General features: G+C 38.8%; 5 protein-coding genes across 9 annotated transcripts; 2 read left to right on the forward strand and 3 right to left on the reverse strand.

The window, feature by feature from the left end:
• Positions 1-4,932: 4,932 nt before the first annotated feature.
• Positions 4,933-19,717, reverse strand: LOC115435331 (carcinoembryonic antigen-related cell adhesion molecule 18). The gene is made up of 7 exons (XM_030157660.1): positions 19,565-19,717; positions 18,793-18,914; positions 17,431-17,641; positions 15,344-15,489; positions 13,172-13,316; positions 11,421-11,568; positions 4,933-5,711 (listed from the first exon to the last, which is right to left on the reverse strand). The coding sequence occupies exons 1-7, from the start codon at positions 19,614-19,616 to the stop codon at positions 5,624-5,626; spliced, it is 912 nt and encodes a 303-aa protein (XP_030013520.1). The 5' UTR covers positions 19,617-19,717; the 3' UTR covers positions 4,933-5,623.
• Positions 19,718-23,844: 4,127 nt separating this feature from the next.
• Positions 23,845-27,207, forward strand: taf12 (TAF12 RNA polymerase II, TATA box binding protein (TBP)-associated factor). Of its 2 annotated transcripts, none has more exons than XM_030158730.1 (6): positions 23,845-24,002; positions 24,356-24,561; positions 24,717-24,794; positions 25,439-25,553; positions 26,596-26,684; positions 26,852-27,207. In XM_030158730.1, the coding sequence occupies exons 2-6, from the start codon at positions 24,481-24,483 to the stop codon at positions 26,885-26,887; spliced, it is 399 nt and encodes a 132-aa protein (XP_030014590.1). In that variant the 5' UTR covers positions 23,845-24,002; positions 24,356-24,480; the 3' UTR covers positions 26,888-27,207. The 2 variants fall into 2 exon arrangements, with proteins under 2 accessions (XP_030014590.1, XP_030014591.1); XM_030158731.1 differs by having other exon boundaries at positions 23,854-24,022.
• Positions 27,208-28,772: 1,565 nt separating this feature from the next.
• Positions 28,773-34,048, reverse strand: rab42b (RAB42, member RAS oncogene family). 2 transcript variants are annotated; one of them, XM_030158728.1, is made up of 3 exons: positions 33,225-34,048; positions 32,827-33,081; positions 28,773-30,559 (listed from the first exon to the last, which is right to left on the reverse strand). In XM_030158728.1, the coding sequence occupies exons 2-3, from the start codon at positions 33,042-33,044 to the stop codon at positions 30,112-30,114; spliced, it is 666 nt and encodes a 221-aa protein (XP_030014588.1). In that variant the 5' UTR covers positions 33,045-33,081; positions 33,225-34,048; the 3' UTR covers positions 28,773-30,111. The 2 variants fall into 2 exon arrangements, with proteins under 2 accessions (XP_030014588.1, XP_030014587.1); XM_030158727.1 differs by having other exon boundaries at positions 33,237-34,047.
• A 7,560-nt stretch (positions 34,049-41,608) lies between these two features.
• On the reverse strand, positions 41,609-57,204 carry ctps1b (CTP synthase 1b). Of its 3 annotated transcripts, none has more exons than XM_030158083.1 (18): positions 57,033-57,203; positions 54,335-54,505; positions 53,804-53,974; positions 53,605-53,705; positions 52,911-53,027; positions 50,691-50,774; positions 50,343-50,423; positions 49,638-49,789; positions 49,268-49,400; positions 48,304-48,392; positions 47,783-47,877; positions 46,995-47,057; positions 46,818-46,861; positions 46,600-46,696; positions 46,467-46,522; positions 46,218-46,314; positions 45,879-46,023; positions 41,609-41,947 (listed from the first exon to the last, which is right to left on the reverse strand). In XM_030158083.1, exons 2-18 carry the CDS (start codon positions 54,498-54,500, stop codon positions 41,869-41,871), a joined length of 1,770 nt encoding a protein of 589 aa, XP_030013943.1. In that variant the 5' UTR covers positions 54,501-54,505; positions 57,033-57,203; the 3' UTR covers positions 41,609-41,868. The 3 variants fall into 3 exon arrangements, 2 of the variants coding, with proteins under 2 accessions (XP_030013943.1, XP_030013942.1); XM_030158082.1 differs by having other exon boundaries at positions 54,335-54,515; positions 57,032-57,203; XR_003937708.1 differs by lacking the exon at positions 41,609-41,947 and having other exon boundaries at positions 45,981-46,023; positions 46,467-46,696; positions 54,335-54,516; positions 57,033-57,204.
• A 75,182-nt stretch (positions 57,205-132,386) lies between these two features.
• On the forward strand, positions 132,387-135,186 carry cited4b (Cbp/p300-interacting transactivator, with Glu/Asp-rich carboxy-terminal domain, 4b). Its single transcript, XM_030158103.1, has 2 exons — positions 132,387-132,596; positions 133,526-135,186. Exon 2 carries the CDS (start codon positions 133,535-133,537, stop codon positions 134,288-134,290), a length of 756 nt encoding a protein of 251 aa, XP_030013963.1. The 5' UTR covers positions 132,387-132,596; positions 133,526-133,534; the 3' UTR covers positions 134,291-135,186.
• The last annotated feature ends 8,993 nt before the right edge of the window (positions 135,187-144,179 follow it).

Consider the following 144,179-nt stretch of genomic DNA (forward strand, 5'->3'; position numbering starts at 1 on the left):
AATTGAAAAGTACCCTCTGTCACTGGTAAGAAAAAGAAATGAATTGGCCTTTAATGAATAAATGAACCTTTCATCAAGAAAAAATTATTAATTAATCACTCAAATAAACTCATCTTGATTAATATAAAAGAGAAATGTTCTTGGGGGGGGGCTCTGAGTTTTTAAAACTATTGAAATTAAATAAGGTCAGGAGTGCCAATTTAATTATATGAATGTATTTATTATGTTTTATATTTCAGCATTAATTCTCATTATCTATTTTGTATTCAGTACAAGATGACTTATTTAATATATTTTTCCAAAAAATTTCTAATACCCCTCTGGGCTTCATCCAAGTAGCCCTGGGGTATGTCTACCACCATTTGAGAAAGACTGTTTTACATATGTAAGGCTCAGAAGTTCAAATAATTTATGTTGAAGGAATGTGAAGTTTAACAATGGAATAGATTACAGGGAATAAGTTAATTCATATATTTGTTAAAAATATATATTGACAGTGTTTACACAAATAACTATTTACATTTATGTTTGCAGAATTATTATTTGCACATATACACATTTCATTATTTTCATTTGTTGTATATAAGCAGCTAAACTAACCTGTTGAATGTGCCTTTTCTGAACCACTTACATTTACTGATCTGGGTACTGTTAGTTCCTGATTGGCTGGTTCAGTCATGTGAGATGATGTTTTCAGGAAGTGTTGTGGTAGCAGTTACGATACGTGTAAAGTAAAGCACTGTTGTAAGAAGAAATCTGTCTCCATCCTTCAGTCTCATTTTATAAAGAACTAGAAGCACTCGGAGAGCACAGACCTCCGCCAAGGCTGATCAGTGGCCCCACCCCCCGTGGGCCCCCCCACCCCCGATCACCACCAAAATTTAATCATTTCTTCCTTATCCCATTTCCAACAAACCCTGAAAATTTCATCCAAATCTGTCCATAACTTTTTGAGTTATGTTGCACACTAACGGACAGACAAACAGACAAACAAACAAACCCTGGCAAAAACATAACCTCCTTGGCGGAGGTAATGAACAATTAACTACTAATGAACCCTCACATTACACATAAATCGGTTATAAAATACGATGTGATCTGGATCTATGTCACAAGCACAGACAAAAAGACTATTTTCAACCTAATACTACACAAACAATTTTAATATCTCATATCTTTTTTGATAATAGATATGAAATATTTATAGTGCTGCTGGAAAGAGTAAGTGGACTCGTGGATTTAATAACTGGTTGAACCTCTTTTGACAGCAATAACTTCAAATATGTGTGTCCAGTAGCTGCTGATCAGACCTGCATGACATTCAAAGGGATTGTTTGACCATTCATCTTCTCAGAACTACGTCAGCTCAGTCATTTTCTTAGGATTTCTGGTGTGAATGGCTCTCTAGAGGTCATTCCACAGCTTCTCTGTTGGATTCAGGTCTGGACTCTGACACCAAAAGGAAGATGTTTTTGTATTAGTTGGCATTTCTCTAGTGGTCATTGTCCTGCTACGTCACCCATCCTCTACTAAGCTTCAGCTGGTGGACAGCCACCCTGACATTACTGTATCTTGAAAGATACATTGATAAACTTGGGAATCCATTTACTTCTCGATTACGGCAAGTGGTCGAGGCAATGAGGCAGTGCAACAGCCTCAAATCATGATCCTGCTTCCATCATACTTCACTGTGGAGATAATGTTCTCATGTTGGTGTATGATGGTCTTTTTACACCATGTAGAATGTTTCATGTTTTTCCTGAACAATTCAACCATAAGCCACTTTCACACAGAGATCCCAGAAAAAAGGTGAGATGGTGATCACACCTTTTTGGCTCCACTGTCCGATATTCACAGCCAAGCCAAAGGAGAAACAGAGGTGAGACAGGATGGACTTTTACACAGCAGACATTCCAGGATCAAAAGGGCAGTGACGCAGTGCAGCATATAGTGTGATGTATAAGTACCCTTTAGCATAGCAGTGTTGCTAACCTCTCCAGAGTCGGTCCAGCTTTAACTGTTCCACAAATGTTAGCACGGATAGAGTCCTCTGCCCGACGTTACAACAGCTCCAGTTCGACCTCTTTCTGGTCACGTTGATATGTTTGTTTACTGTACACGGCCCGCACTCATTTTTAAATCCCCCCAGCATGTGGGTCACACAAACTACACTTCATCAAAACGTCACACCTTGGTTGTGGAACGTTCCTGTTACATAGCGTTCCAGACTCATGATTCCACCTTTAACACAGCTCTGTTTCTATCCTCCAGAGGTGTTACAGAGCCATGACAGAGGTGGGACCAGATGATCCCACTGTTTTGTTCATACAGACATCATTCTGGAATGAAGGTGAAATATTCCCAGAACAAAAGTGCTGTGTAAAAGGGGCTTTCATTTCATCAGTTCACAAAACATCTTACCAGTAGCATTGTGGTTTGGTCTTTGGCAAACGTCATGCATACGGTGAAACAGAGATTTTTTTCTTCTTTTTTTGGAAAGCAGTATCTTTCTCTGAAGCATTCCGCTATGGAAACAATGGTCCAATCCCAATTCCCCCCTTGACCCTCACCCTTACCCCTACCCCTTGGGCCTTGCACTTGGCACTACCCCTTGAATCGGAGTTGGAAGGGGTAGGGGTTGAAACATTCCCCTATGAAATAGGACAACCCTTTGAGACCTGTTATGTCATCAGCAGTCATCAATGCTGCTATAAACAGATGCGCCAGCTTTGTTTGTGAAAGAATTCTCCATGCCGTCAGCAGCTGTAACCATCTCTGTTGCATGGGCCTTTGGGGATCTTTGTGGCTATGAACCGCAAACCACAGAAATGTGCTCTATAACACATAGAAATGGTATTAAACAGAAGATCACTGATTAAGTAATTTACAAAGACAATATGTACATTTGCGTGTTTCTTTCATTACACTGCTGCACTTTTTGCTTTGTTTACACAGATAGACACAGATGTTAACTTGTTCCAAAAACTGATTCAAGCCCTTACCTGTTACTCTAGGTTTTTGGTTTGTTTGTTTGTTTGTTTGTTTGTTTGTTTTACCTTACTGAGTAGTCTGCATTGTGCTCTGGCAGTTAACTTGGCTGGGAGTCCACTTCTAGGCTGAGCAACTACACCATTACATCATTTCCACCCGTGGACTGGTGAACCCCTTAGGGTGAAGACACACCAACCCGACTGCCGATCATCGCAAGAAAAGGTAGCCCGACTGACCCGTCAGCTCCCATCTGCCAGACGCGGTCAAAAAAGTGTGAAGAACACACCAAATCAACTGAGCGTGAGTTCTGCGCTTGCGCAAGACATAAAACTGGGAAATGACGAAGCATCTCTCTAGACCAAAACACAGAGCTTGCTTGTTGTCAGTCACTATTGTCAGCAGAGAGTGTTGAGTAGTCAAGAAGCATTGTTGTCGTACTTGTTGAACAGATGGCTAGTAATAAGAAGATACTGGTGTTGTCAGCTCCCGGGCTTCTTCATGTGGAAGAAGAAAGATGTCGCAGGTGAAAACTAAGGAAAATCGCACTGTGCTGACAATGCTGAGTGTTCACTGCATGGAATGAATGAAGTCCATGGGCAACACTGTCTGGCACTCATTCAGATAAGATATGAGCAGTGAATGGCCTATCATAGAAGACAATAATAATGTGAAGTACCTTGGCATAGCTGTATTCACATGGAAACTTCTCCTTCACTGATTCACTAGTCAAGTGCTTTTCCTCCACCAATCAGATTGGTCCGACAGAATGATGAGTGTTGGCTGATTACACATGTTGAATTGGTCAAAAATACTGGCGACAGCATTAATGATGGCCAGTCGCTCAGAACACACCAAACAGACCCATGTCACTGACCTCGTCAGACTGCCCGACGACGTGCGACCGCTGAAACTCGGGTCGGTGTGTCTTCGCCTTTAAATCTTTGAGATTACTTTGTAACTCACTTCAGCCTCTTTCAGACCCTCCAGATCAAGAATGAACTATTTTTGATTGAAGGTTTTTAGAGAGCTCATTTTCGCGAGGCATAGTTCGTGTGAGCAGATAGTTCTTGTGAACAGAAAACTCAGTTTGACTGTTTGACTGTTATTTACAAGTCGGAGTAGCTCCAAAATCTCACCTTGTTGATTGGACTTCAGGTTTTCTGACTCCTGACTCTAATTAGCTGTTTGTGGAGCCATTAGCCTGAGGCACAATTAATATTTAATAGCTGTGTTCAGTACAGACATATTAGATCTGTTTGTGTTGTATTAGGTTAATAACATTGTGTTTGTCTGTACTCGTGACAGATACAGATTTATACATTTTATGAATATTTTATGCCGAAACTAGGAAATTTCAAAGGGTTCACATACTTTTTCTTGTATCTGAAGCTATATCTAAAATGTGTTGTATTCTCAACGTGTGGCTTTTGCCTGGTTCATCTTTTTTATGGGGAATGTGTTACTTTTACTTTTAAGGGCATGTATTTTGTAAAATGTGGTGAAATACATTTTTAAAATAACCCTCCCCACACTTCTGGTTTTATAATGGCTGAAGTTTCAAGGTTACCTAACCACTATTATGCTCTCAGAATGTGCGAATGAGTTTTTATGTGTCTGCAAAGCAATTTTATTTGTGTGTGTATAGTAGCTGAACTCTGAGCTGATGTTGTGGTTCGAGACAGGGAAAAAACACATACACAACCAATGCAGAGACACAGTACTATGAGTAAAGGTCATTGCTTTAAAGCATGGTCTTAACAGGCTGAAGGGAAAGGTTGGTAAACAAACTGGTGCAAGTCAGAGACGACACCAGATCGAGGGGATGTGCAGCCAAGCGACCATGCATGTCTGGCTTTCACCATGTTGTCAATACTCTCCAACCCCTTTTGTATCTGTAGAATGGGACTAAATCAATGGTCCACACAAAAAAGCAGCCAGTAATGTCTTCTCAATGCCATTTAATATCAGTAAAATCCAAAATACGGTACATTAAATAGTAGAGTGCAAAGTGCTGTCAGAGTGAATAGATTATAATAACGTTCTCGCAGATGCTTTGAGCAGGTTCTGCTTCAGAAAGTGTTGAAAGGGAAGAAAATCAACAAACTAAAACCCTTGTACTATCACCCAAATGGCTCATTCATAATACACAGTCAAGCAATTATCTTTGCAAGAGAAAGGCGAGAATTGCTAGTGGAGTCTTTACCTCTTACAGTACACAACACTCATCAACCCATCATTTTGCTAAGAATGTAGCTCACCATTTACCATGCTGCACAATAAATGAAGAGAAAATTGCCCACCTTTTTGTTGACAATGTGTAACTGCAGCCTACACCCACTCACAAAGCAGCTTCCGCGTCTAAAGCAATCATTTGCCCTTCAGTTTTTTCTTTAAAAAAATACCAGCGTGTTACTGATTTCCATTTTGCTCTCACCTACAGTCTTTCCTTATCCGTCTTTTCCTCCCTTTTTCCTCCCCCCAGTGCAACCATCCATAACCTTATCCAATCTGTCCCCCTTCTTTAAGTATCCCCTCCATGCCATCCTTCATTTTCTGGCCACCCACTCCATCTTCCTCATCTCTCCTTCCATCTTCCTCACCCCCATCTTCATCCCTCCATCTGCCTGGGTAGTCACACAAGAGGTTGTTCATCTCCAGTGGTGGAGGGTAGGGACTCCACACTGGCTTTGTAGATGGGCTTTTTCTGAGACCGATCATCACTGGAGCGAGAGGGAGAGAAGGAAAGACAAAGGAGCGTGATTATCAGTATATCGACCTCCAAGGCGGCACTAGAAAGATATAAGTGAGGAAATTATGGACTCAAACTGAGAAATAGAGCCACACTCGGCCCTTGATATCAAAGTCCATTTTCTTTTTTTCTTTTTTTTTTCTTTTTTTTTACACACATGGTCACATGAACAGTCATAGTTGTAAAAATATGAAATTTTCAATCTGCCACCATAAACACAAAGAAATAATGGATTGCAAGCTCTCATTGATTTTTTTTTTTTTTCAGCCCATACAGGAAAGAATCTACTCACCGCAGAGTCAAAGGTCATGATGCACATTAACATGTTACCAGAATAATACAGAATGCAACAGGAATGTTTTCATAATTGCTAAACTCTTTTTATATATATATATATATATCATCTACAATTATCCTCTTATAGCTGACACTATTAGATCTGGCTTTTTATTAGCCAAAAGTGTTTGAAAAACACATGGGAGAGGAATGGGAGGGAAAGAGAGCAAGGATGGGGTCAAGGAGGTCACACCTGCTGAGATAAGCATTAATATTCAGTGTGGATAACATGTTTTGAAATCCATAAAAAGAGACACGCAGTTCTCTGCACGTGCTGGAAAGATTTTGTGTAAAAACACTTGAAATCATAACACCCAAACAGATCGAGTAGTTTGCACCAAGGTGTATTCTAGCACACACTCAAAATCCCACAAAGGCACTTTAACTGAAATGGCCTTGGTTCTATCGTATGAGACAGAATGAAATATTGCAGCAATATTTGTAATATAAAGTCAAACTGCAGAAGGAGAGAATGTGGCTGACTTAAGGAAAATAGAAAGGCGAGTGTGGATAACCCTCTGTTAGGAAATCATACAAACACACAGTCTCGACACATAATCCATTTGTATTTTAAAGCTAGAACATGATACAAAACCACTAGTCCTATTTTGTTGACAAGTGTATGTACAATTTATCACGTTTCTAACAATGTTCAAATTCAGAGTAATGGATAATACATGCAATGTCACTGTTTTATTTAGTGCAGTGGTTCCCAACCTTTTTTGGCTCGTGACCCCATTTTAACATCACAAATTTCTGGCAACCCCAGGCATTCAAAATGGAAAAATTTTTTTGTTTTGTTTTGATAAAATTAATTTGTTTTTGATCATGTAATAGTTAGCTATACTATGTTGCAAATAAATGTTAATTTTAGACAACATTTAGTCTATATAATGTTTATTATTATGGACGGAGGCAGAAAAGCCAGGTGCAGATTACTGCACAAAGTGAGAATTATATTTTCCTTGGTCAGGATATGTATAGGCTGTCCAGCTTGTATTTACAAAGCTGACAATTAATACTGAACAAACAAGAACTCAAACTATGAATTATGAAAGAGCTACAGCATCTGAAACCGACCACAATGAACATTTGAAAGATAAACAGTACCACAGTGCTTCAGTTTCAGCTTCACAGTTTGTCATGTCTTTTATGGATTGGGATTGTCTCTCTCAATTTACCATATATTTTTTTATTAGTAAGTTTTTTTTATTTTTATCTTCATCAATTACTAGAAATTTCAGGTGACCCCATTTGAATTCCAGGTGATCCCACATGGGGTCCCCACCCCAAGGTTGAAAAACACTGATTTAGTGGCTTGTCAGTAGCATCATGTCCATATTTGTATGGTAATGTTTATGTTGCTTGTGGCAGTTTCACTCTAATCTTCAGTAATTTAATGGTAATAGACACAATTGAGTCAGTAATACTATAATACCTCATCTGTAAACATGGTTTATATCTGAGTCACATCAGATCAGATCATTATACACAGCTCCCATGATCCTACTCCATGATTTGTTCTACTGCTCTGTCATTAGGGGGTCCTTCCACCTAATAGCAGAAATTACACATGTTCACATGTTGAACATAATTTAAAGGTGTATTGTGAAGGATTTAGTGGAATCCAACAGAGAGTTTACAGATTGTTGCTACTGAACAGCTGTCCCTTTGAAAACCTATAGTGGCCCTGACTAGAGCCACTGTTTTGATTGTCCATTTTGTGCTATTGTAGAAACATGGCAGTATGACATGGCAAACTCCATGACACCCTATGTAGATAATAATAATAATAATAATAATAATAATAATAATAATAATAATAATAATAATAATAATAATAATGATAATAATAATAATAATAATAATAATAATAATAATAATAATGGATTAAATTTATTTAGCGCTTTTCTATGAACACATACTCCCTAAACGCGTACAGTGGATCCATTATTCATTCACTCACACATTCACACTCTGGTGGTGGTCAACCACATATGTATCCACAGCTGCCCTGGGGCAGGCTGACGAAAGCATGGCTGCCAATTACAGCCCCTCTGACCACCACCCAACATTCATACTTATTAATACACTAGTGTGAGTAGCAGCACTGGAGACAAGGAGGGTGAAGTGTCTTGCCCAAGAACACAACAGTACATGACTAGGACAGAGCGGGATTTGAACCGCCAACCCTTCGGTTACTGGACGAACATTGTCGGTAGGATGTAAAAGGTTTGTTCTAAGATAATGAAGATACATTCATTTTTAAGGCGATTTTTAAAACAAATATCAAACATAATTCAGTTTAAAAAAAGATATAAAGAATTGATTCTTGAGAGGTACAGTATTTAATAATGACAATGAGGCTTGTTTGTTTATGGCCTCATTGATGAGGTTTATGGACTCATATGATGTTGTACTGATAAATCTGCTGTAATTATTGAAGAGAATGTTTGATTTGTTGAGTCTGTTTGTATGACTGTACTGACATGAACATACTGTTGTGGATAATTCAGTTACTGCATTATGGATTGTTGTGGTTCGATGCTAAAATTAGGGAAATAGTATAGGCTGATTGTTGTATAAAGTTAATGATAAAGGTGTAAAGGCACTGAGGGGTAGGATTAAATAAGTTTATACTTCTTCGTACTTCTTTTCAACCATGCAAAATTCAGACTTGTATGTGCTTGAAGATAGATTCTGTCAATTTAAATGTTATTTTTTTATTCTTCATTTGCTTTGTTTTGTCTTATTTTCTTTGCATGTTCGAACTAAAATTAAAAAAAAAAAAAAAAGATTTACACTAATAAAGACAGTAGAGTCCACTTGCGCCCAATGGAAGGGGCAAAAAAAATTTGTATTGCAGTCAATGACAGGAGATTATTCATTTTTATCCCACTTGAATCATGCTGTCATTTACACATACAATATTTATCAGTTTAAAAGAGAGTTTTATAGGTTAAGAAAGTCACAGTTTGTTGTATAACTCCTCAAGAATCAGAATGTGCAAATATGTAGACTGAAAGGCTGCACACTCAAAGGTTGTGGCAGTAATGTAATTAAAGTATTTTTCTCCATGAACTCATCAGTTGCTGAAGATGTAGCTTGAATATGACAAGATTTTTCACCTTTTTTCATACTTTTTACACCTAAATCTTATGAATGTGGTGAAATATGCAAAGGTCACAGCTGTCTAGGGCTGGTGACATGTATCACGTTAGACAAGAAATGCAGTCCACTGAGCCAGTTCACACAGGATTAGATAATGCTTTGCTATTTTCACTACAAACAGCAACTTTCTTGATGACCGCTGTTCATATATTTTTTTTCCAAAGTTAGGTCACATGTGCCAGTGGTGGGACTTCAGCTCCTATTTGATGGCTCTTTGACAACTCAACTCTGATCAATGGCACCTTTCTGTGTTCTTTATATATAACAGATTGTTACCAAAGATACTTTAGATGAAAATTTCCAATCTGGTTTAACTGTAGATGACAACATAACTGCTAACCCATGGCTAACTGGCTGAAGCTTTGATCACATGTGTCACTGGGAGCCAATTGTATTAGTCCTTGATGTCAGCAAACACTTTCCTAATGTTTACAACACTTGGTTTTGTGGTTTAGCAGTTTGGATTTCTTAACTGTGATGATAAAGATTAGAGACATGTTTAGTGTGTTTGGTTATTTTTACTGGGTTTTGATAATAAAGAAGAAAAGAGATGTAAAAATGCATGTGTTTGGTCCATGGTTTGGCTTCATGACAGACTCTAGAGCTGCTGTAAATGGGCCTCGCCTGTCACTGGCCTCACAAAATGGTCATTTAGTTAAAGTTAGATCAGGTGGTATTATAATTTAGTCTGTGAATAAGATGTTGAAAATTGGTGTCTGCTTTCTTCATTTAAAAAAAAGTTTATTCACAAAGAGTAACTTCTAAGTGACATATAAGAACTGAGATTTAGACGATAGATCTTGAAAATCTTATTTCAAGAAATCTTACCAAGATAATTTTCACTTGTTCCATTGGATTTTTTTTTTTTTTTTTTTTTTTTTTGCTTAATTCAAGATTTTTTTTTGCTTAATGCAAGCAAAAAATAAAATAAAATCTGCCAAAGGAACAAGTGAAAATTCATTCATTCATTCATTTTCTGAACCCGCTTTATCCTCACTAGGGTCACGGGGGTCGCTTGGAGCCTATCCCAGCTACATAGGGGCGAAGGCGGGGTACACCCTGGACAAGTCGCCAGTTCATCGTAGGGCTGACATATAGAGACAAACAATCACTCTCACATTCACACCTATGGGCAATTTAGATTAACCAATTAACCTATTAGTGCATGTTTTTGGATTGTGGGAGGAAGCCGGAGTACCCGGAGAGAACCCACGCAGACACGGGGAGAACATGCAAACTCCACACAGAAAGGTCCCACCCCCCGTCGACTGGTGTTGGAATCGAACCCAGGACCTTCTTGCTGTGAGGCACGAGTGCTAACCACTGCACCACCGTGTCGCCCAAGTGAAAATTATCTTGGTAAAATTTCTTGAAATAAGATTTTCAAGATCTATTGTCTAAAACTAAGTTCTTCTCACTGAAAAGTTACTCTTTAGGTGATTATGTCTTATTTTAAGTGTGATGAGATATTTTGACAAGAAATGAGAAAAATACACTTGGTAAGATTTTGATTTTTGCAGTGAGGCTCTAGTCTCCTCAAAAGAATCTAAAATGGTAAAATGGACTGAACTTATCTAGCACATTTTCTACACTTTAATGGTGCCCACAGCGCTTTCCAATTCCTCACATTCACCCATTCACACACACATTCATACACCAGTGGGTGGCTGCTGCCATGCAAGGCACTGCCTTGCCCTACTACTAGAATCTAGATATGTCTGCATAATTTTGTTTTAAAATTCATAACTTTTGCTCTGTTTTTAAAGACCGTCCACTCAGTGGTGTTTTCACCTAAAAAAAACAGCTTTTTAAAATGCTACTCAACTTTTTTTAGTTTGGAAACACTGAGACTGTGTTTGTAATGCACTATGTGATGTGTAATAAAACAATGGGACAGACAACCCGCGTTGCTTTAAATTGAAAACATGCTGGTCATTATTGCAAAATAAACCTTGACAGGGTGATGCAAGACCCCAACACCACACAGACGGTCACATTACTCGAGATCACCTTGAATAACCGGCTCATTACACATTATCCTTTAATATGCTTTTTGTACAAATAGAGCCCCCTTAAATTTTACACACTGCACTTTTAAAAGTAGAATAATAAGTAAACAGCAAAGTTACATGACTTAAGTTGCTAAAAGACAAACACATAAACAAAACCTTACATGGGTCCCTTGCTGGTCTTGGTCTGCTTGGCCCTGCGGTGTTGTAAAATGCTCACAAAGAGGATGAACACCAACAACGCTGCAGCAGCTGCTCCCGAGGTCATCAAGACGAGACGGCCATTACTAGTCTTATACCACGGGGCATCCTCTGTGGGACACATCAGTCAGACATGAAGGAAAACATGCATCACACAGAATATGAAATTAGCCAAACTATGAGATTCCCACCTTGAGGCAATGCATCTCAGGGCAACCTCCTGTTTGTTTGTTGAAGAAAAGTGTCTGTGCAGAGTTCAGATGGTTATTCTAGTACACAGCACTGGTCTTCAAAAAGCCTTTTACTGTTTTAAAAACTACATGACTGTAGTAATTATGTGCATCAGATGGATTTAATTTGTCTTCTGAAACCTTACTTTAAAGCAGCAGACACATGATTATTGAAAAATGTAAGTTCTAAGGATCTCGAATAACACACAAAACAATAATTCCTTATGCTAAGATCTTGACATCACAAAGGTTGCTAGAAGAATGGTAGCTTTGCAGCTCTTGTGGCCTAACTTCAGAGTAACAGCAGTGACATGCAACATTTGCTCACCGTATGGACAAGGATGAGCAAACATTATTCCAGTGTCGGGAAATTATTACCTTTTTTAATTAGTACATGGGCTTTTGATAAGATAGTGGAGACACTGTGGAGTACATTGACCAATGAGTCAATTGCAGCAGTAATAAGATATCTCCACCATAATAAATAACATGTATTCGCTTAATTGCATTTTTAGAGGTTGCATAATTTAAACAATTGAAATCAGGCAAAAGGCGAGAATCCTACTGGGTAAGAGGATGGCGTTTAAGAACTGCAATGCATTAACACAGTGCAGTCATCTCACAGGTCATTGATAAAGATGATGAAGACAGATGAAGTGCTGCAAATTGGATTAGCTATAATGCTGTAATGAAATTAGTTATCCGCTTGAAAACAATCCTCACATTTCAAGAGAAATAAGACAGTTTGTCAGTCAAATACAGTAGAATTAAGTAAAGAGAAACTGCAGTTTCACAGATATGGCAAAAATCCCTGAATGTCTAATTAAAGGATGCTGCCAGAATTATTTGTTAATTTTTTTAAATATATATTTTGTAATTACTTGTTAGGAATTATTATTTGTTATGTCCTTGACTACATTTCTGCATAAGTTGGATCTTTTCATTGTGGAGATTTGACGTCAGTTTGACTGAGTTTTTCTTTGTATGGTAGAAAAATACACCAAAAGAACAGGTAAAAGAATTACATGTTTTCCGATGTAATATTTTTTTCTGTATTTGTCCATTTAACATTAACAGAGTTTATTCCATTTATTACTTTACATGCAGGTATATAATGTGGCTTTGATTTGACATTTCCCTAGTAATTCACGGGTATTTTTCTCACCTTTTGTGTGTATAGTAACTCTGTGTTCCCTTTATTTTGGGGCACATTTCTGCATTCTGAAAATGAGAACCTATGTCTCTACGCATCATTAACTGGTTTTTCATTGGAAGGTCAGATCATTTCAGGTTTCATTATCACAGACGGGAACTTCCACATACTTTGTACTCTTTGTTTTTGGTATGAGGACGTTCCCAGCTGAACAGTTTGACATTTGTACTGGTTTCCACTGCCAATGGCTCTAAGCATTGTACAAAATGGTACAAGTTTTTAGAAAGAGGAAGAAATAACTACAGACGGCAAAGGTCACGTAGTCTCTTACTTGGTAAGACAGTAATGCTGATGGTCCGTTTCTTGCTGAGTGAGGCCACGGAGGGATGCTGGGCCATGCAAGTGTACTGTCCTTCATTCATCGCACTCACCTTCCTCAGAGTCAGCTGAGAGGAAGGCAGGATCCAGTCGTCACCCTTGGAAAAAGAGAGGGAGATAGACGGAGTTATACAAGTAAGAATAGAAACCGAGCCAAAAATGGAAAAATAAAGTTTTTATTCACTGGATTCTTTTCAGCCCTAAGAGAATTGAAAACTCATACAAATTAAAACAGGATGGAGTGTCAAGGTAGACATTGCTAGGTGGAAAGAGAGACGGAGAAAGAAACACAGAGGATGTCAGACATGCAGCATAGAAGCGAAAAAGAAAAAAAGCAGTAGTACAGGGAAGTGTTTTTCAGAGTCAGAAAAACTAGCAACGATGGGGAGACGGAGAAAGACGGCAGTATGTTGTGATATCTGGGCCTTGGAGAACAGTCCCCCAAATCCCAAATGAAGTGTATTTACCTGAGCCATAATCCCAATGAATGAACAGACATCGACACAAGTCAATAACCCAGATAACACCGTCATCAGCAAAGAATGATGCGGCAACAACACACTGTTAACACAACACATAATGAGATGGCAGGGGAGCACGATGAATTGTTGACACAAAAATAGCAGCACTATTATGAGATAGAGCCCGACATGGGAGGAAACAAATAATAGGCCAAACACAAGGATTGGAAAACAAACGAACGTAGAGGAGGGGGTAAAAAAAAAAAAGACATTACACCATGCAAATGATTTGGCTCCTGGGAGCTGCAGCTCCTGCCAAGAAAGTCCATTTCAATTTGAATGGATCTGAATTAAGAGGATTTCCCATAAAGGCCAGGTCTGGCCAAAGCAGCATTTTGTATGCAAATCCACTGGCGCCCAAAAGCAATGGCCTGTTTCTGCCTCTGTCCTGCTGTCATTACCGGGGGCCAATGTGCCTGCGGCAGCTGTCTGTCAAAGTGGGCCATTCTGATGCCACTTTCTGCTCCATATCCATTCCTGTCGTCTGTACTTTGGACCTCCCACACATATATGCAAGGAAAACCATACACAAATACAACCTCACACCAAACATTTGGTCTAATCATCTCATTTCCTTGAATGTTTCATTCCTCCTCTCCGCAGGTCATGTGACTTTATGTAAATAAAAGACTCAATAGGTGAGTCATGACTGCTGGTGCGCAAACAGAAATGAACCTGCCAGCCGTCCCTGCAAAGTAAATATTCATGACTGCACCATATATTCAATAAATCATCTAAATAAGTTCTTCTGATCATGTGGCGGATAAACTGTATTAGCAGTATAAACTGTCCACTGAATTGGATTTGTACTTGTAAGCTCATTTAAAAGTGGATTAACAGTGACCTTCTAACAAACACATTAACCCAGCGCTGATTTATCATGAAGGATAACAAAAGGCTATACTTGGTAATTATGTCTTCCGATGCTAAAAATAGCTCTATAATTTCACGGCTTCATCACACCTGTAGTGACATTTCCACATGTGATAGCATTTTGTCACCACTAGGCCACGTCGTCTCTCCTGACTCATCAGCTTCTCTTGTTCTACATGTCTGCTGTCACTTTGGCATTTTACTCTGAGACATCTTAATTTCCCTGGGGCGTGGGTATCTTAGCTTAGAGAAGAGCCCAGTTGAATAATTCAATGGTGGTTAACCAAACACTAAAAAAATCATTAGGAATCTATCCACATAATTGTTTTCAGGTTGACTGGCTCTTGTCTAGACCTCATTAAACTATTAATCCTCTGCAAGTGGGCAAGCTGCAATCCCCAGTGAGCAGTGGGCCTAAGCCAACCGGTCACTTAAATACAGAGTACTTCTTATGTGGAGGGGGTGGAAAAGAAAAAAAAATACAGACGGGAAAGGGGAAACAAGTGGCTTGAGAAATAAATAAAGAAAAAAAAAAGAAAATTGAAAGAATGGTTAAGCAAAGGCAAGACAGCGGGGAAAAAGAGACTGGATGAAGACAGAAAAATAAAGAGGTCACATCGGAAGAGGAGGAGGAGGAGGAGGAGGAGAGAGAGCGCGAGGGGAGAGAATGACAAGTTTCCAAAAGCATAATGAGGACACTGCCACTGTGCACATTCCTGAGGCTTTCTTACCTCTTTTTGCCAATAGTAGCTGGGCTCCTCTGATGAGCTGGCAGAGCAATTCACCACCACGTCATCTCCAGCTCGCACCCTCAGCTCCTCTGGGACACTCAGGTAGCTGGTGTAGCCTTCCCTGGACAGTGACAGCTCTCCCATATCTGGTGCACACAGGGGAACGCACAGGCATGGGTGGGCATTAATGAAGCATGAAATTTAATGTACGCCGGCGCCACCTCTTCAAGGGTTTGGGCGTGACTGAACATGTGTTTTCAGCTGGTAAACACTCAGATATTTTTAACTATATTTGAGTGTATGAGCTCAAGTACGAATGCCTTCCAGTGGTACAGACTGCACTAGGCAATCAATAATAATGATAATAGGCTTCATCTTATCGAAGTCTTTAGAGAGGCAGTGTTGTGAATAATGGCTCATTTTGTCTTCCATCTCAGTAGATGGCCCATGTCCATCCAGCTCCTGGCTTCTCTCCCCCTCCGTCTCCTCCAGTCCTTTAGTCCATTCTAATCTTTGCTTCTTATTGATTCCCCCCATGAGGCTGAGGAGCCTATCAAACAGCATTACGGTCGATTTGATCGCCACTGAGAAAATAGAGGACACTGATAATCTGACTAGCCATGCCGAGGATGCCGTTTAAGTCATCCTGCACTGATAGTTTCAAAGACCCCCACTGAGGGACTGTGTCGTTGTTTACTTGGAGTGAGAAGAAAAAAAAATGAATCTAAACTGACTGTAGACATCCTATCATAAGCAACACGGTGCTTGCTCTGGATCATTACTTTTTTGCAGTTTTGATGTGTACCCTCTACAGCTGCATAGATATGTCTCATGTTATTAAGTATTGATGTGTTTTTTTTCTATTCCTGACTGTGAAGAAAGCTGTGTCCACAGTTTGTGAAAGATTGTCTTTACTTCCAGCTGTAGAAATATGAGGGGAAAATGTAATGTTTCACAGTGTCACTGTGCTGTCTTCTACTGTTTCCTGATGTTCTTTCAGGCAGCTTTATGCTTCCTTCTTTATTAGGCGTGACTGTATTGTCAGTCTTATCGCTTTCATTTTTGGACTGTGAAGCCTAGTACCAGTGTCAGAGTGTCTTACATTTATCAAACCAAATCAGGATCCAGAAAAATCTGAAATCGTGGCACAGAAGACAGTGCCTACACTTTGGTTTTGTCATGGTTTTGTGATGCTGTTTTCTGTTGGACCTTTCTTATTACAGTATATAGATCAGTCTTTCTCAAATGGGGGTACACGGGGGCAACAAATACATCATCATATGCAGAATACAAAATAAATAATGAAATTAATGCTGAAATATAAAACACAATAAATACATCCATATAATAAAATTGACACTCCTGACCTTATTTCATTTCAATATTTTTAAAAACTGGGAGCCCCCCCAAGCTTTGGTAACATTTTAAGAACATTTCTATATTATATTATTCACGATGAGCTTATTTGAGTAATTAATCAATTATTTTTTGTTGACGAAAGGTTCATTTATTCATTACTGACCAATTCATTTATTTTTCTTATCAATGACTTTTCAGTTTATATTTTGCAAACTAAATTTACTTATATAGATTTGTTAGTTTTAATATATTAAAGTTAAATAAATGTTGTTTGTTCACAAAGAATTGAAAATAAAAACAGACATCTTTGGCTCAGGAACAAATTTTGCCTAATTTTTTTTCGATCAAAAACGCTGAAGTGAGAGTTGGGTTACTTAGCTAAAAACATTTCTATTTTGGGGGTACTCCACTGTAAAAAGTTTGAGAATCATTGATTTAGACCATACCTCAAAGAAACAAAAAAAGACCTTCTAAATGATAAAGTCAGCACACAATTCCTTTTTCACAAATAATAGACAACCCCCACTTTTAAAACACTTATTTCTGGAAATAAAAACAGTGTCTATCCAGGCTATTGTGGCATCCCTTGTCTCCAGTGTGGTACAGAAATCTCAGCCCAGTTTTTCTGTTTCTCCAGCTTATGTGTTTTTGCAAAAATACTTAGAGACTAAGTCTAAGAATGGTGGGGGAAAACTCTGTACACAACCCATTCCAATCCAAAGACTCACAATGCACTTTGAAGCGCAGCGTCTCAGATGAGTTGTCTGGTGAAGTCACATTATCAGCATCCGACACACAGCGGTAGGGCCCCTCGAAGTATCTCCCGGCACTGCGGATGGACAGGAGTAGACTGTCAGCTGTGCGCAGGATTCGCATCCTGTAGTAGCACCAAGAGCGCTCCCAAGGTTCTTCATAAGCCTTGTACCAGCGACGCATGTACTGATGAGAAACAGAGGAGAGAGGGAAGATTTTTATTCAGATGTACAGTGTGGTACTGAAGTACCTGACTTAACACAAGAAAAACAGCTGACACTGGAGAGAGGAATGTAATCAATCCTGTTCTACCAGTTCATAACAGACAGCCCATAAAGACCCAAACAGCCACTGATAAGCAAAAGCATCTCCTGATCTAAAATGTTTAATACCTGCTGATCCATTAATCCTATCAATACATGAAAATAATTGGTGTAAAATACAGTTTGTAATATTTTCATGGTGTTATGGAAAAATAAAACTCTACTAATTTGTCTTCAATAAAGAAGGGTCAATTCAAGCGTTCAGTGTCAAAAGAAATCACTTTATTTGGAGCTCCAAGAAAAAGATACCCCTCAGACAAAGGCTGAGGCTGTCTGAACCCAAAAATACAAGTCACAATGTAGTCTTCTGTCTCCCATGAGAAAATTATGGTGTGTCGAAAGTGTTTTGGTTAGTGCCAGGAACTTAGAGATAAGACCGCTGTGAGAAATCATCTCTATTCTATCCAGGTGTTGGCCTGGCCTTCTACTCTGGACACAACACAGAAGAGGTCAAAATATCTGAACTAGAGTTAGAAGCCTATATGATATATGAAATACATGCAAATACATATGGATATATATGGATATAAGTAATTTAGCCGATACAATGGTCTTCAGATATGACCCATTTCAGAGGTTCCATAGTAAACGTGGAAACACCGTCATCTTCTACAACATTGATTCACCAGTAAAACCCATGGAGTTGGATCAATGACAGTGGATGGAGACACTGGGTTTATGTTCAGTTATTGATATATTTTGCTGAAAAAGTTACTTTTTACTCAGTTTTCTCTGTTTTTGACATAATAATCCTCAACTTTAATTTGAGCTTTTCATGAACATATACGTCATCAGTGAATTAAATACAGTAAAATACCTGATTTTCACTGAAAAAAGCTATATACAGAGGAGAATATTAGAATAAATGGTGATAAATTGTTTAAGAAAGGTTAAAATAGAGAGACAAATACATTTGGGAACTGACACAAAAATAGAACTGGGTCTTTGTGTGTTAAGTAATATATTAGAATAAGCATATGACTTCCTAACAACATTGTGATTGGAATATCTCACCTTAGAGTAGAACTCAAAATGGACCTGGCTGATGTTGAGGTCAGAGTCTGAAATCAGACACTCCAGTACGACTGGATCCCCCTCCAGGACGGGCTCAGTCGGCCCTTTAATGAGCAAAGTGGCTGCATGTGGACAGAGATTACAGATACAGGTTATTGATCAGTACGTGAATTGACCACGAGGGTTCAGCAGTGAGGAGAGGAGGGCCCGTCCTGCTGCTTTCAAAACAACCTCTCCCTCTTCCTGGCATTTGTTTTAGGCTCCTGCTGGAAAACTGCCAATACTCTTAAAGCCAAGCAGTCATCCACATGACCAACAACAGGTTTTTTTTGTTTTGTTTTTTTCTCTTTTTTTCCACTTTTCAGACCCTGGTGATGCACACTGTCGTTCACAAACACAAAGATGAACTTTTTCATACACAGTTATGATGTGAATGTGTCCGCATATACAAAATGTTCTTCACTGACGTCCCTGGACAATTCTTCTAACGTTTCTGTTTCATTTAAATCATGTAAACACCAGGGGATTCCCATCAGAGTGACAGGAAAGAAAATAACATTTCCTCTAGAGGACAGATGTACGCACAAGCGAGTAGGCAAACAGGTAGATAAACACAAACACAGACCATAGAATTAAGGAGCAGAGCAGTTGGATGGATTTGTATCTATGACAAAAAAAATAATAACACTGCTAGATTTGGAAAGTAAACCAACAGAGGAAAGATAAGATGAGGAGTAGAAGGAGAAGTACTTGTAAAATTAGATATATTTACCATAACTGCCATGAATCAGGAGGACCACTGCAACAGCTACAAGTATTTTCATGACTGTAATAAAACACTTATCAGTATCACAAAAATGAGTGCAGTCTCACGCAGCTTCTGATCTGAAATGAAAGTTGGTTCTCTATTTATCTAGAACAATGTGTAGGAGTGGCTTTCAGTCTTGTGTGTTCAGGAAATGGGCTCGAACTAGTGGCAACACAGAAATAAATTCAGTCAAATAACTGCTTCATACTCCAAGACATTAAGAAACAGTTTAGTTAATAGCTGCAGTTTTCTAAAAAGATTTTGAAGTTGAGTAGTTGTGACAAAAAATACATTATATAAGACAACACCTGTGCTCCAATAATCAAGTGCTCACTCGCTGTGTCATTTGTTGCCGGGCAGGAGTGGCCATGTCACTTTACTTAAACTCACTGATGTTGTTATTGTTGAGGTCAGTACTTTTCTGACTAAGTTCAGCAAAATTCTAAACCTGTCTTGACATGCTGACACCCAGCACTGCAATTTCCCAGACATGATATGTTGTAAGGTCGTACAAGCGAACATTTTCCGCTTCATATGCTTCGACCTTTGATTGATTAGCTGTTAACCTGAGCTGAACAGGAGACAGAAATGAAAGAGGTTTACTGTGCCAGGAGCTTCACAGATACTGTGCTTTATGCCATATTTAGTTTCGCAGAGTGAGTCATTTTGCAGTTTATTTACGAGGGTTTATTTTCTCTTTTAAGGACAAGTCACATCTGGTGTGTCAAATACATTTTAGTTCAGGGGCCACATACAGCTCAATAGGATCTCAAGTGAGCAGGACCAGTAAAATAATAACATAATAACCTAGAAATAATGGCAGCGCCAAATTTTTCTCTTTGTTTTAGAGTTAAAAAAGTCAAATTACATTATGAAAATGTTTACATGTACAAACTCTTCTTTACAAAATGTGAATAACATGAATGACCAGAAAGTTCTTAAGAAAAATAAGAGTAATTTTAACAACATATTGTCTCAGCTTATTGTTTACAGGTGTGAATTACAAAACATAAACATTTATTAACAGGCAGAATAATGGGAAAAATATGCTTATTTTTCTTAGCCATTTCAGGTTGTACATGATTGATCATGTTATTTCCTTTATTTTGGCAAAAGAACAGCATGTGAATGTAAAAATGTTCATGTAATTTTACTTTTTTTATACAAGCAAAAATTTGGGGTGGTCCGATCAACTTAAAATCAAACTGGGATATATGTGGCTCCTGAACTAAAGGGATTTTGACACCCTTGATTGTTCATATTTTCCGTATAATTTTTGCATTTCATATATTCATCCCATGGGCAGGATTGGACCCTGGTGCATTTATGGGAATGCTTAGTTATATACAGTAGTCTTACAACTAGTAAGTAAGTAAGTAAGTAACTAAGGAAGTAAGTAAATAAATAGTTCAAAAAAGTAATAATAATTGTATTTTCTTTTTTTTAACAAAATGAGATTAATCATATCAATAACATTTCCTTTTTTTTGTTTAGTTTTTGTGGGTTTTTGGGGTGGGGGGTCCCATGTGGAGAGAGGTTCAACTCACTGTGGACTGAGGTGGAGAGATACTGTACATGCCTAGGCAAATTTATTTGTATAGCACCATTTATACACAAGGCAATTCAAAGTGCTTTACAAAGGCATAGAAACACGTAAAATTACATTAAAATCATAGACTAATACTAGGACAATAGCAGAGTAAAATATTAAACAAAAGGAAAGTGCAAAAAAGATAAAAAAGAAAGAAAGAAATTCAAACAAGAATAAGAGTCAGTTAAAACAAAAGCTAAGTGTTAGAACTGAAAATAAAATACTCTAATCAAAGGCAGCTGTAAACAAATGAGTCTTCAACCTAGATTTAAAAGAATTGAAAGTTTCAGCAGACCTGCAATGTCTTTGTAGTTTGTTCCAGATGTGTGGAGCATAAAAACTAAAAGTTGCTTCTCCCTGTTTGGTTCTGACTCTGGGGACAGACAGCAAACCTTTCTGAGCGGTCTGGATGGTTTATAGGCTAAAAGGAGATCACTGATGTATTTGGGCCCTGAACCATTCAGAGCTTTATAAATTAACATAAGTATTTTAAAGTCTATACGTTGAAAGACAGTGTAAAGACCTCAGAACTGGTGTGATGTGGCGGACTTTTTTGGTTCTAGTGAGGAATCGAGCAGCAGCCTTTTGGATCAGCTGACAGTTATTTGATGGACTTTTTAGTCAGACCTGTAAAGACACTGTTACATTCATCTAATCGACTGAAGATAAATGTATGAACCAGTTTTTCTAGGTCCGAGTCCATGACTACACCCAGATTTTTGGCCTGACTGCTGGTTTTTAGTTGTAATAATTGAAGCTCTGTGCTGACTTTTGATCACTCTTCTTTTGGTCCAAAAACAGCCACCTCTGTTTTGTCCATGTTTAGCTGAAGGAAATTGTGGCATATCCTTTCATTTATGTGCTCTATACATTTACCCAGGACCTGTATGGGACCGTGGTCACCTGATGACACTGAGATATAAATCTGTATGTCATCAACAAACATATGATAGCGTATTTTATTGTGTCTTATGATCTGAGCCAGTGGAAGCATGTAGATATTAAATAAAAGAGGTCCCAGGATGGATCCTTGGGGAACTCCACGCATTATTTTTCTCTGTTCAGATTTAAAATTACCTATTGACACAGTATGACCCCTATCTTTTCAGATAGGAAGCAAACTAGTACTGTGCCAGAGAGTCCCACCCAGTTTTCCAGTGGGTCCAGTAACATATTATGGTCAACAGTGTCGAACGCAGCTCTGAGATCCAACAATATTAGGACAGAGGTTCTGCCACAGTCTAGGTTTAAGCAGATATAATTAAACACTTTGACCAAAGCGGTCTCAGCACTGTGGTGAGCTCTGAAACCCGACTGGAAATTATCCAAGCAGTTGTTTAGGGTTAAAAAGTTTTTCAATTTTTCAAAGACAACTTTTTCATTACTTTGCTTAAAAATGATAGATTTTATATAGGGCAGTAATTTTACATTAAGGTTTTGTCCAAATTGTTCTTTTTCAGCAGAGGTTTGATGACTGCTGTTTTTAATACCTGACAAAACATGCCTGATACAAGAGACAAGTTTACGATTTGGGTCAAATCAGATGCCATAACCTCTGAAACTGTTTTGAAAATAGTTGTTAGCAAAATATCTAGACAGCAGGAGGAAGAATTCAGTTGTTGTATGATATCCTCCAGGTTTTTGTGTTTTTTTGGGTGAAACTGCGTCATGCTGTCTGAATTAGTTTCATGCACAGTGGTCACTTCAGTGGACAGTTACTCTACAGCTTTACTCTTGTATATTCATGGGTTTTGTTGTTTTAGTTCCATATCAACCAACACAGTGGACACTTATGCATCATCTCATAAACTGCAATTCATACCATTATTGTAACTTTGCTGTTCTTGATTGATTCTTGAGTGGAAATCATTTGTTAATATTTATTTTTTGCACATTATCTCCATGAAGTGAGTAATAACTAGTATTAGAATATGTTAAAATGTGAGAAAACATCAGATTAGCTGCATTAAACATGGTTTCATCTCACTGTTTTCATATCACTTTATGATATTGGGTTTTAAATACATGTTTCTTTGCTTCAAGAATAAAATTCATGGTGAAGCTGAGTGGACATTTTTGTAACTCCATGAAAAACAGGTTGATTTAAAAAAACAATTCAATCACATTGGGTTTTTTTTTTTTTTTTTTTTTTTTCATGCCTAAAGAGAGATAAAAACACTCAGGAAAAAAAAAAATCTTGATTAAGGTTCTCATAATTCATGCATGAAAGGGTTAAATAGACAAAATGCACAAAACCTGGATTCAAAGTTTATGTACTGACTGATTGTCTTATTATCTGGATTTTCTCTGTAAAGAAGGTGGCAAATTCATTGCAGGTTCTGGTGGACTGAAGCTGATCCGGATCATCCTATTCATCCCAGTCTGACAAACCACAGAAGTGCTAGTGGACTCACCTTGTTAAGATGCAGGACTAAACATTTCGGAGCATTCCTCCTCACTGACATTAGCCTTTATTACACCTAAGTCTAAGCACTGCTGATGGGTTGTTTAATTGTATTTCTATTTGTTTTTCTTTATTTTCTCGATGGAAAAACACGGTTTCCCCTTGTGAGCAATAAAATGTGTTTGTATCAGTATTTGTAGCCGTTCTGTAAATTAACCAGCAGGGGGCAAACGAGAGGCGACATATTGCCACCGGAAGTGGATATTCACAAAGCGGAAGTGGTGGAAAAAAACAGCCTCGTTCCTTTTTTCTTGTTTTTCAGTGTCAGTTTGCAGCTTTTCTGTATCCGCTTCACACAGTCATCGCAGCGACAACAAAACATGGATAGATAGTGTTTGTATTATTGGGTAAGGTGACAGTCTATTGTGTAACTTTAAAGTACATCTGGCGTAAAACAGCTGCTTCAGATTTTAAGCTAACGTTAGCTTGCCCGGCTAACGTCAAAGCTTGATGGATGCTATTGTTTTTAGCACAGATGTTAGCGTCGTTCTCTGTATTTGTACATTTACTCGTGTTACTGAAGTTGCGCGCTGATTTTATTGTTGCTCAGTTTACATTGCACTTGTATGTGTGATGTCATTTTGCTAACTCGTCATTGTTTTGACGTCTCACCGTTTATTAGTTTGGAAAGTGTCTGCATCTGTGCATTGCTAACATGGCTAACGTAACGCTAACCTATAATTCCTGACTCTTTTTCCAGATTTACGGACTTTACATCTGTAAAAAATAATTCGTCACATAATTGCCCGACCTGGACTGTCACTCACAGACGGGACATACCGGATTTGACTCTTGTAAACCCCCTCCACTTCTCTGAGCCACATCATGGCTAATAGCACCACCACAACAGTGAAAGTTCTGGGAGCCCCTGGCCCTGCTGGCAGAAGTAGTCCAGAAGGATCTCAGGTGAGTATATTTCATGTGATTTGTAAAGGCGCTGCTGCTGCATTGTCATTTTGATCTCATAGTCAAGTAGTCATGTTTGCATTTTGTCTAAGAAAGTAGGTGTAGGTTTATGTGTGTGTCTAAATCCTTTGTAATCAAAATTCCTTCTTTTTCAGGTTCTCAGTAAGAAGAAGCTACAGGACCTGGTGAGAGAGATTGACCCAAATGAACAGTTGGATGAGGACGTGGAGGAGGTGCGTTTAAATGCAATTTTACATTGATCCTGCATGTACTTCAGGGTTTTTGCATGTCATTAAAAAGCATGAAAAGTATTAAATAGATTTTGTGAAAATTAAGGCCTTAAATGGCATTAAAGTCGATGTCCAGAGGCATTAAAAAATTAAATACACTTGACGGGGAAAAATGCATTGTTATTCACAATTTAGTTTGATAATATAAATATTTAATAAGGTTGATCGGAAGTATAGTGTGATGATTGACAGGTGGAACCCTTTAATTGGCTATTGTTTATGACGGTTGCACAAAGTCACAACACCAGATGCTTGGAATGCAACGTGCTGTGGTGAAAGAGCAGAAGAACTAGTGGAAAATGGAGGAACTATTCAGAACCTGGTTGAAGCCTGTTGACAGTAAACCTTTATGTATATATAAAGCTATATATAAACCTGTATCTGCACATAGACATGGGCATTAAATTTGTTTAAAGTGGCATTAAACAGGGCATTAAAAAAGCATTAAATTAGGTTTGCTGATACCTGCAGAAACCATGTATTTGCAAACTAGACTACACTTGCTGTGAAATGTATGTTGTGTAGACATTGTAGTGTTCTCTACTCAGTGTGAACTATAAACTGACAACTTTTCAAAATATTTTCAGATGCTGCTACAGATTGCAGATGACTTTATAGAGAGTGTAGTGACAGCTGCTTGTCAACTGGCACGGCATCGTAAGTCCAACACCTTGGAGGTAAAGGACGTTCAGTTACATCTTGGTAAGTACCAGTTCTGCTGAATTGCAACCACAAATGTGATGTTGAAAGTGGTCCTATGTCACATCACACAAATTTAAGTCGGAAACCAATCTGACATTTAGTGCTGCCACTAACGACTAATTTTCTAACAGCTAATCTATTGACTAATTTTTTGATTAGTTGACTAAATGACTAATTAAAAAAAAAAAAAAAAGTCAAGTGTTTGGTACGTATGGCCATATGGCTGCAGGTGCCAGTGCCGACATGGATTGCCCAGGTGCCGTGGCATACTCGTGGCAGTGGCATACCCATAACATGAAGTTACGGTCATACCCGTGGCTTGTCTCTGGCAGCGGTCACAGGGAGATCCCGTTCCTACTGCGTTTGAGACAGAAGGGAGACCAAAAAATAAATAGGCAATCAACAGTAAAACGACATGACGACTAAAAAACTCGCCGTCGACTAATCGTGGCAGCACTACTGACATTGATTTGCTTATTGTTACAATTAGTCATACATTCAGTTATAACATGATTTTTGTATGAAAATATGACCTTTGTGATTCAAAATGGTCTTTATCAAATTGTGTGTTTAAATTAAAAAAAAATATTACATTGCATTACATTTATCAGATGCTTTTAACCAAAGTGACTTACAAAAGAGAGGATCAAATTAGCATCAGTGGTAAAGTACAGTAAGATAATTAATTATTTCTCTTTTAAGCTTTATAAGAATATGTAACAGTCAACATCTTGAAGTTTTTACATACTGTAGAGAAAATACAAGGTTACTTCAACAGTGCATCTCTTCTGACCTTGAATTGAAGTTATTTTTATTCATTTCTTCAAGAGCCTGTAATAAAGGCTGTTTTGCCTTTTCAGCATTTTTTGGATATGTAATGCAGTTTAGGCTTTGAGAGTCTGCTACTTTCCTAAGGTATTTACTAGAAAATGAAAGGACAGCCATGGTTGTAGATACATATTTCATGGGTTTCATTTCACAGAGTATGTGAAGTGCTTAGTACTTGATGAGGTCTGAGTAACATTGCATTTTGCTTTTCTAGAGCGCCAGTGGAACATGTGGATTCCTGGTTATGGATCAGATGAGATTCGACCATTTAAGAAGGCTTGCACCACAGAGGCTCACAAACAGGTGAGAATTTTCAAGCTTTGCTTCTACTGTACATATCCGGCCTCTTTTAATAAATGTATTGAAATTACTGTTGATTGACTGTCATTTGTCTTTTCCTATAATACTACTGATATGATTTGTGATGTGTTGTATAGTAACCATAACCTGGATGTTTGTTTTTATTTCAGAGAATGGCGCTGATCCGCAAGACAACCAAAAAGTAGCAAGACTGTACACTAATGTGTTGTAATTGCTCTGTGTATTTTCATGTCTTTGGGTTTTTACTTTTTTTTTTTTTTCTTTGCATCTGGGATTTTTTTTTTCTTTTTGATTAATGAAGAAGACTGAGATGGTTGGGGTAGGGGTGTATTTTTTTGTCATTAGATAGTATTTCACTGTCATAACTCCCCAATTTGTGCGTGTTTTGTCAGCATCATTACATAAAATGTCATTCATGTCTGTGATACCTTTTTGTTGACATTTAGCTAAGCCTGGCAAAACTTTATTGATTGCATTTTTGACAATAAACATTTACAGGAAGACATCTTTTGGGTTCTGACTGGTCTTTTATCCAGTGTGGCTTTTTGAAATGTTGGTGCATTGAGTGTTCATATTCACTTAACTTTTTTTATTATCTTGGCAATAAAAGATACTATTTATTTTAGATTTTTTTAATGATTTGTGCTGTAGCAAGCGGCCATGTTATGTTTTTGGATTGTCTATCTAAAGTGATATTACCGTGACATCATAGATATTATGTTTTGTAAAAATACTTATCTGGACATTTAACATTTAATTTTAAGTGTGTGAATAATCCATGTTTTAAATGAACACAGCTTCAAGGTAGTAATTATTCTGGGATATAATGGTTTTATGCTGCTGCTGGACATCTTTAATGTGAACGTGATAATTAGAACAGATTTGGTTGGATTTCTTATCCCTTGATAACCATCATGGGGGACCTCTAGTAGAAGAACCCTATTGATTTCAGCTTCTCTATGAGTATTAGAAGTCATTCAAACAGGGGGGCTTTAGTTGAAAATCAGTTTTTTGGACAAGCAACAATAGCCCGATTGAGATATTTGGTTCATGTCAATTGTCTTACAAATGTCCATTTTCTCACTACCATCCAGAGTTCATATGGTGTCATGTTCATTCACTAGGTGGAGTTTTGTGGGAAGGAATTAGTTTTCTGACCATTATTCTGCCACTATCAGGTTGATGGAGCTCAAATTGAGTTCATATTAATTGTCTACCAATTATTGTGAATAGATTTATGTGTCCTCCTGAGACCCAGGAAAGTGAAAATTTTAGTTTTTTTTTTTTTTTTTTTTTTTTTTTTTACATTAAACAATTTTCTTGATTAGATACTGCATAATGCAACAGTTTTTTCAGATTCATTTTTAAAATTATTTTTATTTATTTTTTAATGGAATGTCCTTTGTTATGGACAGCATTTTTAAGTAAAACTGTCAAACTTTTGTCCCCTACAGAGGACAAAAATGCATTGCAAGGTCTCAGGAGGATAAAACTGAGGATTGAGAGGATTATAGGGATATACTCTTGCTGTCAGCCCCCACCAGCATAAGGCTTGTTCTAGTTTGGAATGCAGACAGTGGCCACACAAGTGGTTAATGATTCACCTTTACTGTTAGATGTGCAGTTGCACGTTGTTACTTATTGTAGTAGGTCTTTTTACATTAACACACATAACCTCACCCATCTCTTTCATATATTTATTTTTTATTTTTCTCTATTCTTGTCTCTTTCATCAAAATAACAATAGAAGCAACCCTTACTGTTGACTTGGGGAAAAAAAAAAAAAAAAGAAAAGAAAAGATTGACATAAACAAGGAGAATTTTCAAGTATGACTTCTGCTGCCACATTGAAAAGATCACTATGTATTCTAATCAGTTTTGCACAAAGCCACACAATATACAATAAACAGATTCACACATTGTACGCAGACAATAAACCAACTTAACTGTCAGTGGATCTGTCTCTAAGGGTTAGAATAATAACATCTAATCTCAATGAAGAGACACAAAACCACCTCAGTCGTCTGCCTGTTACGAACAAGAATCACCACATTTAAACAGAACTTTTTCTTTTTTTAATTGAAGCACGTCCTTTTAATGTACAGGCTTTGAGTCTAAAATCAATTATAGGAAGATGAGATAATATTCATTGCTGGAAATTAAAATGTGGGTAGTGACACAAACTCAATTTCAGTGCCTGTTCGACTGAATGAGGAGGGAATGCAGTCATCACAACCCCTGGTCTTTCCTGAACTGAGGGAAGAAATGAGCTCATCAGATCCTGTTCCTCTGGTCATCTGATCGCTGAGGATTTCTATTCAGAGAATGTGAACTTTATAAAGCCTTAGGATTACAAAAGCTATAGATTTTGCAATCAAAAGTGTACATGCTCTACAAAAAAGTTACAAAATATTTGATGGTGTAGCCAGTGGAAAGCGGTTGATTATCTTATCACAGAACAGATGACATTTTTACTTGATCTTATCTCACGTTCAGACAAAAAGTAATCTGGATTTTATTTAAAAACCAGTCAAGACCAAGACTGCAGTGACATCACTAAATTGCCTGTGCATTGACTTATTCATTACTGTGTCTTCAGTCTTTTCTTAAAGGTGCCAAACCATATTAATCATATTCTTGTGTTTCCTCTCTTACTTTGATAAAAAATAAATTTAAAAAAATCTAAAGAAAACATAACAGAATAGAATAGCTATAACACTCGTAATTAAGTAAATGTGGACCAATGGGGGTGGGGGCTGGGGAGGAGTACTACTTTTCTCTTTTTTTCTCTTTTTTTAGTTTAACTTTTTGTTTGTTAGTTGTTTTTTGTAAAACTGGAAAATTGGACATGCTTACACCTGTGCTGAGAGGATATGTATGCTGAAAATGTATCCTAAAAAAAGGTTATTTTAAAAAATCATATTCTTGTGTAACTATATGAGGAACTTGGTTGTAATGGTTATTGTTGTTCTAGTCTATGTCTGAACATGGTCTCTTTTTAGGTGGGCTGAACCACAACACATTGTTTTTCAGACATTGCATTGTCTGATTGGGTCACTGGTTCAAATCCTTCAACTGACAGAGAAATTACTGGCTGAGGTACCCTTAAGCAAAGCACTTTAACCCCCATATGCTCCCTGGTCACCTGACATGACAGCCCACCCCTCCTTGTCTGCAGTGTGTGGCGTGTTCCTGCATGTCCCACTAGTGATGTCTGCATGTTCAGTTCAAACTGTCAAATAACAATGGAGGAAGAAATAATAAAGATTTGTAAAAGACAGAATCTTAAGAGTGCAAAAAAATGCATATCAGAGGTGTTTCACCATCATCGTATCACAGTGCAGGTTCACCCATGCAGGGTCTTGTTTTGGCTCTGAGTGCATGTTTGTCACCACTTCCAGGCCACAGTTTAGCCACAGCACTTCTTGTCCTTGGGGGTTGTGCTGGACTGAGACTGGCTGGCTCTGTGCTGCTGCAGCGCCTGTGGGGCAGTGCACTTGACGCCGTCCCATCCCTCCTGCAGCTCTACCTCTCCACTCAAGAGTCCTTGGTAGACTCTGCGGGCGAGGAGCTCGAAGGCCTCCCTCACGTTCTGGCCGGTCTTGGCCGAGGCCTCCACGTAGGGCATCCCTAAGTGTCCGGCCAGTTTCTCTGCCTCCTCTCGACTCACCACTCTATCCCCGTGAGCGTCCCGGTCACTCTTTTGACTCACCAGGACAAACAGAACCTTGTGTGGCTGCACTCGCTCACACACCTCAGCGTGCCACTCCTTAATGTGGTCAAAGGATGCTCGGTTGGTCATGTCAAACACCAAGAGGCCTCCAACCGAGTTGCGGTAGTAAGAACGAGTGACCGACCTGAGGAGAAAGGAAAAAAGTGGCAAAGTTCAGCAGAGTTTAGACTTTATTACCTCTGCCAAGGAGGTTATGTTTTTGTCGGCATTGGTTTGTCTGTTTGTGTGCAAGATAACTCAAAAAGTTATGGACAGATTTGGATGAAAATTTCAGGAAATGTTGATTGTGGCACAAGGAACAAATGATAAATTTTTGGTGGTAATCGGGGGGGGGGGGGGGGGGGGGATCTGCCTTGGCGGAGGTCTGCGCTCTACGAGTGCTTTTCTAGAAAAGACAGTGCAGACCTCCGCCAAGGCAGATCGGGTGACCCCCATGGAACCCCCACCCCCAATCACCACCAAAATTTAATCATTTGTTCCTTGTGCCAGAATCAACATTTCCTGAAATTTTCATCCAAATCCGGGTCACTGATCTGCCTTGGCGGAGGTCTGCGCTCTCCGAGTGTTTCTAGTTATCAACTTTTTTTCTTGTCACAAGGGGTAAATACTCAGTTGACCCTCCTCACTGTTCAAGTTGACCTTGTTGGAGATAAGCAGATTGCTGAAGACTTCATCACTTTGCGTGAAATTTAATCACTGTGTGTTTCTCTTCCTTTATCATGAGGCTTGTAGTTCCCCTGTGACTCACTGTACAAACCAAAGGAGAGGCCTCCTTCCTTCAGGCAGTTGGTGCAAAACTTACTTCTTCGTTATGATACTTGTTTATGAAAGACACAAACCTGAACTACAGTCCAGGCGGATCTGTCTGAGCTTTTAGCTGACTCATATGGGATTAGCCGGCTACAGATACCATGCAGAAATGAGGTAAACACAAACAGGCACAGTTTGCAATTTGCTACAGCTCATTCAACTGGAGAAATGAAATAATGAATTTTAGGGACAGAATGAAACATGTTACTCTTAGCTCTCTCATTAAATATGTCGTGCATGAATAATAATACCTTTACAAAGATTTGCCTCTTCCTCTTTAAAATGGCACACATATTCCATCTCTGTACACAATAATAACTGAGAGTAAACACAGACCAACAGCTCTGGCGTGGATGGAATAACCAGCAGTAGTTGATTTGTATGCACACCAGGTCATACGAGTGAAGGTCTTTCTTTGTATTTATTTCACAAAGAAGCACAGAACAATGAGCCTAACTCTGGTGCATTATTCTGATCCAACTAAATGGGAATCCATGAATTGTAAAAGTTCATTTGTTTTAGCACTGTATGTATTTAACAACAAATTTGAGGTATTTGTACTTCAGCTGAATATTCCCATGTTATGCTACTCTGCTACATCAGTGGGTGCAAATATTGTATCTTCTTTAATAGTTTTTCCTCTACATCCATTTGTATGATAGCTGTGACTTCTAGTTATTTTCCAGCTTTCATTGATCATCTGTTGCAGTCCAGTGAGAACCATGTATCTTATTAATTTTTAATGTTTCTGTTTAACTGAAGGATGAAGTGTTCCTCTACGGATTGAGTTAGAAATTCTCCTCTTTCTTAAGCCAAATAAACCCCAGAGATCATGAAAAACAGCAGCGACTGAGACACTGCAAATATATAATTATCTTAAAACAGATGATGCATCGCTGTGGATTCAACTACTAACAGTTTACAAAGTAAAGTGAGTTCAACATTAAAAATCTACAGTAGGAAAACACAACACACATTAATTCAGCAGTAAAATGGACTCAACTACATCATACAGTCACAGAAAAAAAAAAAATCAGACCCTTGTTTTCTTCAATTTCTTGTTCATTTTAATGCCTGGTACAAGTAAAGATACATTTGTTTGGACAAATATAATGATAACCAAAATAGCTCATAAGAGTTTAATTTCAGAGCTGATATCTGGTCATTTTCCATGTTTTCTTGATAATAACCAGAATCACTTCAGTTCTTACATCAATATCTATGGCACTGTACTGCCAAAAACAGTGCTTTTAGGCATTCCATGTTTTCTTTTCTGTCTGTTTTAGTCACATGATTCACACAGGAGTTGGTACTTGATTGCATAACCATTGTTTTTGATGACTTTTGCTAGTCCAATAATTTTTTCTGTGACTGTATATAGTAGAAAAAAACACAGACAGGGGCCATTTTACTGCAGAATGAATACTTTTATTTCTGTTATTTTACTTACGTAGAATCGGAATATACTTTTTCCCATAAGTATTTTCAGTGTGGCACCCATGTAAAGGTTCTGTACACTTTCTACCTCTGCACTGAACAGACACCTCATCTGCATTTATCACCATCCACATCTGTCCTCACCTGAACCTCTCCTGCCCAGCTGTGTCCCAGAACTGCAGTTTGACACGGACCCCAGGCTCCACTTCCAGGAAGTGGACATAAAAGTCCACGCCTACCGTCTGGTTGATAGACTCCAGGAACAGGTCCTCGGTGTAGCGCTTCAGAAGGGATGACTTTCCCACTGTGGAATCCCCCAACATGATGATCCTGAACTGGTACTGCCACAGAGTCAGGTCCATTGTGGATGCTTGTGGGTATATATATGTACAAAAAGCACTGGGGGAAAAAAGAAAGGTTTTTGGAGAATTTATTGGAAAACAGAAGATGAGAATCACATTTACAGTATTGCGAAAGTTCAAAAAGAGTATGATGTCCAGATATGTTGGTGATCAAATGGTTTGGAGTAAAACAGAGCTTACCAACAAACTTACCAGCTTCCAAACTGATGATGAGCCAAGTATTGGGAAACAACCATGCAGCCACTCCTTTATTAATCTTAAAATCAGTAGAACAGTCTGTGTCCATAGTCACCCCAGACACCAGTGCAGTACCTGTAGCACAAGTCTCTCCTTCTCATTGTGTCTTCTTATACCATCTACAAAACCAAGCAGGAAGAAAACTCTGGTCCACTGAGTATATTCCAGTGTCAGTGTAGAGCTGCTGGTCTGAACTGCTGCTCTAAGCATGTGCATGACGGTGCTGTGCAGGGGTGTGGACTTCTAAAGTTTGCATGCTGATACTTGACAAAAGGAGGGGCCGGATCACACGGACACAGAGGGCTGTCACACGCATGTGGGAAGGCACGGGAGCTGCATTTTAAGGAAGTACTGACTGGATGTAATGATATATCAAGGCAAATTTTGCAGCTTCCTGTTGAGGGAGTGTAGGCTGTTGTGTGTCCATATATTTTGTGGCGCTGTGGATCATTTTATGGTCTTATTTATACAGTGGGTACTGGTCTCTAAAACAGGAAGTTGATAACAATACAGCTTTAAATACCCTGGGAAACAAATGTTCAGGATGTGTAATTTGATAAATTTACATTGTATTGGCAGTGAGGTTAGCAGATGTGTTTTTACTGGAAAGGGTTTTGTTATATAATTTTAAAGCTGACAGAAACCTAAAGAATCTGAAATCCCATGATCCACCTGCTCAGTATGTTTAGTCCCTGTTTCATTCATTTTACATGACTGACATATTTCAACAGTCTTCCTCAGAAGCGTCACCACCGAAACATGGCAAGGTAAAACAAACACGTTAAAGCTTACTTTTGTCCAAAGAAAGGATCAGTTAAATTGTATCAAAAAAGAGGATAAAATAAATGGTAAATAGACTGAACTTATATAACACATTTTATACACAAAGCGCTTTACAAGACCTCACATTTACCCATTCACTCACACACCCATACTCCAGTGGGTGGTTGCCGCCATGCAGGGTGCTACCAGACCCTACTGGGAGCAATTTAGGGTTCAGTGTCTTGCCCAAGGACACTTCGACATGTGGATCATCAGAGCCAGGATTTGAACCACCAACCCTTTGGTCACTGGATGACCCGCTCTACCAACTGAGTCACAGCCACCCCAAACTGAGCTACTGTAGTCCCTGCTATTTCATGTTGTGGGATGTAACATACAATACTACCTTGAGAGCCTCCACATGTTAGACTTCTACATTAATAAACAACAGAACTGCAGCCAAACTCATATGTGACTCTTTTTTTTATGTTAGTGTGAACAGCACAAATCACTTGGAATCTGATCCTTCACATTGTGATTTGGGTCATTTTTATGGTATGTGGTCTTGAATCAAATAAGGTCAGATGTTAACAATGCAACTTCAGTCCTCAGTAACAACTGTTCAATGGAGAGAGTCACTGATTCGATAAAATGGTTCAAATGAGCTCAGACTTCAGCATCTTGAACTGTTGAATGTACATCAATGCAGTAGGAATGGGAATCCCAACACATCATAGATATTAATAAAGTAAGACACTAACAGTGACCATTTTACTGCACAGAGACTACTTAAAGGGGTCATTATTTTGCTAAACCCACTTTTATTAGTCTTTGGTACCTTTACTTGTGTATTTGGATCCTAATAGTTCATAAAGTTTGAATTTGAACCCTCCAGGTGCTGCAAAGCTATCTTTATATTCATTTTGGCAAAACTGGAGGAGATTTCTACAACCTGCTTTAATTCCTGCTTAATTTGTTACGTCTATAACTAGTTACATCACGACATTTGCACATATAAGGTCAAGACTTCTGACGAACATTTCTCTGAGTACGACATAATTGTTTATCAGCAGCAGCAGTTGTAGTAAAAACTGAAAATATGTCCAAACTTCGAGCCTATTACCTAAAATGTACAGTTATTGGTTGAATAGGACAGAGCAGCACAGTCAACAACCTGGAGAGGGCGGGGCCTGAAGTGGCTCATGTGTATTTAAAGGGCCAGCGCTCAAAATGACCTTTCTGGTGTCATTACTCAGAAATAGGATTGAAGATGGACCTGTGGAGTAGAATTAATGAAGAATTCAGACCCAAGCATAGCATTTACAGTTTATGTAGACCACAGGGAAATGTGTTAAAATGCATAATTCCATTTTAAAAAAAGCTAAATATCACTCTTTTAATGATTATTTATTTATTTATTTATTTAAAACTTGGCGCCTTAATTTAACAAAGCAAATATTTAAGACCCTTCCATTACTGTAATGATTATTGTTTTAGTTACTACAAGTTCTTTAACCCTTTAACTGATGCAGGGAGAAGCTTCTCATTTCTGAAACAACCATCAGTTTGATAGAGAGCAATGGAAATGGAAAAAGGTCATGTGGTCATCAGTCCACCTGTTGACCCTGTTCCAGAGTGGTCTGCACATCAAAGGTGGATAAAGGGATTACCCATCATGCCTAGTACCTACAGTACAAATTCAATTTTGGCCAAATTGTGATATCTGTGTAACTTTTCTCTCCTAACACTGCTGCTTCATTTTGCATCATTGGCAATGACCTGAAAAAACTAGGACTTAGGCAATTATGCTATAAGGCTAACGAATTGTGAAAGAATGGTTCAGGGAGCATGAGACATTATTTTCACCCATGGACTGGCCACCAGAGTCTAGACCTGGACCCCATTAAGAATCTTTGCGATGTGTTCAGCTGACTTCACACAGCGGTCCGACTCTACATCATCAATACAAGATCTTGGAAAAAAAAATAGTACAACTCTGAATGGAAAATAATGTTTATGACCTTTATTGGGACAAATGAAGGTGAATGTGTCCCATAATCAGAGCGAAAGACGGTCTAACAAACTACTGTGTAATTTCTGTCTTTTTTGACCATCCACTATTGAGTCAGGCCATGGTTCAGATGGTCAGTGCCGTGTGTTTGTGATAATGTTGGTACCATACCTCGATAACCAGTGATCTCAGCTGTTGTGTTGACCATGACACACCCTGGTCAGCCAAAAGTGAAAGTTCTAAGGATAAAAAAATTGTTTCCATCCCTCCAACATATGAATGATTGAGACTTACATGCTCATTTAAATATGTCTATGGATATAAATATTTATTGTGTGATATTTTACAGAATAGAAATAAAAATATTCTATCAAAAGAGAGAACAGAGAATTGGGTTTGATAGACAAGGGTCAGCACCTCTTGTTGTAGTCTACTTTTACTTAAAGTACAAGACTACTTTTACTGGTAGTGGAGTATTTTATTGTGTGGGGATAATGATCTTCACACTGGAGACCAACACTGAATAATACATAAAAATGTTAGCCAAACAAAACAAATTCATTTTGAGTAATAAATCTCAATGTAATATTCAGGCTGGAGATTAAACACAGCCTCAGTTTCATATTTTGATGTGCAATGTAGAGTACATCCTCTAGTCTAGGGACTTGTTAGTTCAGTCCAGAGTCTTGCACCACACAGGTAACCTGCAAAAACATGTGGGGACAGGTAAAAAAAAAAAAAAAAAAAAAAAAAAAAATTCTGCAGGTATGGGCAGAGGTAAAATTAAATGAAATGTGGGCGGGTAGCGGGCAAAGATGTGAAAAAATAGAAGAGTCATGGATGAAAATAATTTGCAGGACATTTAATGATGATGATCATCTAATTTCACCGTGATTGATCCACAGCCAGTTTGTTTAATTGTGACGTGAGCTCCACCTCTGTTTACATCCAGCCACAGACATCACTGAGCAGCACATATTAGAGATTTATTGATGGCATGTGGTTTAGCCAAAAATAAAGCCCTGAAAAGTGAGTTACTGTGTAGACAATGTGTTTAATCACAGGTCGAGTCGGGTTGCAGGTCTAATGTACACAGGTACGGGTGGGTGTGGATTGGACAGGAAAAAAAAAATTTCGGGTAGCAGGTCAGGTTGTGGTACTCAGCTTTGAGGGTACTGATTTAGAAAAGTGGACCCGTGCAGGACTTTGGTTCAGTCAGTCATTTACTTTCTAAATGTTAGTCTTAACACTTTATTACCTACAACTGTTCATGACACTTCAAAATTAATTTTCCACTATTATTAACCTTCCCTGAGTAATTTATCACCATTTATTACAATATTATCCTCTGAATTTAGCATTTTTCAGTGGAACACAGGTATTTTGCTTTATTTAATTTACAGGCCATGTACATGTAAGTTCATGAAAAAGTAAAAGGTTACTACATAAAAACAGAGAAAACTGAAGTAGAGTTTTCTGCCAAATATATCATCAACAGAGTATGTATTGTTAATATTAACAAAGTGTCTCCAACCACTGTCATTTGTCAAACTACATGTTTTTACTGGTAAAGGATTTAGCAGATGACTGTTTCACTGTGGATCCTCTGAACGTCCAAATGGGTCAGATCTGATGACCACAAAAAGATGACAAACTGTATTTGACCTGAATTATTTCCACGTATTGATAGGATTAGTGGTTCAAAAGTTCTTAGACATTTTAGATCAGTACATGGTTTTGGACAATGGTGGCTGTTCAGGCCTTTGAAGGTTAAATAAATAGACAGTATGTACAGAAATACTGGTTATAGTGTTTACATTTTTAGTCAGAGGTGAGACTATCCAATGGCTTAGTTACTTACCTGCTGACCTCTAAACAGTAAAACTTACAGCACCAACAGAATGAGACCAGCCAGTATTTACAAACATAAAACACTTTAATAATATATTCTACATGCATTTGAAATTCATGAAAATATATTTTATACATATAATCATTCAGCTAATAAATTAAATCATTGGCATCTCTTATTGTATAGGTCCATTTGCGTAACTTGAGAGCTTTGGGAGTTTCACAGTAAACCTGTTTTAAAGTAAGACTATACTTGTGTACACATGGATGCGACTGATTGTTTAACATCAGATGTACATCACGGTTTCATTTTTCAAACTAAATGCACTCTTCCCTTTGATAAGGCTGACTTAAGGTCACTTAAGGCTGGAACTGTCAAATGTTCATGCATTTCAACTCTTTTTTTTTTTTTTTTTTTTTTTTTTACAGAGGTCTGGGTCAGATACTCCTATTTGTTTGGATTATTCCTCCATTTCACACAATTGTGTTGATGTCAGCAGGATAAAAGGTTTCAAACATAAAAGTCGTGCAACCTGAACTGGTCAGATCAGATAGAAGGCATAAAACCACCCGAGTTTTCCCAATGTGTGTGTAAAGGGCAAACAAAGACAGACCATACACAAAACACCCCAAGGAGGTAAATAGTTCAATATGTGTAAACCTTGAGTACAACTGAATCTCAAATTTTGTGACAGTTTCTAAAAAACCCATCCTCTGCATTCACCCCCCCTCCCCCCATACAGCATACTATACCACTGTTATTGGTATTCCACAATGCCTCGATAACAATTTGTTTTTGCTTATTGCAGCAACTCTAAAGCAGCAAGAGGCAACTGCGAGACATCCCTCAACCTTTAACTGAAAAGGGAAGGGATAACACATAAAAGTACAAATTAAATCAATATATTCTACACATTTAGGTGTAAAAGCAGTTTAAAACAAGCAAAGGTTTTATAGTGTAAGTTACGAGCAGACAAGTTATTGTCTGGGCCCTGAAAAATACAGGGTGTCCACAAAGTCTCTTTCTAATAATAATAAAAAAAAATGTACACTGCTCAAAAAAATTAGAGGAACACTTTTTAATCAGAGTATAGCAACCTATCAGTCAAACTTCTGGGATATTGATCTGGTCAGTTAAGTAGCAGAGGGGGTTGTTAATCAGTTTCAGCTGCTTTGTTGTTAATGAAATCAACAACAGGCACATCAGAGGGGCAACAATGAGACAGCCCCCAAAACAGGAATGGTTTTCCAGGTTGAGGCCACTGATACTTTTTTTCCCTCCTCATCTCTTTTGGCTGATTTTTTACTGACTGACTTTCTACTGCTGTAGTTTTTCATTTGGCTTGGATCAACATCTCTGTTGATAGCATGGTGTGGTTCCTGGACGCTACAGAGGTTGCACAAGTAGTCCAACTCCTCCAGGATGGCACATCAATACGTGCCGTTGCAAGGTTTGCTGTGTCTCCCAGCACAGTCTCAAGAGCGTGGAGGAGATTCCAGGAGACAGGTAGTTACTCCAGGAGAGCTGGACAGGGCCGTAGAAGGTCCTTAAACCCTGAGCAGGATCGCTATCTGCTCCTTTGTGCAAGGAGGAACAGGATGAGCACTGCCAGAGCCCTACAAAATGACCTCCAGCAGGCCACTGGTGTGAATGTTTCTGAGCAAACAATCAGAAACAGGCTCCATGAGGGTGGCCTGAGGGCCTGACGTCCTGTAGTGGGCCCTGTGCTCACTGCTCAGCACCATAGAGCTCGACTGGCATTTGCCATAGACCACCAGAATTGGCAACTACGCCACTGGCGCCCTGTGCTCTTCACCGATGAGAGCAGGTTCAACCTGAGCACATGCAACAGACGTGAAAGGGTCTGGGGATGCCGTGGAGAACGTTATGCTGCCTGCAACATCATTCAGCATGACCGGTTTGGTGGTGGGTCAGTGATGGTCTGGGGAGGCATATCCCTGGAAGGACGCATAGACCTCTACAGGTTAGATAATGGCACCCTGACTGCTAGTAGGTATCGGGATGAAATCCTTGGACCCTTTGTCAGAACCTACGCTGGTGCAGTGGGACCTGGGTTCCTCCTGGTCCACGACAATGCCCGACCTCATGTGGCTAGAGTATGCAGGCAGTTCCTGGAGGATGAAGGAATTGATACCATTGACTGGCCCCCACGTTCACCTGACCTAAACCCAATGGAACACCTCTGGGACATTATGTTTAGGTCCATCCGGCGCTGCCAGGTTGCTCCTCAGACTGTCCAGGAGCTCAGTGATGCCCTGGTCCAGATCTGGGAGGAGATCCCCCAGGACACCATCCGTCGTCTCATTAGGAGCATGCCCCGACGTTGTCAGGCATGCGTACAAGCACGTGGGGGCCACACAAACTACTGAGAATCATTTGAGTTGCTACAATGACATTTTGGCAGAATGGACCAGTCTGCTGCATCATTTTTTCACTTTCATTTTTGAGGTGTCCTTGATTTCCCCCCTCTATAGGGTGATCATTTTCATTTCTGTCAAATTATGTGGCATCATTTTGTTACTAATACATCACCTACTTATTATCAGGAAAGATATTCAAGATCATTTTTCCCCCTGTTTAGATCTGATGTGTTTTCAAAGTGTTCCTCTAATTTTTTTGAGCAGTGTATATTACAAAAGCAACTGATGAGATATGTTAATCAGATTTGTTCTCTGTACTCAGTGGTTATCAAAGTTTTTAATCACATTCTGGGATCATGTGCAATCAAATCACTGGTCCATTTTTCGTCAATGAGAGGTTAATTACTGCAAATGTTTACTTTGACCGTTTGACTGAATATGTGTCACCACAACTGGATGACCTTCAACCATCATTTTCCCGGTAGATGGTGCATGTTGGTGGGTTCCTAAATTAAATGTTTCCAGATGTGGATTGGAAGGGAAGACCAAATTCCCTGGACACCTCGTTCACCAAATATCACTGCCCTGGATTTGTTTCCAGAGGGTCATACTAAAGATATCATGTATCAAACAAAGATAAACGACATCAACAACCTGAAGCAAAAGATCACTGATGTCACTGGCACCACTGATGAGTCAATAGCCCCTTTTTCACAGCACTTCTGTTCCGGGAATATTTCGCCTTTATTCTGGAATGACGTCTGTGTAAACGAAATGGTGGGATCATTTGGTCCCACCTCTGTCACAGCTCTGTAAAGCCTCTGGAGGTAGTAACAAAGCTGTGATAAAGGTAGAATCATGTTTCCGGAACGCTATGTAAAAGGGACACCTCTCGTTTCACAACCAAGGTGGCGTTTTGATGACGTACTGCATGTGCGACCCCTGTGCCGGGGGGATTTAAAAATGAGTGCGGGTTGTGTACAGTAAACAAACATCAACGCAACCAAAAAGATGTCGAACTGGGGAGACACCGAGATCCGTGAGCTGTTGTCACTTTGGGCGGAGGACTCCATCCATGCTAACATTTGTGGAACGGTGAAAGACGGGTGACTCTGGAGAGGTTAGCAACACCACTATGCTCGGGGCATTTCCGACGTGCAAGTTATACGTCACACTATACACTGCATCATCGCCCGTTTGATTCTGGAATGCAGGTCCGCTGTATAAGTCCAGCCTGTCTCACCTCTGTTACTACTTTGGCTTGGCTGTGGAAATCGGTCAGTGGTGGAAAAAAGGGGGGATCACCATCTCACCTTTTTTCCAGGATCTCTGCGTAAAAGTGGCTTGTGCTACAGCTAACATGGCAACAAATCCAGTACCGTCTGGATGTGCTTCATGCAACTAATGGTGTCCATATAGAGGTGAACTAAATGGGGCAAAAGAAACTTAAATATCTACTTTTCATTTTGTAACTATTTCCACAGATTTGTCTATTCATTTGCTTTTGTAATAAATGTGTTAAATTGTAGAGACTTTATGGACACCCTGTAATAACAAACACAACATAACGTACAGTAAACCTCAGGACAGAGGAGGATTCTTGAGCTCTGAGATGTCTTCATCTGAGGAATTGCTGCTGCTGTGATCACTGTAAGTGTCTCTGAAATACAGGAGAAATACATAAAATCAGTTTTATAGTGGTTACACTTGACAGAAAACATTTTTGTGATTACAGGTGGAGCCACATTTTAAGTGCCATTGTAAACTAACTGCAGTTCTTTTTTAATATACTGGAACGACGTGATATAAAAAATATGCGCTAAAACTGCCAACGAGTAAAGCTCAGCTGTCTCAGTGAAGAATAAAACTACAGAATTAAAATGACTGTCTTGCAGTTGTATGCCTCGACCAAAAAGTTAAGTTGCAGTTTGCATGTGTGTCTTTCTCGTGCAGACCCCGTTAGATTTTTCTGCTATGGTAGCTTGTACGTTCATTGAAAGAAAAAAAAAAAGGGTCAAATTTATTGCATGTGTTCTAGTGTTTGGACAGCAAATCTGATTTTCTTATGTTTATGTTTATGTTTACGCATTTGGCAGACGCTTTTTTCCAAAGCGACTTACAGGGGAAAACCAATTAAATCACTCAATCAATCAAATTTTATTTATATAGCGCCAGATCACAAAAAAGTTATCTCTTGACATTTTATATATAGAGTTGGTCAAAACCAGACTCTAAGTCAATTTACAGAAACCCAACAGAATCCTCCAGGAGCAAACACTTGTGACTGGTGACAGTGGCGAGGAAAAACTTCCCTTTAACAGGCAGAAACCTCAAGCAGACCCAGACTCCTGGAGGATGGCCGTCTGCCTTGACCAGTTGGGGTTAAAGAGAGAGAGTAGAGAAGGGGAAAAAGAGAGAGCGATAGAGATAGAGACTGGGGGAGAGGGGGAGAAGGGAGGAGTAGGGGGAGACACATGGAGGCGGTTGAGGATAAGTGAGTGGTGATGATGAGGGCAGGGAAGAGGCCGGACCACCGCAGCAGGTCCAGAGATAATCGTGAAAGAATCTGTGGTTATCCTGGGAAAAACCTTATTAGAATATTTAAAATGGAATGTTTGAAAGTGCTAGGATAGGAGGTGCTCTCGGAAGAGCTGGGTCTTCAGGAGCTTCTTGAAGATAGGCAGGGATGACTCTGTTCTTGTAGCACTTGGTAGAGCGTTCCACCAACGTGGAACGACCCATGAAAAGAGCCTGGATTGTCTTGTACAAGGTCTGGGGACCACCAGACTACGTTCCCCAGACGAGCGTAGTGGTCGTGGGGCGACATAAGCTTTTCATAAGATTTTCTTAGAACAAGGTGTAGCCATGACACTAGGACGATACTTCAAATAAGGACGCTCCTACAAATGCTTCAAATATCATCATGACAAAACAGATGATCTACAGTTTGAAGGTGGGCAGCACGCACCCTCGACGTCACCAATTGTGCTTTTAACCAAATGTGACTTGTAGTCTCCTTCTGTTGCTGCATTACAATGCTGAAAAATCTTCAGTGTTTTTGTAGAATGTTATGAAGGTAGACTGAAGGTGATTTGGGATCTACAATGTAATCCTAGTGCTCATTAGTGTGAATTTCAAGTGACGCTTCAGACAATGGACAGATATGCTGATCGTTGATAAACTAATACTTCATAACAAATGCTACAACACTAAAACCAAATTATGACAGTAAAAAGTAATATATAATTACTTAAAACACTGCAGTAAAAACCAGTGTCCATTTTACTCTAGTGTTGGTACAGACACTTTTCATTATAACAGGCTGTGTCATATTAAAAAGTGTCCTACGTCAGTAATCTGTGTCCACAGTAGGGCTGTGCAATTAATCGAAATTCAATTACGATTTCGATTATTACACGCAACGATTAGAAAAATTATGTAATCGAGAAAAAACGATTATTAATTTTGAGTTGTTTAATTCACGCGTACACAAGCTACCATGAGCTGCTCTGCCCCGCCCCCCTCTAAGCTACAGCTGCCAGCTAGCCGGCAGGTCCACCCCAAGAGGAAAGTTGTACCTAGCGGTCTGGAAAAATAGCAGGAGAATCGCAGCAGAAGTGCTTAGTAAACAAAAAAGGCAAGTCAAATTCAATTGTATGGAATCACTTTGGGTTTGATGAAGAGCAAAAACCCATTACGTGCAAAAAGTGTTTCTGATTGTGTCCGCACCGACCGGTAACACAGCAAACCTTTTTAAACATCTAAAGTGTAACCACTGCGACCTTTATCATAATCTTATGAAAAACTAAAACACATTAAAAAAAAACCTCCGTCTACAACTTCGTCCGCAATGCAATCTTCAGTCTCCGAATCTCTTTACGCTGCAACTCCAGTATTAACCTAACTGAAACCTCACGGCACGCCACTGAATTTACTATGTTTCGTACTACATTGAACATACTTGAATTTATAATTTGCACTTTACGTGAGGTTTTTTTTTTATTGCTCCAGTTCTATGGCAAGTCTAGAGCAGTTTAATTCCAGTACACTATTTGTTTACAAAAGGAAACATACTTGAATTTACAGTATACTTATTTGCATTCAAAGATTTTTTTCTTTCGTACAAAAGTGAACATACTTTGTTTTAATGGTTAAAAGCTTTATTTATATTTAAAGAGTATATCTTACATTGTTTGCAAAAAAAAAATAAACAACTTTAAGGTTAACAAGTAATCATTTTTAATAATCGTGATTTCAATTACTGCTAAAATAATCGTGATTATTATTTTTTTTTCTATAATCGAGCAGCCCTAGTCCACAGTATCATAGTTCGCGTAATGCGTTTCACATTAGTAATAAGCAAAATGACATGATGAACATAATATTTTGTCCATTATAAATAGACAAACAGCACTGAGGGTGTTGAGGCTAAAATTGTAAAGGTCACAGTAGATGGAGAGGAAGATGAGTACAGTTCATGTTGCATCTGTTAACTTGAAAACCAATGTGTTAGTTTTGGTAACAACAAGAAGAATGGCAGATGTCCCAGAGAAAATTAAATCTGCACCGACAACACTACAACATGTTGAAATTACAGTTGATGAGAGTAGTAAAAAAAGAGTTCTGAAAAATGAGGCACAGTGGCAAAACTAATCACAGTGCTGTGCTACCTTTGCATAGTAGCCACACTGAATAGAGCTGTGCCAGCATTGGAGAAAGTGCAGCTTCACCTATACTTCTTCTCTTCAGTAGTGATGGTTGGTGGTTGTCAAACCAGCTTAAAGGTGCATTACCATCAGCAAGAGAACTGGAGTCGATACACACTCATTCATAGGTTCTGACAGTGTCATTACTGCAATTTCCCTTTCTTGTAACACAGGCTCAAACCTATATCTGTGTGTGTGTGTGTGTGTGTGTGTGTGTGTGTGTGTGTGTCTGTGTGCGCGTGTGAATGGGTGAGTGTGACACATTGTAAAGCACTCCGAGTGCCATTAAGGTAGAAGCTTTCTAACTATGTGAACACAGTCCATTTGCCATTTAGAACTTCAACCAAACAGCATTTACATCACAATGAATGAACTTAACTGCTGTCAAATGTGATTTAATCCAACTCACAAAAAACATTTTAAGAGCGTACTCTGAATACTATTAGTGCAGAGACAAAAATGTAAATAAAATAATGTATTTAACTCCATTAAAGCTAACCCTTCAAACTACTAAAAGGGTTTCACTTGAGCATCAGCTAGATCAGGTTTAGTGATCCCTAACACTTTGTCAAGCAGGGGGAGTGGGTCTGATCGAGCTTATATACATTGCATAAGTACTGCTCCCCTCACCACCGAAGACCGGGGGGGAGGGGGTACCTTATTGCGGAGGGGCACAGTGATTCGCCATTGATATAACATGCAGCTTGCTATTGATACTTAAACTGACTAACCCTCCCATTTCGGTCTCAGCGCCCCCTTCTTAGCTTTCTCGTTCCAAACACCCCCCAACAGTGTCCCAATGCCCCCTGGGAGGCAGTACCACCCCCGTTGAGAAACACGGAGCTAGATAATTTATCTATGACCTCGTTCTGTGCCAGAGCTTACCTTGGAGAAAGGCGACATCCCTTGTTCAGGTAGCTTTGGAGTTTTCCTGCAGCTGCCAGAAGGAGCCCCAAGTACGGAGGAGAGGGTTTGATGGGCCTAGAGGTGAACTCTGGATGGTACTGTACTCCAACAAAGTAACAATGATCTAAGAACAAAGAAGAGGGGATTACTACAGACGTTTTGACTACATGAGATCTCATTATGAACTCAGTACATGTAGATTAGATTAACTACAAAGATTTACTATGTATAGTTCAACATAAACAATTAAGTAGACTACTAATAACATTATATTCTTTAGCTGCAGCAGAGAGATGCTCGTTTTCACTGTGAACTTACCATCCAATTCAATGACCTCCATTCTCTCTCCTTTCACATCCTGGCCGACAAACTGAAAGCCCTTTTTTTCAAAGTGGTGCTTCAGCTCTCGGTTCACCTGAAAAGAGCAGAGATTCAACTGTTTGAACAGATTTTTTGGAGAGTCAAGAGGCAGATGAAAATCCTGATTGAAAAAAAAAAAACAAAACAAAAAACACACCCACGCTCCTACCATGCAATCTGTTAACATATCCTGTTTGTGTTTTTCACCTCAAATCTGTGTCTGTGCCTTTCATCCACATATTCCACACCGCCGTACAGCTTTCCTGCAACAACAACACATCAGACATCAGAACTTCAGAATACAAGTACACCAGAAATTTAGGTTTAAGCGCACACTTACTCAGAACACTGGAGGTGGAATTGAAAATGGTCCGCCTCTGCCCCAGCCTCATAGTCCCTCCCAACTGCCCAGAGTTGTGCTCTGGCATGTCAATCACCTGTCAAGATCAAACAGGGTGTTAAATCCATTCTGCTCAAGACCGCTTGCTGGTGAGATGTGATATGAGCAGGATGGAAAAAAAGAAAAAAAAAAAAAAAAAAAAGAAAAAGATAACCTACCACTGGGTGTTGGGGTTCTGGATTAAATTCTGTAGAGTTGGCATCTGAAAAAAAGATCAGCAAAACCGATCTGAGCTCAAATCAATCATGGCTACAGTGCTTTCATCATTAAATTAGAAACCATGGGAATCAAATCTTTCTTAGTAGTGCTCCCGTACGAGCTGTGCAATTACTCACCTTCCCATCCGAGAACGTTGCGGGCAAACTCACATACTGCCAGCTGCATGCCCAAACATACCCCTGCACAAAACAAGACCAGCAGGATTCTTGCATAATGAGAGCTATTGTAAGGACTCATAAATAAAGAAAGACCGAACAAGATCCCTGCTGCGTGAACCACTTTCATGACTAACACTACTGTATTTGCATATGATTATATTGCGCCTATAACAGCTCACCTCTCTTTTTTCAGGTTTCATTATTTTACAGCCCTGAATGTTGTAAGACAGCCTAATTGTGCTTTTTACCAGATGAAAGTGAATCTGAATCTTTAAACGTCAATGTCAAAGCCAGTTTCTACAAATGGGATGTTTAATAGGTGAAAACATAAAACACTTAATTGCACATGTATTCACATCCTTCCTATCAGTTTTAATTTCTCAAACTATGATAAATTATGCTTGCAAGTCAGACCTGCAAACAGAAAATGAAAAGCACTAATAACACTATTCAAACAGTTTACCCTCAACCATTAGTAATACACGTATAAAGCTTCAATCTGAAAAGCTTCATATCTTTTCTTTTGATGCACATGGTCTGAGTAATATTATTTCTTACTATATATTTTCTTTGTATTCTTTGCATGAAATCTTATAAATGGAACGGATGCGGTTTAGAGTGAAATGTTTTCTGGGTTGTAAATAGAATATAATGAAGCATATAAACCCAGAGTCTGACAGAAGAAAAAAATAAACATGAAATGCATGAAACAAAGTACTGCATCCAATCTTCTATCGCTCTCTTACCCAGAAAAGGCTTATTCTGTTTCCGTGCCCAGTTAATAGCCAGTATCTTCCCTTCTGTTCCTCTCACACCAAAACCACCAGGTACCAACACACCTCTATGAGAAAACAGAACAGCAGCTGAATATAAGACATTTATTCTAGTTGGAGAATTTTTCCTTTGTACCAACAATGTTCTGCTAATCTATAAATCATACACTATTCTATTTTGAAGTCAGATAAGGTAGATCAATAACGCAGTATATGCTTATAATAGAGCTTGCCATCCATGAATGTGCCCAATTATATATGCTAAATTATGTTAAAAAAAACTCAATTGTAAAATCGCTGCATAAGATGTAATAAGACGGTAAACATTACTACAGGGCACAGCAGTCCTCGCACAGTTTATACCCAATAGACACGACGGCTTTCTACTGCCACCATGTGGCATAAATTAAATCAGTCCTCTTATTTAATAAAAATAACACCATCAACCAATTTGCCAACACCTGTGTTCTCCAGGGTTTATTTACTTTACTTACTGAGCACTGCAGAGCTTCTGCCATGCCTCGTGATATTTCACCGGTTCAACTTGCTGAGTGGAAGGCTCCAGGTCTTCAGAGTCTATGTACTGCAGTGACAACATAAATATTGGAAGGTTTAGGGAATTTTGTAGGGTTTGGTTAAAAGAAAAAAAAAAAACCTCTTTCAAATTTTCATCTCATTTGGATTAAATGACAATTTATTAAATGAAGATTTTTTTCATATACCTTTTTTTACACAGGATGAGATACAATAGAGCTTTAAACCCATTAGTCAAAGCTGTACTAAAAACACTTATTGGCTGTTGCTGGTCACGTTAAATGAAACATACATGAATGTGCAGGGTCAGAGGGTTCCTTTTACAAGTTACAGTATCATTTCAAAGGCTGCCCCAGATTATGATGTGAAGATCATCATCACTGTTGGGTTCCCTCAGTTGTCCTTTTTATTTTTGGTCAATTTATCAAAGTCTTCCAATTCTACCTCCTGATGAGAACTAGAGGCGTTCGAGGAGCACATGAAAGGCAGCATAAATATCCCTATAAATGGGGTCTTGCCCATTCTGAAGTTTCCAAATCTGCTTCCATCTTTCTGTTGCATTAATGTGCTTGAAATGATCACTGTGGCAATGGATTTTCTAATTGCCAGATAACAAAAACATGGAACAAAATGTCAAATCTTGCCAAATTAGTTTCAACTGATACAGGTCATTCAGTCAGTTCATTAGAGCCCAAATTATTTCTCTGAATATTTTTTCATATCCAAGTAAAATAAGTAGTATAACTAAAATATCCAGACCCAACTGAAATGGAATCGACTGTAAAAGAATTGAATTTATTTTGAAAATCTGAATTGAGAAAGCCCTAGTATTGTGGTAACTCTCTCAAGATGCAAAACTATAAAACAGACACAGTCAACCTAAATATTGTCACACAAAATATCCAAGATGACATGTTCCCATACCTTGACTTCGAGTTTGTGGTTAATCGCGAGGGCAGAGTGCTCCAAGGCCTTGATAACAGATGTGTAGGCGTCAGACAACTTTGTATACTTCCCCACTAGCGCTATAGAAACGCGCTCTAAGAGGCGGTCAGATCTGAAAAATGACAAACCCAGAGAATTTTTTCATCATCAATGTCACAGCAGGTCGATATCAAAACAAATCAGTGTTTGGCCTTGCAGTCTCTGGAACAGAGCAGGAATTTTTTTTATCTTACATAATACAACATTTTGGATCACTAATTCACTGGTTTAATCGAGTAGGTACAGTAAAGGTTAAAGAAGTATCCATTTTATAACAAGACACTACATATGAAGCGGTTGAGAAATTCACCTGTCAGCCATCTCCTTCCACTTTGAAAGCATTTTCCTGGGCTTCACATCCACAGGTAGATTCAGCCTCTGACAGAAAAAATTCATAACACCCTGTTCCTCCAGCAGCAGAGGCACTCTGTAGACTGAGGAGACGTCACGGACACAGATTACCTGGATGGAGGTGGAAACACATTCTTTTAGCTGCTTTTCATAGTGAAATCGATCACTTTATAAAGGTTTCCCAAAGTAAAATTTTACTTGCCCTGTATAAATAGTTGAATTTGTTAGCAGTTATCAAATGACAAAAAAGACTAATATTCATTTTCATGTCTGATCTCTGTGCAACTCTCAACAGAGATGAAGAAGTGAATGGCACACTATTCAGATACCTATATAATTAGCTCTGGAAAAAAAAAGTAGGTATAATTATCTTCTACCACGTACGCAATTTGGCCTCGGGCAATCAAGCAAGGCTTACTCTTAAGACCTGAACAACGTTTCACCGTTTTGGTTGCAAACATATTAATACTGCAAGAACCAACTCAACAGTAAGCAGCGAGTTGTTCTTATTAGCTTGTGCCCGTTTTATACATTTGTGTTAATAAAGAATACACCACAGCTGCAGGCGTAGGTGGTCACAGCATGAACTACATGAGGCCATAACCCATTTTAGTTGCCTCTCCCTGACCCCACTTTAAGAAATATTTATTGTAAAGTACTTCACCTGTGAGGGCTCCACATGACAGAACATGGAAATCTTCTCCTTCACAGCTGTCTCCAGGGGCGTTGAACATCTGCACATAATCTGGGAGCAGGTACAAAAAAAAAAACATACACAAAAAACAAAACAAAGAAAAAACACAACATACACTAGGATTAAAAATTAACACTGCAGACACAGACCCAGAGTTAAAGCACGTTTGATAAACTAGATTTTACTGTATATACCATGAGATGAATACTATAGGATTATTGATTTATTCACACAAGGTCAAAGACAGGGCACATCATGTTTATGTAAGAGATGCAGGAGAGAATATCAAGCTTGAGAACAAACTGTAACCTAACTTACTAAATCAGGAGACAAACCCAGTCCTCTAAGTTCTCGGACACTGTTTTGAGTTGGTTTGGTTTTCTGCTCTCCTGTGGTATTGGGCTGAGAACAGATGGGAAAAAAAAAAAAAAAAAAAAAAAAAATCACATTTACCTTCACCTTTATCACCAAACACAGTTCAAGAGACAACAATGCAGCTGATCACATTCCTTTTTCTTTCATTCTTTCTCACCAATTGGTGTATGTGCACACAGATACACACTGTAGCATCATGTAGCTATTATGTTGACTAATTCATTTCACCATCTGAAACATCACCTGGTGCAGTTGGTTGAGTTAGTGAATTAAACGTTAACTAGAACAGATGCTTCTCATATCTACTATTAATGATTTCTCAGTTGGTCACATATTATTCTCTGGTCTCTGTGAGTCATTTATACATATAGTAACATGGATGGCAGAGGTTTCTATCTATCTATCTATCTATCTATCTGTCTTTCTGTCTATCAATTTTGATTGATTATCAATACTACATGGCAGGACAATAATGGCAGATCTCATAACTGTCACATACACTATATTGCCAAAAGTATTTGCTCACCTGCCTTGACTCGCATATGAATTTAAGTGACATCCCATTCCTCGTCTATGGGGTTCAATATGACGTCGGTCCACCCTTTGCAGCTATAACAGCTTCAACTCTTCTGGGAAGGCTGTCCACAAGGTTTAGGAGTGTGTTCATGGGAATTTTTGACCATTCTTCCAGAAGTGCATTTGTGAGGTCACACACTGATGCTGGACGAGAAGGCCTGGCTCTCAGTCTCTGCTCTAATTCATCCCAAAGGTGTTCTATGGGGTTGAGGTCAGGACTCTGTGCAGGCCAGTCCAGTTCATCCACACCAGACTCTGTCATCCATGTCTTTATGGACCTTGCTTTGTGCACTGACGCACAGTCATGTTGGAAGAGGAAGGGGCCAGCTCCAAACTGTTCCCACAAAGTTGGGAGCATGGAATTGTCCAAAATGTCTTGGTCTGCTGAAGCATTCACAGTTCCTTTCACTGGAACTAAGGGGCCAAGCCCAGCTCCTGCGAAACAACCCCACACCATAATCCCCCCCCCCCCCCCCCCCCCCCCTCCACCAAACTTTACACTTGGCACAATGTGGTCTGACAAGTATCGTTCTCCCGGCAACCGCCAAACCCAGACCCGTCCATCAGATTGCCAGATGGAGAAGCGGGATTCATCATTCCAGAGAACGTGCCTCCACTGCTCTAGAGTCCAGTGGCGGCGTGCTTTACACCACTGCATCTGGCGCTTTGCATTGCACTTGGTGATGTACGGCTTGGATGCAGTTGCTTGGCCATGGAAACCCATTCCATGAAGCTCTCTGCGCACTGTTCTGGAGCTAATCTGAAGGCCACATGAAGTTTGAAGGTCTGTAGCGATTGACTCTGCAGAAAGTTGGCGACCTCTTGCACTATGTGCCTCAGCATCCGCTGACCCTGCTCCGTCAGTTTACGTGGCCTACCACTTCGTGGCTGAGTTGCTGTCGTTCCCAAACACTTCCACTTTCTTATAACAGTGACAGTGAGCTGACAGTTGACTGTGGAATATTTAGGAGCGAGAAAATTTCACGACTGGATTTGTTGCACAGGTGGCATTCTATCACAGTTCCACGCTGGACTTCACTGAGCTCCTGAGAGCGACCCATTCTTTCATAAATATTTGTAAAAGCAGTCTGCATGCCTAGGTGCTTGATTTTATACACCTGTGGCCATGGAAGTGATTGGAACATCGAATTCTGATTATTTGGATGGGTGAGCGAATACTTTTGGCAATATAGTGTATGAACAATAGCAAGAGATAAAGTTATTCAGAGTACACAGCTGTAATATTACTGCTAAAATGCAATACATAATTATTTATTGAATTATTCTCTATAAAGTTGTACAATATAACTACACAATATAATTACTAACATTAATCAATATGATGATGTCTGCTGTGTATTTTGTGTTACATATTTTATGTTGACACAAGCAGGTGCTGGTTTGGTCTTGTGAATATTATTTTTTTCATTGCACACATATGCATTGTGTCAAATGTTATATCTTCATTTCTCTTGATAATTTTTAGAGATGAGTTTTGTTTAGCCATATAGTCCAGCTCTATCCTGAAGTATTATGGTTTATCTAATAAATAATTACAAGTCATGCATGTTCACTCAAGGTCTGTACCTGTGGTATCAGGCTGACGTGGATATTACAGAAGTTCTCCCTCTTCACCTTGAACTGAAACTGTCGAAAGGCTTCAATGAACGGCATGCTCTCAATGTCTCCTACCGTGCCCCCCAGCTGTTAACACAAAACATTGGATTATGCAACAGCTATGCATGAGCTTAAAGGTCTGTTCAGAGCACCTAAACACAAACCAGACACTAACCTTATAAAGTACAAAATATAATCTCCCCATACAACTATTAAAGGTGGCTTTGATGAATGTACCTGAGGAAAAAAAGCTGGAAGAAAAGTAATCATTTTTAATATCTTTTTATGGTGTGAATTCCCTCAAGATGAAATACCCTTTACTGTATATTGTCCAGCACTTGATATATATCACCAAAATTATTTTTAGCTTTTTAAGCAACCCCCAGCAGCACTCTGTAACAGTGTCCAACTTACAGAACCGAGTAATTTTACATTTCAAATACCATAAATTTCACTGACAATTCAGTCATTTAAATTCTGCTATTTCTTCTACTGCCCACAGTAAAAGATTGTCATTATTTTGAAATACATTGCCTTTTTGATTGGGAACCACCTGCGTTAATAATTTTAAAAACACACAAACAAAGCTGTCACTGTTCTCACCACATCTAAATCTGGCTTTTGAGTAAAAGAAGCTGATGAGAACAAGTACAGTCCAACATACCTCTATGACACAAACTTGAGGCTCAGCACTGTCACCATCAACTGAGACCCTAGCCTGCTTCCTGACCCACTCCTGGATGGCATCTGTGATATGGGGCACCACTGAGGAAATGGACAGAAACATCAAAAGTTAAATGTTCACTAGACATAGTGCCCTTACTAAGTCTACTTCTGCCAAGCTAAACACAGCAATCTCTCACCTTGTACAGTCTTGCCCAGGTAGTCTCCCTTTCTCTCCTTGTTGATAACTGACTGGTAGATCTTTCCAGTTGTTAGATTGTTGTCTCTAGTGAGACGGATGTCCAGGAAACGCTCATAGTTCCCCAAGTCCAAATCCACTTCACCGCCATCATCAAGAACAAAGACTTCACCTATAGGCAAGGCAAGGCAGGTTTATTTATATAGCACAATTCATGTACAAGACAATTCAAAGTGATTTTAATAAAAAATTAAAAGCATTACAGCAGGGTGCAAGGGAAGCAATAAAAAGTTTAGGCATAAAAAACCAAACAAACAACCCCCCACCCCCCCAAAAAAAAAGATAAACAGAATGAAGATAATATGTCTAAACCAATAACAATACTACACTACACGGAACTATACCTGCACTACACGGAACAATACAAAACTATTTTTATTTTAAGCTCAACAGACAATACAGTCCTGTCTTACAATGCAATGATTGGCTCACAGGTACAAACAAAAGCTGCTGAAGGAATGCAATGACTCACCATGCTCATAGGGTGAAAAGGTGCCAGCGTCAATGTTGATATAAGGGTCGATTTTGATAGCTGTGACATGAAGGCCACAGGACTTGAGGATTGTTCCCAAGCTGCTGGCAATGATGCCCTTACCAATACCAGATATTACACCACCAGTAACCAGGATGTACTTCATAGTGGCTGCATAAAATCCAGACACATAATCACACACAAAGGCACATATCCAGTTAGTGAAACATGCTGACTCATGTTCAAACAGGTGTAAAATATGCACATATAAATAAGGAAGTACAACTAGTATTAAATTGGTGTATCTTGATAATACAGTCTTTTCAGATTTACAATGAGTTTTTGCGTAAATACAAGCTTAAAACTTGAGGTCATCTAAAACACAACAGACCATTATTCTGGTGTGAAACATAAATATTTTGAGGTTAGCATGTGGGACTACTTCATTATGTACATCTAAATTGCTGCTGGTGCATTCACTTTGCTTGGTAGTGTAGTTACAGTGTGAGTATATGGATGTTTGCTAGGCCTGTAACGGTACACGTACCGAACCGAACCGTTTCGGTTCATACCAGTTCGGTTCAGTACACAGCTGTACTGAAACGGCACAGTATGATGAGAAAAAGAAAAAGGAATGAAAGACGGTGTTTGATGTGGAACTTTAAATCCGCGCAAGTTTCACACGGACATATGGAAGGACGCACACATTGACCCGAAATATGAAACAGCAGCTGATATAAGGTTAAAAAAAAAAACAACAACAAATATGATGTGAACCTGGAAGGAAGAGACTGAAGACCCTCCACCATCATTACAGTCCAGTTTGGATCAGTTCAGGTTCAGGTGAAAGACAACAACGAGGAAAGAAACGTTAATAAGACGGACGTTGTTTGGCCCCTAGGAACGGTGGTAGTTCTAAAACATTTGCACAAGCTCTGTCTGTCTGTTTGTCTGTCTGTCTGTCTGTCTATCACACACGCTGTATAATAGAGGAATAAATAGAACGTTGAAAGTATGTAAAGTTTCACTTTCGTTTCACGACAGCGTTCGTTCTGTTAGTTATGGACCGCACCCCCAGGTATATAACTGCGCGCCCCCCCATCCCCCGGCTCCGACAAAAAAAAAAAAAAAATCCCCCATACACACAACACAGTTTGTTCTCTGTCCTAAAATAAATAATTTGGTTCATTGTGTTGTCGATGTTGCTCTTCAGTTTGTTTAAACAGAATACCAATTTACCCTCTTGTTAATGTTGCACTTCATGTGGATTTTTTTTATTTTTATGCAGAATGTGAACTGACAGAACTGTGATTAGATTTTTCTTGTTTGTTCAAAACTACCTTTCTGGGAAAAGTGCAATACTAATGTTTAAAATACATTTAGTAGTATTAATAATTTATTTTATTTTCTATTTGATTTGTAGCAGCAGAATTACATTATTCCTGTTTTTCTATATTCTATTGTCTCCAAAAATTGGGGGAAGAATGTTAAAAAATTCATAAATGCATTAATAGACATTTTGAGGGGTTTTCTTTCTTCCCGTACCGAACCGAAAAAAAAAAAACAACAACCGTGGCTTTGAAAACCGAAAACGTACCGAACCAAAAATTTTGTGTACCGTTACAGGCCTAATGTTTACATATTGCAATAATTCACAGATGTCAAACAAGCGGCCCAGGGGCCAAATCTGGCCCGCCAAAGGGTCCAGTCCACCCCTTAGGATGAATTTGTGAAATGCAAAAATTACAGTAAGATATTAACAATCCTTTTAGTTCAGGTTCCACATTCAGACCAACTCAATCTCCAGTGGGCAGGACCAGTAAAATACTATCATAATACATAACAATAATGACAACTCCACATTTTTCTCTTTGTAAATGTAAATATTTTCATGTATTTACACTAAAACAAAGTATAATTTTGCAAAAAAAATGTGAAAAACCTGAACAAATATGAACAACCTGAAATGTCTTAAGAGAAGTCAGTACAATTTTAACAATATTCTGCCTGTTATTAAATGTTTTGTGTAGATCCACTGTCATCTGTAAGTTATAATGTACATGTGTAAATGATAAACTGAGGCAGAATATTGTTAAAATTAAACTTATTTTTTCAGTTTGTTCATGTTATTCACATCTTTTGAAAGGACAGTTTGTAGATGTTAACCTTTTCATAATGTAAATTTACTTTTTTTGCTCTAAAACATAAAGAAAAGTTTGGAATTGATTTATATTACATATCTACATTATTATGTTATTATTTTACTGGTTCAACCCACTTCCGATCAAATGTAGCTGAATTTCAGCTGACTAGCTGAGTTTGACACTCCTGCAATAATTTATCTTCAGGTACTAGATATAAAATAAAAGGCGGGAAAACCCTGCGCAGTAATTAGCGAATAAACAGAAACAAATCTGACTCTGGACTTGACATATATTTCCAACCATATAAATTATAGTGATAATATATTATTATATTGTTGTGGTTGTATAAAGGGACGACTGGCATGTTTGGGTTGCTTCGTCAAACTGCTTAACAGTGACAAAATCCTAGCTCAAAAGCACCTGCTATATACACTTTATGCTAACTGTCAACAAGCTAATCCGAACCAGAACCAGGACCAATGACATTTCAAGATAATTTATACTGACGTTCGCGTAACATCTGACACTGCACTTCAAAACCAATATAGACTCACCCAGTCACCGAAAACAAACTGGCGTCCAATTCTAGCTGGTGTTTAATCACAGAGCTATGTCTTAATTTAGGCTAAGTTTAACCTCTATTTCTATTTCCGAACCATCTCAGGTTCTGGCTACAGCAGAGCCACGTGCAGCCTTAGCTCGCTGATCCACTTCTCTCTGGTACACTGTGCGTCCTTACGTTTATGTTTTTCAGTGTTAAGTTTCACCCTCTGCTTTACCTTACAGGCAACATTCCTGCAAAAGCCACCAATCAGTCGCATGTACATGACGAAAGTATTCCTGACAGATTAAAATCCGGGCAAATATTAACACCTACAAGTATTCGTGTGAATTAATTATTTCAAGGTCAATATGTATCATATTGTAGTCATTCTTACTCTGAAAATACTTTACACTTATTCTTTTTATGTGAACATTCTTTTAATTTCTGGTCCAAAGTTGAAAAATATATCATATCTAAAAGTAATAATAAGATAACTGTGACATCCCAAAATGTAATTACATATTTTAAACATGACATTCACAATTTAGAATTTGTTGTAAATTTGTTCATCTTATTTAGAAAATTTCACATACATAAAAATAAATACACTAAAACACACCCAAATTTTAAAATCTTCCTATTGGAATTTGAAAATTATATTAAATCTTTAGAATTTATCCATTAAAAAAAAAAAAAAAAAAAAAGCTCTAACACCCTGGCTATTTATAAACAATTAGTTAATATTGACTGAACTCTCTGTTGTATTTATTTATATTTGTTAGATCTGTTATTTTTACTTATTTATTTACTTTTCTATACTATTATTTGTATATTATGCTTTCTATCTTTCTGTATCTTTCATTATTTTGTTAAACTCTTATGTTCAAATGCCTTTTCCCTTTTGACATCTTGATGTTTGTTCAAATTTTTGTACTGTATACTTAAATGTTTTCAATAAAGTTGAAAACAAAGTGTCATATTGTAATATTTGCAAAAGCTTTATCACTACTCTTTTCACGACAAGTTGATTTCTATTCCATGGTTCTTGATAGTGCTAGATTCATTTTTCTAACTCAGTATTTCTTAACGATACAAAAAAGTAGTGCATTTTATCCTCTGTTTTGTCCACCTAGTCTTTTATTCCTGATACAGTTTTTTGTTTTATTTTTTTATTTTTATTCTTTTATTTTTATTGGACTGTCTTTTCTCTGTAGCACTTTGAGATTCTGCTGAATGAAAACTGCTTTATAAATGCAATTTATTATTATTATTATTATTATTATTATTATTATTATTATTATTATTATTAATTTTTTAATTATCTAGTCGTCCACGTTTTGAGTATGTTTCATGTTATTTGATCATACAATTATCACGTACACATCATTTCACAATCTCAACACTAGGTGTCGTAAGAGTTCCATGTTGCACCATCCAGGTTAAATTGAACGATTAGTATGTATTAGATCACATGTAATAAACCCAGTGACTCTCTGTAGCAAAATAAGGTATCGGTTAAAGCATCATGGAAATGAATGCTGATGTAAGCATGGGTGGCCTAATAGATTCTGATCCAGTCAAATAAGGAATAACATGATAAAACAATTCCTAAAAATACTCACTCTGATATATTTCATTCAAGTATATTTGCTGTTGTGTTGCTCGCGGTCTGCTGTGCATGAAAGTGGTGATTGTGCTGGATTTCTTTCCATGATCTTGATTTGATTAAAGATCTCCTCCATGGCATCTCATTTTCATAAGCTGTTCCCTTCAATTACATGTAACAAGTGAGCACAGATGCATATTAACCTCTTGCATGGAAAGGTAATGTGCATTCCTCATCTTTCTGCAGTCAGAAAATAACAGAGGGAAAAGGCAGGAACATTTCATGGAATTCAGTTTTGTTTTTCTGCGTCTTATGTCTGTGCACAGCCAAAAATCAAATGTCCCAGTTTTCACCTTCCATCACAACAAAAAGGTATCAGGACAAAACTTTGCCCAAATCAAAATGGAGTGCCTAGAAAAATAGTTTACTTTGCTAAAATGAACACAACACCATATATACTTTATCAATATCAGCAAACACAGGTAAAAGACTGCAGAGTGGCAGTTATGTTTTGAAGGAGGTTCAAGATTTGCACAGGTATAGAGCAGCATAGGAAATGCTGTGTTCATTTCAGAGTCACTGCATTAAAACAGCATTAAACAGTGACAAAAACTGCACACTGTATATGTATATATATACAGTCACGGAAAAAAATGATTAGACCACCCTTGATTTCTTCAGTTTCTTGTTCATTGTATTACCTGGTGCAACAAAAGGTACATTTGTTCAGACAAATACAATGATAACAACAAAAATAGTTCATAAGAGTTTAATTTCAGAGCTGATATCTAACCATTTTCCATGTTTCCTTGATAATAACCAAAATCACTTAAGTTCTTACATCAATATCTATGGCATTGTACTGACAAAAACAGTGCTTTTAGGCATTCCATGTTTTCTTTTCTGTCTGTTTTAGTCACATGATACACACAGGAGTTAGCACGTGATTGCATAACCATTGTTTGTGATGACTTTTGATGGTCTAATAATTTTTCCCCGTCTGTATAATGTCGATTGTGTAAGATGTACACAGATTTAGGTGAATCTAGTTAGAGAAATGGAATATGATATTTTCATCACACTGCAATGAGAGTCATGTTTTTGTCTCTTAGAATGAGTTGCCTAGATCTGTAGTGGGAGCAGGTCAACCTCCTTCTACAGTCTGAAAGGACCTCCTATTCTTCTTTTCTTAATTTTTCTTTTGCAATACGGTCGCCTTCTATGTTTCAGAAATGGACGAGTATCACATATCAACTTATTCACCGCTTACTTGATAAAAGTAGAAACGAAAAAATTATATACAAAAACATACTGAATATTGACTGCGGCTCTAACAAGGAACTATCATGTTTTTAGCAGCCAACATAGGTCTGGGTGAGGAGAAATGCAAAGTAGTAGAATTTACAATTTCACCACTAGATGTCACAGAATATTACTCACTGTACCTAAACGTCAATAAAATAAAAAGGGTGTAAAATTATTGCACAATAACAAAAGGGTTTCTTTTACATTTCAGTTTAATACTTTTGACCATTTCATGACTCATCTTACTCCATTTTCTTCAGATTAATTTTTGATTGATTTATTTCAAGACATCTTGTGGGTTTTTGGGAGGTTGAAGGTTGTGGAGAACAGACAGGTTTGAGAGAGAAAGGACTGACATGTCAAAAATCACACCAATTACACTTTGGCTCAGGTTTGGTTCCCTTCATCCCCACCCCCTCCCCCACCTCTTTACTATATATTGGTTTCTGTAGCTGTGGTCAAATATAATTGTTCGAGTTCGCACAAAACTGCAAAGACTGCAATGAAAAAAATTCACAAGGGAAAGGGTAAAAACATTTGACTGTACTCTCAGTTGCTATTTTCTTCACCTCCATCTGTGAAGTTAGCACTGGGATCAGAAGTTGTTTTACTCCCCCAGATCTCCAGTGGGTTGCAAAGGTCCATCACCCATCTCAAACACACATACAAAGAAACAGTAGCTCACATCCCCCACACCCCATGCACATTATTTATGAATGGGAGTGGTGCTTTTCCGTGTCCTCTTCCAGTTTTGGAATGTGAAAGATGGATCAGTTTAAGATGGGAACACAGATGGCTCTAAAGGCACAATGCTGTACGGAACCGCTCAAAGGAAATCGAGCTCTTGGGCAATTAGTGTCATCATGGCTGCTCATATGCTTGGTGGGCTAGATAAACAGTGGCCATGGCAGCAAAGGGTTATGCATGTGGGTAGCATTGATAATGATGATCAGAGCAGTGCAGCAGCGACAAAAAAAACACACACATTTAACAATTATAGCAGGTGGTGAACAGAATACAAAGCATTTTTCTTGATCATTAAAATCAGCTGTCAGTTCAGCTATTATCAACAACAGCTGTTCAGTAGGTCTGTAACAAATAATTTTTGTCACTGCTAATAATAAAAATCTTCCAAATTTGGTCAGTCTGGTGGACAATAAGGAACAAATTCATCTTGACTAAAAGTCAGACTTAGATATGTTTTATAATAGCTGTGCGGTGTAGGATTTACTGATATCTAGTGGTACTGTTGCAGATTGTAACCAAATGATTATTCCTTGCCTCACATTTGTTTTCTAAGCAGGTAGGAGAAGCTGTGAAGGCTGGTAAAAAAACACAAACAAATGAAAGGCCCCTGTTAAAGCCAGTGTTTGGTTTGTTCATCTTTGACTTTTGTAGAGCCTGTCCACATGACAGCGAAATTATGGCAATCTGCAAAAGTTCAGTATGGGGGTAGCCATGGCTTAGATGGTAGAGCGGGTCATCCAACAACCGAAGGGTTGGCAGTTCGAATCCCGCTCTGTCCATGTGCTGTTGTGTACTTGGGCAAGACACTTCACCCCCCTTGCCTCCAGTACTGCTACTCACACTGGTGTATGAATGTGTGTGAATGTTCGGTGGTGGTCGGAGGGGTTGTAGGCGCAGATTGGCAGCCACGCTTCTGTCAGTCTGCCCCAGGACAGCTGTGGATACAGATTTAGTTTACCACCACCAGAGGGAGAATGTGAGAGTGAATGAATAATGGATCCTCTGTACATGTTTTGAGTATGCGTTCATAGAAAAGCGCTACATAAATCTAATCCATTAATATTATTATTAATATCATTTTGGCCTTTCATCCATGACGGTGCCCTGAAACGCTATTTTTTGAGAACTGGAAAAACCTCACATTGCCACCCTCGTGTTGCCCTGTGGATAGGCAAAACACCACTTTTTAAAAACAATGAGGCCATACCACGTGACCAGAAGAAAAAGCCCCAGATGAATGGATCACAGAGTTGTGTTTGTGCTGCAGATACTGCAAAGTTTATTAGTAATACTACAACAAAGCCTGGTAATGCAATATCAACTCGATGACCAGTGGAGACGCATAAACAGATACACACGTCAGATACTTTTAAATCCACCATAGTGTCCTTCTAGAAAAGTGACCCAGACCCTACATTCTTCTGTGATTTGAGTGTATCCTGTGGCTCTGTGTGTGTTTGTGTACAGCGCCACATATAGGTGTGTACGGTGGCCCAGAGGTGCAACAGGCCAAAAAATTATCCACTAGACGAAAAAAATTATCTACTACAAGAAAAAAAAAAGAGAACAGCCTAAAAAAAATTATCCACTAGATGAAAAAATTATCCACTACAAGAAAAAAAAAGAGAACAGCCCAAAAAAATTATCCAGTATAAGAAAAAAAAAGAGAACAGCCTAAAAAAATTATCCACAAGATGAAAAAAATTATCTACTACAAGAAAAAAAAGAGAACAGCCCAAAAAAATTATCCACTATAAGAAAAAAAAGAGAACAGCCTAAAAAAATTATCCACTAGATGAAAAAAATTATCTACTACAAGAAAAAAAAGAGAACAGCCTAAAAAAATGATCCACTAGATGAAAAAAATTATCTACTTCAAGAAAAAAAAGAGAACAGCCTAAAAAAATTATCCACTATAAGAAAAAAAAGAGAACAGCCTAAAAAAAATTATCCACTACATGAAAAAAATTATCTACTACAAGAAAAAAAAAAGAGAACAGCCTAAAAAAATTATCCACTAGATGAAAAAAATTATCTACTACAAGAAAAAAAAAAGAGAACAGCCCAAAAAAAGTTATCCACTGTATGAAAAAAAAAAGAGAACAGCCTAAAATAAATTATCCACTAGATGAAAAAAAAAAAAATCCCCTATAAGAAAAAAAAGAGACCAGCCAAAAAAATTATCCACTAAAAGAAAAAAAAAGAGAACAGGCAAAAAAAATGTATCTACTAGCCCAAAAAATTATTCACTATAAGAAAAAAAAAAGAACAGGTGAAAAAATTTATCTACTATGAGAAAAAAAAGAGAGCAGCCCAAAAAATATCCACTATAAGAAAAAAAAAAACATCATCCACCTTTTCAATTACGGGGGCGCTGTTTACCCGAAAGGTGTCTTGCTTTAAAATTAAGGCCACCACAAAAAATAAAAGGATAGGCTGAAAAATTTTAAGGCTTTCGGCTAATGTGGCTAATGCTAAGGAAGTACCCCACCGGAAGTGGAGGTCGTGCGCTAAAAAATAAAGTTATTTTAAAATATAGATATTTCCATTAATATAGTTTGCAAAGCAGTTAAATGATTAAATACGGTTCCAGTGTCTGCTCAAGGTTAGGCATGGGCGTTAAATGGTTAAGGTTAGGGTTAGGGTATGGTTGGGGTTAGTTTTCAGTGGTAAATGGCCCTTGTGTGCACTGTGTGAAGGTTCGTTGCTAAGCTAATGCTAACGCGAAAAGTTGACGGCAACTTTGTGTTATTTTATTTTGAGAGGAGGAGAAGAGGAGCTTCCTGTGGAGCTCCACTATCATGGCATTGCCCATTTGTTTGCAGGTAGACCTCTCCTCCTCAACTCAAACGGAGTGTCTTCACTAACACTAGATCAAGAAGGACATTTTGTGGAGATAAAGATGTGTGCCGTGGTACCGCAGTGCCTCGGCACCTGGCAACGAGCTGAGCTGTGGTACCGAGTCATGGTACGCGGTGCCGTGCTGGGTTCGTCGCGGCACCAGCCGAGGTGCCACGGCACCTCGCGGCATCAACCGTGGTGCCGCACCAGCCGAGGTGCCACGGTACCTCGCGGCACCAGCCAAGGTGCCACAGCACCAGGTGTCGGTGCCGCAATATGCACTCGCTGTCTCTCAACAAATGGGCGATGCCATGATAGTGGAGCTCCACAGGAAGCTCCTCTTCTCCTCCTCTCAAAATAAAATAATTTTAGAACTTCTTGCAGCAAATATTCATCAAAAATGATATTGAATGTCAGGCAGTTGAACAATTCAACACCGTAATCACACAATTGTTTATTCGCACTGGTAGTTCACAAAGTTGCCGTCAACTTTTCGTGTTAGCATTAGCTTAGCAACAAACCTTCACACAGTGCACACAAGGGCCATTTACCACTGAAAACTAACCCCAACCATACCCTAACCCTAACCTTAACCATTTAACGCCCATGCCTAACCTTGAGCAGACACTGGAACCGTATTTTATCATTTAACTGCTTTGCAAACTATATTAATGGAAATATCTATATTTTAAAATAACTTTATTTTTTAGCGCACGACCTCCACTTCCGGTGGGGTACTTCCTTAGCATTAGCCACATTAGCCGAAAGCCTTAAAATTTTTCAGCCTATCCTTTTATTTTTTGTGGTGGTCTTAATTTTAAAGCAAGACACCTTTCGGGAAAACAGCGCCCCCGTAATTGAAAAGGTGGATGATGTTTTTTTTTTCTTATAGTGGATATTTTTTTGGGCTGCTCTCTTTTTTTCTCATAGTAGATAATTTTTTTCACCTGTTCTTTTTTTTTTTTTTTTTTTTTCTTATAGTGAATAATTTTTTGGGCTAGTAGATAATTTTTTTTTTGCCTGTTCTCTTTTTTTTTCTTTTAGTGGATAATTTTTTTGGCTGGTCTCTTTTCTTTCTTATAGGGGATTTTTTTTTTCATCTAGTGGATAATTTTTTTTGGGCTGTTCTCTTTTTTTTCTTATAGTGGATAATTTTTTTTAGGCTGTTCTCTTTTTTTCTTGCAGTAGATAATTTTTTTGTCTAGTGGATAATTTTTTTAGGCTGTTCTCTTTTTTTTCCTTATAGTGGATAATTTTTTTTGGGCTGTTTTTCTCTTTTTTTTTTTTTTTTCTTGTAGTAGATAATTTTTTTCATCTCGTGGATAATTTTTTTAGGCTGTTCTCTTTTTTTTCTTGTAGTAGATAATTTTTTTCATCTTGTGGATCATTTTTTTTAGGCTGTTCTCTTTTTTTTCTTGTAGTAGATAATTTTTTTCATCTAGTGGATAATTTTTTTAGGCTGTTCTCTTTTTTTTCTTGTAGTAGATAATTTTTTTCATCTCATGGATCATTTTTTTTAGGCTGTTCTCTTTTTTTTCTTGTAGTAGATAATTTTTTTCATCTAGTGGATAATTTTTTTAGGCTGTTCTCTTTTTTTTTCTTGTAGTAGATAATTTTTTTCGTCTAGTGGATAATTTTTTGGCCTGTTGCACCTCTGGGCCACCGTAGGTGTGGCATACGTATTACACCATTTTAACCCAGTTTTCCAGTTTCCATCCAGACACTGATATTTCTTGAAATGATACATGTATGGATGCAAAACTTTTAGAATCTGTAAAAGAAAAATACCACGAGTGTTGTCGTCTGGATGTAGCCGTAGACAGGGTGCAGTTTGTTGGGGGGGATGGGTGGGCTCAACCCCCCCTCTTGTTTTACATCCCTACTTTTGCTCAATGAATTTCATCAACCAATGTAAATAACAGGCAGGTTGTGACTGAGTTTTCTTACACCTATATCCTACATTACTGGCACTAACGTTCACCTGAACTGAACTGTCAGCAGTCTCAGAATTCGCAATCGTCCCCATGCACTCTGGCGCTGTAAAGAGGAGGGGTGGGGGGAGGGGGTGGTGAAACGTGGCAAATTCATGGGCCCCTGCATTTGTGTGTCCAGTGGATACAGGTTAGAGGTTGTGAAAATCTCGTCAAAGATCCGCTGTATGATAGAAGAATAGAACCTGGGAGTTGGACATTGCAAGTAAAGTTTGACTTTCATTTCATGCCAGTATCAGTTACATTAGTTATGCCCCCTCCAACAAAAACAAACAAACAAACAAACAAACAAACACCACCCCACCCCCATTTTTTTTTTTTTTTTTTTTTTTGACAAATTGCACCCTGACAGTAGAAACATGGCAGGCTGTATGGAAAACTCCCTTCTTGCTATGTCAGTCTAAAGTGCTCATTTTAAGCTAAAGGCAACACAACATTTCTTATTTTTAGTGATTATAAATGAGTATTATTGTATGTTCCAGATTGTTCAATCCTTGACACTGCGCCTTTAAATGTTGCATAATATAAAGCAGCAAACCTGTCTGACGAGTCAAAGTGATTATCATCATTTACGGAGATCATGAATAGACACACACATACACACATATATAGAAACATCAATTCCTTGACAGCTATGGTGACACATGTGCCAACAAGGTCAGACATGGTTGTAAACAGGAGCCTACGGCAAACAATAGTCTCCATGAGAAATCCAGCTTATACCTCCAGGGAAACCCATACTCTAAGTTTGTTGTCATTGACTTAAACCTAGTTAATACTCTGTTTACGCCACATGCATATATATGTGTACGTGCACTTTGGTCCCATGTGGGAGTGTGACATCTACCATTCTCCCGTCATTGCCTAAGCCACAAGTTATTGAGAAAACAAATGTCAGTTGAAGGGCGTTGTCTGTTTGGTGTCTGCACTGAGAGTTAGTCTTTTCCTCTCGCTACTTGGAGCAAAGCTAATTTGATTATGAGCACCAGTGGAAAAAAAGCATCGAGGCAAGGAGTTTTATTGGATAACACAGGACCAACAATAACAATAGAGCGATTGGAAGGAGTGAAAAGGGAGAGAAATAGAAAACATGAGAGAGAAAGAGTGGCTGAGAGACACTCGGATTGACTGGAGGAGAAACTCTTCCCATGGGGTTTTGGGACTCTGGATCAGTGCCCGGTATACCACTGCACTGTCATCTGTGAGCTGCCTTTTACACGTATGGAGGCCAGCATATCCCATGATCCTCTGCTATTATCCCTACCCAACTCTTAGCATGTGGCTTCCTGCTCTCTTCTGATTATTTCTTCTCTCCTAACTCCCTCCTCCTACACCTTTCCCTTTCCCCTGTTCTATCCTTCTGCCACGCTCACAGCCATTTACTGGTCTCATCCCCCGTTCATTCTGCCCTTTTCTATCTCTCTCCTGGCCAAGGCACAGCTAGCGGTTGGGCCTCTGCCACCTCCATGAAAACAGATGACAGTGTTTTGTTGTTTTTCCTCCCCACTGCCACAGACCCCCCTCCAGGAGAGGTCTGTCTGCCTAGGAGGAGAGGGGGAAATGAGAAGGATTGATTAATTTAAAACGCATGCTCTCCTCTTCTTTTTTTTCTCTGTGTTGAGCCCCCCCTTCAGGAGGACATGCCTGCTCAATAGAAAGAGTAAGAGGAAGATCATGGGAGCTCATTCATCAAGCCATGTATTCCATTATAAATAATGTGTGTAATGTGCAAACAAGCCCTAGTACTTAGGGTTGTGGCCTTTGACCAGGAACTGCTGTTCTGCAAAGAGTTTTTTAATGGCGGAGCAGTAGTGAGATCAATATATCAAAGAGGAGCCAAACAGAAAGGGATCTATTTGTTGTGATAATGGGTGATACTCAGGAGAAAGCTCCACATTTACATTTTTGTTAAACAACATATTGAAAGTGACATATAAAGACAGGCAGAGTGTAGGGATGATGAATTATCAAGGAATATTTGCCTTTTAATCACACAGTATGTGCAGTAATTTCTGTCTCAATTAAAACAGTAACAACAGACGTATTAGTAGATGATGCTGTGAGATCATGGGAGTTGTTGTTTTCACCGCCCAGGCCGATAATTATCTATCTGAATCTGACATGATTCAGGCAGAAGTGTTTACAGAACAGATCATCTAATTTTCACATTATGTCATTTCATTCCATGTAATATTAACCCATAAAGACCCAGTGCTATTTACTACTCTGGCCGTTCCCAAATTAATTTTTGTCTCTATTTAACTTTTCCTAAGTGATTTATCACCATTTATTATAATTTTACCCTCTGTATTTTGCATTTTTCACTATAATTCATGTATTTCTCTATATTTACTTTAAATGTTCATGAAAACTCACAGCAAATTCAAAGGTTTTTATATCAAAACAGACAAAATGATGACCATGAAAAGATGACAAACTGCATTTCACACCAATTATTCACATGTATTGATAGGATCAGTGGATAAAGAGGTATATTTTAGATCAGTACAGGATTTTGGTTGCCGGTGGATGTTTGGGTCTTTATGGGTTAAAGGTAAACCTCAGGGGGATATGATGCCACTGATATGAAACCAAATGAAACAAGCCTTTTAACAATGTCAATGACATATTTGATGTTATGATATTTGATATTATGTGAGTAAACAAGTCGTCTTTTAATATTTTAGTGGGGAAAAGTGTTGTTATGCTCTTTGGTTAAATATTCAAGTTGTAATATTTAGTGTTGCTGTGAATTGTTTACTTAAGAAATAAATAAATGCAGTTCATAATATTTAATTTGAAGAAGTCAAGGAATGTGATATTAATTAAATACTAAGTTTACATAATTAACAGTTATTTACATTCATTTACATGTATTTGTAGTGCAGAAGTTGCTAGATGATGGTGACAGGATACACTTTTATCTCGAAAAACAGCAAGTGACCATTTCATTGGGTCTTTTCACTAGTTTAGCTATGATATGTCAAGTTGTGAAGTTAAGTTCATCCGACTGTGGTGGTGAAGTGGTGAAGATGCAGATTTTAACCAACTAAATCCTTGCCTCACCCCAGTAAAAGCCCTTGTTATACTCAGTACTTAGTTTTTCCATCCTGATCTCTGGGGTTAACTTTAGTCCACACTGTATTGTAAAGCAATAATACATCTTAATACCACCTGCCATACAACACAAACAAGAAGACGAAAAACATTGCTCTGGGCTTATGATGTACAAACATGGCAGATGCATTCAGCCATCAGTGCATATCAACAGCTGATTCTACGGTAACTTAACACAATTATTCTTATTTTCAGTTTATTGCATGCTAACAAAAACATAATTGTGCACATTACACTCTATTTCTGCAATTAGATGCCACTAAGTCTCACACACTGAGCTTGTAATATAAGAAGATTATTCCATTGCATATTTGATCTATTTTTCAGAACACACTCAGGGATAATTTCCTTCGCAACTTAAATTAGTATCAGTATCAGTGTTGTTCCCCAAATAACTGAGGTGGCATTCATAACACCCTGCACCCTGAGTAGTCAAACTAATAAAAGATCATACTGAAGATAGGAAAAGGATGAACCCTGATGCCTTGTGACCATGTGCAGTAGCAAGCTTCAAGACCACATGCCATTTTCAAGTCAGATGCTAGACTGGACTGGACAAAGGGTCCTTTTATGTCTAACTCAGTTATTCAATTTTTTCAACCTCTTCATGCATCGTAGAGGATCCGTCTCTGTCAGTATCTAAGACCCATGGTTCTTCTGTGAGAAGTCCTCATGAAGGAGAGCAAGGACAATGGATGACTTGATTGGAGTACATATCACTTTGGATCACATGTATAGAAGAATGCAGGAACATGACCGGCAGAACCAATGTGGTTTGGCCCTGGCGGATTGAGAACTGTTTGGTAACAAGCCTGGATGTAACGCTGACTTGCTTCAGAGACCAAAGTTCACCAAGGTCCACCATGGGACTCAAAGTGTTGATTGTAGCCCGTAGTGCGTAAAGCATTGGGGACAAAAATCTATTGACCAACATGTTTTCCTGAGCTTCTGTTCTGTTCTGTTTCTCTGTGACCAACCCTGTTATGTGTATGTGGGACTAATTTGTTCTTCCAAATATGTTCTCATGGATAACTTCATAACCGTGAAGATAATGCAATACAGCAACAGTATTGTAACTAAATAAGTCCAACATTTGCATAGTTTAGTTTATGGATTTTTTATTTTATTTTTGCCAATGACTGTTTTTTTTTTCAGTTTCAGCTAATGTATATAAAATAAAGTTTACATGCCTCGTGCCTCAAGGCACTGTTGAGACTTTCAGCATTAATCATGACAATGATCTATACCTAACCACAACTTTAACACAGAAAGTAATGCATCGCCTTATAGTGCATCCATCCATCCATCCATCCATCCATCCATCCATTCATTCATTCATTCATTTGTTTCAAGTAGAAGAAAAAAAAAACATTTTAGGTGTACAAGGAACCAATAGCAGAGCAAATACATTTTTAAATAGAGGTGATCAAGACAATATAGCAATTGCCATTCACTAGTAATAACAAAATAAATTCAATATGTATTGTCAAAAAGGAGTGGGAAGAAGAAAACTTATTCAATCCCACCCCCATCTCACGTTTATACAACATAACACATAACTTTTGCTTCCTTAATGATACTGTAACATCTGTTTAGAGTCCTGATAATGTAAATAACAGATAGTAAACAGAATAAGAAAACTGGTGTAGATTACACATAGTAGCTATCTAAATGATAGTCTCCATAACTTACATTACAATATATTTCAACAATAATTACATACCAGCAATGGTAATGGAAATGACACATACTATCATGGTAAACAACAAGCACATACCAACAAAGGTAAGAAAGGCCCAGCAATTAACAATAAGCCCCGCCCTCCCTGCAGTGGCGATTTCTCATAGACTGCAAGGGAAGCCTGGCTTCCCCTAAAATTATGAAAATTAAATGGTTAAATATGTACGGTTGTGTTGACATTTCATTAACTACAAATGTGTTAGAACACATTCATCTCACAGGCGAGTTTGTTCAGAATCAGCTTTATCACAAATCAACAGACTCGATGTTGTTCACTTCTCATACATTCCCGTTGCTCTGTTTTCTCATTCGATCTCTGCTCAGTGCATTTGCCCGTAGACGCTCAGCGTCCATTCACTTCTATGGGACTGAGTGGAACAGTTTTTTTCATTGCCTCAAAACTGGACGGTAATTAGATAAATGCCACGATGTTGTCCCACCCCCGGACGCCTGGCGTCTCTGGGGGTGAATGGAGCTGTGGGCGGAGCTTGGCTGGGCTGGACACCAGGCTTCCACATGCTGATTGGAGGATCAGTCGAAAGGCTGAATCCCATTTGACTGACAGCTATTTTGAGATCTACTCCTTCACTTGACAGAGTTCAGTTTAATACTGTTGCGCATTCTGCCTGTGAAATGGAGAGAGAAACCACTACGAAATTACTTGTTAATTTCTTGCACTGTAAATAAAACACACTCATTGTACTTCCTTGTTTTAATTTAACATAATTTCAACGTTTTCTTGTTTCCTTGGTACGATAAGGTCACTGCCCATTTTCTTAAAAAGGAACGGAGGGCCGAATTTATGTTTAAATAACTTGACTTTTTTTTTTTTATGTAAGCCGACAATGAGCTTCCCCTCTCTGAAAGACAAGCCGCCACCACAGCTGTACTGTGACCAGACCATGCATTTGTAAAGTCATTTAAAACTGTAGATATTGACTTATTACTTTGCATTGAGTTATTACTTTCTTTTCTTACTCTTTATTTAACCCCTGCAGACCTAAATTCCTGCCCGGTGACCAAAATCATCTACTGATCTAAAAAGTTTAATAACTTTTGAACAACTGATCCTATCAGTATATTTAGATAATTCAGGTAAAATACAGTTTCACAGCTTTTCATCGACACCAGATATGACTCATTTGGACGTTCAGAGACAACACTCAACGTGGAAATGTCACCACTTTCTGCAGCGCTAATTTGCCCATAAAACCCATGTAGTTTGACAAATTGCAGTGTTTGTTTTTAATGTTCACTTTATGATATATTCTGTTGAAAAAGGTATATGTGTGACTTTGTGTGTGATGTAATAACCTTTGAATTTACTTTGAGCTTTTATTAAAAAAAAAAAAAAAAAAGGATTAAATTAAAAATACAAAAACATCTGCTTTTTTATTGGAAAATACAGATGATAAAACAATAAATAGTTATAAATCACTTAAAAAAGATTAGATGTAGGGGGAAATTTGTGTAGAAATCACTACACTGAGCAACAGTCACACAAATGCATTTACCAGTAGAATTGCACTGTAAAACCTTTCCAAGTATTACTGAAAATAGACTCTAATGAAGCTTAAAAGCCCAAACTGTGCACTAGAACTGTAGTGCATAGTCCCAAAAATCAGTCTTCCCCAGTTCAGCGTTTGTGTGAGGAACCTTTAAAGCAGGTCTCTTCTGTGATCTGGTGTGGGCTGTGAGCACAACTGAAGATCTCAACTTGGTAATTTGGTCTTGTTAATGAATGTGCATGTATGTAGATGAATTCTAGTTTGCTGTGATGTCCTGCCAACCTTTTTATGCTGTGAAGGTCCCAGTGGTGAGGGCGATAACTGTCTGCTGTAATGAACTGCAGGATGCTGTGATGGATGGGGTTTAAGGGTGGTGGCAGCAGTGTAAGTATACAGTGTATCCACATAATCTAATGTGGAGACTATGGTGGATTATATAATGGTTTTTCTGCTTTCACATCTGACGTGAGTGTTGCCGGATAAAGTGCTGCCTATCCAAATTCCTAGGTATTTATAGTACTGAGCTGTTCCCATTAAATCAACATTTAAAAGTTTAGATAATGTTTGGAGTGTCAAAGGATCTTATTCTCATGAAATGAATATATTTGGTCATTTTGGAATGTAGAACAAGTTTAATATTAAAGACAGACAGTTATTGGAAGCAGCCTGTAACATGGAGAAGCCCTAATACAGTACATTAGTTTATGTCAGGCTACAGTATATGCCAGATACATGAGTTGATTTAAAAAGTTATATGGGAAATGCATCTTCCAGACATGATTTGCTCTTACAAATGAGTATATAAACAAATTAGGAGACTGGGCTGCTCAAGCAGATCCTCTTCCACTCTGCAACATGTGTACCTGTGTGTATACTGTTCTTGTTAGTGATGTTTCACTTTTTTCCATCTTGTGACTGCACAGGGTAAACAAGATAAATAATGTCATATGCATGCAGTACCATCTTATCAGCTGGTCAGTGTGTATCAAAGAATCCTCCATACTCATGCTGAAGCTGAGGTTAAATCTGTGAGGAAATAATCCACTTTGGGAGCTAAGCAGCTGCTTTCGAGTCTGAATCTGACTCGTGACTTTTCGATCCTACCTTCCTCTCCCTTATATTTACTCCATCTTCACCATCATGTGAAGCATAGCTGCCATAAAACTAACTATTAAGGAAAGATTATCTCCATCTCACCTCTCTCAAAATCTCCTTCCATCTCTCATTGAGTTTGGAATGCACCAGTGCAATCTCCCCCGCTGAGAGTAACGCTCATGTTGGGTAATTTTGTCTTACATAAGGGAGAGTATTGCACACAACAAGACATGTAAAAACAACATCAGGCAAGGCCAGAGGGAGAGAATGCAATCCTCAGCTATTTGTAATGGAGAACAGGGGAGGGGCAGAGGGGTGGAAGATGGATGTGATTTCACATTAATTGTGTGGGTTCACAGGAGTGTGTGTATGTGTGTATATGTGCATCCACATGGGGTGGGAGGTGTTAGTGGAATTTCTGAAAGCTATGCTGATTTTACAGGCACAGCAGGGATTGTCTGTGTGTGTGCACACGTAAGTCAGCATGGATGCATGTGTGATTATGTGCCTACATGTATATCAGTGAGCGTGCTGTTTGTATGTGTGTGTATGTGTGTGTGTGTGTGTGTGTGTGTGTGTGTGTGTGTGTAGTGGACTTTAACACTTGGCTGGGGGTAGCAAGTGGAATCTTCAGAGTGTGATGTGAAATTTGCAGTGTCTCTAAGCCAGAAATGTGCTGCAAAGTCATACACAAAGCAGTTGTGAATTGCTGTACAACAAAGGTAGACCAGCTATTTTATACTTCCTTTACGAAAGCTTTGTTGGATATTTTTTAAAAATATTTTAAATCAATTAGATGATCAGGGCGACACGGTGGTGCAGTGGTTAGCACTTGTGCCTCACAGCAAGCAGGTCCTGGGTTCAATTCCAACGCCAGTCGACGGGGGGTGGGATCTTTCTGTGTGGAGTTTGCATGTTCTCCCCGTGTCTGCGTGGGTTCTCTCCGGGTACTCCGGCTTCCTCCCACCATCCAAAGACATGCACTAATAGGTTAATTGGTTAATCTAAATTGCCCATAGGTGTGAATGTGAGAGTGGTTGTATGTCTCTATATGTCAGCCCTGCGATGAACTGGCGACTTGTCCAGGGTGTACCCCGCCTTCGCCCCTATGTAGCTGGGATAGGCTCCAAGCGACCCCCGTGACCCTAATGAGGATAAAGCGGGTTCAGATAATGAATGAATGAATGAATTAGATGATCATTAACTATAGCCACTTTTATTTAGAGATCCCAGAAAAAAGATGAGATGGTGATCCCAACTTTTTTCCACCGATGACTGATTTCCACAGCCAAGCCAAAGGAATAACAGAGGTGAGACAGGCTGGACTTTTACACAGCGGACCTGCATTCCGGAATCAAAGGGGTAGTGACGCAGCGCAGCGTATAGTGTGACATAACTTGCCTGTTGGAAATACCCAGAGCATAGCGGTGTTGCTAACCTCTCCAGAGTTGGCCTGTCTTTCACTGTTCTACAAATGTTAGCATGGATAGAGTCCTCCACCCAAAGTGACAACAGCTCACGGACCTGTCTCCCCAGTTCGACATCCTTCTGGTCGTGTTGATATGTTTGTTTACTGCACATGGCCTGCGCTCATTTTTAAATCACACACGCAATATGTCATCAAAACAACACATTGGTTGTGGAATGAGAGGTGTTCCTTTTACATAGCGTTCCAGAATCATGATTCCACCTTTATCATGGCTCTGTTACTACCTCCAGAGGTGTTACACAGCTGCGATAAAGGGTGGACCAAATGATCCCACCATTTCGTTCACACAGACATCGTTCCGGAATAAAGGCGAAATATTTCCGGAACAGAAGTGCTGTGTAAAAGGGGCTAATGTAACAGGGATCAACAACAGCTCTTTTAGCCCATGGCCTGTGGGTTTAATGGCAGGCTTTTGTCTCACAAGTATGGTTTTCAGCAAATAGGCTTTAAAAAACTGACAGGAGGCAACCAGCCCAGCAGCTGCCTGACAATAAGACTGGCTGATAATAACAGTTTTGCAGATAGACACAGACAGTACTCTCACAAGTTAAAGCTCAAAGCACAGCCTAAAAGAGCTGAAAAGCTGAAATTCCACTTGGGTTTTCCTCATATAAAATACACAGCTGTTTCATTACACATCTCGCATGACCTTTATCATGAGCAATGTTGGCATGTTACGACCAGGGTTTCTGTTAGCAAGTAATTACTTGTTTTTGCTTGGTATCATTTACAAAAAAGAAACGCTAAAAATGAAACACTTACTGGTCCTAATCATTATATTTGGACATAGGATATTTTTCACCATGTGTCACCTTCAGTTAATGCTTTGTCTAATGATATGTCACGAGCCCTTTTTTTCCCCCCAACTTTTAGTCTTTTCATTACGTTATATCGGATGTCACAGCTGCTGCCCAGTGTCAGTCAGGATTGTATGACAGATAAGGTTAAGGATGCTGAAGCTCCTTTTTTCATTGTGATGGATTATTTAAATCTCAACAGAGGCAAAATCCCTTCACAGCTTCTGGTAGGATAAAAACAGCAGATAACCACCAACAGTCCAAAGAGATGTTGTAATGTTTACAGTCAGTTGGTTCCCCCTAGTCCCTTTATGTAGCTATTGGTAATATTTTTGGAGAAATATGTGAACTGTAAGCTATCGTTCTTCACCAGATATCCACCAAACTGAACACCTATGGCATGTGTTTGAAAGGGCTCTTTACCACTATTGCTGAAACGCCAAATGCTGGAATATCTTTTATTAAGTGTTCATCCCCCCCAAAAGAGTTCAGAAATGTGTAGAATTACCACCAAGGTGCATTGAAACTGTCCTGGAGGCAAGTGGCGACTCAATGGTTTACTATAACAGTGTTTTTCCCTGAAATTGTCATGTGTTTCTTTATATTGTGCAGCTGCCAAGAGTCAGTGACCTTTAACATACTAGCTGTGACTCTGACATGTTATGACAAAGCAAACAATTTTATTATTTGCACTCATGCTTAGTGCTACATACAATAGTCACGTTGCAGGCCATCACAAAAGGTGACACCTGTGACACTTCTATTTCTGCTCAGTTAAGTCAATTTACTGTTGTCCTGTGGAGTGATTGCTTATTTACCAGACATAAAAACTGTTATTGTGGCAGCTTGTTCAGACAAACACAAATATAAGTATACCCACATTGACCCAAATACATTGTGACCCAGTAACTAAGGTTGACACAGTTCTGTACTTTGATGCTTCTGACACTGGCTTCGGAGATATTCTGTTTTTTGTTTTTTCTCCTCTGGACTATTAACAGTGCTGCTATACAAAGCTTCAGGGCACTCAGTTATTCCTGGAATTAAAATGGAAGAATAAAGCCTGCTTGGCATTTTAGAAAAATCATCAAACCATTATATTATGGTCTATTTTAGCAACAATTAGTGTTCTTCAGCAAGAGTTTAACTTCGGTCCTACTAAAAGAGCCAATGCCTGTCTGCACGTACTTTGAGCTACAAAGGCAGTCTTGTTGTTTTGATTACATTTATCTGTTTGAGAAGTGTGTGCCTTTTCTCAAAGCTGACATAACCTGTCAGCACACCCTTACAGTCCAACTTGTTGTCTCATGATCACCACAATTCTGCTCCTGGAGAAACAATGAAAAGCCAATTACAAGCAGATCAAGTTTTCATTTTGTTGGTTCTTTTCTCATGTTCTCAGAGTTCTCTTCTCTGTCACTCCATCTATCACCCAATCCCCCTTCCTTCGATTTGTTTCTCTCTTTTCAATCCAGAGATGAATCAAAATGGCCATCCCAGCAGGCATAACCCTGTACACCGACCTGAATTCCCCTCTTTTTCCTTCACTTCCTCTGCTCTTGTGTTGTGTGGCTGTGTCACTGCCACCCCACCCCTTCATTTCCTCTGTCTCTCTTGTTTCTGTCATCCCTCCAGCTTTCCTTTTCCTCAACATGAACTCGACACATAAGATGGCTCTGATACTTTTTTATGCTGCTTTTTGCTACTCTCAACTCTTCACCTGTTTATCATTTTCGGTAAACACTTGTATGCAGGGTGGATGTTTCCAAGGTTACCACAGAGGTACTAAATAATTGTGACAGCTGTGTCTGGGGACTTCAGTCAAGCAAAACCATATTACCATAGATACAGAGGACTAGTAAACAAGAATACTGACATCAAGGCTCGAGGAACAAACAAACTGGTGTGAACTGAAAAGTCATGTAAAAGCTTCCGTCATGTTTGCAAGGAGTGCAGTGTGAGTTTGTTGAGTGAGTCGGTATTAAATATAAATAAAGTTGACTGTGGCTTGGTTTCTGGAATGCTAGTCACTGCCTACTAATGCAGCGCTTTAGGTGGATACCCAAAAGGTAGTCCTAGCTGCGGGCTATCCATGATTATATCATCCACTTTTCTGAAAGGTTAGAGGCAGTGGAGAATGCCTGGATTGTAATCTCCACAGTAAAGTGTCTGTGGCCATCTGTGCTGCAGTGTTAGTGTGTGTGTCTAGTGATCTGTGTGACGTCTGTTCTGCGCCCATGTGGCTGGTGCTGCATTCATCTTTCAGTCACCCAAAAGCAGATGTCACCAGGACGATGGGGAGTGGCAGATTGCTGTGGCGACCAACCGGTGGCAGGTTGAAGGTGTCTCCGCCCCGCGGTGCCCAGCAGATGGAAGCTGAGGTCATTATCTGCTGCTCTGTTCATCTTCTTACCCTGTGCCCTCTCTCTCTTACTGCATCACACTGCTGCAAAGACGCATCATTTCGATATAATTTAATGCGAAGGCCTTGTAAGGCACTTTACATTATACAAACACATTAGGCAATTTAAACGGTTTGTTCTGCTGTCATTTAAAACTCATTATTACTGTTTTCTCCATGGATGTGATTAATTTTTACCTTGTTTACAAAGGCCCAACAAAAACATACCTGACAGCAGTGAACGAAAACATTCACAGAGGCTCAGTGGTTGGTCAAAAGTGTTTTTCCACTCCCGGTTGTAGAGTTAGTGTTAGTGTAGAAAAAGAAAAAAAAAAAAACATCGATAAGTGGCCATTCAGAACAAATAAACCAAGTCAACAATTACAGACAGAAAGTAGGGCAGTCCGGAAAGAAGTATTTTCTTTGCCACAGCAGGCAGCCATTCCTGGTTTATTACGCTGCCAGGATCCTTTTCTAATAGGCTGTGTGGGCACTATGGAGGACATGGGTAAATCCATGTTTACATGCTTCGTGTCATGTCCTTTCCGTGTGCCGTGCTTCAGACAGCTGTCAGTAACAGAGGGTTTCCCTGACCACTGCCGCATAGAATGGCTATCTGGCAAGCTAGGAGTGTCAGCAATTATCCGTCAAACTGCCGCAGGCTACAGTATATTGAGCAAATTTCACTTCCTGTGTGCCTACTGCTCCTGCTGCTCATCAGCTCTCTGCTTTTGATTTTCTCCACTCTTAGAAATATGACACAGACCCACGTTACAGATGTGTGATGCTGTGCATTTTTAAGGTCCTAGGGTATTTTGTTTGTTAGCACAATGATGTTTGCAGCCCTGGCGTCCGTCCAAATGTGCTGAGCTGCTCTTATGTGTTTGCTCTTTTAGTTAAAGCTGCATTGTAACTGTTTAACTACATATGGGCAGCTTCGAAGTGTTGGTTGTTTTACAGGCTGTGCACACATGTGGCATGCAGACGTGCTGAATGCTAGCCTTCTGAAGCATTGCCGTCTGGCTATAAGCTGCAATTTATAGAGCTACTGAAATGATCAAAGGTTAAGTTTGTGTAAGATAATTTTCCACAATAATTTTCTTCCTAAAACTTTAAAGTCATTATCTACATGCTCTGCCTAGTTTTCTGGTTTGGCTGTACATGGAGCATATGTTGTATAAAGGCTTCTTTTCATGAATTTATCTATATTTTCCACAAATATAGAGATTTCAAACATCAGAACATTTTTTTGAGAAATTAAACATAAGCTTTACTTGTCATGTCCTCAACTAACCCAAGTAGTTTTTATAAAAGTAATCGTTTTATTTTATATGTGTGATTTCTTTATGGGTCTCAGAACAATAATAAAAGACAGTCAATGATCTGAAGTGTGGTGTAGGATCCTAACACTAAAAGCTGAAATCACATCTGAAGTATTAAAGCTTTACTCACATATAAAATAGTCATCAGTAAGGTGAAAGGTTTGGGTTAGTAAAGGAGATGTGACGCCAAGGACACAGATTGACCAAATCAAACTTTCTGTTAAAATAAAAAAAAAATTACGGCTTTCTCAGAATTTAACTCTTTAAGACATAGAAGACCTGGAGTATTTCCGTGGCAACTTCCAAATGAATCTTTCTCCACATTTTGCCTTTCCTGAGTGATTTATCACCATTTACTATAATATTATCCTCTGGGGTTTGAACATTTCAGTAAAAGTCAGGGATTTTCCAATATTTAATCTACTGACCATGCAGATGTTCATAAAAGCTCAGAGTAAATTTGAGCCTTTGAACATCTGAACGAGCCATATCTGACACCACTGAAACATTGAGAAACTGCATTTTACATGAATTATATTTTAGTCCAATGAATACTTGAATACAGCAGCTGTTTATTTATAGGTATTTGAGGGTTAAACATTTGTCATTCAGCAAAAACTACATAGGCTTAATTGTTTTAGATAGCTTTCTGTTTAATGCGTAAATCTTAAAAATATATAGTTTTAATTTCAATTTTCTGCACATATATTGCACATACGTATATATGCATACAGCTGCATCTATAGGTACATTACATTTGGCACACAGACACATGCATAGTTAGATGCATATGGTCTGTTTTACCCTTTTCTTTGTTTCCGCCTGAATTTTTTTCTCAATGGTTTATTCCACTCTCATTTTACTCTTCTTTTTATTGCCTCCATGGGCACCCTCTATATTTTTCATGTGTATTTATTCTGTAAGCCTATATCACATACAGCAGTTCTCAAATAGCCATGCAACTGCCTGTGCAGTGACTGTCCATATCATCCGTAAATAATTCTATTAGGCTGAAGTCTGTTTGGTGTCCAGACAGAAGCTCAAACATTAACATAATTCCAGACAGTGAGGCACACTTCAGTCTGCGGTGAGGCTGTTTGTGTTTCCTCTACTGCAGCCACCCCCCAAACGGTTCATCTCAGGGAACCATTTTTGGCCCCTGTAGCATTTTAGTGAGTAATCGTGGTGCTTTGGAGCTCTCAGTAGCCCATTTACATGTCAAAACCTCCCCAGGCTCTGGTTGTAAGGGACCCAATTTGGAATAACAAAGCTGGGCCAGAGACAGCTGATCCACAAAGGAGGCCTGGTTAAGTTCTTCCTCCCAGTGACCAGCTGCTCCACTGACCCATAGTATCTCAATTCAGCAGTTATAAACAGGGGGAAGAAGGGAATGCTGCCTCATGCACTTGTGTGGAGCAGCACGGCAGAGCCAGACTGGTGCTTTACTTTTATAAATCACCTATTATTTGAAGTCATTGTGCTGTATTATTAGGACACGCTGCTAAAAAAACTGAAACATCTCAGCATATTGTACGAACACTGTGTACCTGCTCCACTGGGAGACAAAAATATGTTTTTTTCTTTGTGTTTACAGTCTGTCTAAATCTTTCACACAGCCATAAACTCTACTCAATTGTTAGCTGATTTTTCCTCCCTCATACTAAAATGCCTTTATTGGAAAAAACAGGTCACACAAACAAAGCTTTTATTTGTTGCGTCTTTGGGGTGTTGGTGACATTACTACTTTCTGTTAAATTCTCGCATGCTGACTTTTTGTGTCAACAGCTTTATTTATTTATTTCACACAAAGTGTAAAACATCAGGTGTACTGAACTGTCATTGATTTTTTTAACACAGTCTTGTGTGTGCAGCATCTGTCACATGGAACACCACTCTATTTGTGTCTCCAACTGACACAAAGTGGCTTAGGGATTTGTCACCTCCCTCCCAGCATTGTGCGCTGGAATGACAGGATACTGGCAGGAACTTGTAGGTCACACCCTGTGTGTTTTTCTTGGATTTGTACTCTACACCGAAATGGAAACAAGCTGCATTGAGCTGTGCTCCTACTCACCACCTCATGCACCTGACTTGCAAGAGAAACGACACAGGCCTGAGTTTGTAAGCCTGTAATGACAAGCGAAGATAATGCAGGATCAGGTCCAGATGGTAAGGTATGGTCAGCTTCAGTTCATGCAAGGAACAGATTACATAAGTAGATTTAAACCAGCAAAAAGGGGGATGTGTTTCATTAGCGTCACTGGTGCCAGATCTATATTTGGAGCGTGAGCCCACAGAAACAGACGTGCAGGGATGAAAATAGCCATTAATAGCCCAGTTTGGGAGCTTCATTCCATTCTCCTCTCCTTCCACAAGGATAGTGACAGACGGAGCACACTCCACCGAGAACAGCTCTGTTCACCCAATCACAACGCTCCCTCAGGCAGGGAAAGGAGGAGAGTGTGGGAAAAAGAAAAGAGGTGGAGGAATGGGGGATGGAGATACATACAGACAAGATGTGGTGACAAGAATAAGAGCTATGTGTGGTTTTGTGATGCTGTGTTAAATACCGACAAAAAGATGAGTGCTTCACTTACTGGCAAATGCAAACTCATATGCTTTACCCTGGACCAGGGATCAGATTGCAGGATACTCTCAAAATTGAACAAAATTTGCATTAGCTTTCATCTGACCTTTAAGATGCACCACAAAAGATTTGCATGTGTCTGTATGTAGTTCATGTTGAAGTCTTTTTTGTGCTGGGGGCAGATTGTTTATTGACAATGGCTAACTCCATCACTAAGCTAACAATGGTTTTACATGCATCCATAACAGCCAAAAATATACTAATTTCTATGTAGAAGTTGAATAATATGCTTAATATGCTTTTAAATCCAACTGACTCAGGGCTGCTACAAACTGACAGCACTTTATGTATGTATGGCATTTTAATTGTATTTTAACTGCATTTTAAAACTGTATTTTATTCAGTATTTTTAATTGCTTTTAACTGTATATTACACTGTAAAGCACTTTGTGACCCCCTGTCTGTGAAAAGTACTCTATAAATAAAACTTAATTACTTACTACTTACTTACTTACTCTCAAGTTCTTCAATTCCTCTATTGTGCTGCTCTACAGCAGCAACAATTTACCACACTACAGACTGTTATACAGTGGCCGACAAGGGCCAAACACATTGCAATGGCCCAATGCGTCTCAGTTGAGAAAAAACAGCTGCAAGTGTAGAAACAATGCAAATTCACAAACTGAAACACAAGTCTAAATGAGGTACAAAAAGAGGAACGTGATGCAAATGAAAAAATGGGCTACAAGAAACAAAACCAAATGCATAATCGTTAAATGCTCTGCAAATAAAGAAACGATGCAAACCAAGAAAACACCTGCAAATGAAAAACGCTGTATAACCAGTCACTACAACAGAAGTGCTCCAAACCTGCAGGGGGCAGCATTTATAGACAACAGACTAGTGTAAAATAAAATCTTATAAAAGTCACATTACCGCGCTACACCGTAAGTTGTAATTTGTTCCCACTGTAGTTTGGAACACTGTCAGTCAGCTGTTCTCTGTCTCTCTCTCTCTCCATCCTATGTGTCTCTGCATTGAACTGTTCTGCTGACAGCGCCCCCTACAGGTTTAAAGCTCTTCTGTTATAGTGACTGGTTATGCAGCGTTTTTCGTTTGCAGATGTTTTCTCGGTTTGAATCATTTTGTGTTTTGCGTCATTTCTCTATTTGCATAATATTTGATGATTATGCATTTGTTTTTGTGTCTTACAGCGCATTTTTCATTTGCTCCACGTTCCTCTTTTTGTACCCCGTTTAGACTTGTGCTTGAGTTTGGGAATTTGCATCATTTCTGTACTTGCAGCTGTTTTCTCTGAGATGCATTGGGCCATTGCAATGTGTTTGATCCTTGTTGGCCACCGTACTGTTAGCTTGGAAATGAAGTAAACTAATGTCAAGACACGTCCTACATTTCAAATCAAAAACATAGTTCAGACTGTTTACATATGTATCTGGTCAGTGCAGTAAATGTTGGCCTGCACAGGGCATTTTTGGAGAAGCACACAGGAGAGCCAGAAAGGAACGACAATGTACTGCTGTAGACTATAACAGATGGATGTTGCAAAGCAAAAATAAAGCTAAAACTCAGCTGTCTGTGGAGCTGTTATGTTACCTGTGAAAAGCTATTTGGAGCTGGCTCAAATAGCGTGTGTGGACATGATGTGTGCAGGTCAGCTGACCACCTGATTGGTTCACGCCTGTATGTCTGACAGACTTATGACTTTAACTGGTCATTACAGCTGTTAGTCTGCATTTATGACATCAAAGAACTCAGAACAATGACAATTTGAACACAAATGCACCAAAAGACTGAAATCACCTTTGGTTTTATATTTGGTCAAAGTTTCATAAATAAAATGTAGGCGGTGATACATTTTTCTCTTTCGATGTAAATCTTTTATTCAGTCTATTCTGTAGATGGGGGCCAGAAGCAGTACTGCTGTTTTAGCCACTTAAAGGTTCAATATATAAGATTCATGTGTGCTTACATGAAGTTTGTTTTGGCATTTGTTTTGTGCTGAGGTCTGGTCAAGTCTCAGTTGCCTTTGATATATAATTCTACACTGCTTTATTTTTTCAGGACTTAACCATTTCTTTATCCTGGCTCTTCAGTACCTCTCTGCAGAGTCTCTACAGAGGTGACTGTGTGCAACACTACCTACTTTTAGCTTATAAGAGGTGTTAGCGTCAACAAATGACCAACTCCCACAACACAAACTTCAACTCAAGCATACGAACACACCTGACCCTAACATGTTAAAAAAAATCACCGAAAAAAAATCTATTTAATCAAGGTCAATGCCCTGTCCAGAGAACTGCAGATATTTTGCAGCTCTTTCTCCATAATTGGACTTCTTACCCACATGTAAACAGCATTTTAAGTTGCAAAACTTAGATGTTTAAATAACCTTTCCAAAGAGAAGATATCTAAAAATTCCAGTGTGTGAATGTGTGTGTGAACAGGGAAGATGAAGAAGTTGGAAAATGATGGCGTCACATTCTGTTTAGTGCATGTATATTATTGCTTGGTGTAATAAACCTCTGCACCTGAAACACCAAAGCCAGGTGTATAAACAGTTATAAATCAGTGTATGACCTGCAGTAGAACGGGGTCAGCACAGATATCTTCAGGAGACAGTCCGGACTGCTGTTTGTGGTGAAATCCACATCATAAATAATACACTCTGAGAACCCAAACCAACATTTAAGATTAGTTTATATCTTAACTTGTTGTTGCTGCTCACCACAACAGATTAAAGCCTCTGCATAACCACCAAGTCAATCAGAAACAATGGCTTGTTCCAGCGTTTTTACCAGTTTGTGGTTATCTTGCATGGGTTGTATTAGTTACTGTCGATAAATTTGTTACTGCAAGTATATACAGAGCTATACTTTCACCGCTTTACATCACTGTGCATTACCTGACAAAGCAAGTGGCAAAATAAACTTCATTTAAGTACAATATAGTGCCCCTATAAACTTAAACCTGATAATTTTAGGTGGGTAATATACCTTTTTACCGCAGTACATTCCTTTACTTCTGTACCAGTATTGTCTACTTTTCCAAATTGTAAGAGTAAATACATTGACCACTGATAAGAACCACATTCAACTCCACTTGCATGGAAAAGATCTCAATATTTGAGTTTATTTAAGTAAGTGGCAAGTGGGCGTGAAGTGGTTTCTGACAGAAGGATAGAAAGTCACAGTCAATATTGCTGCAGATGCATGGGGGGCTGGGAGAGAATGCGTGGGGAAAACCCTATCTCCTCATATTGGGTGCCTATTGCCTCGAGAGAGAAAGCAAGAAACAGGAGGCCCAGCTGTCCTCAACAATGGACCTGCCCCTCACCAGCCAAGACTCAAAAGGTCTCATTCAGTACTCAGGCTCCCCAAAGGCTGCTTCCTGGGAGACTAGCCAGGACATGCTTACATTGAAGGCACACATGTCTGACTTTGTTTAGGGCAGGTTTGTGCATTTGAATACATGCCCATATGTGTTACATGCAAATGTAACAGAAAAAAGTGATACTCAAAATAAACCGATATGAAATGTTCTATTCATATATGTACGTTCACCCAGGTAATGATTCCCATGACTGCACTTTTCTCAGAATGTGCTTCAGCAGACCTCCTGGAAGAAAACCTCCTGGAATGGCTGGAAGTCTTTACAAAGTAAAAAATAGGACCAATGGCCCTGTAGCTTACCGGCCAAATTAAAAGCTTTGGGAAATGTATCTAGATGCCATTTATTATCACCCAGTTATGTGTATTTATTATATTACGGAAATAGCCCATGTTTTGGTCATATTCCAATCAGATCTGTAAAAAATTAAAATTCCAACTTGATATCATTGATACTTACTGATTTATTGGATCAATCCACTTCCTATCTGTTAAATGGGAAAATTTTTCAAAGTCGCACTAAATCCAGAATCAGATCCGGATCGAAATATTTTCAATACCTTGTGTTGACATCATCATAAAGAAGTTGTATACCAAGTTTGAAGTCAATCAGAACTGGAGTTTCGGAGAAGAAGACGATTGAAATTTTTCCCCATAAGAGCCCAAGTTAAATTTTCTGTAAGTTCCCGGATCCAGAAGAAGATCCTGATCAGCATGTGGCCATTATGCTTTGGTCATCTCCCCATCAGGGCTGGACTGTAGAAATTTACACTGGATATCATTTATATTTACTGAGTTATTGTATCGATCCACTTGCTATTTCTTATAATGGGGAAATTTTTCAAAGTCGCAGCAAATCCAGAATCAGATCCGTATCCAAATAATTTTGCTGACTTTTGTTGACATCATCGTAAAGAAGCTGTATACCAAGTTTGAAGTCAATCGGAACTGTAGTTTCAGAGAAGAAGACGATTGAAAGTTTTGTAACAGACGACAACGCATGACGACAATAGCTTACGGCCTGTCAGTCGGTAAGCTAAAAATATAATGGTATTTTTGGCTTTGTGAGATTTCTGAAAATAGATATAATTTCCAGTAACTTAAAAAGATTCTCAGTTGATTACAGAAGGCTTGCAGTTAACTTTCACTCCTAGTTTGTTTTGTGAAGGCATTTTTTTCAAGATGCCAAGAGGCAAGAAGCTAAGACCATGTCCATACAAAGATGGTTTCAGTCGTATCCACAAAAGTTTTGTATCTGACACGTCTTTCGTCCATACAAAACCAGCGTTTTCAGTCACTGAAACTGCAACTTTTTGAAACCAAGTCCCAGAGTGCATAAATTAGAAAACGTCGGTTTCGCGTCTTCATCTATACGACCAAACCACAACTTTTCTAAAATGATGTCATAATCCCACCTCTCTAACCTTTCACCTCAGAAGCAAGACACCCTTCACAACAACAACAACAACAATGGCGGACTACAGAGTAGTGCTCATGCTACAACAGCTATTGAGCTTATTGGAAATATTGAATCAAAATCTTTGGCTGATCTTTCATTACAATGAGCAACAAACAACCATAGCTAACAATATTCACTACATGCTCTTGGATCTACTGCGGAGAGTTGTTGTTGTTCTTCTTCTGTAGTCTATGGTTAGTGTACTGTGTGCTAGCTTTATGCGCATGCTCCAACGTCTTCTCTGTTTTTTGCGAGAGCATCACAACACCACATACAGGCCTGGCATTTGTACTACATCGTTTTCAGTCATTTTCAGTGGTTTCGTGTGGGATATTTCCAGAAACGACTCCGTGTTTGCGGAGCACTTTTTTGAAAATGACAAAGAAAAAGATCAGATAGGAAAAGATATGGTTTCGTGTGGACATGGTCTTATTAGTTGCAGTCAGCACTAACATTAAATACTGTCCCACTAGGCAAGCTCATACAGCAAAAACACAGACAATAGTTGGGCACAGACCTTTAGTACAACACAGAACCTGCTGACTTCCAAATTGTTTTATTTGAGCCCCGGAGCAGATTGTCTTATCCACCCAGGGTTGTTTGATATGAAAACTGACTCTCAGGTTATGTTCTCTCAAATAATACCACGTAAAAAAAAAGTGGTCAATTGAAATTTCACTTGATCTATGAGCTGTTTTTCAAGGGTTTGCTAATATTTTCGGAACTCAAATAGTGTCACAGACAAGAAAACATGTAAGAAGTTTAAGTCATGACTATATTCTTATAATCATGTTAGCGTTGATATAATTGATGCTGTCAAAATACATATATATGTTTCTCCCAAAAAAAACTGGTTATTATCATTTTTTCTATTGTAGTTGTACAGAAAATGGAAAAGCAATTTCCCTTATTGGAGGTCACTTAAGATAGAATCTGCGCTATGTCCAATACGCTGTAGTATGTGATACATTCCAACTCTTGCTATCACTCTTTCTCATATTGCAGGGAAAGTGAATAGTGTTTATCTTTGCACCACAAGAACTTGACAGTTGGTTCCACTCACCCAAACCTTCCAATCTGAGGCTGTACCGAGGCTATATATAACAAAGGTTTGTAATGAGACATCATTTACTTGGTTTGCAAAAGAGTAGCCAGACAAATAACTGAACATATAAATGTATGTGATAAACAATGGTGTAATACAACTATGTACATAGTTCCATTCCAGTAATATACGTAAGATGAAATGTGATTTTTTTTATGTGAATATTTCCATTTTCTGCAAGTTTATACGTCTATGTCATCACATTTCAAAGGCAAATATTGTGCTGGACTCCCCTCCAGACGTTTGCCTGAGTTTTCATTTTACTTTTCAGTTTTTAGTTTTTCCATTTACCTCATTTTCAGTGAAAACTTTGTATCTCCAAATAGTTTGAGTCGGACTATTTGTGATAAACTGAAAGATTAGATGTCCCTTTATGGGTGGAGATGGGAAGATTTTAGAGATATTATGTGGTTTTGACAGGACAGCAACAATACAAACATGTTACGATGTTAAAGAACACGATCTATAGCTGTAGGTTAAACCACTTGACTATACGTAAAGTAGATAAGCTCAACATTAAATATAGCATTAAAATGCAACATAAGCATTACAGCTACAGGAGCCAAAATCGAGGGGAAAAAAACTGACTGAAAATACAAAACATCCTTCTCCAGCTCTTTCTTCTTGGTCCAAATCAAAACACTAAACATAAACATAAATTATCTGATGCTATTTCACACTGCTGTGGAAAACTTCCATGTTTAGTGGAGCAGCAGAGTTGCATCTGATTCTGCTTAGCAATTTGTAAATACAGCTACCATTCATGTATTTTAACTTCCCACTTGGTGGAAAACACCTAATATTAAACAAGTCTGCACCACACGGTAGCCAGAAAATACAGAATGCTTGCTTCCATTCAGGCCACTTGAAATACAGAAATACAAAAATGCCCAAAAGGTAAAAATGCATTACATTAATTCACCAGTGATCTCCTAAAAACAATGACAGGGACTATTTTTGACACAATGACTACTTTTACTTCTTGCACATTTATACTACCATGCACCATGGTCGTTGAATAATCTTCAAAAACTGTAAAATTACATACATTCATTTCTATTAATGATTTTAAAAGTATCATGGAGAATGCAGCGAAGGAGGAATGTCACTGTTTTTCTTGATGCCATTATGGTTGAATAGTTGTTATTGTGTTTGATTGTGTTTCATTGTTCATTGTGTATCATGTACGTGTTTCATGTTTTTTGGACTTTGTATGGCTGCTACCTTGGCCAGGTCTCCCTTGCAAAAGAAATTCCTAATCTCAGTGGGACTTCCTGGTTAAATAAAGATAAAATAGATTAAAAAAAATAAATAAATACTTTTGCTGAGAAAACATAGTGCTTTAGGAAATTTCAGAAAACTAGTAACATTTACTTACTCCATAATTATATGTTCTAAGAAAATATCCCTTTTGGCTTTCAGTTGTTATTGTGTGCCCACTGTTAATTGTTGATGTGAATGATGTGTCCATGATAAGTGTGAGCATGAGTGCATGGAGTTTGAGTAAATACATTAGGGAGATACACACGTGGGCGAGACAAAGAGAGGACAACGTCATGTGTGATGGTGTTTTGTGTTTTGTGTAGGTGATGGTCCCCTGGGTATTCCCACAGAGCAAGGTCTTTATTCCATGCTACACAAACACAGCCAGCGCTTCACAGGGGAAAGCACCAGTCAGTCAGTTCCGTGGCTTAAAGCAAGGCTTCCCCTCCCCCCGCCACAACGATGATCCTCACACATACACACACACAGACATGGGATGGGCATGCAGGCTACACATATGCTCAAAGGCATATTGGAGAATGCTTCCACACACACACACACACGCACAAGGCTGGCCTCTTTCTCCTTCACACACTCAATTGTCCTCGGTGCCCTCCCTCTGTTTATTCATGGCGACCCCAGTGCTGATACCATCTCATTCTATCTCAATTACATCAGCCAACTCCCAGTCCTCCTCGGCCAGAACTGTTTTTCTTCTTCCCTTATGCTTGCACTTGTAACTGCTGTCATTTTTTTTTTTTTTTTTTCCTGACAGCCTGGGAGTCCTTCTCGTTGTATTTTGGTTATATAATGATAGGCACCATATTGACACGAATGCAAATTAAATAGAATTAAAATTAAAACTGATTAGTAAAAATGCATTTGATGAAATATGAGCCTATAAACTTTATTTGGATTTTAGAGAAATAGATTCATGAGGAGCACAATTACATGCTCCATGGAAAATGATTAGGTGCTTGCGTTTAGTTGCATCACCATCCTTGTTACTCCAAATAATAAGCCCTGCTGGTCACACATTATAAACTCAAAGATTTGCAAAGCGTAGCATGATGTAATTTGACAAACATTAGACCAAATGCATCAATGCCTGTGAAATATGATTGATTGTGTCATTGCACCCTTGTGTTCATGCCTCGGTAATTACATGTTTCCCCACTTCACAGGTTGAAAAAATCCTAAATATTTCTTATCTGCTATTCTATTTCATTGTCTGTGACAGGAGAGCCATAAATTTAAGTATTAGGGTGTCAGTGTGTCATAAATCACTTTTACAGATTTGATGCTCAGGTCGCCATAGCAGCTGAGGATTTACCTGCACATTGTGTTTTTAAGTCACGTTTATGAGCCACAGGTGTCTCACTACTGCACAGCACATTGTCACATCATCCCTTCAATTCTATTGCCAGTCCTTCTGTAGTATTTCATCACAAATTGCAGTATGAAGTGTCAAAAAAAAGTGGCTTGATGATCATGATTGTTCACATCCCTGCTGCCTTTCATCATGATTCTCGATGTTACGTTTTGTGATCTCATTGTGCACAACCCTTCTTAATCAGCCGCCTTTTCAAAGCAACCTCTGAAGGATCTGTAAGTGTAAAAGTAAATTAACTGTGATGATTGAAGCAGCTCTGAAGTGCATTACTCCTAAGCAACGCCTCTGGTGCACAAATGATTACTTTATTGCTATTTGTTATGTTTTTTTGTCACAACTTAACCATGATTGCTCTTATTACATAGTTGTAGGAATCAATTACTCTGTTTTCTTTTATTGCTTTTTGTTCTGGTGTAGTAGGCTTTTTTCCTCCCGTTTTCCTAAATATGTTGGGTAATTTGAGCGAATTCCTTGCCAAATACAAACAGACACACACAGGAAAATTGAAAGTCTGCTATTGAACTTCTGCAATGCAATGACCATCCACTTCCTGTGACAGACAATAACAGGAAGTGGTTAACAAGGTCCCGACAGACATCCCCGGTATAGTGGAAATGTTGCAATTCCTTCCACAACAACATGGTTGTTGGATGTTGTAAACCGTAACATGCCAGAGAACACAACAACGCTGCAACTGCTGGACACTCCTTCTGGTTTTATTTTGTTCACAAACAAAGCAGGATACACACTGTGAGCAGCAGGAAAAGGTGAGGTCTCACTTTTGGCTGCAAAAGCCACATATCATCCACCCATGTGCAGAAACACATTAGGAGGGGTGTGTCTCCAAGATATGTTACACATGTCATAGGAAACGCCTAAAGAATAATTAAAACAGAAAATCTGTCTCTGTCTTTTTTCCTCTTTGAGAGATTTGCTGAACTTGCATGCAAATACAAGCAATGACAATGTAAACAGAAACAGATGCTACTTAGTTGTCTAGATTTATGTCATTGTTAGTGAATTAGAATCCTTATTTGAATAAACAGTTCACACTCAACATGTTTATAGAGTACCTACACCATATTTTATTCATTATATTAATGAGCATGTGTTGTCTCATGGCTTGTTTAGATGATAAAGAAAGTACATTAGAGTATCTAAACATAACTTGTAAATATATCACTCATGCTAAATTTGGCATTCGCAGATACTGTCTAATGAGAAGGGATGTTCATTCATTTGTTCATCTTCTGAACCTGCTTTATCCTCACTAGGGTCATGGGGGGTGCTGGAGCCTATTCCAGCTACCTATGGGCGAAGGTGGGGTACACCCTGAACAAGACACCATTTCATCACAGGGCTGACATATAGGCCCAGTCCATAGGAAAACGTTGTCCATCATACCTGCGAAAGTTTTGTATCAGATAGGCTTTTCATCCACATGAAAGCGGTGTTTTCAGTCACTGAAACCATAACTTTTTGAAACCGGGTCCTAGAGTAAATAACACTCAAATCGCCAGTTTTGCATCTTCATCAGTACAACCAAACCTTAACTTTTCTAACATGATGATGTCATAGCCCCGCCTCTCGAACCTTTCACTTTGGAAACAATACGCTACGTCAAAACAAGAACAACAATGGCGGACCACAGAGTAGTGCTCGTGCTACAACAGCTATTAAGTTTATTGGAAATATTGAATCCAAATCTTTGGCTACTCTTTCATCACAATGAGCAACAAACAACCATAGCTAACAATATTCACTTCATGCTCTTGGATATACCGCGGAGAGGGGCAACCAGGAGGAAATATTGGATCAGACCCGGTAGATCCAAATAAGGTTTATGCACATGCTCCACATCTTCTTCTCTATTTTTTCCGAGAGCATTACAACACCACATACAGGCCTGGCATTTGTACTACATTGTTTTCAGTGGTTTTCAGTGGTTTCATACGGATGCAAATATTTCCTGAAATGACTCCGTGTTTATGTAGCACTTCTTTGACAACGACAACGAAAAAGATCGAATAGGAAAAGATGCGGTTTCGTGTGGACATAAACATGAACAACCAAATCACACCTATGGGCAATTTTAGGTTCACCAAATTAACCTATCAGTGCATGTGTTTGGATGGGGGGAGGAAGCCGGAGTGCCCAGGGAGAACCCATGCAAACATGGGGAGAACATGCAAACTCCACACAGAAAGGTACCTGGTTGGAATCGAACCCAGGACCTTCTTGCTGTGACACAACACCGTGCCGCCCCTGAGAGGGGATGTTTTTAGACAAAGTTAGATTTTTCTCAGACAACTTTGCAGAGGTCCTTATCTTTGACTTTAACCCATAAAGACCCAGTGCTATTTTTGTGGTAGTTCCAAATACTCTCTACCTTTAACTTATATTATCATATGTTATCATTTATTGTAACATTATGCTCTCTATTTTGCTTTTTTAAGTGAAATTTGCCTATTAGATAGCTTAGATTACAGTTAAGGGTTATTATTATATCAGAAATCAAGAAAACTGAAGCAAAAGTGACCTTTTCAGTAAAATATATCAATATCTGAACATAAACCCTGGGTTTCCATCCACTGTCCAACTCCATGGGTTAACTGGTGAATCAGTGTTGTAGAAGATGACAGTGTTTCCACTACGGAGCCTCTGAGCATCCAAATGGGTCATATCTAATGACCATGAAAAGATGACAAACTGTATTTTACACCAATTGTTTACATAGATTGATAGGATTAATGGATCAACAGGTATTAAACATATAATATCAGTAAATAATTTTGGTTGCCGGTGGATATTTAGGTCTTTATGGGTTAAAATCACTACATTTAAAGCTGTGATATGTAACATTTCTACATTAACGTATAAAAAAATGACTAGGTCTATTTTCCACAGACTTTTGTTTGTACATAAAATGAAACATTTCGCACAATGTTCAGATTCATAGAAATATATGGTGTTTTGCAGAATTGTATCATATCACATTCAGTAAAATGACATAGCCAGGGGCGTAGAATAGCATAGGGATGCTAGGGACACGTCCCTACCAATATCCAGCCACTACTGTGTAGTCACTATCAATACAACAGCTGTCTGTAGTGTTTAGTCAATGATTATGGCACACAAAGGGTTAATAGTCAGTCTCTGCTAGAAGTCCCGCCTCTAACCTAATTATCACTCTCTGATTAGCTCTGCCGTTTTGCTATCGTACATGTGATTGGCCGTCCCCGCTGTTACTCCATCTACTTGTAAAAGTTACCCGCTAGTTGTATAGGACAGGAGGCAGTTTGAACTCCAACCACTTAGCGTAAGTTGTTAAAATGTTTGCATTTGTTCTGCCTGGGTCACGTCAGCTAGACGGATTTGAATATCAGAGGTGTCATTTACATGTACATATGTACATGTGTCTGTTTAAGTGCATGCATGCGTGTGTATGTGTGTCCATGCGTGCAGGGCTGGTTCGTGGCATAGACTGATAACTGATAATTTCTCATTAACTGTCTTAAAAATAAAGAAATGAGAGGAAAAAGAACAAAACAACAAACCCCCCTGTAATTTCTCAGGTGAGCTCTCCCAGACCAGTGCTCACTGTGTGTGTGTGTGACAGAGACAGAGTGGAGCTGAATGACAGACAGGTGTTGAGCTAAACATCCAGGTAAAGGGTGAAGAATTTATCACCATGAAAAGGCCTTCCAAGGCCTTAGCTGTACAGTTTATAAGCAGAGAAAAGAGGAGGCAGAAAAATAATCCAATTGTAGAGGTTTGTAACCTTTTATAATGTTCAAAAAAACATTTTATGTTACTATCAAAAGCTAGCTGAACTGAAATGAAGCAAAGTTGGCTAATGATGGAACTGTAGATGATTAAGATATGAGAGATCTGCTAAGGTGTGTGGTTTACTGCTGCTGAACTGGTTTATATATGTTTCTATCTGGTTTATATATGTTTCTATGAGGTTTATATATGTTTCTATCTGGTTTACTGCTGGTTGGATGGTTTACATATGTTTCTATTTGGTTTCTATATGTTTCTGTATGGTTTACTGCTGGTTGACTGGTTTATAAATGTTTCTATGTGGTTAATATATGTTTCTATCTGGTTTATATATGTTTCTATGAGGTTTATTTATGTTTCTATCTGGTTTACCGCTGGTTGGCTGGTTTACATATGTTTCTATTTGGTTTCTATATGTTTCTGTATGGTTTACTGCTGGTTGGCTGGTTTATAAATGTTTCTATGTGGTTAATATATGTTTCTATCTGGTTTATATATGTTTCTATGAGGTTTATTTATGTTTCTATCTGGTTTACCGCTGGTTGGCTGGTTTACATATGTTTCTATTTGGTTTCTATATGTTTCTGTATGGTTTACTGCTGGTTGACTGGTTTATAAATGTTTCTATGTGGTTTATATATGTTTCTATCTAGTTTACTGCTAGTTGGCTGGTTTATAAATGTTTTTATGTGGTTTACTGCTGGCTGCTTTGTGCATCTCCTGTCATGCTTCATGTATCTCCTCGTCGTGCCAACCCCCCCCCCCCCCCCATGTGTATGTGTGTGTGTTTGTGTGCATGTGTGTGTTTTTTAAGGGGGGGCACCAAATGCCAAAATGGCTAGAACTGACTGACTATGATTGTTTGTTTGTTTGATCAGCTCTACATGATGTGAAATTATGATCGCAAATGCAAAAACACATCAACTTTCAGGAGTGCTGCCTTGGAGCACTTTTGTGTCCCCACCAATGCCAGAATCAAACCTACTCCCTTGGACATAGCTATTTTAATAGAATTAAATGTCATAAATATGTGTCAGTGGTATAAATGTAAATGAAGCTTAAATGCATTACCTTTAGTATAAACATGATCTCCATTTGTTGATAGATGTTTACATTGGCAGTAGTTGTAAAAACAGTATCTCCTATTATTCCTTTTCCTCCACTACTTCACAACATCATCTGCTAATACATGTTTTATTATTGTTTTTATTGAGAGATCCCCATGTGTGATTCAGACAGGGTTATGTTTTCCATAAAGCTTTTTTTTTTTTTTGCTCTTTGAAGAACATGTACGACTTGTTTGTTGTAAATTCATGAAGTCCAGGTAACAGGGTTGTACTGTACTGTTGCAGAGGAAGCAGAGATGCCAATTTTTTTTTTCCTGTAACCTCGGTAGACCATGATGCAATGTAGCTAACAGACATGTTGTATCAGAAGGGGAGAATGACAAGTTTTGTTTTGTTTTTTTTTTAGTTTTTGTTTTTTTAGAATTGCGTCTTCTTCCTTTTGGCATTTGTATTACTGGTTTATATCTATGACAAATCAACGTCTGTACACAGCAGCTAGGATTTATTCCTGTGAAAATCAGGTGAGAAGGAGAAAAGAAGACAAATCCCACTAAGCTATTTGCATTGACGGTAATGTCTTTAAAAAAAAAAAAGTGTCACCGGGTATATTAGATTTGAAATTATGCAATAGGATAAGTCAATATTCATGTTTGTTTTATGTTCTCTCATTGTGAGCCTCCTACATTTGATGTTAAATGGTACTAGATCCACTATGTTATCTACCATTCTTAATAAGCATGTGTGCAGCTACCGCACAAGTGATGCTACTTCTTTCTTTCTCTCTCTGTCTGTAATTAATGTTCTTCAGGGGATGTGTAAATATAGTTGCTCAGTCTTTTAGCCAATTACGCAGAACAAAGACGGCGGATGTCAGCAGAATCCTCTGCGCTCTGGGAGCTCCCAGCACAACCAGGACTGACCTTCAGGCTTTCACTTCTTTGCTGCTCCTTATCAGCGCACATTACTTTGTTATTGTCATCCAGACTCCGTGCAGACTTCCAAGGACAGTTTAGAGTATGAATCATGGTAGAAATAAACTTTAATTTCCACAGTTTTATTCTGCATAATTAAGTCTCTGAAAAAAGACATATATGCTACTGAACTACCACACTGACCTGTTTGTGTATTATTTCCCAACACTGTCTGTGAATGTGATCATGATCAAATACATTCTGAGTCTAAGAGAATGTAAGAATAATAAGAAATTGCACAAATCATTATCACCCAATTTCATTATTCAGTGTGACTGTATCACACATTTTATCACAAGTTCTCACTCTAAGTTAGAAAATTGAAAAATAAAGCCACTTTAAAACACAGTAATTTAGATTCATAAATTGCATAATGGCCTTGGTGATCAATTATTCTGCACACCTTCACTCTATATGTGAACTAACTGACAGTTCACAGTTTACATGTATATGCATGTTCGTACTTAACTATTCTCCATTGGCATTAATTCACACGTTTTATATGATAGGTAGTAAATGGTTATATTTCTACCTCCACCAAAGATGATATGAGAACATTCCCATTTGTCTGTTTTGCTGGCTGAAAGCAGGATTATAAAAAAAAAACTACCAGACTGATATTCCTTTAAATTCATTAAACTGTTAAGGCACGGGTGTAGAATTTCCACTTGAATATTGGCATTGAGCATGAAAAAGGACAGAGGCTGGAACTATTTTCCATTTTCTTTAACAATGAAGAGCAACAGACTAATGGAGAATGACCACAGTCTGGGTAAACTGAAATAAATAACCCAACCAGTAGTATCAACTGACAAAAACAAAGATCATAATTGCATGCTAATAACTTTGTGGTGTAAAAAGAATGGACTTTTGGCCTTGGAGGAAGTCTGTGCTCACTGAGGGCCATTAAAGTATACATGTTGATTGATTATTACTATTGCTTTAAAGGTGTAAGATTCGCACATTAATAAAAGATAATACAAATAGTTGTTATTGCATTTTATTGTTAATTTTATATCATGTATGTGTTTTATGTTGCTTGGACTTTGTATGGCTGTTACCTTGGCCAGGTCTCCTTTGCAAAACAGATTCCTAATCTCAATGGGTCTTCCTGGTTAAATAAAGGTAAAATAAAAAAATAAAAAATAATGTCCATATAGACACGTTGACAAGTGACATCACGCGCACATGATTTTTTTTGCTCTGCCACCGATGGGATGGCAAAAAGACTCAGCTCCTCTGGCACCCTGCATTGGTTTTAGCTGTGAAGTTATCAAAAGACTACACTAAATTTAACTACAGCCGTGAACAAACAGACAAACAAAGACAGTCAACGGGCACTCTGGGAACAATAAAGCTGAGAGGGGTGCATCAGTAACCCCTTGGATGGACCCCCAGCTTACGGATTGAGGTCCATCATATAATAGTATAGGAGGGATATCGCCCTGCCCCAACCCGATACCCAGGGTTCGCAGATAACCCGCTAATGAGGGGGGCTTAACAACAGAACACACCACATCGGGGCCGGTTCACTTTCACTTTTATTTTGCAAAGGGAAACAGGAGACAGTTGTTGTAGAGTGGATCATTGATGCATGCAGTCGTATGTATCTATATCACACCACTTGCTTAGAGTACCAATCAGGTGAAATTGGCTAATCTTCCATGGCACACCTGATGATTTCTCACGACACACTTATGTAGTGGTTGGGAAACACTGTTTTAGACAGTGTGAGTTCAGATTATGACTGCGGACATGGAGCGGATTCAACTCAGATGTTGTTCTCAGCTCCTTAATGTCAGCGGTGACAGTACCCACAGATCGTTAGCTATTTAAATACAGTTAGCTTTGCATTGTACATATCATGATCATCAGCACAAAGGTGATCAAAACTAGTCATACTTAAATGTTTGTTTTTCTGCAGATATTTCTAAAACAATGATGACAGTAGTTGCTTAGCTAAGGGTTATTAGCGGGAGCAGTACTTTTGCCCTCCAGCATACTGAGCATGTGCGGGTTTACCAGATATAAACAATAACATTGAATGTGTCTATACAAAGTTGGTGTCGACGTCTGTTTTGTGCCGGGAGCTAGTGTTGATTTTAGGTGACTCTATTGTAAGTCACTGGTTTGTTTTGCTGATTTTTTTTTTCTTTTTTTTTACAGAAAAAACAACCCCGTGTCAAGCCATAAAAATGACTCCACTGGAAAGGGAGTTAGCAAGTTTAAACAATTATCAACTCCTACACAAACTTCACGTAAGCTCATGAGCACACGTGAATCTTGCATAATGAACCTTTGCGTTATAATAGCCAGCAAAAACTCTTGTCGCTACTTCACTCAGCACTAGTCCGTCTCCAGTTTAGCCTCACGACTGAAGAGGAGCTTACCACAATCACAAACTGTCAATAAACACGGGACTTCTTCCATCCACAGGACTAAAAAGTGCTGTGACCTGTGATGAAAAATCAGACAAGGCAGCCGGAGGTGTGGCTCATTGCCTACAGGATGTCTGAAAAATGGGTCACACGTGTGGGAGCACTGATCCTTGTGTGTGGGTTTGAAGAGACAGAAGGATTCATATTTACCTCAGTATACACAGGGACTGTAAGTGTTGGGGGTGGGGAGAAATGGTGTGGCCTTTGTTAATTAGATTTAGTCTTGGTTGCTTCCATCCTGATGGGGGATGAATGTGCTGTGCAAACAAAGTGGACATTCATCAGTGTTGCCAATCACACCGGACGTGATTAAGTTACACACCCTGTGGCCGCTCCGTCGGGGCTAGCGTTACACTAGTCGCCAAGGCAAACATAAGCACACTGCACTCATGGGCTCAAAGGTCAGGAGGTGTTAGACTCTGTTTTAACATGAATACCCAAAGAGGTCGCATTAACATCTAAGTATTACACCCCTGGTAAATTATCATTTAAGTGTCATGACCACATATTCACTAAAAGGTGAGACCAGCAGACTGGGTTAAACAAACAGTTAGCAATGACATTAAAAGCTCTGCAACCTATAAGCTGTGAAAAACATAGTACAGCCATGTTTCTAAGCAACACGCTTCTTCTATTCCAGTCTCATAGAGTGATGTATGTTGAAGGATAACTTTCTTTATTCATTATTATATAAAAGGAGCAATGCCCTCTGTGTAAGTTTACGTTGACTTGAATACCTTAATAAAGCACATGCACTACATATCGTCTGTATTTCCCGGGAACAGAGTTACATCAGCTGAATTGAAATGCTTTCATCCTGAAATTCTTAGATCCCATCAAATTTATATCGTCTGAATGGTAGGATGGCACTTTCTGGCAATCCATGTGTAATACTATAGCCCACCTGTTTGATTGAAATCTATTGTAGCAGAAGACCCTGATGTGTAATACTAAATTACCCGTAATATAGCATTGAAGTGAGGCTTAGGTAAGAGCTGTTTTCAGAAGATGAGTTGATAGGAAGTGGCTTGATAGGATTTTTATTATGCTGACTACATGCAGTGGATGTCATGGGGAGCCGGCAACTAAATGAACAGTCCTCTCCTCTTCTCTTCCAGTTGTTTCAAGAGTAAACAGGAAGCGGGTGGCATGTTAGAGGAGGGGGGAGGGGAGACAGGGGCTGAGAGGGAAGGCAAAAAACAAGAAAGAAAGAAAGAGAGAGAGAGAGAGAGAGAGAGAAAGACATATGGATTTCTGTTGTTAAATAATTTAGAGCACATAAACACAATAGAGCTAAATGTAGAAAGTGCAACAGACAACAAAATATGTGACTATAAAGCATCTGACATCTTCAAAAATAGCGCTCCGAAGGGGAACAGAGAAACATGATGTACGGCACTTTGTCATTCATCTGTTTGACTCATGACGCTGAAGCAACACTTCACTTTGAGCTGTTCTACAAATGACTGAAGATCAAACATAATTATTAGACAGATAAAGCCTGTTCTTTTGGCTCCAGACAGTTTAGACTAGACTATCATGCAACTTGTTGGCTGCTTCTTAATTGATTAACAGCGCATATTATGCAAAAAACCTAAAGAACCCCTGCTGCCAGCTTGTCATCACTTGGCACAGGCACACCATGTAAATTTCATGACCACAGCATGTTACTGCTGCCAATTCTTCTCTTTGAGTCGGATTCACAGGGACACCCACAAAAGCCTGGGGCATTCATCTTTTATAATGCTGTTTTTGTCTGTATTTGACGGTCTCAATGAAAGATTTAGGTAGATGCTTAATCCAATGGGTCTAGTCAGGTAGACGGATGCTTGTATGCTACTGCTGCTGTTGTGGTGATGAGACCCGCAGTGGAGGGATGGAGGGAGGCAGGGTGCAGACTGACAAGCAGACAGACAACCATGGCTGCTAATATAGCAGGGAGGGAGGTGCTGATGGCCTGTTGCCAAGGTGACACGGGCCAGCCGGGTTCTGTCTCATTTGCAGATGCAAACGAGACCTCGCAGCTCCTACCGACGCTCGCTAAGCCTCCTCTGGAGACACAAACTGAACCCCCCCCCCCACCTCCCCGGAGAACAGCTCCTGCATACACCTGAGCGGAGAAGAGAGAGGATGTGCAACTATTTATTTGCTTTTCACGTTTGTCTGTGACGTGCTTCCTTTGTGCCCTGTCTGTCTTGGCTCCTTTGGGGAAGAAGAATTGCTTATAGTTTGTAAGTGTCCAGCAACCCCCACACACTGACTTCTTCCCTCCTCATCTCATCTCCGTTTCCAATGATTCCCTGTGTTGAATTGGCCTTTTCAGAGAGGGGGGGCCGATAGCACTGTTGAATAACAGCCCTCAGCCGACGCAGTACTCCACCCCAGCGACAACAAAAAGGCAGACTCCTTTGTTTGGCTGGAGGTAAACAGCTGGGAACAGATGATGCTGGCCGGGCTGATTTACGTGGCCGCAACTACTGTGGTGACGCGGTTTTGTTGTGATAGGGACAAACAGATGAGAGCCGAGGGAGGAAGAAGGAAAAAAGAGTGGGGGTTGTAGTCAAGTCTGATTAAAAGAAAAAAGAAAGCTGATTACAGGTCAGTTTGTGCATCTGTGTTTTTATGTGAAACTAAACATACTTGAGAGGGAAAGAGTATCAAACAACAGATATTTCAGTGAGATGTCTTACAGAAGAATAAAAAAGCAAATTATGAAGAAAAAAAAAACATACAAGTAATGGGAAAGAAAACAAGCTGTTGTTCCTGTTCTTGTGTTAAATGTTTCTCCTTCCAGCGATTTTTTTCTTTTTTTCCTCAGAATTGCAATAGCTAACGACATAACAGAATTAATGCAGGCTGTGGTGTGATAATTTAGAGGTACAGAATACAAAACAACAGCAATGAAACTGCCATTAACAAGTATGGCTGACGCGTACTTATGAGAAATGCCACATATGCTGCGCAGACCAAATCCTGAATGGTTAAATGGTCATGAATAATTAGGGCATTCTCTCACTGAGCAGATGTCTCTTTCTGCCGAACACTGCTCCTCGCAAGAATGAACGGCTGGCCAAGATAAGCCTGTTGGAGAAACAGTGTGGAAGTCTCACTGGATATAAGAGGAGAAGTGAGGAGGACTGGACTGATCTGGCCTGTAACACAATACACCATGTGTACGCAATCACACACACATACACACACTTGCATATATGATGCAAAGTCACACAATATACACACATGTGCTGATCAATGTCTCAAGCCTCCTGACCCTCCCCCAAAAACACATAAGCTCACAGCCCTAACGTTATTTACAAGCATTCCCACTTGAAGCCCCTGAAATCTGGAGAGACTATCATAGAAAGGCCTCAACTTAATAATGATGGCAACAAACACTCACCGTATCCCTTGACAAGCCAATGACGGTAACAGAGGGGACTTCATTCTTCAGCTCTGAACATGTTTTTATAGATAACTGCACCATTTTGTGTAATACTTGTTTTTATGCAAGAAGATGCCACAGATTACATGGGAGCTTCAACTGTTTCCTCCTATCTTAAATTGTTGCATCACACTCTTTAACTATTAGAAGAGTAAGGTTGTTTTTGTCCATATTACAGAGTGGACATATTCCTTAGAAGAGTGAAATACATGAGATGAGGAAAAGAAATTACCTTTATTCACAATAGAACGTAGAAAATATATAAAATATTTACACTGAGAATATGCACCATCTGAATAAAAAAATGTAATTTTTTATTTAATGGCAGCGACATATCCAAAACATTGAAACAAAGCCATGTTTACCACTGTAGAGCATCCTCTAATCTTTTTACAATGTCTTGGAACTGACAAGACCAGCTGATGGAGTTTTGAGGCATGAATATTGTCCTATTCCCATCTGATTAAGGATTCTAACCACTGAGTCTTCTGAAAGATCTGGATTACAGGCAGGCCAGATCAGCACCCAGACTCTTTGTCTACGAAGCCACGCTGTTGTAATAGATGCGGTATGGATTAAGAATGTCTTACTGAAATACAGAAAGGCTTCCCTGAAAAAGATGCCATCTCGATGGGACCATATGTTATTCTAAGAGTGTATTCACACCCACTTAGTTTGGTCCATTTAAAATGGACCAGTTTGTTTCCCCAAAATTACTTTTTTTTTTTGGTGTGAATACAAACATGTGAACTCTGATTTGAATCAAACAAGTGGGCCTGTTCACCTCTGGTGTGAATATAACCGGCCTTGAGCTGAAACAAACCAAGGAACCATGTGCCTTTTTGTGCTTGACGAGCCACCGTAGCCACTGGAAGTAGCCGAGCCTCATGGGTAGTCAGAACTAATAGCAGCAGCCATGAGCCCTGGACAGACGTGGAGCAATGAGGAGACTGAATGTCTCATTGACATTTGGTCAGATGTCCATATTATGAAACTGGCTCCGAATGAGCTGTTCTTGACAGTTAACATTACTTTCATAAATTTGTGTCTGTAAAAACACAGTACATATTCCAAAAACGATAACTGAACGTAGGACCTTCATGTTTGTTTTCATCAACACCTGCCCCCGACTTTTCTGTCCGATGCCAGCACAGTTTGTCACATGCGTGCTTCTGTTTACCAATTTTGGTCCACTTAGCAAAAAGTGCAATGAGAATGTGATCCGACCAAAACGAAAAAAAAAAGAGTCTGCATTCAATCCGAATCAAATAAGCGGACCAAAGGACTTTCCAGGTGTGAATCCACCCAAAAACCTGCATTTACCTCTTAACACTGAGGATGCCTTGCCCACTCCATCTGCACTAATGCATCCCCATACCATCACAGATGTAAGCTTTGGATTGAGTACCAAAAACAAGCCGGATGACCCCTGAATTTATTACTCTCAAAGATGCGTTGTCCATTTTTTTCTAAACAGAATTTCAACTTGTAATTTGTCAGAACATAGAACAGTTGTCCACTTTGCCTCAGTCTATTTTAAATGAGCCTTTGCCCAGAGAAGATGACTGACGTTCTGCATCATGTTCATATGTGACTACTTTTTTGCATGACAGAGCTTTAACTGACATTTTTGGATGGCACAGTGAACTGTGTTCATAGACAATGATTTCTTGAAGTGTTGTGGAGCCCATTCAGTGATTGCCATCATCGATTCTTTGTTTTAAAAGCAGTGCCGCATGAAAGTCTGAAGGGCTTCAAATCTTGAGTTTCAAACTTGTCCACTGCAAGTAGAGATTTCTCCAGATACTGATGGTTGTTTAATAATATAATTCTGAAATAATTTTGTTTGCAGATTCAGTTATTTTTATTTTTATTAGAAATTTGTGAACCACTCTTCATTGCTTCTGACATGTTCTTTTTATACCCAGTCATGTTACTCACCAGCTGCTATTTAACCTAATCAGTTGCGAAATGTTCCTCTATCTTTTTTAGTACCAGTTACATTTCCAGCCCCATGTTGCCTCATCATTTTTTGAGACGTGTTACTGCTAACAAATTCAAAATTGCCTTACTTTTTTATTTTAAATTGTACATTTTCTCACTTCAAACTTAGGTTATATGATCTATGTTTTACTCTGAATAGTATATGTATTTATGAGATTCACAAAGCATTTCATTGTGTTTTTATATACAGTTTTCAGTGTCCCAATTTTTTTGTAATTGGGGTTGTATAATCCAGAGGACATCTTGGGTTCTAAGTTTATATGAGAATGTTCATCAGTGTTTGTAAGATTGCATTTAAAATATAGTAGGTTACAGTGTAGTTATGAGAATTCTAATAATTATTTCATATATCACGAGTAATCAGTATTCAACAACTTTTCCAGCTAATGTTTTAAACTGAGCAAGACATCTGACAATCAAGAAGTACTGCAAACCTTTAAAGGTACTTAACACTGATTACTGTCAAACCAAGGCACAGTGATTATAGAGTCATTTTCTGTAGATGTAATGGCAGCTCTGTAACCTGTAAGCGATCCTTCCCATGATGCCGTTGCACTCAAATTTGTCCTGATAGCTTTGTTGGCCCCCACTGTCTGGAAAAGTGGCAAAAGAAAGCATTGTATGGAGCATTTTGATCAATAACTGTGATGGAATAAACCTTGTCTCAATAACTGTAACTAATCACTGTTACATTTATTCTGAAATATAATTATGCAACTCTTTTTTTCACAAGCTAAAATATATGGTTGACTTCTTGGGTAATACATATATTTTTTGCCAATCGTTAAATGACCAAGGTTATTATCGTTAACGAAAACTAACGAAATGACGAAAACTAGAATTGTAAAAAGATTTTCATTAACTGAAATAAATAACAACTATAATTAAAAGAAAAAAATGATAACTAACTGAAACTGTATTGTATGCTTACAAAACTAACTAAAACGTATAAAAATTCTGGATAAAATTCCCTTCATTTTCGTCTTTGTCAATGTCGGATTGATATGAAATCAATTTATTTCCCTCCAGCAATTTTAGCTGCTGGCACCATAGGATATTTAACGGTCCATCACTTTTCGTCACTTGTGGTTTAGAGTCGTCTTCTCATCTCCACTCTACCTGGAAACATGGAGACTAAAGTTGGGAGAAAGCAGCAGAGTCCTGTCTGGGATTTATTTGAATTTGACGGTGAAGAAGATAAAAGACATAAAGAAACTAAAACTAAACTCAAACTAAGCATTTAGAAAGTTACAAAAACTAATAAAAACTAGCAAACCTGCTCTAAAAACTAATTAAAACTAACTGAATTATAAAAAAAAAAAAAAAAGTCAAAACTAAGTAAAACTAAACTATAATGAAAAATCCAAACTATTATAACTTTGTATATGACAAGACGATACTATTTACTCTGTGTTACTTTAGCAGGTGGCTTAGCTTATTACTTTGAAGCTGTAAGCGGAGAAAACAACAACTATGACTGACCAGAGGTTAAAAGAGTTCACATGCATCACCAATAAAAACTCCTGAAAATTTGAAAAGTGATTATTTTCAAGCAACAAGTTGTCATATGAATGGTGCCCTCAAAGCTCTGTTGGTAGCCTCGTAATAATGACAAAAGTTATGGTATCGACTGCACTCAGTGACAAAAAGTTCCATTACTCCATGCAGGATGGAATTTACTTTACAACAAATAAATTTTATTTATAACTGCCCTAGCCTTTGTTTCAATTAGCCTGTCCTTGCCAAGCTGAAAAACAGCTCTTAAATCTGCGCTACTGTGCTGACTGCTGCACTTCAGCATTCACAGGACCACTGGTTTTATCATGTATACATGCATTAACAGTATCTAAAGGTCATGTTATGCCAGGCAGAATGAAGTGTATCCACTGACCCGGCATACAGATTTTTGACTTGACAACTGCAAGTGTGTCTGTAGACTTTTATTAGTGTACTGTCAACAGTATAAAACATGTCTGCGATGGCGGGTAGAAGTGTGTGGTCTCCCTTCTCTTACATAGTATGTGTATAAAATCTAACGCCTACAAAGGTCAGCTAAGGAAAACAAATGGAGCATCAATATATAGATTTGTCTCTGAAATCAAGGCAAAGGAACTCGAGTTGTGGAGTCTGAAATAGGGTGCAATAATTAGTTGTTGTTCGATGAATAGAACATGTAGATTTGAAACAATCATTTGCCAGCAAACAGTTTAGCCCTTGAAGATTATTGATTTCCACGGCTTCCCATATATGCTGTAGGGATTTCGAAAAGCATTGATTTCTCCAGGTATGACTGAATTATGAAAGAGGACAAAGAAGTACCCCTAACAAACACCGTGAAGAGGTTTTTGTTGTTGTTTTCAATTCAGTTCAACCAAGGAGGCTGCTGCAAACAATAGCTCCACTACTGAGTCATTGCTGCAAAATCTCTAATAGAAACAGAATTATCAGCTTTTTTAGATATGGACTTGTTTGACAGCAAAACAGTGTAATGTGGTGGACATTGCTGTTTGTCATAACAGAGTGGTCGTGACTGGGTAGAGGATGGGCACTCTGCAGACTTCATTTTGTTTTCTGTCAAACGCTGCCTTCCTGCCATCCTCAGCTGAGTATAGAAACTGTCACTTTATCAGTCACATAAAGCTTGATGTTGGAACAAGAGAATCACTTACTGGTAGCCTAAATCTAGACAAGTATGACTGATTCGAAGGCGTCGTTGTCATCCTATGAATTGGTTCATGACTCAGATGCATCACAAGTCCGACAGTCATGTGCTCAAGCTGACATTTAGTGGCAGGGGAGTTGTGTTGTAAAGCCAAGCTGGAGCCGAATGAGAGATGATCTAAGCTATAAGAGAGGCAATAATGTGTCTGTGTCCATACGGCTACATCACATCACTGTCCATATCATATCTTATGGTATCTCAGGCCATTTCAGAGTAAATGCCATCATCGTCCTTTTGGTAAGAAATGGAAATAACCTTTATTTTTTCCACTCACCGATGAATTGCCATAGTTTGTCCACTCGTGATTACCAAACCTACTTTCAATTTCTCACTTCTTATCATGTAAGTATTATCATTTTGGCATGAGAATGTGTTTATGAAGAACAGCAGCATTGCAGCAGTGGTTTTTCACAGTTCTAAATGGCAAAAAAACAAACAAGTGTTTGCTAAATCTTACCGGCACATCAACACATTTTTCAATGTGTAGGTGTTTCAGTTCCTCATGGCAAAATGGCAGCTTACAAGTGGCTGATCACAGCTTTTTTCTGAGGAAGCAGAGTTACTAAAGCTTAGATGGGAATGGCTTTAAACTTGTGTTTTTCCCCTCAGCAGAAATGGCAAACTGACCTTGTGTCACCATTTTGGAGAAAAAAAACAACAACTCACACCTCCTGAAATGCAATGGAGGTGTGAAGTAATTCTGTTTCCTGTTCATTCTCTCCGACCAAGCTATAACCACATTAGACAGGGCTCGGAAATGGGAAGGTTTGGCCATTTCCTGGTTGCTGCAAATTCTGATTTGGTAAAGTGGTACATTTTCACTTCTTGTCACCTGTTTCTCCAACTACAAATTATGACATGATACTTTTGTTTTCATCAAAAGGTTCATATGTTCTCCTGCTCCTATCCATCCATGAACTCACCTCACCTATGCCAAGATAAAATTTCCTAAAGCTGACACAAATCTTGAAATGAATAACAAGAAGGAGGAGATGAAAAAAATATTTCTAATATGTTCTTATAAAAACTTTTTGGTTTTGGTTTGATTCTGGTTTTCCCATTCATGAACTCTTCTTCTACCCATAATATACCATAACACAAACTGGATTGTGGATGCTAAAAAATGGTGGCAATTGTTTTCAGTTGAAAGTTGCTCATTGGTTCTTAAACCAAAAAAAGTTTCTGGTGTCTGTCTTTCCTCCACATTATGACACCAGTTGCCAGTTAAAACACTGAAATACTCTATCTTGTTAAAAAAAAAAAAAAAAAAAATGAATCCCCATAAAACAGTAATGTCCATGCTTTGTTTGCTGCATTTATGTAGTAAGCAGTTAAAGAAGTCTCTTTTATCATCATGATCTATAGGAAAAATGTTTTATGAGCCACAGGGGATTGTTGTAGTGTCCTGGTTGGCCACTGGTGAATCTGATCACTGGTGTGTTGTCCAGTTCTTGCTATAAACTCATGGGTGAAACTGACCAGGCTAATGCCACTGCTAACTTACAGAAATATGAACTACACAGATAGCTAACATTGTTACGTTAAATATCAGAATGTTGTCTTGTTTACAGGAAATCAATGCCACACACACACAAAAAAAAACATATACATTTACATACACACGTACAAAAATATATATAAAACTGTAAATACACACTCACATATATATAATTTGTATGTGTGTGTGTGTCTGTCCATGTATATATTAAACAGAACAGTTATTTGTACAATATGTACTATGTACTAGACAACACATTGTCAATACGATACTTAACCAAGTAAGTGAAGCCACTTATTACATGCTAACACATTCAGTCATGTCTTAACATCACATGCTGAATAAATACAGTAATGCTAGCTGCTGTAATTATCAAGCTAGCAAACAGTCCATTTAATGTAGTACTGAATTAATGCAACAATTAGCTAATGTAGTTAAGTTCCAGAAAGTCCCTCCTCTTCCAGTCTCCCCCATAGAAAATCAATGCTATCAGTTACACATGTTTTGTTTCTCATTTTAAAATACATTTTTGTAAGTCTCAAAGGTCATCGTTTAGAACACAGGAGTCAAACATGTGGCCTGCGGGCCAAAACCGGCCCACCATAGGGTCCAATCTGGCATGTGGGATGAATTTATGAAATGGAAAAGTTAGACTGTGGATACTGAAAATCAGGAGTCAAAATAGTTTTATTTTAGGTTCCACATACAGATCAATTCAATCTAAAGTGGGTCAGACCAGTAAAACAGTATCATAATAACCTATAAAGAATGAAATCTGCAACTCCTCTCTTTTTTTTTAGTGTAATAGTACAATTACATAAAAATGTTTACATTTACAAACTATCCTATAGCAAAAAAATGTGAATAACCTGAACCAATTTGTAAGTTGTAAAGTACATGTGTAATTGATAAACTGAGGCAGAATATTGTTAAAGCTGCATTTATTTTTCTTAACACATTTCAGATTATTTATGTTATTCAGATTTTTAAGGAAACTTTGTAGATATAAACATTCATATAATGTAATTTGACTTTTTTCACTGTCATTCTTTTACTAGTCTGACCCACTCGGGATCATATTGGGCTGAATGGGGCCCCTGAACTAAAATGAGTTTGAAAACCCTGGTTTAGAATGACAGTAAAGTATCATATACGAGGGGAGGCTGAAAAGTTCATAGCCTGACTAAGAAAGAGTTATTCCACAGCAATGGAACTTGGCATACATTAAATTCAACCTCTCCTGATACTAACTGCATGGTTTCCTTCCAGATAAACTCACATTGGATAAACAATTTAGGACTTGAAAAGTAGTACCAGAGACATTTGGTGAACCATCCGTGGCACCGTGGTCTTATCAAATGTCTGCAGAAAAAGGGGTTAGCCCCCAAGGACATTCATGCTGACATGGTTGCTGTAGGGGATGATGCTCCAGCTTTATCAACTGTGCAAAACTGGGAAGATGAATTCAAGAGGGGTAGGGAGAAAGAGGGAGGGGTGAAAAGCAAGCATTTTCATGAAATGTCTGTAGTACTACTTTTCAAAGTCCTAAATTATTTATTCAATGTGGGTTTATCTGTAAGGAAACCATGCTGTTAGTATCAGGAAAGGTTGGATTTAGTGTATGCTAAGTTTCATTGCTGTGCAATAACTCCTTCTTAGTCAGGCTATGAACTTTTCAGCCCCCCCTCGTAGGTTTTGTGCAAAACAGCTTGGGGTATTGTCTCACATCGCACGTTTGTTGTTTTGAAAACCACTACAAGTCTGATCATGTTTAGATCTGAAGAAGAAATGTTAAGTAGCTCTGGGTAGCTTGTAGAGAAATAAAGTTAAAATGATGGTGATTATATAAAACTTTTGGGTCCTTAGATTTGACATTTATCTATTTCAATGGACAGTCCTGTACTTTAACAGGTATATTAAAAAGGCTACTTTATAGACCTGCAAAATCTCATGTGTAATTGATGGCATGATCCAATGGGGATTAAAATATTGCTCATCTCACACCATTTACTACTGCATATTTTATCTGAAATATGATCACAGAGGGCATAACCAGAAGTGTAAACCTCATGAAATTTGCATGAAAGATCCACTCATCATCCTGTTAGTGCATGTCCTTAATCACAACTACAGTGGAGATGTCTGTTAGAACAATGAAGATGTAAAAGTTGTAAAACTGAATATTTTAACTTGGAGGTTCACGGGGGCTGACTCCCTTTTGGAGGAAGCCTCAACTGGCCATTCAAGGAACTGCAGGTTTTGGCACAACAACAATGGTTTCATGCATTAGTAAGCTAAAAAAAATGAAAAATGAATCATAAATATAAAACCTTTAAGCCACTGTGATATTATTTTTTCACATGATACCATGAACTTCTCCCCTACTGACGCACTAACAATAAAATAAAACCACCAGGTCTTTTATGAGGTGTCACGACTGTAACTTCAAAGTCATACAGCGCCTCCAAAATATGAATTTTTTTTTTTCTTTTTTTTTTTTCTTATTAATAAACCTCTTCTTATTCTGGAATTTGGTTTGAAGCAAATGTCTCACAGCTTGTTGTAATATTTGCAGATGCCAGAAAATATCACTTGTAAGACAGAAAAAGCTCTGCTGGTTGATGATTTGAATTTAATGCATGCCAGTGTTAATTTGTTCCCTGGGAAAATTGTTTCTACTCAGTTTAGTTTGAGTATTAACATTGGTAAAAGGTAACTATAATACATGTTGACATGGATGGTAGAAAATCCATTAAATTCTCCCATACTGTAGATTGAAAATGCTGTATTTGGACAAGGCTGACAGTGTGAATAACCAGGTCTGGGCTACGTCTGTCAGTAAGAAATGCTGCATATAATTTTTAACACTTGACAACTACACATTTCTGTTGACAACACTGCAAACAAATACATATGAACTAAGATTGAATGGCATAATAACACACCACAGTGAACAGAAATCGTGGTTTGACATAACAAAGGAGATTTTTTTATTTGTGTTTAGACGTTTTAACTGTGGTTGCCTTGAACAACGACGGCGCAGACCTACCAGGACAAAAAGGCTGAAACTGTCTTTTCAGTGCGAGCCAATGTAATGTAAGAAAATGAAAGCTGCTTTTTATGAAACATTTTAATTCAAAGGGAAAACATTATGAGCTATAATTTAGAGGCTGGAATGCTTTGGAGACTGTTTTTTTTAAACAGGGTTCACTTGTGCTTGTTCCAGTCCCATGCTGCTTTCTCCCCTGACTAAACACCAAGCAGCAGGGTGGAGGTCAAGACAGAGGCAGCAGATAAGAGGGACAGAGGAGAGAGAGGAGGGAGAAAGGGAGGAGGGAGAGGAGGGCGTACTCTTTGACCGCAGAGCACAATGTCTTATCTTGTCCTCTGTCCTCCCTGTCGTTATCTCCCGCACATGGACGAGGAAAACTGTACACAGTTGCCCGCTGACAGCGTAAAGGAAGTACAGATGTCATGTTTTCAAATTAAAGTGCTTTTATTGAAACAGCTAGACTGATAGAACAAGCAGCTTGATGTACGTCTGCTCTGAAGTGAAATGTCACAGTGTCGAGGAGGTGACAGTGACCCCCGACATCCTGGTAAAAATACAGTGTGTGATTTGATTCTAGTTGGATCTAGTTTCGTCTAATGTTAACCCTGTGTAAATGGATTCATAACAGGAGTTCTGTTGAATTTGACTGATTTAAGTGTAAGATTTGAGGAACTGATTTTACCGAAGTTATTCTATTTATTTATAATTGCCCCGCCCCCTGAAGGGGAGTTAAGGGGTATCGTATTAGGTTTGGTTTGTTTGTTTGTTAACAATCTAGCAGCAAAACTATTGGTTGAATTCATACCAAATTTGGGTTTATAGATCGCCAGTGACCCAGAATACAACTGATTACATTTTAGGAAAAGTAGGTCAAAGTTCAAATTTTTTATGAATTTTTAAAATCTTTTTTTCCCCCATTTACTTATAATGGGAAAAATTTGACATGTCCGTAGCAGCAAAACTATGTGTTGAATTCATACCAAATTGGGTTTATAGATTGCCATGGACCCAGAATAGATGTGATTACATTTTTGGAAAAGTAGGTCAAAGTTCAATTTTTTTAATGAATTTTTCAAATCTTTTTTTCCCCCATTGACTTATAATGGGCAAAATTTCAAATGTCTCCAGCAGCAAAACTATAGGTTGAATTCATACCAAATTGGGTTTATAGATTGCCATGGACCCAGAATAGATGTGATTACATTTTGGGAAAAGTAGGTCAAAGTTCAAATTTTATATGAATTTTTAAAATATTTTTTCTTCTCCTATTTACTTACAACGGGGGAAATTTCAAATGTCTATAAAAACATCAATTTTGCTTTACTTCAAGCTTGGCACATATGTAGAGGCAATTGATATGCTGACATCAGCGCATGTATAGACATGATGACATCAGCTGGATCGATGCCAAAATAAATTACTATACGTGCGAGGGGTCTGGTTTGTTGTGCCTGGCACCACTTGTTTACTTACTTATTTGTTTACTTAAGATGCCCATTTGTTATTACTACAGAAGCAACTATTCTACCTGGGGTCCAAACATGAATGACAAGAACTGACAGATGAAAAGAAAACATAGGAGCAATATTTAGTTCATACCCAAATTAATATCATAAAAACAAATGAAACAAATCATTCAAACATTGTTGGCAATAACCAGTAACAAATGAAGTGACATTAGAGTTGACTATTTAGTTTAACATAATTTCGTATCATATCAAAACAAGCTTAAAAACAACAGGATCATTAAAATACATAATTGATATTTGACTGTCACCTCATAGCAAGAAGTCCTGGGTTCGATTCTAACCAGGGACCTTTCTGTGTGGAGTTTGCATGTTCTCCTCATGTTTGCGGGGGTTCTCTCTGGGTACTCCGGTTTCCTCCCACCATCCAAAGACATGCACTGATAGGTTAATTGGTCAACCTAAAATTGCCTATAGGTGTGAATGTGAGAGTGATTGGTTGCTCAGATCTATGTCAGCCCTGCGATGAACTGTCGACACGTCCAGGGTGTACCCCACCTTGGCCCATAGGTAGCTGGTATGGATGGACGGACGGATGGATATTTATATGCAGTTAAACTTCTGATGAGAATATTCAGTTTCTGACATCACTGATAATTATTTGACGATCTCTGGAGTGAATTGATTTTGTAATGAATATGTGGCAAAGGTCTTTTGGTTTTTATTTTGTATCTTCTGTTCTTGATTCTTGGCTTTAAACAGCAATATCCAGGGATGAGCCTAGAGTGGATCTTGGATAAGCCTCTAGCCCTTGGCTTAGGTCCCCACCCCCATCTCACTAGTGCTTGCTCTTCTTCTTCTCTCTCTTGAACAGGCACACACACACATACACAGAAAGCACTACAGACTACTTTGCCAATTTAATAAAGAGAGACTTTGTCATGCGTATCTCTCCCACAGCTTCCTGGCCAGAGTGACAACAGTGTGGGTGAGTGGAAAAACAGGAAGAGGACAGGCGGACTATAGGCAGATCTAGTGGGCAATACACTAGCCTTGTGTGTATGTGTGTGTGTGTGTGTGAGATGGCTGTGCGTGTGTATAAACAGCATATGTGTTAACATGCAAAGACGTCTGTTCACCAGGACATTGCTTAACATTTAGAAGTGTAACAGAAATAGGCTTGCCAGTCAGGAAGGAGAACTGACTGTTTCCTAGCAGGGACGTCCAGCTGTCAGCGGCCATGCAGGAGCGGCCTGGCTCCACCATTAACAGATCCCATGATGCATCAGGCCTATGGACCAAGACCACAGGGAGAACTTCACCCAGTCACAGACCTTTTGGGGTGACTTAATAATGCATGATTTGTGTTTTTCTGGTAGCACAACATGATTGCTTTCCTGAATGCCCCTCTGGAGGATGAATATCTTTGTAAAAGTCCACATCCCTCAAGTGTTATTGAGTATTATGCTCTAAAAAAAATACAACATTGTGCCTTTTAGAACAGGATTGCACTTTTATCACCACTCCAGAGAGCACAGCCTATTCAACTTTGTTTTTTTTGCTATTATAGAAACAGTCCACCATTGTAGTTCTGCAATATTTTCCTTATGCACGCACACTTTCCCTCCTAATTATTTTGCTGCTGTCAAAGATGTTGTAACCAACTGCCTGAATACTAACTGTGTGTCCAAACAGATTTCTGCTGTGAGTGAGTCATTTGGTAAATATAGGGAATGACAGCACTGACTTTCAATTTGGGCTCAGCTGTTTAGCAGTCTACTTGGAACACACAAACACGTGAATGCGATGACAGACACACACTCGCATATATACACATACACAGCTGTCAGTGGTTTGGGTGTTCAGACGAGACATTTGAATTCAGCAGTGCATACATGTAGGAGATGGAATTGCAGTGCGCAAACATGGCGTGACATGAAACCTTGGCTTGAAAATAGGTCATATCATAGGTTGTTCAGCGTTTGAACTGCCGCAAATGTTATTGCTTCAGTGTATCAGAAGATGAAACCTGCTTTTGCTTGACAGCCAGAGAGGCTCCCCAGATGGTAAACAGAAAAATGAAATTATGCCCAGAACAATCCAGCTTCTTATTGTCCAAAAAAAAAAAAAAAAAAAAAAAAAAAAAAATGGGGAAAAAAAGACTGCTGCTTTTTTTTTTTTTTTTTTTTTACTTCAGGTGGAGTTTACTCACTGCTCACTGTCATATTCATGCCTTAAGATTCATTTAAAGATTCATTATGTAAGATTTGTATGTGTGGATTTTGTGTAGGAGTTCAGTTGTGTGAAGAGATGGATATTTGTTAGCTAGTTCCACTCAAACCTGATGTTAGCTATTGTTGAGCATTGTTGCTACAGTAAATGAGCATGTCAGGCATTATCCAAAGACATTTTTTGCATAATTGTTGCACAAAACAACCCAAGTCTTCTATAGAGATAAGGCATAGGCTGGAATTGGTTTTCACTCTCTTTAACAATGGAGTGCCCCGGGGTAAGTTAGCGCTTTAACAGTCAGTTAAATTAACCAGCAGCACCATCTGACAAAAAGGTGGACAACATGCGTCAAAATATGTGGTTTGTTTGTTGTTTCGCTAGGTAATTTCCGGTTTTGCCTTCATACTGCTTTCAAATTGATTTTAAAGTTACCTAATCAAAAGTTAAAATGGTTTCCACAGGCTCATGTGCGAAGGTGGAGCAGAGAGGCGGTGTCTGGAATTCAAGCTCCTAATGTTTTCCCAAATGTTTTAGGACCAGAATTATGAGAAATTGTACACCTCTGCATTCAACCCCTGAACAGAGTCTCTAGAAACCTGATGGAAAAACTCTAAAATCGTCTAAAATGACACACTTTTGTGCAACTTTTTGATATTCTGACAAAATGAATGCCAAAACCAAGAAACATGGTATAAATTACTCAGCTGTGAAATGACCTGAGAGCATTTTACTGTGAACATTATGAACTTGTAATATGAGTTATCCTCATTTTTTATAGCATTAACCCCCTAAGACCCACTGTCCACATTTGTGGACAAGAGTCTGTGGACAACTTTATTAAAAAAAAAAGAAAAAGAAAAAGAAAAGAAAACTGTCCACCACAAAGGACATTCCATAAAACTTTTAAAAACTGCTTCTGAAAAAACTGTTGCATCATAATGTCTCCAATATAGCCACTTATTTAATAATAATAATAAAAAAAAGCTTGTACTTTGCTGACATTTCCTGGATCTTAGGAGGTTAAAGTTATTGTCTAAATGCTATCTTAACCTAACTTAGATTTTAAAATAGAAATAAACATTTGTATTGGCGTTATAGCTACAGGTGGTAGAAATTATATCAAGCATCATGCCTTAGATTCATTTGAGTTTCATTTGTATTATTCATGTGTCTTGAATGAACTTGCAACTAAATCATTTCTCTGGTGCTTTGTAAAACTGTAGGACTGGCTTATCACAGTGCATAACTGTTACAGCTCTGCACAAATTATTAATAATAATATTTTATAAAATGTGACTTAGTAAATTAGCATTAAGTGAATGTGGTGGCAAGCAGAAATGTGATTGCTTAACTCATAGTTAATGTTTATTTTATTAAGCAAATCACAACACAGTAATAGGTTATCACTTAGCTACCATAAATGGGGTAAAAAAAAAAATCCCCCGAGGGAGCATGGACCTAAGCTAAGCCTCAAATGTTTATGTACGGCTTCACAGCTTACATAAAGTTTATGTTTGAGTCTGAATTTTGCTGGGAGGTGCTCATTTGTAGTTGCTACCTAATGTGGCTGCTGTAGAAGAGCAGAAAAGAGGCACCAAAACATTCAGGAGTAACCACTGGGTCTTTTGCAGAAAAAAAATAATGTCCTCCACATGGTAATTAATGTACATACCCTTATGGGTGTAGGCAACCAAGACAATTAGGAAGCTACTTTATATCAATAAATAACTTCCTCCCACACAGAAAAAATGCTGTATTTAACAAATACAATCTCACAACCTTGAAAATAAACAAGGCCACATCCCCTCTGCCTGACACAAACATAGGTTGTATGTGAGATTAATACTAAGTGGGATGAGAGGGTGTAGCCCCAGTTATATACATACAAGGCTGTGCATAATTTCCCCTGCTTATGTAAAGTTTATGTTTGAGTCTGAATTTTGCTGGGAGGTGCTCATTTGTAGTTGCTACCTAATGTGGCTGCTGTAGAAGAGCAGAAAAAAGGTACCAAAGAATTCAGGAGTAACCACTGGGTCTTTTGCAGAAAAAAAAAAAAAATGCAAGTCCTCCACATGGTAATTAATGTACATACCCTTATGGATGTAGGCAACCAAGACAATTAGGAAACTACTTTATATCAATAAATAACTTCCTCCCACATGGAACAAATGCTATATTTAACAAATACAATCTCACAACCTTGAAAATAAACAAGGCCACATCCCCTCTGCCTGACACAAACATAGGTTGTATGTGAGATTAATACTAAGTGGGATGAGAGGGTGTAGCTCCAGTTATATACATACAAGGCTGTGCATAATTTCCCCTGTGCTTATGTACATGTAGGTGTTATGTTTGTTATGGAGTGGAGTGGTGTGGCGGGGTGGGGTGTCACTGTGTGCTTTAGCTCCGCCACAAACCCGACTCCTCCTGACATCTGTGAGTCAATTAGCTGACTGAACAGAAAACATCCCTGCCCCCTCTCTCTCTCTCTCCCTCCCTCTCTCCCACACCCTCCCTTTTCTTCCATGCATCCCTTCCTCCACCAAACAACTCCAACCAGCCTGTTAGGTAGTATAGCATAGCAGCTCCTGTCTGCCCAAGCAGGCTGGTGTGAATGAGGCACTGGGGGAGGGGCGCTCGTCAGGGCCGGGGGAGAGAGAGGGAGAGAGAGGGAGAGAGAGGGAGAGGGTAGTGGGGGTGATGAGGTTGGATGTCAAGAATGTGGCTCATGGTCTGCTCTTTTGTGTGTTTTGTGCAAGATGAATGGGCCCATGGCAGGCTGGGGTGCTAGTCGGCTGCAGATCCCCGTTGACTTGTGTGTTAAAAAAGCCTGAAGGCCCTGAACTGCCCCTCTTGAAATGAGACAGATAGATAATGAAGGCTGCAGGGTGAACAACTTAAACGCCCACTACATATAGACATAACTATTTAATGTGTTATTTCCTCCATGGCTCGTTCTTGTCTCAATATTGCGTATAGCTTCATTATCTCTCTTCTGTTCTGCCTATCTCTATCTCTGTGTCCATGCCTCCCAGAGCCCCCTATCAGGATAGTTATTGTTAGCTAAGCTGGTGTGGGGGCTGTTCTTTTTTGTGCTTGGTGCATCCCATATTCCCTTCCCCACTCGTCCCCAATGCCCTACACATCCTCAGGCTACTGCTATGGAAATATGCTTCAGTCACATTGCTAATTATTTAAGAGTCGTCACCTCATTAACAGTGCTGGGAGATAATGAATGATTAATAGGTCATATTCCACATCATCACTGTGTTCTCCCACTCTCTCCCACCTCCTCCTTTCATAATAACTACTTGTTTGACAGGTTGTGCTGGATCTTGTTGTCCGTTTAGTGCGTACATCCCCTTCACTCCTGTATGCGCTGTTATGTGCAATGTTCCTGGAGGTAAACGTCATCGGTAGCTGTAAGGCAGGAAGTGCAGTGGAGGGGACATGATTAGTGTTTGTGTCGACAATGATCCCTCAGGCAAGTAAACGCTGAAGAATGGTGTTGCCTATAAATGTAGGCAGTGGGCTTGTGGTGCTGACTGTAAATGACTGACACAGCTTGGTAATGAGCCAAGATTTGATACATGAAACTAGAGAGCGGCAGTCCTATTTGTATAGTTTGCATTATGTCATCAGAAGGGTGTATGAGCACCTTCAGGCACTAATACTACTTATCATGGCTATGGTAACACGATAAGCGCACTACAAGTCACTTTACACAAAACACCCACTCGGTGTCCCAGACAGCTCTTCATGTTTCGCCTTGATATTCAGAGAGGAACTTTGCTTTCTTAAAGACATTATGATAACCTCTCGTTCTGTACCACTCAAATAGCCAGTATACATGGAAAAAAAGCAGTTTGGACTTATATTCATGCATTTCACTAGTCGCTTTTCCATTGGACACCTGCACAAAACTTTACAGATATTTACTAAATGTCGAAAAAACAGAAGTACATAATGTCGGTTTTTCCATAAAAATCACAAATGCGATGATTTGTTTATTTATTATCGCTACATGACACAAGAAGTCATTTCATAAACATGGCAACCAATGTAAATATCGTGTTGATTTACAGATATATTCATTATTATTATATATTACCCCTCTATCCCATACAAAGTAAAAAAAAAATATTTGGTTTCCTGGTGTGTCCACACATACCACGTCATTTTTCTATTAAAACTCTTCTTCTTTGCCTGTTGTAACATGCGTCAACATCCGGTTCTTTTTATTCACATGACTCTAGTTGCAGTAAAAGGTCTTTCCATTGCACTTTTGCGTGATATACCATTTGTGCTACGCTCAAAAAACCACCTCTTGCCAGCGCAAAAACTTTTAATCAAAAAACAAGTTTTGGCAAAATTGTCATTTTTCCATTATATTTAAGTTATATTTGCGCAATTTGAGGGTTAATGGAAAAGCGACCAATGACATATTCTGAAAATGCCATGAAACTGATGTCTAAGTATTGTCTTGTGACACGAAGAAGTCATTCCATAAACATGGCGACAAACGTAAATATGGTGTTGATTTACAGATATATTCATGACTATTATATATTACCCCTCTATCTCGTACTAAATTAAAAAATGATTGGGTTTCCTGGTGTGTCCACACATACCACGACATGTTTCTTCTTCTTCGCTTGTTGTAACATATGTCAACATCCAGTTTTTTAATTCACCTGACTCTAGTTGCCAAAAAAGGTCTTTCCATTGCACTTTTGCGTGATATACCATTTGTGCTACGCCCGAAAAACCACCTGTTACAGGGGCAAAAACTTTTAACTGAAATAAGAGACTTTTGGCACAATTATCATTTTTCCATTAGGTAAATTTTTATGCGCAAGTTATATTTGTGCAATTTGAGGGTCAGTGGAAAAGCGACTAGTGTTTGTTTTCCAATAATACAGTGTTGCTTCCATGCTTTTCACATGGCAAATGATAAAGAATATTCCACTAATATTCCTGTGTAATTGCAGCCATGCATAATGTGACTAAGCCCCGGCATGTCTATCTTGTCACAATATGGAAAAATGGCATGAGCTGCTTGTGTATTTTTACCGTTGCATCAAAACAACACTTTTTCAGAGATCCCTACCAGTTGCCGACTTGTTTGACCATGCCAACACAACTTCCCTTCAAGGAAAGGGGTAAAAGGTTGCTGTTGCTTTATTTGTGCATGACCAAAAACCTGTTGATGTCTAATTCTTTTATGTTTTGTAAATGTGGGTGAGGCTTTTCTTTTGGGCATGTTTGTCTACCTGAGACATGCAAACTTTTGGCTTGTTGATTCATGTGTAACGCACTGAGGTGAAGGTAAAAAGACAAGAGGCCACATGGTAGAAAACCCAACTGAATGATATTTCAAATACAAAGAATGCTCCTAAAACCTCAATAATACTGACATAGCTTATATGTCTGAATCAGAAAGTGGTTAATTTAGCAAAATAGACTTCAATTTGTCCAAAAGTATCTCTGCGATGTACACAGAGTTGATTTCTTTAACCCATAAAGACCCAGGACTACTTGTGTGGTAGTTCCCAAATGAATTTTTCACTTGATTTCACTTTTCTTAAGTGATTTAGCATCATTTATTATATTATTATCCTCTGAATTTTGCATTTTTCCAGTGTCATGTCAAGTCATGTGTTTTCCTATATATAATTCAGTGACCAGGTAAATGTTTGTAAAAGCTCAGGTTAAAGTTGAGGGTTAGTATATCAAAAACTGAGAAAACTGAAGAAAAAGTGATATTTTTCAGCAAATCTATCATTAACTGAACATAAATGAAGTATCTCCATCCACTGTCATTTATCAAACTCCATGGGTTTTACTGATGAATCAATGTTGTAGAAGATGACGGTGTTTCCATGGTAACTACAAAGCCTCTGAACATCCAAATGGGTCATATCTGATGACCATGAAAAGATGACAAACTGCATTTTACAACAATTATTTACATGCGTTGATAGGATTAGTGGATCAACAGGTATTAGATATTTTCGATCGATAGATACTTTTGGTCGTAAGTGGTTGTTTGGGTCTTTATGGGTTAAATTTATCAGTTTCAAAAATCAGAAACTGCTCAGAAATCATAAATGTACCATACAATCAAGAAGGTTTTTTGTTATGCATTTCTTCCCCATTTCAAAGTTGTAATAATAATTCAATATTACAATAACTATTCATCTGCTTGTAAGAGAGCACAGTTCCTTTTTGTATTTTGTTACATGATATTCATTGATTTGACTAAATGTGACATTCTACATTTTTGCTCAGTTAAACTATTAAGCACTTCAGCCTGTCATCTGAAAACTGGAAGGCTACTGCTGATTAATTATTAAATATGTCCAAGCATAGAAAGGAAGTTACAGGAAGAGGAGTGAAGTTCTTGTATTTCAACATGATCACTGCAGCGAGATTTGAAACAGTTACTGTCAACTTTGCGGATATTTTTTTCTCAAATTCTTAGAAAACCACAAGGCATTGCTGGGTTGTTTGATAAGTCTTGAAATTCACCCACACTGGACTTTTTTCACCACTATCTAAATCTAGACAACCCCATCTCCTTGATCTGAAATGACTCTCTTTGACTTTCTTGTGACCTACTTTGTTGGAGGTAATGTGGAGATCAGTCTTCCTTCAGTTTTTTCATGTGTGATTAAAGAAGTGTGTAAAAACAAAGCAGTCAAACAAGTGTGTCACCATGAAACAATGACAGAGTTCATCTAGAGGTAGCAGCGAGGACAAAGTGTTTAATTCAATTTCACATGGAGAATATTACAAAAGTTGTTGGAAAGCTGCTTTAACCTGGTATGTTCCAGCCACCCCCACTCAACTAAATCACTACTTTCACTCAGGCCTCACCCCCACTCACGGCCTCAGGTCCATGAGCGGCAGTTACCAGGTTTCTCCCCCCCTTCCTTGTCTTCCACGCTCCCTCACCCACCTCTTCTCCATGGTATGTTTGAGTCAGACCCTCCCCCATTAGCCTTGACTCAGGCTTATTGCCCTCTTCTCAGCTGCTCGGCTGAACAGTGACTGTTGATTGGTGGTTGAGGCTGAGAAGGAAGCCTTGGTTGTATTTATAGAGACTCTCTCATTTACCAGAACAATAACAACCCTCCCCCACACAAAGAGAGAGAGAGTGGCAAACTGACTTTTGGTTTCACATCTCAAGGGAAATGTTCATACTAGGACATACTCAAATAATGTAACTATCCATCTGTGCATAAGGTTATTAATAATGAGAGCCGATGAGTGGGAAAAGTTTGCAAAACTGATTGATATAGCACTGAGAAGAAACTCCTGGTATGATTTAGGAGGACGTTATGAATGGGTAGCAGCTTCATATATGCTTTTAAGTATATTAACATTAGATTCTCAATGGAATTTACTCATAATACTTGCGAAAATGAAGTGCCGATATTAAAAGCACAACCTGCAATTATTTTTTTTTTGTTAGATTAGCAACCACTATGTTTATCAAAAATAATGACATTTCAAGATTACCAGAAAATCATTTCCTCCTTTGTGGCAAAATTTCTTGAGTGTCCGTTAATATGGCTCCACCTCTTAACACCCACATGTCTATTGCAGCCGTGAGGCTTTATGCATTACTGGCAAAGACAGTGTTGGAGGGATTAGTCAGGTAGGATTGAGTCAGCTGGTCTTACATCAGTGGCTATTAGTTGTAAAGAGAGTTAAGTTGTGCTACGTGCAAGACAAATAGGAAAAAACAGGCTTCAGTGCATTGGCAACATTTACATTTACAATGGAATGTTTCCACATCTTTAGTTCCTGACATGGCCAGAAAATCATTAGCAATGACACGACTAATGTTAATACTTTTTCACTGGATAATTTACACTATATTTCTGCTAACATACAGCTCATGTACTATTGTTAGATCCGATGGGGACACTAATGTGAGACTTGAATAGTTGGCAGCTGCTCTGAGGAATATTTTTTCCCCAGTTCGTCTTGTGTGGGTACTACAAAGTGTTAAAAACAAGATAATCTAAACTGAGATGAAAGTCCTCGCTGACACCACAGTGTATTGAGACAAGACAAAGACTTTGAAAGACTGAAACCAAGACAAAGACAGGATGAGACCACTCCAAGTCCAGACGTGCTACACAGCAAGGGTATTACAGGAAAAATGTATGATATGATTTGAAAACCAACACTCATATACCAATCATCTATAAGGTAGTAACACTTGTATAGAAAGGTGTTTATTATTCATGTGATTTTTCAGTCTGTAAACCAATTCAACAGTTAGAAAAGGATTTGACGCATTAAAGAAAAACAGTTGAAACTAAGGCTACGTTCAGACTGCAGGCAAGTGTGGCCCAAATCTGATTTTTTTGTCATATGTGACCTGTATCAGATCTGTTAAAGATAGTTTCAAGAGCACAAATCAGATTTTTTCAAGTCCAACCCAGGCCACTTTCAAATGTGGTCCTAAATCTGATATGTATCTGATATTTTCAGTGTTGGGAAAAACAACGTTAAAAATAGTGGTGTTACTAACGCCGTTATTGTTTTCCAGTAGCGGGTAATCTATTGAATTAGTATTTGAAACATTACAACACCATTACCGTCACCACAGTGAAATGGGGCACATTACTCTGCACTGATATCTAACAGCTGTTATCCGTCCTGGCTCGCTCAGCCAGGCGCGAGAGGTTCATGGATGAGTCGAGTCTTTTGAACGGCTCTTTTCAGTGAACGATAAGAACTGATTGGTTGTGAGCCGTTCATTCACGAGCTGTTCTCATATTCAAATTGCCCACACCTCCTTCATGCTTCACCTGTATGTCCATGAGTCTGAGTTGTCCACACTGCCTTCACCTGAACGACTAATGACATGTCCGAGTTTGAGTTGTCCGCAGCACATCCCATTCACTTGAACGCAGCTATGTGTGCACCTAATTTAGGGGAGGAATTATCAGTGAGTTTGACTGACTGGACTGAACACACTTACCGCTGTATCAGGGAGGAACGACTGAAAAAAGTGGAGATGTGGGATTAACCTTAATCTTATTCCTATAAATGCAGATATGCACTTATGTGGCGGAAAAGCCAGACCCTGGTGGACCCCAGCCTCACCACAGTCATGGTATTCAGTACCTGTCTGCTGTTCTACTCTATGCTACTGACCTGTGAAACACGCTCAAAAATCAATTTCCTTTTACATATTTGAAGGTTTTTCAAAAAAGTAACACAATAATTACTTTCCCTGGTAATTAATTACATTTATGAAGGAGTAATTCCGTTACTAATTCAATTACTTTTTTTGGGAAAATAACTAGTAAATATAATTAATTACTTTTTAAAAGTAATTTGCCCAGCACTGGATATTTTGCAATGCTACTTCAATCTGAGCGTCCAGGTCGCATTTAGCTGACCTTTACATCATTGAAATGCAACAAACATTACAATTCTGTGTCCCAAGAGGAGGAGTGGCGGGAAAAACATTTTTACCTCCATAAACACTGTGCGTGCCTGTGTGGTCACATATTTCATCAGGACCTCTTTTGCGCATGCGAGTCACTTCAGGGTCGCTTTCAGTTCATACTGAAAACTGATAGAAGTTGCATTTAATGTGTAATATGAATGAGCACACACAAAAAAAAATCGCATTTCACCAAAAAATCTGGATTGTGCATTAAGACCTGCTGAGTGAATGTAGCCAAAGACAATACATAGACCTGACTGATCTATAGTAAAAAGGGTGCATTTACCTTATCCTTGATTAGATCCACAAAATATTCATGTTTACATGTAGCTCTGGATACATGGAAAGGCAGACAATTTTCCTGTTTTTTGAAAAATGTGTTCATATTGAAGTCATAGCAAGGTACCATAAAATCCCCGAATATGACGCATAATCCAAATATGTGCATGTCCACTGAATTCTCTGAAATCCTGATACACATGATGTATGATGTAGCTGCGAATATCCAAAAAAATACTGTTTACATTACCTGTATGAAATGCAGAATATTGTCATTTAAGGAACAAATGTGAAATATACTGTAAGTGAGCAGATGAATGTATTGACTGACTGCTGCATGGTTCTCACTCTCTAATCTATAGACTAAGCCTCTCATTTGGAAACACTCAACCAACTGCACACAGCTCCTTGCTGATAATTGACTTGTTGATCTGTGGTAGCAATAATAACTTTCTACACTGCCTTCCAAAATACAATGACAATCATATAAACAACTTACAATAAGAAGTCAAAGGAAGTAGAGAGAGGGCACGTAAAATGGCAACATTGGTTTGAATAATAACATAGAACCATCACATCCAGCTACTTCTGCCCACTCTTAGTAGCCTTTCTGTGCCCTCATCATCAATTTTTCCACCGAAGGTCAATAGCAAATCTGACAATCCTGCTCCAGATCAGTAATTGGGACCAGGCTGCCTTCTTTGCATGCATGACCAAGAATGAAATTTTTCGTTAACACATCATGGAGCAGCGGTATCATCGCTCTTCTACTTTATTCTAGCCTGTGTCTTAGCTTCAGCCGGTTCTCAGCAAACGCCTCCATACTCTGCTTCATGTTGTTGAGTAACAATGAACAATGGGCAGTGAGGTCAGGCATAAAGGTTCTGCAGGCACCAGCTTGAATTTTTAGAGTCTGACATCTCTGACATCATAACAACACAGGGAGTAAAGATATACTGTCATCTTTACCACTAGGTCAGTTCCATCATCGTTATCCACAGGAGGAATCATGCATCTAACAAAGAGGCTCCACCATGATAAGGTCACAGCGTTACACAACCACAGGAGCTCTGAAAACAGTTTAGCTCACACCTGATGCATGGTGTAACATGCAGAATAGTGAGGTCATATTTGTTGACACTCCTGTTTTAAGTATTGTTTTGTATTTATACTTCTTCATTGTCTGTCCTTTCCCATAAATCTCCTATACTTTTTAACTTCTCGTGCATCCTACTTGAATGAAGTTTGCATGGGAGTCCACCTTGTTCTGGGACCTAATGTCTTTTTTTTGCATTAACTGGCTACGTTGCTAAAATTACAGTAGCTACAGTCCTCTATACTGAGGCAGTAAAATCAGAACAATGGAAAATTGTCTTAAATTTAGTTGGACACAACGTGAAATCAATTCCAAAATGTTTTAAAACATTACGGACAAGGTTAGTGACACATTGCAGACATCAAGAACAGTAAGTTGGACGAAATGAATTCCTTCTAGATCCTACAGTTCACACAATCGCAGTAACGTGTATCCACTAGGGCTGCACGATTCTGGCAAAAATGTGAATCACGATTCTTTTGCTTAGAGTTGAGATCACGATTCTCTGGCGCGACTTTTTTTTACAAAATGTTTATTGCACCACTGTCAAGGAAATGGGTTCTTTTACCTCTGATTCGCATCTTTCATATCACTCTGCAAGTAGTCCGCTCACTTATGCAGTGTTTGTTGTGGAATTGATCTGTTGGTGTGGCTGTGTAATGGGGGGGGGGGGGGTGCACATTCCAGCAGGGGGTGCATGCACGTGCGTTTCGGTTGGTGGGGGGGGGAGCTTGGCCACACGCGCGCAGTTTGGCCAAGAGGGGTTGCATGCGCGTGCATTTCAGCCGGTTACTCACACGTGGTGGTTTCCATCCTACTTATATAATGGGGGTACGGGGTGGTGGGGTCCGTGCCCCCCACAGAAGTGAAAGTGAAACTTTATGTTCACTTACCTTTTCCTTACCCTCCTGTCCTGGCCTATTATATATTATACATATGTATAATACACGATGGTGATGATTTTTTTTGTATGAAATGTTTGGTGTGGCGGCATGGATAAACCTTAGCAGCAGAAACACTGCACTTACAGTCCCGGTTGCTAAGTGACATCAGCTGATCCGTGAAAGTTTGCAGCATAAAGAAACTTCCCCGTCAGCACAATGGAATATTTTTAATATACAATTTTTAGAGAGGGTGAAACTTTTGATTCGTGGTTAAAGGTCGAGTTATCCTCACTGGCATGGAAAAGAAAAGGAGAAAAAGAACAGCAGTGCAGAAGTCAGAGAAGTGAAAATGAAAACACACTTGGATCTAGACGACAGAATAGAAGACCGACATGAGATTAACACCGCTGAATGTGAACCGTAATTGGGCATGAGCTCAGGTGGGTGACTCTCACCACTACCACTGGGGTTTTCACCCTTTTCACTCTCTTTACCGCAGACGTTCCTCCGCTGTCATTCACTCTTTCTTCACTCAACTGCAGCCGACAGCAGCAGTCTCATGTGTTGTAAAGATGCTTTACCATTGGTTGAGGAAAGAGGTGGCGGTGGTTTTGCGTTTGTGGGCATTTATTTGTAATGCAGCCTGTAAAATAAAATGGTTAAAAATCGTATGTGTTTCAGAAATGAGATCACATATATGTGTGAATCGAGATCGCGATCTTTTAACGATTAATTGTACAGCCCTAGTGTCCTCCATTTGCTGCCAATAGTGCCTGCATCCTTCGCGGCATTGAGGTCACCAGATTGTCAATCTGTCTCTGGAATTCGCAGCCATCTACAGATGTAGGATTGTTACATTATGTGCCCCAAAGTGTGCAGCAACTCTTGCAGCATTCATTCTAGTGACAACCTGCCCGTCGCTTGATCCCTACTTGCTTGTGGAAGTCGTGGCGTTGTGACTTTGAACAGATCTTCGGTTTTGAGGCCAGGGCTTTTATAGGCAGTGGAGTAACAGGACATTGCCCAAACATTTTCATTACTCACTTTTCTTTTTGTGGATTAATCTGGAAGCGGCTAACGTATCGACTAATAGTTGCGCCACATGAACACCCTCACTAGGGCTTGCAAAACCACTCATGTGAAATGAGGAACTAATCCCTTCTTCACTACATCTAGATGTTTACCTCCGCCAAGGAGGTTATGTTTTTGCCAGGGTTTGTTTGTTTGTTTGTTTGTTTGTCTGTCTGTTTGTCTGTCCGTTAGTGTGCAACATAACTCAAAAAGTTCTGGACAGATTTGGATGAAATTTTCAGGGTTTGTTGGAAATGGGATAAGGAAGAAATGATTAAATTTTGGTGGTGATCGGGGGTGGGGGGGCCCACGGGGGGGGGCACTGATCAGCCTTGGCAGAGGTCTGCGCTCTCCGAGTGCTTCTAGTTTTATTTATTTCTAAATGTTAAATTTTGTACATTGGTACTTGGTGCATTTTTAATGCCTCTTGGTATAGAAGTCATTGTATAGTGGCTGTTATCAAGGATGTGGGTGATGCAGATAGCTGTTAGCTTACTAGCTAAAAACCTCAAATAAAACCCAATTTTAAACAATATTCAACGTGAATTTCATGTAAGTGCACAAGCACATGCAAATCTTCCACAATGCACCTTCATTATACAAATATATAAGGGTAGGTGTATAGAGTTGTAACATCTAATAACAAGAATTCAGAAAAGAGGAATGACAGTGCTAGCATTCATAGATAATTATCTCACATAACACTTGTCTGTCTCAAAATCAAAATTGAAGCATGAAATGTAACTGGTGTTTTCATACACTGGTTCATGGGGTGTGGGGTAAGAACATTATCACAATCTTCTGCCTTCCGGTCTCCTATGAAATGTTGAGAAGCAATGTTGAGCTGACTTTTTATAAAGTGCAGTTCACCAAAAGGTTGTAAATCCATATAGTGATACATTAAGTGATACACTAAAAAAGCAACCAATCCTTCGACTCCCCTGTTTCCAAGTGAAACCTCTAACAAAATAAAATAAAATGAAGCCACCACTTAAATAGGATTTTTATTGAATGCTGCCTTGGGTCATGTTCAAAATGGAAATGAAAGCATGATTTTAAACCTATTCCTCTTATAAATGTAGTATAAAGCTTCTTCTGAAACACAAGCACACCTGCACACTCACACATGAGCATTAAAATCAATAAATGGCTCAAGGCAAGGTGTGTGGAGGCTCCACCCCCAAAACTATACACCACCGAGAGGTAAAAATCACTAAAACATTCCATGAAGCATATGCAGTACGGAGAAAACTACCTATAATGGGTCCTTCTCGGTTCAGCTGGACTGGTTTAGCTCTTTTGAAAACATTTCGCTAAACCAGTTCAGTTGAACTGAGATGAACTACCAAGAAGAACGATGACCTGGGCAAATAAGAGCCTCCACAGATACCTCTAATGGGATGCAGTTGTGGCACTGTCTACTTTAAGACAAGTTAATCCTGCTCCGTAGATATATAATTACAAAACACACATTTTTCGCCACAATCATGGTTGATTGGTATTTCATGCAAATATCTACTTAAAAAATGCAGCGCCACAAGATTTGGAATTACTTGTGCTCCTTAATGCAAATGAAAACATTAGGATCTTTTAGCTCTAGGTTACAGTATGCAGCTGGTTGGTGAATTTTAAAATACTGTAGTAACTTTGCACAGAGCCAGTGGTTTAGTTAAGAAGTCAGCCATTATAAAACAACTTGTGATGATTATTTCAGTTTAGACTGGTTGTCTGCCTGAGTTTCTCACCAACTCCTCACACCTGGGAGTGGCTTATTAACACTTGTTTAAAGTGGATGGGCAATGTCAGACAATGACAAAGCCTGCCAGTGGTTGCCCATTTATAGACAAATTCCCTGGACAATAGATTGGCTAGCTCTCCCAAAGTGGTTCTATTCATTTGCAATTGCAGGCAAGAGGTTGTTGTCCTGAAGTGGGCAATCAGAGACATGTGCATCTGCAGAGTAGGGACACACAAACACACACCATCAGAGAAACACACACGTTGCATGTATCTGGACTCTACACACATAAATGAGGCAAACACACATCCATGCACAGCAATAGTTACATGGCTGCTGCAGCCAGTGTGGCCTAGAATAGCACACTGACTGCATTCCTCTGCCCCCTACACTGCCTCACTGAGGCCAACACACAGCAGACTGGTAGGTCACATGGACCAACAGTGATCTTGGAGATGAAGAATACATGCATAAACCACAGTTAATATGCATACCATAATAACACTTTTAATATGCATATACAAGCAGGTAACATGCAGAAGTGCAACAATAATCTATCTATCTATCTATCTATCTATCTATCTATCTATCTATCTATCTATCTATCTATCTATCTATCTATCTATCTATCTATCTCTATCTATCTATCTATCTATCTATCTATCTATGTCTGTCTGTCTGTCTGTCTGTCTGTCTAAAGAAAAGATACTGAATAATGGCTTTGTTTCTACTTTATTGCATCCTTTGAAACTAAATATTGCTTAAATTATTGGAAATTTCTTAGTTTAAAGCACCTATCTACCTATCTATCTGTCTGTCTGTCTAGCTGTCTGTCTGTCTCAAACACATTTGTTCTTTGCTGTGTGTAAAGAGTAAAGCGTTGCCTCTGTGTCTGTGTGTGGTTGGGGGAAGTGAAAATGTCCCAAGAATGCACACCTTGATGGGGGTTTAACTGACTCAAAGCCTGTGTTCACAACCCTCAGTGCTCAGTTTAGATGCAGTGTTCACTTCTGATTTTTGTTCATTTGTTTGTCTGTTTGCAGATTTCAGTATGCAGTAGTCGATTCCTGAACCGATCCTCGTACAACAAAGGACACCAACAAGTGACCTGGCTGCAACTGCTGTATTGGTTTGTGTCTTAAGCTCCTCTAAGGCTCAAGCTTTTCTTTTTTTTTTTTTTTTGTAGGTTTCTGTGGCCTTCAGTCATTTCTGTAGATATGTAACAGAGAAAAAAATTTCATTATCTATCTATCTACGGAAGTGCACTTTCCCTTCATTTACCTTGTGCAATAACAGTCACTGCTCTATTCTTGTATATCTTCTTCAGTACTCGATAGTTTTTCATCTCTATACTTTTTGCACACGGACTATCTCTTGTGTTCTGTTTACATTCCGAAAGTTCTGCACATATTTAGTCACTTTAACAAATATTTTTAGATATTTTTTTATCAGCTCTTTATTTTTCGATTGTATTTGATGTTTATTGTGTTGTGCTGCTGTACATTTGAATTTCCCAATAAAGTATATCTTATATAGTACTTATATACTACTGAAGGGAGCCGTTCAGTCAGGAGCCGTTCACTGAAAAGAGCCGTTCAAAAGACTGGCTCTTTTACTTTTTTGTATTATGTAGAAACACCAATCTTTTAATGACTATATAGACTACATATGATGATTGACATTACATTTTAAAGGTGTTTAATAGTTACTTAAAATGTGTGGGTTAAATACATGACATGAGACGTGATATTAGGCAAATGCTAGAATTTGACAAAAAAAATGTCAGTACATTATGTGGACCAGTCTGTAGCCTAAAAATGAAGAAGAAAATAAAACATTTTCTTATGAAATAACATTTTATTCTCCCCAAAACAAGAACAATAAATGTGTGTAAACATACGGAAAAAATTGCACAAAACACAACAGTGATTAATCACTGCAATTACTTAAATACCTGAACTATAGTGCAATTCTCCTCAGAACAAGAACAATAAATGTGTGTAAAAAAAAAAACGGAAAAAATTGCACAAAACACAACAGTGATTAATAACTGCAATTACAGTACTTAAATACTTAAAAAAAAGAACACTCCCTCCATAAAAAAAAAAAAAAGAACGGCTCTTTACAAAGATTCGGTTCCCATCGTTCATTTCAAAGAGCCGTTCAAAAGATTTGATTCGTTCGTGAACATCACATCACTACTGCTAATCTGCTGTTTTCTCACATTTTAACATACTCTAATGCTAGTCATTACTCACTTCATGGAGATAATATGCAAAAAAAAAACTTTTTTGTTAAAAAAAAGTTCATTGCAGTTTAGTAACAATAACAATCAACTGATTTTTTTTTTTTTTAGTTTAGTTTATTTTGAATATGCAAGAAGATAAAGTAATCTTACTTAGTCTTTAGACAGAGGTCATGGAAGAAAACAAAAAAAACAAAACTTATACATATACATGATTTCATTTACACATTCGAAAAGGAGTGGGAGGAAGTCTAATTTATTTAATCCCCACCCCTTCAACACTCAAACATGTTACTGCAGATCAGGTTTATATAGAACAGCAAAGTTACACTAATGGTATGAATTACAGTGGATGGGATGATGCATAAGTGTCCACTGTGTCGGCTGATATGGAACTAAAACAACAAAATCCATAAATATACAAGAGAAGAGCTTTGAATAGCTGTCCACTGTAGTGACCACTATGCATGAAAGGGTTAAGTCAAACAGAAGAGCAGTTACTTATGAAGACAAACAAGATATCTAAATATTCTTTCAAAAAGAAACAGTGGGGTGGAGAGTATTTAAATTGGCTACTGTGTCACAGCGCTCCAGCAGCCCCCTTTTTTTTTTTCTACGCCCATGCACAATTATATTAAGTAGGGCCAATAGGAACAAAGAAGAGGCAGGACCGAGGCTCCACCTCTCCCCGACTGCCTTCCTCTGAGCTTTTTAGATGTACATAATCCCTGAGTTGACCCAGAAAATAGGCAGTCGTTTCAAGATCTGATGCGGCAGTCTTTGTGCACACCGTCCCCGCTTGAGCATGAAGCGTAACCCTGTGGAATACATACTGTAATTCAGAGGAGCTTTACCGTGCAGAAAAGAGCAGCTTCAGAAAAAAGGACGGAAACCAAGCAAAGTAGCGCAACTTTGTAAAAACGTAGCGGATACGGGTAAGTGAATTTTTATCGGCTGTGTTTGTTGAATTTGGGCTTTTGGTGTGTGGTGGTGGTCTCACAGGCTGCTGATCCATTGTTTGCATTCCCTTGTTTCAAACTCGCCATTAAGAAATAGGGTTTAATATTTGTTTACAGCGGTAGAAATAGATAGAATACAGTCATTTAAGGGAGTCGATAGGATTTGATTGAGGAAAAGCCGGATCCTTTTTATTGAATTTTCTGCCTTGTTAGAAATGTGGTGATTCAGCTGTTGGGGATGTTGCATGATGTCAGTGTTCTTTGTTGCAACCTTACGTGCGTAAAATGTAACAGATTTTTCTGCCTCAGCTGACATGCAACATAAACGGGATTTAAGCAATCTATTACGTGATGCACGTTTTTTTTTTTTTTACTCCATTTATGTCGAAGCAGTCGTGCATGAATTATCGAGCAGAAAAATGTATCCAAACAATGTATGATGTTAACCTGTAATTTCAACCTGGGCGTTCATTCCTTGGCACAAAGAAGGGAGGTTTGAGGAAGACTAAACACACCAGTAAGGGTTTTCACTGCTCGCCAAAAGACACAGCAGGTTATTTAAATTCCCGGAAGCGTTTTGTGTGATTTAACTTGAGGTGGGATTGTGACATTACAGTCAAATTCCATCTTTTTGTCTGAGGTATGTAGGTATGGGGAACAGTCACTTTCAGTCAAGTCAGGGGCCAAGTTATGACAATTGTTAAACCTTACAATGCAAAATTGTTTGCGTTGCACATCTCAGTCCTGTGTGTCAGTATGGGAGCAGCGTTTGTGTTTGTCTTCAGTTTAATATTGATGTCAGCTGGATGCATAGATGCCATATTAACCCAGATATCCTGTTGTTCTTTATTTAAGCGTGTTTTGTGTACATGGCATTGTCCTTATTTGTGTCTCTGTGCTTAAAGACAGGAGGCATGGCAGACCATCTGATGATGCCCATGAATCACAGCTCAGCGGGCGCCAGTCTCCACGGTTACAGGATGGGCATGAATGGCGGCCTGCAGGCAGGTCACCAGCAGCATGCTAACCAGCAGGGCATGCGGGCGATGCCCAATGGCCAGATGATGCATTATGGCGGCGTTCAGGCCAACATGGAGGCGGCCATGAGACAGCGGCAGGGTATGGTGGGCGGACCCATGAATGGACAGCTGAATGGAGCCCAGATGGGCCACCACCAGATGACCTCTGGTAACATGATGTATAATGGCCAACCACAACAACAACAACAGCATCATCCTCAGCAGCAGCAGCATCACATGCATCCACAGCAGCACCAGCAACAAGCCCAGCACCCACAGCAACAGCAACAACAGTTCATGAACGGAGGCTTAACGTCCCAGCAGCTCATGGCCAGCATGCAGCTGCAGAAACTCAACACCCAGTATCATGGACATCCACTGGGGCCTATGGTTGGAAACCACATGGGGCCCACAGCCCAGTACCGAATGAACCCGGCCCAGCTGGCCAACATGCAGCACATGGCTGGACCAGCGCTGGCTCTGAACGGCATGGATGCTGATATGATCGACGAGGAGGTCCTGACCTCGCTGGTCATGGAGCTGGGCTTGGATCGAGTCCAGGAGCTGCCAGAACTCTTCCTTGGCCAGAATGAGTTTGACTTTATTTCAGACTTTGTCAGCAAACAGCAGCCCAGCACTGTTAGTTGCTGAGAGGACCTGATTAGCAAATGGACACAATGGAGACAAGGGGAGTGTGAATTTTCCAGGATGGATGAAGAGTGCTCATTCATTCACTTTTTATTTTTGTGGGCACCTTCCTGCACAACTAAACAGTGCAGGATGCACAGAAGACGGCTCTGGATATCCACACTGAATGCACAGTGCTCAAGTTCCGCATGTGCTAGTGGCCAGAGGGTGGTTGGCTTTAAGGCCTAGTTCCAGTTCTTCAATTTCCTGGACATGAATGTAATAAAGAAATGCTGAAATTCTCAAAAAGCCACTCTGAACAATGCTATGACACTGTGTAGCCTCCAAGCCTGGACTCCCATGACAATTTACCAGTAAAAGGTGTATTTATTTATTCCTATTTGAGAAAACTGATATAAAGAACCACCACCATCTCTATTTCAGGAATCACGCGATATTAATGATTTTTCAAAGTAGGACTACAGAAAACATCACATTTTAAGTTCTCTGCTTTGTTTTCCTTTTTGCCCCATTTTGTTTGGCCTAGTATTAAAAAATAAGCTCAGATGACAAAGTGAGACTGGAGTTTCTACCTGAAAGTCTGACATGTGAGAAGTACAATGTTATCTCATTTCAATGGGAGACTCATTGAGATTGGAAAATGGTTCACTTTTGGAAAAGTGCTGCCTTTTTAGATGTGATGTTCTCAAAAATCTACTGCTTGTACTGTATGAAGCTATGAAGCTGTATAACTCCAACATGTCCACACTGTTGTGTTCTATTGGAGATGTAGAACCGCCTTAATCGCGCAGATTCTTATTTATTGGTTGTTTATATTGTCCCCTTTTTTGTGGTCAAGATGGGGGGTGGTCTCTGTGAAAAGGGGTTTTGAGGATCAATAAAGATGGCCTGGATAGAAATGTGGCCTGCTTTTCCATTCATTGCACAGATTTTCCCTCAGGCAGTGGAGAGCTAGCTTAGTGCTTAGGTTAATGTGTGGGTTAAGGGAAACCTCAGTTTTCTTTTAAGCCTGATGGAAGCGTTTAAACAGATGTAATATTTACGCTACTTGAGAGGGAGTTATACCCCACTCTACCTCTCCTGGGTCTTCAGTGTGATGTGTCTTCCTTGATTTATCACTGTCAGGGCTTAGAAAAGGCACAATGTCACTGATAGGTACATGATTGACATACAGTGATAATTGCATCTTTCTCTGCTGTTTGTCAAAAGAGGAGCTGTCTCACATATCAGCATGCATCTCCACTCCACTTCAGGATGGGATATTCAAATAACATTTTTTACCCAATGGGAATTGGCAAAACAAATGACACAGACAGGTGGTGAAAATGTTCTATCATGATGGCAAAATATTCTGTCAAAGGCTTGTAGTTAATCCGCAGCATTCTAACATTTGTGTTCTGTGTATACAGAGTATTACCTATATGAAGTGAAAATGTCCATAGAATGCACACCTGTGGAGGGGGGTGGTTAACTGATCCATTCCATGTAAGTTTTGTACAGAGGTTACATTCACACCCATGGTTCTCCATTTGGATTTATTGTTCGATGTCATTCTGTTTTGTTTTTTTTTAATTCTTTATTCAAAAATGTAGCTGATATCAGATTCCATTATGAACTACCCACACTCTTCAGCTGACCCTGAAGTGTGACAGAATAATAACCAGTGATCCAACTGTGCAACTGCTTTGTTGCTCTGTCTTCAGCTTCTTAATACTTAGCTTTTGGTCTCATAACTTTTTCCGAGACACTTCAGCGGTTCTCTTTGACCATTTGTTTAGATATGCTCACATGCTATTAAGTCTTGCTTGTGCACATGTGTTGCCCCTAAATACTAGGAGGTCTAACACCTCATTGTCCCTCTACTGTCTACCTTTGTCGCAGCTGTCTTCCATGGTTGTATTCACCAAGTGACAGATGTTGAACTCTAGTCATGTAAAAGGTGATTTCCAATATGGCTGCTCAGACTGGGGCTGCATTGCAAAATATTTGACCTGCATTTGATTTTATATCGAGTGTAATAATGCAGTTCAATGTGACTTTTTTTTTTTTTTTTTGCAATTTCTGAGTCCAATATTAGGAAAAACAAACATATCAGATGTGGGCCACTTCTGCCTGTGGTCTGAACATAGCTAAAAAAGTGTTGGATTTTCCCAGCTGATCTAGCTGAAGGGCACGCAAGTAGAATCTATTTTTTTTTGTCAAAAATAACTTTGAACAAATGACTTTTGCAAAAATTCAAAACAACCCCCTCCCTAGTCTCAGCCAGTTGGAAGAGTAAAACAATTTTCCTCATATAATTGCATTCATTATGAAATGAGGGTAAAGAGATTCTCTGCGGTGCCTGAGTTTGTTGGATTGTTTTGTGCCTCCGGGCTGTGAAAAAGCTTGATTGAGGTCATGTTGGGAATGTCATCATCACATTTAGCTTTCCACATTGTCGACAAAGGCATCTTCAGCGACATCATGAGTAACGAGTGAAGAATGAGAGCACTGTTGTTGTGCACTGTCAGAAATAGTGTTTGTTGATTGCTCAATTTTTGAGTCAACTGTTTTCTCAAAGTGTCCTTAGGTATTTGTATTTGTCCGATTGGGTTAACGGTGATGTGTTCTGAAAACTAAGCTACAAACATGGTATCACAGAGATGCGTGATGCAAACTGAAGTATCTTGGCCTGAATGTGTGCTGGTTTCAAGTAACAATAGAGACTTGCTTAAGGCTGTGTGTGTTAGTGTGCATGTATTTCCTTAGCCTGACATTATCAAGAGAATGGCTCATAAGTAGGCCAGCAGCCTTGGCACAGTGCTTAGTAACGGTTTGCAGGTCCCTTGCCCAGTGTCAATCTGGTGAGATGGTCTTCTGGTGTAGCACATGGGGCATGTTGGCTTTCTGTCAAAACTGTGTCGCCTCATATATCTCATAATTGTATGCTGCACTGTGAGCTTTTTGTTTAGGCCCAATTAAATGCAGAGGTTTTGTGTCTTGATTGTGTGACTGCATAGACAGAAAAGCTAACTGTGCCAAACAGTGCTGTTTGCTCTCCGAATCCCTTGTTATGACTGCTGCCTACCTCACAGAGGCCAGTCTAGACGTAGGCTAAGCAGGGTGGGACACTCTGGGAGACGTTTACAGTTAGTGCTGTTTTTCTTACTCTTGCGTTTTCAGCCCACCCACAGCAACTGCTCAACACAACACTGTCTTCCTGTGGCAGCCTGCCGTTTTCTCAGTTTAAGTCAGAGACAACAAGCCGCATTCTGATAGAGAGGCAAAATGAAAGCGACAACAGATAAGGGGGGAGAGAAAATGTAAGGATTCTATAGTTTACAATTACACATTATGTAGCTAGGGATTTTTTTTGCTCCAGTCCCCGGGGATTTCTGAGCTGGGTTTTCCCGCAATACTTTTATGATTCCATTGAACACCTTTCATTAAACATCATGCAAAGGTATGCAAAATGCGATCCAGCTCACATTGCAGCCCTCTATCTCATATCTGTTTATAAATTCCCTGTATCTATGCTTTGTCTTGTTTTATTTTTCATTTTGTGGCTTTGGTCCAGCTGGTGCCAAGCCGGAGCTCAGGCCTATAGCACTAGTGACGGATAGGGTGTAATTTGCTGTTGTCACGCATGGCCAGGTCTACTCGTGCACACACACACCAGCACACAACCTGATCAAACAGGCTAACAGGGGTACCTCAATATCAGTGTGAAGCCAGGGGAAGATAAAGGATTTATGTCTCATCTGTGGTCATTGTGTCTGATCCTCACACCTACACCTACAGTGGGTTTGGAGATTAAGGTGGCTCCATTATTGAGTTAAATGAGAAAGCCTGACCAGTGACATAGAATCCAAAATATGTAGCTTCATATAAAGGTTCAGTGTGCATGAGTTGTGTATGATGTGTGCTTATCTGAAGTTTGTGTTGTGGAGTCTGTGTTGTGCCGGGAGCCCGATTATTGACGATAGCTGACTCAATTTCAAAGTGAACCATCACTTGTGTTGTACAGTGATAAGAGAATATGGAACTATGACAGACTCTAAAGATTTAAGTTAAAAACCTGACCCAAGTCTTTTTAGACAGATATCAGTGTACAGGCTGTTATTGTGGGTGTAATACAGGAGCCAGTCTTTAGCTAAGTAAAGGGGTTAGCTAATATAACCAAAAAAGGAATTTCAAGACAGTAAAAAGCTTTGTTTCTGATAAATTATTCCTTTTGGGTTTTTGTTTTTTTTTTTTTTTGACAAAGAAAAAAAATGTCTTCTGCTTGTGTTTCATCTAATTCTAAGAAAATATGCCTGTCTCCAGGTTTTCCAGCTAGTACTAAGGAATGGAGTCAGCTAATATTGATGCCGCAAGTAATCAACACTTTTTATTAGTCTGTCGTTTTGAAATACATTTAATAAGATACATTTTTATTGTCCTTGCACAGTCATACTTTGTAGAATATTACAACAAAATTGGAAAGAAAGGCATACAGTAAACACATTATATAGAATAAAAATATATGTAGGATAAAATATACTTCACATTTGCTGACAAGCATGTTTTACTCCAAGAGAGCAATCTATTTTGAATAAAATGTATATAATTTTGTCTTGGTAGGATACTCCAGCTAATGTTTAGAAATTAAGCTAGGATTAGCTAATATAAACACTGCACAAAACCTGAGAAATTAGTCCTCTGTTTTTGAAAAGTAAAATATTCTTGTTAACAGTGTTTTTCATTATCAAAGTAATCTCATTTTAAGAAACTATAGCTATCCCTAAATAAGATATAACGGATCATTTTAAGCTAGTTTAACCCTTTCATGCATGAATTATGAGAACCTTAATCAAGATTTTTTTGTCCTGAGTGTTTTTATTCCTCTTTAGGCATGAACAAAAACATGCCTAAAGAAAATTTTCTTATGAACCTATTTTTCATGGAGTTGCAAAAATGTCCGCTCAGCTGGACACCGCGCGTTTAACTTTTGAAGCAAGGAAACATGTATTTACTGATATATTGTGTGAAAACTATGAAATAAAAACCTTTTTAATGCTTATTTTAGGTAATTCATTTATCAGACAGGGGTAGTTGTTTGTGTACTCTCTTTACTAGTTTGTCTGATAAATTAATCACCTACAATAATTATATATGGAAGACAGTATGAACCTTTACCAGACATTTATTTTTAATGCTGCTACTCTGATGTTTTCTCACATTTTAGCACCTTTAATACCAGTCATTACTCACTTCATGGAGATAATATACAAAAAAAAAAAAACACAAATTTTTACAAAAACTGTTAATTACAGACTAATAACAACAATTGATTTACACTTAAACATGTTACTCTAGATCAGGTTTAACAAGAACAGCAAAGTTACAGTAATGGTATGAATTGCAGTGTATGGGGTGATGCACAAGTGTCCACTGTGTTGGCTGATATGAAACTAAAACAACAAAATCCATGAATATATAAGAGAACAGCTGTAGAATAACTGTCCACTGTAGTGACCACTATGCATGAAAGGGTTAAGAAGCTAATACACTGGTTTGCATAACATCCCAGCAGACAACAAGATATTGTCCTTATTTTGTGATTGACACATTTACACAATTTCTCACACTGGGAATATTAAGTCTGAGTTAATGTATCCATGTATTTCTCTACTGTTAAGACTCATTATCTTGTAGCCAGACCTTTATACTAGTTTTCGGAAATGTAGCCAGGTAACCTTTGCTTAAACTACTGGCAGATTTGTCTTGGATTTAACAATATTTGGCTCCTTGTAGAAAGCTCCCATTCCAAAACAAATCTCATGAAAGCACATAAGCATGGCTGAATCTTACATATCCAACCTTAAAAAACACAAAACAATTGTAATTTTTGCAAAGTCAGAGCTGTTACCCCACGGACTTAAAAAAAAAAATCCCCTAGTTTTAAAAAAACTGTAGCAAAGTGAAAAATACAATAAACTTGAAAAATAATGCAAAAACACAACTAGTTTCCCTGACAAGTGGATGAGTTATTTATTGACAACACAGGCATGTTTCTATCTGTGTGTGTGAGTATTGTGTGAAGACAGTGCATGCTTGAACTTGTCTGCTATAACAAGAGTCTGGAGGGTTTTTTGCTGTGTTTTGTATTACCCTTTCTCCTGTGCATGTATGTATGGATCTATGTAGTAGTGTGTGTGAATATGTGTGCGCATGTAGGGGGTAAATAAACAGCCATTCCCTCAGGGCAGGGTTCATCTAGTGGACATGTTGCTCAAGCCAAACTTCCTGATTTTCTAGCTGAACGGTCACCTCGTGTCTCCGCTTGAAATGCAGTCTTAATGGAGGATGCTCATCACTCCCCTTTTGCCTTGGGTTCTTCTTCACGGAAAGCTTACATTTTACAAATATTACAATGCAACAGACATTTTCCAGAACATATAGCTTAGATTTTGCTCTTGGAATTTTTTTAAGTAAAGCTCAGCATCTTTTAACATATAGAAAACAACTCGCCTTCCTTCCCACAGGGGGATAGAGCTATGTAATCATACCTTTCTTTCCATGGTTTAGCTGTGTATCTGTAATAGTTTTGTTTTCTGTATGAATCCTGCTGAGAAAGCGTTTAAATCCAGCCATACAATATCTCGAAAAGCCTCCAGAGGTAAGTGGCTGATTTTGGCATGTTAGGGCAGGTGATACAGGGGTTGCTTAGAGACTAGCAAACTCCTCCTCCGACCCCCCTCCCCAAATCTGGGGTTGAATGGTTTGCCAGCTCTTTGAAGTAAAGGGAGAGGGTGTAAATAATTTATTTTCCTGCACACAGCTGACACTTCTCCGTCGAGCCGGCTCAAGCGCATGGAGTTGTCCCAACAATGTCTAAAGGTGGTAAATATTTAAGGGTTGTGTGATTTACACAGTCGAGCCAAAGCGAGCAGGGCTGCGGTTTCGCAATAGTATCACAAAGTTAACCTCGATGTCAGCACATGGCTAGGAAAGCTGTAGCGCTAACATCGCCTGGTCAAATGTGTTGTATTTTTTATTAGTTAGTCTTTGAGGTACATTTTATAGGGCATGAAATGGAAGGTTTTTATCACTCCAACAAGTTCAGCCACAGACCTTAGCATATATTACCTCTCAGATACACTCTTTTATTATTGCCGCTGTTGTACCTGTCAAAAAAACAGTTAACATTTACAACAGGGTTGACACAATAATAGCAACCTGTAACATATACTTCAGTTAAAAGCCCTGCAAATACTTATTTGAAAATGAAATTGTTTAAAATTGGTTGATTTTACATTGGCAAGCTCTGCTATTGTTATTGCATTCTGTGTTTGTAAAATATTTAGCTGAATTCAAACCGGTGACAGGCTCACATAAAGTACTATTATATGGCAGGGTTTCTTTATCAGTTGTATTATAAGGCAACATTATTATTTTCACCTCATGCTCTTGCAGTTTATTTGGCTCGGGCCTGTTTATTGTGAGCAGGGGAATTATTTGGGCCAGCCCAGAGGAGTTACAGGTTTGTAGGTTGGAATAGAGGGAAAAAGTATTAGCACAGGCAATGTTCTGTACACAGTGTCTTTGTGAGCAGGGTTTTAAGCCTGCGTGCTAATCTGGTGACAGTGGCAAGCACATGCTACCAAAGACGGAGTAACAGGCTATAGGCTGGGGGTGGAATTAATACTAGAGAGCGGTTCATGTCAGGCTTTGCAAGTGTTATCCTGCTGGTAAAACACGGTATACTACAATGTGTTCATGTGGGGGTAAAACACGTGCCTGTGCGCTCGATGGTTGTTTATGTAAGCCAGTAATGTGTTCTCATTTTCTGCTGTTTTATTTGATTTTCAATTTATTGTTCACACATGGGAGGAATAATACCCACGCTGCTGTGTGACCAACGTTTCTGACCTACACCATCTGTAAAACCGGGCAGTTGACAAGGGATGTCACGACAGAGTTCTTAGCAGATTTTATTGTCTGATCAAAAGCCTCTGGAGTGAATGAAGCATCTCTGAAGCTTCTTTTTATGGAAGAATCAGAATCTTTAGAAATGTTCTTAGGTTGACAGGTGGTCAGTACAAATCGAGCGTTCCAGAGAAGAATTAAAAAGCTTTTGTTCAGTTTACAATGCCTTGGTTTCTTCAATCCTCAGTTTTGGATTAGGTACATAAACATACATAACAAATGACTGATCAAACAGAGCCTGAAGTCTCATACTACACAATACTGTGTGTCTTATAACATAAAAACAAAAAGTCGTAAAGAGCTATAGCTGACCTTGCATATGTTTATGTTTATGCATTTGCATATATGCATACATTAAGAACATATTAATCTTATTCATTTGTTCATAGTAAAAAATATATGCAATGTTAAATTTGAGTGTTGCAAAAAACCAACCCCAATTCCAAAAACTTGGAACATAATATAGAAGATTAATGAAAACAGACATGTCATAACTAGGGCTGGGCAAGTTAACGTGTTATTACCGTGTCAACGCATTCATTAAATAACCGCGACAATTTTTAAAATTAATCACGTTAATGCCATTTTATTCTAACGCGTATTCTTCTGCCTCTGCTTGTGTGCGTGTAGCATTAGCTCGGCAGATAGACAACAGGTTTACCAAGAAAAGCCGGACGCTCAAAACTTCTCTCCAGATCTTTTACTTGAGACTCACTGTAAAACTGCAGCATACATACAAAATATGTCTCAGTTATGTTCATTGCCGTAGTACATTTACATGGCATTATACATTTAAATGAATGGGAAAAAGATCACTAGCTCGATGCTAACTTGAATGGGAAAATCCATAGACACGCTAACGATTAGCATTTACAGATTAATTTAAGATTTACGTCTTTTTATCCAGCGACAAAGGTTCACATCAGAGATATTTTATACTATGCATTCTTCCAACAACTGAACATAAAATACTCACAGACAAATGTTTTTTGGGCCATGCAAACTGAGGGAAAGAAACATGTCTGTTAGTTCCTTCTTATGTCCGAACTGACTACGGGAACACTGCAAGGACAAAACATACGTTAGTGCAATTTATTCTGACCACTAGAGGGCCCCCTTTGCTTGCTTTGAACAACTGAACATCACATATTATTGGGCTTACTAGTATTACTACTTATTAGTGGGCTTAAGACTCCTGTCAATCACTCACAACCGAAAATAAACTGGTGGGGACATAAACATGGAGTAAAGTACCAGTCTTTTACATGGACATTTTCATTTTAAATGTCTTCAGATGGTGGGGTTGAGAAGGACACAGTTGTTTGGAAGCACTGCAATGTGGAATTATTTTTATCACCGGAGTGCTTCAGGTCTGAAATGTCACTGAAAGGCAATACACGCTGCTGATGCCAGCAACCCCCCCCCCCATATAACTCTGCGATTAATCATGATTAATTGCAGAAATCCACGTGATTAATTGCCATTAAAAAATTTGATCGCTGCCCAGCACTAGTCATAACGTATATTTTATGCACAATCGAATATAGAAATATGAAATGTTTAAACTGGGAAACTGTACCATTTCAATTTTTTAAAAAATGTGAATTGTGAATGAAGTTGGAATGTGCACAGCAAAACACTGGAAAGGTAAGTGCTATGAAAGAAAAGAAAAAGCTGGAGGAACATTTTGCAACTAATTAAGTGAATTAGCAACAGGTCAGTGACACAACTGGGTATAAAAAGAGCATCGTAGAAATAAAGATGAGCAATGATTCACAATTCTGTGAATAACAATCTGTCACAATAATGTTTGTTAATCTAAAATGATGAATGTTTTGATTGCATTTGTCTGGAGTACGTAACCTAATCATAGGATTAGAGAATCTGGTGACATCTCTGCATGCAAGGAGTATTAGATACCCGTGATCTTCAGGCCCTCAGG

The sequence above is a fragment of the Sphaeramia orbicularis genome, chromosome 16, assembly GCF_902148855.1.
Source record: "Sphaeramia orbicularis chromosome 16, fSphaOr1.1, whole genome shotgun sequence".
NCBI lineage: Eukaryota > Metazoa > Chordata > Actinopteri > Kurtiformes > Apogonidae > Sphaeramia > Sphaeramia orbicularis.

Bases quoted from the DNA above. Each gene is read 5' to 3' on its own strand.
- ctps1b (XM_030158083.1), bottom strand. From the start codon at position 54,500: ATGAAGTACATCCTGGTTACTGGTGGTGTAATATCTGGTATTGGTAAG. The intron at 50,775-52,910 runs GTACAGACCTTG...ATCTGTTCTCAG, and splicing joins ACGTCAGCCTGATACCACAG to CCCAATACCACAGGAGAGCA. The intron at 46,523-46,599 runs GTAAGTGTGCGC...TTGTTGTTGCAG, and splicing joins TTCCACCTCCAGTGTTCTGA to GAAAGCTGTACGGCGGTGTG.
- taf12 (XM_030158730.1), top strand. From the start codon at position 24,481: ATGGCTAATAGCACCACCACAACAGTGAAAGTTCTGGGAGCCCCTGGC. The intron at 24,795-25,438 runs GTGCGTTTAAAT...AAATATTTTCAG, and splicing joins TGGATGAGGACGTGGAGGAG to ATGCTGCTACAGATTGCAGA. The intron at 25,554-26,595 runs GTAAGTACCAGT...TTGCTTTTCTAG, and splicing joins GGACGTTCAGTTACATCTTG to AGCGCCAGTGGAACATGTGG.
- LOC115435331 (XM_030157660.1), bottom strand. From the start codon at position 19,616: ATGAAAATACTTGTAGCTGTTGCAGTGGTCCTCCTGATTCATGGCAGT. The intron at 17,642-18,792 runs GTGAGATATTCC...GTTTCTCATCAG, and splicing joins ATTTTGAGTTCTACTCTAAG to TACATGCGTCGCTGGTACAA. The intron at 13,317-15,343 runs GTAAGAAAGCCT...TCTTTTTCCAAG, and splicing joins GCTACTATTGGCAAAAAGAG to GGTGACGACTGGATCCTGCC.
- cited4b (XM_030158103.1), top strand. From the start codon at position 133,535: ATGGCAGACCATCTGATGATGCCCATGAATCACAGCTCAGCGGGCGCC.
- rab42b (XM_030158727.1), bottom strand. From the start codon at position 33,280: ATGGTTGTTTCCCAATACTTGGCTCATCATCAGTTTGGAAGCTG. The intron at 33,082-33,236 runs GTAAGTTTGTTG...TTTTTCCCCCAG, and splicing joins CATCATCAGTTTGGAAGCTG to TGCTTTTTGTACATATATAT. The intron at 30,560-32,826 runs GTGAGGACAGAT...CTTTCTCCTCAG, and splicing joins GCTGGGCAGGAGAGGTTCAG to GTCGGTCACTCGTTCTTACT.